Source organism: Arvicanthis niloticus, chromosome 6 (assembly GCF_011762505.2).
Source record: "Arvicanthis niloticus isolate mArvNil1 chromosome 6, mArvNil1.pat.X, whole genome shotgun sequence".
Lineage (NCBI taxonomy): Eukaryota > Metazoa > Chordata > Mammalia > Rodentia > Muridae > Arvicanthis > Arvicanthis niloticus.
In genome coordinates this window covers 69,297,596-69,425,032 of record NC_047663.1, presented here as the reverse complement: position 1 = coordinate 69,425,032, position 127,437 = coordinate 69,297,596, and the positions used below count along the sequence as shown (strand labels likewise).

At 42.1% G+C, this 127,437-nt stretch overlaps 3 protein-coding genes and 1 long non-coding RNA gene across 8 annotated transcripts; 1 reads left to right on the top strand and 3 right to left on the bottom strand.

Moving 5' to 3' along the window:
* Positions 1-8,975: 8,975 nt before the first annotated feature.
* LOC117710906 (trafficking protein particle complex subunit 2-like) lies at positions 8,976-12,486 on the bottom strand. 2 transcript variants are annotated; one of them, XM_034506200.2, is made up of 2 exons: positions 12,336-12,486; positions 8,976-9,656 (listed from the first exon to the last, which is right to left on the bottom strand). In XM_034506200.2, the coding sequence occupies exon 2, from the start codon at positions 9,631-9,633 to the stop codon at positions 9,211-9,213; it is 423 nt and encodes a 140-aa protein (XP_034362091.1). In that variant the 5' UTR covers positions 9,634-9,656; positions 12,336-12,486; the 3' UTR covers positions 8,976-9,210. The 2 variants fall into 2 exon arrangements, with proteins under 2 accessions (XP_034362091.1, XP_034362090.1); XM_034506199.2 differs by having other exon boundaries at positions 12,239-12,399.
* A 4,426-nt stretch (positions 12,487-16,912) lies between these two features.
* On the bottom strand, positions 16,913-78,033 carry Sec24a (SEC24 homolog A, COPII component). Of its 3 annotated transcripts, none has more exons than XM_034505764.2 (23): positions 77,504-78,033; positions 66,151-66,615; positions 59,421-59,591; positions 56,731-56,808; positions 56,073-56,230; positions 55,703-55,875; positions 54,207-54,309; positions 52,080-52,206; positions 49,328-49,437; positions 46,361-46,473; positions 43,748-43,866; positions 40,677-40,732; positions 39,434-39,640; positions 38,080-38,200; positions 36,382-36,540; positions 35,083-35,256; positions 31,955-32,065; positions 30,129-30,304; positions 27,867-28,004; positions 25,409-25,513; positions 25,064-25,156; positions 21,319-21,422; positions 16,913-19,879 (listed from the first exon to the last, which is right to left on the bottom strand). In XM_034505764.2, exons 1-23 carry the CDS (start codon positions 77,598-77,600, stop codon positions 19,765-19,767), a joined length of 3,273 nt encoding a protein of 1,090 aa, XP_034361655.1. In that variant the 5' UTR covers positions 77,601-78,033; the 3' UTR covers positions 16,913-19,764. The 3 variants fall into 3 exon arrangements, with proteins under 3 accessions (XP_034361655.1, XP_034361656.1, XP_076792994.1); XM_034505765.2 differs by having other exon boundaries at positions 52,080-52,203; XM_076936879.1 differs by lacking the exon at positions 59,421-59,591.
* A 214-nt stretch (positions 78,034-78,247) lies between these two features.
* Positions 78,248-111,714, top strand: Sar1b (secretion associated Ras related GTPase 1B). Of its 2 annotated transcripts, none has more exons than XM_076936880.1 (7): positions 78,248-78,272; positions 97,887-97,962; positions 100,273-100,392; positions 103,410-103,475; positions 108,198-108,301; positions 109,259-109,390; positions 111,112-111,714. In XM_076936880.1, exons 2-7 carry the CDS (start codon positions 97,905-97,907, stop codon positions 111,226-111,228), a joined length of 597 nt encoding a protein of 198 aa, XP_076792995.1. In that variant the 5' UTR covers positions 78,248-78,272; positions 97,887-97,904; the 3' UTR covers positions 111,229-111,714. The 2 variants fall into 2 exon arrangements, with proteins under 2 accessions (XP_076792995.1, XP_034360083.1); XM_034504192.2 differs by lacking the exon at positions 78,248-78,272 and adding an exon at positions 83,832-83,994.
* On the bottom strand, positions 86,044-88,117 carry LOC143442809 (uncharacterized). The gene is made up of 3 exons (XR_013111306.1): positions 87,983-88,117; positions 87,173-87,306; positions 86,044-87,070 (listed from the first exon to the last, which is right to left on the bottom strand). It is a non-coding gene; the product is annotated as an uncharacterized LOC143442809 (long non-coding RNA).
* Positions 111,715-127,437: the final 15,723 nt, after the last annotated feature.

The following is a 127,437-nucleotide window of genomic DNA, read 5'->3' as shown; positions in this document are numbered from 1 at the left end:
ACTGTTTTGCATTATGCATTTCTACAGAACAAGAACCATGTAGATAACATCGTGTTCTGCTGTCAGCTCAATGTGTAGCCTGGTCCCTTGGACCTCAGAGTACCTGCCTTGCTGGACTTGGGAAACACTTCTCAGAGTGGCCCTGCTTGGGCAGGATGGCCTGGAGGCTCTCATTGTTAAAGCTCTCTTTTCAAATGACTCTTCACTGTTATATTCTGGAGCTGTCTATGGGTGGGGTCTTGCCCTCAAGGCACCTTCTCAACTATTGGCCCAACGCAAATTGGAGGCTTCTCCTTACTTGTGCTACTTTCTTTAATAACTACAGAACCCGTCTTGTCTACCCTGTCTACAGCTTTAACACCCACCTTTCCTCATCAAATTACATTCTCATATCTTTCTGCTCTTCTCTGATTCCTCACTATAAACTTTACTAAACACAGAGATCAATAACCATATCACAGCCTGAATGTTATCTTAAAATTTCCTCTGCCAAATCAATACTCTGTGTGTGTGCTTGCACGCACGTGTGCATGATGTATGTGTATGCTGTGTATGATGTGTGTGTAGATGCCTTCCTGTGCATGTGAGAAGGCCAGAGAAGTGTCAGGTATCCTTCTCTACCTCTTTCAGCCTTATTCTTTTGAGGTAGGGTCTCTCCAGCAATGGGGGAAGCTCATCATTTTTCGCTAGGCTGGCAGTCAATGAGGCCCAAGGATCCTCCTCTCTCCCTGCTAAGTGCTGGGGTTTTAGGCATGTACGAGATTGTCTCCCCACCCCCTCCTAGCTTGACAGGTAAGTACTGGGATCCGAACCCCAGGCCTCACACTTGAGCCGCAAGCACTCTTAGAACCTCTCCATCCCCATAGTCTATTACATTTTTCTTTTTCATTTATTTATTTATAGACAAGATTTCTCTGGGTAGAGCTGGCTGACCAAGAACTGGTTCTGTAGACCAGGCTGGCCTCAAATTCACAGAGATCTGCCTGCTTCTGACTTCCAAGTGCTGGGATTAAAGGTATGCGCCACCACTGCCCAAGCAGTCCACTACTTTTGAAATTAGCCTCATTCAAGTTTTTAGGAGACAGAACACAACCAGTCTTTGCCAGAATGTAACATAAATGGCCTCTAGCCTAGTTCTTGGTAGAATCCTTGTTACTCTCTGAAACCTCTTCAGTGTTACCAATTCTGTATTGGTTACTTTTCTTTTCTTTATTTTCCTTTCCTCTTCCTCCTCTGCCTCCTCCTCCTCTTTTGTTTTGTTTTTTTTTTTTTTCGAGACAAGGTTTCTCTGTAGAGCCCTGACTGTCCTAGAACTTGCTCTATAGACCAGGCTGGACATCTGCCTGCCTCTACCTCCCTCTTCTGGGATTAATTAACCCTCTGCTGTGATTGAAGGTGTACACCATCACCACTCACTGTTGTTACTTTTCTCATCTCATTGTCGTGACAAGATATCTAATAAGAACAACTTAGAGAAAGAATGTATTGGGGCTCATGGTTTGAGAGATTACAGTCCATTGTAGAGAAAGCCTGGTGTTTGGGATGGTGAAACATATGTCTGGGACTCGTCACATAGCAGGTATCTGGGCTAGGAAGTAGCAGGATTAGGGATCAGGTAGAGTTGGTCTATAAAGCCTTAAAGCCTTTTCTCTTGCACTTCCTCCAACCTGGCCCTACTTCCTAAGGGCTCCCAAAACTGAGCCCGCAAAACAGTGCCTCAAGCTGGGCATCAAATGTTCAGGCATCAGTCTGTGGGGGAATAGTTCCTATGTGTCATGGTTTGAATATGCTTGGCCCAGTGAGTGGTGCTATTAAAAGGTGTGGCCTTATTGGAGTAGGTGTGTCAGTGTGGGCGTGGGCTTAAGACCCTCATCCTAGCTTCCTGGAAATCAGTCTTCCACTAGCAGCCTTCAGATGAAGATGTAGAACTCTGAGTTCCTCTTGTACCATGCCTGCCTGGATGCTGCTATGTTCCTACCTTGATGATAATGGACTGAACCTCTGAGCCTGTAAGCCAGCCCTGATTAAATGTTGCCTTTTATAAGACTTGCCTTGGTCATGGTGTCTGTTCACAACAGTAAAACCCTAACCAAGACACTATGCAAACCACAAATAAAGAAAGAAAGAAAACAAAACTGGTAGCTCCCCTCCCCCACCATAGGTTCATATGTTTAACTACTCTTTCCTCAATTGGTGGAACTGTTTGGGAAGGATTAGAAGGTGTGGCCCTGTTGGAGGCAGTTGGGAACAAAGCTTAGACATTTCAAAAGATTGATGCCATTCCCATTGTGCCTCCCTCTCTCTGCCTCCTGCTTGTGGATGGAGATGTGAACTCTCCGTTTTTGCTTCAACCACCTGTCACCATGCCTTTGCTCTGCCACTGTAGATAGACTCTAACCTGCTGGAACTGAAAGCCCAATTAACACTTTGTTTCATAAGATGCCTTGGTCATGCCCGGCGGTGGTGGCGCAGGCCTTTAATCCCAGCACTTGGGAGGCAGAGGCAGGTGGATTTCTGATTTTGAGGCCAGCCTGGTCTACAGAGTGAGTTCCAGGACAGCCAGGGCTACACAGAGAAACCCTGTCTCGAAAAACCAAAAAAAAAAAAAAAAAAAAAAAAAGCCTTGGTCATGTTGTCTTACCACAGCAATAGAAAAGTAACTAAGATACCTGACAACTTTACCCATGCCCCATGTCTCCTCCTTTTGCCTCACTCTTGTCTCTGGTCCATTTGAACTACTGCAACACATTCATTCCCAAGTGTCTGGCCACTCCCAGGTTGGCCCATCCCGGGCAGCTTTCCTCACTGGCCACCAGCCATCATTTGCTCAGTGCACAGCTCTGAGCTGACCACTTAAAAACCTACTTATGGGTCAGACTGGGTTTTCATTTGTTTGTTTGTTTGTTTCTTGAGACAGAGTCTCTCTCTGTAGCCTTGGCTGTCCTGGAACTCACTATGAAGACGAAGCTGACTTTGAACTCACAGACATCCTCCTGTCTTTGCCTGGGAAGGTATGTGTTTTGAACTGGTTGGACCCAGAGTCCCCAGATAGAGACATTCCAGACCTTTCTCACTCAGGTGATGGCTCCTCTCCATCACTTTCTCTCACTATGTACTTTTCTCATCCTCTCCTAGTTCAGGGAGTATTGTATGACTCCTCCTCCGCACGTCCCCTGGGTCTGGCCTCCCTGTCTCAGCACTGGCTGGCCTTTCTGTTCTCTCCATGAATCAGTCAGTTTTCTGTTTCTCTGACAGAATACCTGAGAGAATCAAGTTATAAGAAAGAAAAGTTGGCCGGGCAGTGGTGGAGCATGCCTTTAATCCCAGCATTTGGGAGGCAGAGGCAGGTGGATTTCTGAGTTCGAGGCCAGCCTGGTCTACAGAGTGAGTCCAGGACAGTCAGGACTACACAGAGAAACACTGTCTCGAAACAAAACAAAACAGAAAGAAAGAAAGGAAGGAAGGAAGAAAGAAAGAAAGAAAAAAGAAAAGTTTATTTGGGCTCATGGTTGCACAGACTTTGGTCTGAGATTGTGTGGCTCTGTGGCTTTGGGTCTGTTGTGACATGGAACATAAAGGTGGGGAGTTATAAGAAAACAAAAATGTTCATCTCCTGGAAACAGGGTAGGAGCAGGTCTGAGGAAGCAATGAGACAAAAATGGTGCACCCATCTCCCCCGTGGTACTGGGTCCTGTTAAAATTGGGCTGCTGAGATGTCTCCCTGGGTTAAGGTGCTTGTTGCCAAGTCTGACAAACAAGTTCAATCCCCTGGAACCCACAGGATAGGATTGGCTCTTGCAAGTTCTCCTCTGACCTCTCACACTCACCATGACATGAAGACCCGGATTTAAATCCCTGCACCCACGTAGCAGCTCACAGCCATCTGTAACTCCAGTGTCCTGGAATCCTCGATTTCTCCAAGGGCACTGCACACAGGTGGTCCACAGACATACATTCAGTCAAAAGCCCTCATACAAATAAGTCAAAACCTCCATAAAATTCTTTTAAACTACTACTGCAAATAATAACGGTGAAGTAAATCAAAGGGAAGAAAGCAAACAAGGAAAGAAAGAAGGACAACACCACATCAGGCAGGTGTGGGGCACACATCTGTCATCCCAGGACAGGATGCGGTGGGAGAATGTCAAGTTCCAAGATCACCCAGAAAACAAACAAAACTTGCTGGGTGGCTAAGTGCTTGCCTGACATGTAAGAGGCCCAATTCAATAGAGAAATCAACACAGAAATATGGAAAAATGTGAAGCCCCCTGAGGTGAGTTCAGGGCCTCTTCCTTCCTTTCCCATCTTGACAGTTCTTTGGCAGCAGCTGCCTCCAGGGGCCACCTGGCTCCAGGCTCTGTGCCTGTCCCTCTCTCCCTTGCACAGAAGGCTTAGCTCCAAGAATCACAGAAGCATGGGTTCCTAGAGGTCATTTGATCCATTTCTTTTTCCTCTACAGGAAAGGGCTGTTACACTTCTGGTCCCAGGACCAGGGTCGAGTCTGGCCTTGAATCCCCACTCCAGCCAGGAAGCCGAGACCTTTCCATTAGAACTCATAACAACCCTGTTTTGGAGATTCTTCTTCAAGGCAGCGCAGAGGCCATATTGTTATCTTAGCCTATTCTTTTATCAGTTACCATTGGTACCCCACACTCCACTCCCATTCTCCCCTCTAATACTCCCCATTTTGAGATATGGTCTCGTGTATACCAGGCTGTCTTTATATTCTCTGTGTAGCTGAGGATGGCCCTTTGGACCCTCCAGTCTTTGTTTCTCAAGTGCTAGGATTACACACAGGCTAGTGTCACCACACCTAGTCTGTTGGATTGACCTGGATGAAGGTTAGGCAAGCTCTCTACCAACTGAGCTGCATTCCCCAGCCCCGTAGTTAACTTCTTACTAGTCTAACTTATAACTTAAAGTATCCTAGCTATACATGAACAGGAGAAAAACAAGTCTATGTGGCACTTACTACTATTAAATACTATCTGTGGTTTCAGGAACCTGCTGGGGAAGCCAAATATGGTTATGACTGAAATCCCCAAATCTGAGAGGTTGAAACGGTTATAAAAGAACTCTTTAGAAGGCAAAAGCATGATGGTTTGTTGAGTAACAGTGGCTGCTGCTAATCTGACTACCTGAGCTTAATCCCAGGAACTCCCATAGTGGAAAAGAGAACCAACTCCTGTGAGTGTTTACTCATAGGCAGTATACACAACATAAATAAATGTAAATTTTTAAAAAAGGTGGGTGGTGCCCAAGAGACACTCTGGCTTCTATACATACATGAACATGCGTGCCAAACACATACATACACAAAATCAGTGAGAAAACAATAAAGGAATCTCCTAGGGGTGGGAGTTAGAACATAGTCCCCATGGATAAGGGGAGGTGGTTAATAGAAATTTGAATCCATTACTTCTTTTTCTTTCATTATGGTGCTGGGAAATCTAACCCAGGCCTTATGCCTTTGAGGCAAGCTCTCTACCACAGGTGAAAGCTCCATGTCCTAGCTGGACCTTTTCTGAAGCTGGAGGGAACAACCTGGAAAGCCTGAGCAGGTTTGCTTTGCAGCCCTGTGGTGGATATGCCGGGGTGGTAAATTTCTCGCATGATTATAGGTGTGTAGCAGGAGACGTGCAACTTTCATAATTTTAAAGAACAGAGTTGTTTGCTTAATCCGTCTGAGACTGCTTATGGCCAAGCCAACAATTTAATAAGTAGACACACAGCAAAGAGCATGTCAGCATTTGGCTGTGAAGACTCCCCAGTTCCCAGCAAGTCAGTTGTAGGTCACTGAGTTGACAGTGCCCCCTGCAGGAAAACACTTAGCAGCAAGTTTATCGTAAAATACAATTTCTGTAGCAGCAAACACTGGATATTCACATTCTCTGCCTCTCTGGTTTTGCTTTTGACTGTATTGTGTATTCTGTCCTTGTGTCCCATAACCCACAGTTGTCTAGAAGGATATCTGTGTTCACAGAGCCCATGATTCCCCAGGCCAGAGTTGTGCTTTCCATAGCTGGGCAGACACCAGAACCCTGCCTTTTCATGTTCCACAGGAGTCTCAGCCAGTGAGAGTCTTGACTGGATTACATGCAAGTAACAACAGGATAGGTCTCAGATGTGATGACAATGCAGTCAGAGATGGGAAGAAGCTGCCTCAACCTGACCATGAGAGGCTGTGTGGGGACCTGGCAGCCAGGGTGTTAGGTTAACTGGATACCTCATGTAACTGCTATGGCTATCTAGCAAGGCAGCTATGATCCTCACAATGTGCCTGAAGAGCAAAGACCAGTTAAGTGGCTAGTCTGGTGACTCAGAGGGTCAGGAAGGGCCACAGTGGTTGCGTAGGTCTGCCTGGTTTTTGTTTTGTTCCCTGTTGGATTTTTGTGGTATGCCCATACAGGCCAAGCAGTCCAGGCCTTTCAACTAGGAGAAGCAGAGTGGATATGGAATCTGCTCAGTCTTTTTCTTGCTTGGAGGGTGTCCATCACCAAATCCTAGCTTTGTTTCTGGGAAAGGAGTAAACATGTGTTACATTTGATTGTCATAGCTCTGTCTGTTTCTCTGTGTAGTTTTGGCTGTCCTGGAACTCTCTACAGACCAAGCTGCCCTCCAACTCAGAGATCCACCTGCCTCTGCCTCCCGAGTGCTGGGATTATAGGTGTGCACCACCACTAGGTATGAAGATACTTTTATGCAGTTTATGTTATACTCTGTTATCCAAGAATGAATCCATGGCTAGAGAGATGGCTCAGAATTAAGAGTACTGGCTTCTCTTCCAGAGGACCCAAATTTTTCCTAGCATCTACCAGGAGGCTCACATTGTCTGTAACTCCAGTCCCATGGGACCTGATGCTCTTTTGGCCTCTGTGAGCACCATGCATGTACACGGTACATAGACATACATGCAGACAAAAGCACCACGTGCAAAAAAAAGAGTAACAACCATAATGGAAAACAAAATGAAGTTAAAAACTTTTTAATGATGCTGAGGTCTCTCACTGTGGTCCAGGCTAAATTCAAACATTTCTACTAACCTGTCTTAGCCTCTCAAGAAGCTGGAACTACAGGCACTGCCCTAACAGCTCCAGACCTAAGTTTGTCAAATGGTACTGTCAAGTACTTATCCTTTCTCTGATTTCCTCTTAAAAATGTCCAATAGTTCCTACTTGTCACAAGAAAGAATACACTAGACACTAGCCGGGCAGTGGTGGCGCACGCCTTTAATCCTAGCACTTGGGAGGCAGAGGCAGGCAGATTTCTGAGTTCAAGGCCAGCCTGGTCTACAAAGTGAGTTCCAGGACAGCCAGGGCTATACAGAGAAACCCTGTCTCAGAAAAACAAACAAAAACAAAAACAAATACACGACATCACCAACAGTATATATTACAATAAATGCTTTTCATTAGAAAAATAATTTTTTGAAGTATTAGGGGACAAAACCCAGGGTCTCATGCATGACTAGTTGGCAGGTATTTGACCACTGAGCCAATTCTTGTACTTTGTTTTTTTTTTTTTTTTTTTTTTTTTTGCAGAGTTTTTCTGTGTAGCCCTGGCTGTTGTGGAACTCACTTTGTAACCAGGCTGGCCTTGAACTCACAGATCCTCCTGCCTCTGCCTCAGGAGTGCTGGGATTAAAGGTGTGTAACAACATGCTGGCTCCAGCCCTTTTTAAAAAATTCTCTTTTTCTTTAAACATTTTTTATTATTGGGGCTGGAGAGATGCCTCAGAGGTTAAGAGCACTGACTGTTCTTCCAGAAGTCATGAGTTCAGTTCCCAGGAACTACAAGGTGGCTCACAACCACCTGTAATGGGATCTGATGCCCTCTTCTGGTGTGTCTGAAGACAGCAACAGTGTATTCACATATATAAAATAAATCCTTAAAATTTTTTTTATTATTATTTTGTTTTTCAAGACAGGGTCTCTCTGTGTAGCCCTGGCTGTCCCAGTGCTCACTCTGTAGACCAGGCTGGCCTCAACTTGTTGAGATCCGACTACTTCTGCCTTCCAGGTATGTGCCAAAGCCCAGTAAATTATGCTAAATATTTCTATGTATAGCATCTGGTCTGTTGGCATATATGTATGTGTGTCTGGTGACCTTAGAGTACAGATATGGAAGTGAAGTTATAGATGGTTATGAACCATCATGCAGGTCCTGGGACTTAAAACAACCAAGTCCTCTTATAAAGCAACAAGTGCTCTTGACCAACCACTGAGCCATCCTTCCCTCCCTCCAACCATTTATCTACCTACCTACCTACCTACCTACCTACCTACCTACCTACCTATTTATTTATTTTCATTCTGGTGTTTTTTTGAGACAGGATCTCACTATGTAGCCCTGACTAGTCTGGAACTATGTAGCCAGGCTGGCCTTGAATTAACAGATATCCACCTGCCTCTGCATCTGAAGTGCTGGGATTAAAGCTTACTTTTTTGGGGGTGGGAGTGGGTGGGTGGGGTGAGGACATACCTCAATGTCCTGGAACTCATTATACATACCAGTCAAAATTCAAAGATCCCCCTGTGTCCAACGCCTGAGTACTGAGCTTACTTTTAACTATGTATATTGGTGTGTGTCTGCACGTGGATATGTGCATTACAGTGCACTGACTGTGGTGGCAGAGGGTGCTGGAGTTACAGATGCTTGTAACCTGCCTGATGTGAGTGCAGAACCTTGACCTGGGTGCTCAGGAAGAACAGAACACGTTCTTAACCGCAGAGCCATCCCCAGCATTAGTTTCTGAATTTTTACATTATAACGTTATCTCATAGCGGGCAGGAGAGGCACTTTAGTGGTTTGACACAGTTGTTCTCGCAGGTTTGTTTGGCAACACCCACATGGGTGCTTCATAACTATCAGTAGGCCCAATTCCTGGGGATCCCATGCCTTCTTCTGATCTTTTCAAGCACCAGTCATGAAGATGGTATATATATGCATGCAGCAAAAGCATTCATACACATAAAAGGAATCTAAGGTTGTTTTAATTATCTCAACCAGTAAAGTTATAGGCTTATTAATTTTTGAAATACAGTATTAGTGATAACTGTTTACAGGTAAATACTAATTGTGATAACATGAAAAGATGAGATTTTTAAATATAAGAGAAATTTCATGATATACAGATAAGCTGAGACACGTAGAGTTTGCAATACACACACCCCTGAGCGAACCCCACTGTGATTCTGAAGTTTTCTGCATTTAGCTTAAAAGATGTTTCTTCCCAAGAAACTGAACTTTTCTTTCAAATGCACTTGATCGAATAGGAGAACTGGGCTCATAGAAGGGATTCATGGCAAACTTGATATATAAGTCGTAGACATCAGTGAAGAAGCTCTTGATGCCATCTTCGTGCCTCACGTCGTGAAGCATGATGAACCTCATGTGCCCAGCAGTGACAAACGCCGAGACAAACCACTCATTGAATTTGTCCACAGTTTTTAAGTACATGTTGTTGGAGAGCCACATGTTCTCATCAACGAGGTCCAGAGCAGCGTGAGCTATGAACTGGTTCAGATGGCGGTGCTCGTCTTTGGATTCGGCTTTCCCAGCTGGCAAAAATTCCATTTCAAAAACTGGATTATCATGGTGGCCAACGATTACGAAGTAGAAGCTTCCAGACATTGTCTTCTGTCTATGTATGGCTCCTGGAGTCAGACACCAACAAATGAAACAGCAAGTCAGTTCATGAAATTTTTATTTTTGAGACAGGGTCTCACTCTAAAGCCCAGGTTAGCCTTGAGATCCCAATCCTTTCTACCTTGGCCTCATAACTGCTGGCATTACAGGCATTAGCCACCACACCTAGCTATATTTATTACAATTTTACCCTTCCCCTACTGATTTAAAATAATATATCTATCATACATTAAACTTGAATACATATTTCCCATATCTTTGGGTTTCTTTTTGTCCTATTTATGAAACAAAGGGAGCTGTTTATCATCTAGATAATTTCAATAGGTTCAGAAAATGAATTTGACAAAAACCCAACATCTTTTCATTGATTAAAAACAAAAATACAAAGAGAGGGAATTTTCTTAATCTGAAAAAGTACATCACCATCAACAAAGCCAAAATACTTTTACAGTTAACGTCAAAGACTACTAGGGCAGTCAGTGGTAGCTCACACCTGATCCCAGCACTGGGAGACCTGGGCAGAAACTCTCAGGGATTTGTGGTCACCACCTGGGCTATACAGTGAGTTCCAGCCAGCCTGGGCTATAGTCTGATATGCTGTCTCTAAAAACAAAATCCCCAAAAGCTAAACAACAACAACAACAACAACATCCTACAAGCTAAAAGGCTTTTCTTCTTAAAACCAGAAACAAGGAAAGATCATATCTCCATCTTTTGGATAAAATACAGTTTCAGAATGCAGGAGAGTACCCCCCTTCTGCCACTTCTATTCAGTACTGTACTGGCAATGTCAGGCAGGGAAATACAGTTAATGGAAAGAAAAAACAAAAACCACTAGGTGAGGATGGCGGTGGCAGAGCACATCTTTAGCCTCAGCCCTGGGGAGGCAGAGGCAGGCAAATTTCTGTGAGTTCAAGGCCAGTCTGATTTACGGAGCTAGTTCCAGGACAGCCAAGGCTACACAGAAAAACTCTGCATCAAAAACAAAAAAGAAAAAGTATTCGGACTATAAAGTCCAAACTACTTGAAGATGATGTAATCTTATAACATAAAATGTCCTATGGAATCACTTATAGACAGAGTCAGCAAGGTAATAGGAAACAAGGTCAATATAGAAACAGATGGGGTTCTATAGACTAGCAACTAGTCCCAGAGTGGTTAAAAAAAAAAGGATAAGGGACTATCATTTAAGAGACACTTGTCATAAAATAAAAATTATAGTCTTAGGAATTTAATAAAGGCTTTCAGTGGAGGTCTCGGTGGTTAAGAGCACTGGTTGCTTTTGCAGAGGACCTAGGTTTCTACTGAAAATCACTGAAGAGTTAAAGAATCTCACCTATTCTTGCAAACATAGGCAAATAAATAATGGCTGCTGGTTCGGGGGACTCGTTTTTCCTCAGTGGTGTAGCCACCATCAAATTGTGTATGCTCCATGAATAAACCCCTACCCATAGATACCCACATAAATACCCTAGTTAAACTTAGTAGGTACACACAGGCAGGCCCGAATGTGCAACCCATATGCACACACAGTCAGTGGGTAAAGGAACTTGCCATGTATGGATAATGACCTAAGATCAATTCCAAGACTCACATAACGGTGGAAGGAGAAGCCAGGCTTGGCTTGGTGGCACATGTCTTTAATCCCAGAACTCAGTAGGCAGAGGCAAGAGGATCTGTGAATTCAAAGCAAACTTGGTCTACAAAGCAAACTCCAGGACAGTCAGGGCTACGGAAAGAGACCTTCTCTCAACCACACGAAGGAAGAAGAAAGGAGGAGGAGGGGGAGGGAACCGACTTCACGACGTTGCCCTTAGCTCTTACACATGTATCATACAGCATGCAGGCACTCCCACTGATGTATCATATACATCCACAACAGTAATAATTTTTTAAAATGCATACATATAAAAATAGAAGGGGAAGGGGTTCAGTGGGTGTGGGATGAGTGGATAATGAGGGCTGAAAAGCACATCAGAACATATGGATGAAACTGCTAAAGCATAACTAAAACTATGATGGAATGTCATCCATGCTTCAGGACTATTAAAGATGGCAATACTTCTATTTACCCACAGATTCATTTAAAATATAGTGACAGAGTCCATTAAATAAACCCATACATTTTGCCATTTGATTTTGTTATTTACTTAAAAAAAAAAAAAAAAAAGTCTTATGAAGCCCATACTGGCCTGCAACTATCAGAAAATGGCTTGAATTCCTTACCCTATCTCCTTCCCCTTTCCAGTGCTGGGATTATTTACTCTGCCCCTCTTTATTTTAACTGTTTATTTCCGGTACTGGGGATCAAATCCAAAACCTCCGGGTGCTAGGCAAGGGCTCTACCACTGAGCCACAAATCCGAAGTAAAACTGAAAGTACACACCCATTAAAGTAGTGATTAAACTGTATGTTCCCGGTCTCCCCATGGACGGCCCCCACTCTTCCCGTCTCTAGCTCTGGACTTTTTGGTTTGGGACAGGGTTTTGCTGTCGCAGAGAACTTGGGGTGATCCCCCCGGGCTCCTGAGTGCTGGGATCACTGGCGAGCGCCACCCTGTCCAATGCGGGATTCTGACAACTATAAATACCTCACATAAGTCGACTTCCCTCTAGTTCAGGAGAAGACGTGCTCAAGGTAGAAAAACGGGTCAACCGACCATTACCCAAACTCAGTGTCCACCTCACCGGGTAGCTCCGCCCAACGAAGAGCCGAGAGTGCGACTGAGCATGCGTATACGTTCCCGCCTCTCAGGGAAAGACTGGGCGGGTGACCCGCCCCGGCTGCCGCCTTGACTCGCAGTGACGGAAGCCTGAGCGTGCTCAGTAACGCGCTAAGCCCGTCCTCCCGCCCGGCTCTGGCCGCCATCTTGGATCAGGGCATCTCGGGCCACCGAGCACGCGCACACACGTCGCTGGCCAGGGCTGCGCGAAGGGCTTTGGCCACCATCTTGGGCGAAGGCATCCTGGGACGTCGGGTCCCCGCGGGCTTCGTCTGGCTCTTAGGGCAGTCCTTGCCTTCACCGCATGCATACTTGCTTATGTTGTCACTGATGTTCGCCTAAAGGTGTAGAGAACCGGAGCCTGGCGTGAGATGTGGACGAGACACGCCAAGCGAGGCGGAGCTTTTAACTACAAGAATGCCAGAAAGCAAAATGGAGGTTGAAGCGCCAGACGCTTGTGTCCAGACAGTGTACGGGGTTTATTCGTGGGCGGAAATGCGTAATAGGAGGGTGGTTTAGGGAGCAAATCAGTGGGGTCTGTGTTTAGTGCTATTATCATCAAGGACTCTGCTTTTACAAGTTTATGTCGTGATTCTTCACAAGTTTTTCTTATGTGTTTATTACAAATGAGACTTATCTGGTGGTGGCGTTCTGTATCCCTTCTTCCCTTAAACAGACATTTACAAGCTGCTTTGGCTAAAAATCGTTGACTTCTTTCTTGGGCCACAGGATGACTAAAGATGAAGTTTGGCATTTTTGCTTTCATTTTGTGTCTGTTAGAAACGTAAACAAAGCGAAGTAGCTCTACGAGGCATGTTCTGTTTGTAAAAAAGGCATTTCAGGATCCAAACCATGGTGTCTTTTTCCCCAGTGGCTGGGGTTCAACCCTTATGATTGGCTAGTTTTGAAAGAATAAGCTCAAAGAGATGGGGTTAAAGGTCTGTATTCCAGGCAGCAGGGAATTCAGGAGGGAGAAAGGATGTGTGTGGTTTATAAACAAAACAAAACTTTACTAGGTGGAGATTTTGTGTGTGTGTCTTTTTTGTTGTTTTTGTTTATTTTTTTTTCTTTTTTCCTTTTTCTTGTTTTTAGTGAAACAGCGTACTTTTCTTGGGGTTGGTGGAGAAAATTTATGGAATATTGGCCCATGGCAGACTACCCACCTTTGATAGAAAAACAACACAACGAATTTCTCACATTTCCTTTGCTTTGGTCAGATAACTGCCCATTCCTACATGGGCAGCATGCTTATCTACCCATTTCATATCCCTTCAAAGTTGAGGCACAAAACAGTCATTGTCCTAAACCTGTGGTCACCTTGATAAAAATGGTAGTTAGGGAGAAAGGGAATAAAAGTGTCTGCTACAAGAAGGCTTCAGGTATCCTTTGAGCCATGGAAGTATGAACATGTTTGTGTACCAGCTCACAAATTTCCATTGCTGAGCCTGGCTGCTTTCCTGACTTCCAATTCGGAAAACTAAAACTGTATGTCTGTGTGTGCGCACTTTTGTGTCGTGTTTGTGTGTTAGAACACTTTTCAGGTTTGTATAAATGTGTGGAGGCCAGAAGGGGAAGTCACATGTCATCCTGTATCACTCTTCATCTTTGCTTTTTGAGACAGTCTCCCCTGTGTAGCTCTGACTGGCTTTAAACTCATGCCTAGCTTGAGAATCTTACAGGAAGTTCTAAAAATAGTATGTTTGAGCTGCTCAGAAATAAGTGGGTTGTATGCACTAAAAACACATTGAGCTGGATGGTGGTGGCACATACCTTTAATTTCAGCACTTGAGAAGCAGAGGCAGTTGGATTTTGAGTTGAATGCCATCTGGCTTACAGAGTTTCAGAATAGCCAGGGCTACAGAGAGAAACCCTGTCTTGAAAAAACAAAACAACATCTACAAAAACATTGAGCAAAATAAAAAGTGAATTAAAAACACAGGCTATTAAAATCAATCTTGGAGATAAAAAATATATATAGCCATACAAGTATAAAATCAATAAAGTCCAGTTTAGGCAAAGACAAGAATGAAAAAAAAAATTATCACTAAGCATGGTGGCTCATACCTTTAATCCAGCATTCAGAAGGGAGAGGCAGGTGAATTTCTGTGAGTTCAAAGCCAGCCTGATCTACAAAGTGAGTTCTAGGCTAGCCAGGGCTACATAGTAAGACCCTGTCTTTTTTTTTTTTTTTTTTTAAATATTACTTATTTTATGTATGTGAGTACACTTTTGCTGTTCTCAGACACCAGAAGAGGGCATCAAATCCTGTTACAGATAGTTGTGAGCCATCATGTGGTTTCTGGGAATTAAACTCAGGACCTCTGAAAGAACAGTCAGTTTTCTAAACTGCTGAGCCATCTCTCCAGCCCAAGACCCTGTCTTAAAACAACAAAAGAAAAGAAAAAAAAATCAGGGTTGTAATAGAAATTCTGAGGGTAAAAGAGGAGAGTTGGATAGAGAAGCAAATACATGTTGGGTTTAGTGGCAGAGGCTTGGAATCCCAGCACTTGGGTGGCAGTGGCTGGATGGCTGATGAGTTTGAGGTCTGCCTGGACTACATAGGTGAATTGTAAACCAGTCATTGTTGCATTGAGAGACCTTGTTAACTAATGGTTGGGATTGGGTACTTCCAGGTTCTTGGCATCTTGTCCAAATAATTGAAAAATAAGGCCTCACACAATTTTTAAAAGTAGTAAGGTAGCTTCATTCACAGCAAAGCAGTAGTGCCGTTTAGAAAAGAATAAGCTGTCAAGATGGGTGATGGGCTAGAGTTGAAGTACGTAAGGACCAGATTACTGTTCCTTTAATGGAGTTCAAGAGAAGGAGTTAGTTACCGACTGGCACAGTTTTGGTGGCTCTGTTTTGGTTGACTTGCTCATAGAATCATATCCCTCTCCAAGATGCATCTGACTTTATCATGTACATACTCAGTTATGCATAGGTTGCCTCGTGGTCAGTAGGTATAATCCCTGAAAGTTCACCTAAGGAGTTTACCTTATTGCACATGCTCCTGAAAACAGTTCAGGCCAGATCAGCCAGTATATCCTAACTTCTGCCCCATATGCCCTATGTGGATGTATGTTATGCCACATATTAGTGTGTGGAAGTCAGAGACAGCCACCCAGAGTCATGTCTCAGGAATCAAACTCAGGTCTTCAGCTTGGCAATAATCATATTTGTCAGCTCCTTAAAGCTGGCAGGTCCAGGTGAGAGGAGAGAGTGGTCCCGATCCGGCCGGGTCGCACTAGAGCTGTGCAGGATGGTGAGTGTTGGCCAGAAGTCTTGTCGAGGCAGGAACTCAACTTTAATGTAACAACCTCTTGTTTATATAAACTCGGAGCATAGGAAGGAGAGGTTTTGGAGGGGCTGAGATGACGTAGTGGGTGGGGAAGGGTGACGGAGGGTATGAGGTGACTGACAAAGCCAATGGCAAAGCTCTACATCAGTAACAGCTGAGCAAAGGTAGGGCTAAACAGGTCCTGTTGAGTCACTCTGGGACAGAAGTGACTAAGACAGGTCTCAAAACTCGAGCCAGCCTTAGACTTTCCCATAAGGCCGCAGAAACTCGAGCCAGGCTTGGGTTTGGCCACAAGGCCCAAACCAGGACCCAAATGGGGCCCAACACATATTTACTCCATGAGCTGTGTCCCTCCAGCCCTTGTCTGTTCTTTATATCCATCATGACAATATATTGGGAATATATTTGAAAAGAAAAGAAGTTTAATTGTTGTTAGGTTAGGAGAAACTCATTTAGAGAAAGGTATACAAGTTATCTGATGCAGCTGAAGTCTGAGGTTGTTAGGTCCATTTTTCAGAGATATATTCAGATAAAGGAGATAGGCTGCTCAAGTGCGTTGTTGCAAGGGGTGTGCACTACCCAATCCAAGTGAGGTCCAGGTTGCTTATCTATTCCTGTGTTTGCTTGCCTCAACCATAACTCTATCTCAAAACAAACAAAAATTCCCCAAAACAGAAACACTACATGGAAAGAAGATGGCTAGGTACTCCCAGAGTTGGAGAACAAGGATCTTCTGATTAAAGTGTCACCTGAAGAACAAGCAAGAGAAACAGTAAGCCCAGAGAAATAAAACTGTAGAGTGTTAGGGATAAAAACCATCAAAGGCTAGGAGGCTATCTTCAAAGGAACAATAGTTGGGCCTATATACATTAGTCATCTTTTCACGCACAAAACATTCAGTAAGACCGTCCCCTCCAATGTGGAATTTCAAACCTAGCTGCCCTCGTAGAGCATCCATTTAGTAAGGCTGAGGATATGGCTCCGGTGGTAGAATGTTGGCCTAGCTCAAATGAAGGCCCCTTGTGTCCCTCCTCAGTACCACATAAATCGAGGCCCAGTGGGATGCTCTTGCAATTCTAGTACTTAGGAGGTAAAGGCAGGAGGATCAGAAGTTCAGGGTTCTGTCCTTGGCTATGTAGTCAGTCTTTGGCTAGTTGAGGCTATAGGAGAGCCTATACCCAAAACATAACCTTGTAGAGGCAGACCACCAATCTTGACTATCTTCAATAACCAGCCACCGTTCATAAGTTCTTTTGATTAACTTTATTGAATGGCCAAATTTATAAGTTAGCACAGATCAAACGATTGTTTGCATGGGTTACAAATGACTTTTTTTAAAAACAGGAATAAAACAGTGAAAATTACAATCTGTAAAAAGGAACACCAATCTTGTCTCAACATTTCAGAGGAGCAAGACTGAGCACAACACACTGGAGGTCAACACATACTTTTGATTTGAGAACAAGGACTTAATGTTACAATATCATACATACTACAAAATTAAAATTTTCTATGTAAGGATTGTGTTTATAATAGTTAAAACTGTGAAATCACATTTGGTGGTCCCCTAGATAATAGCTGTTATGCATCTCTGATTAGAAGAAGTAAATCTTTTATTCTAATTATTGCAAAACAGTCTATTAGACTCAATACATTACATTAAATTAAAATATATGCAAGCTAAAATAACTGTTACTGCTTGAGTGAATATTAGTATGTCAGACTTACAGAAACATTATTTAAAAATTCTAGAAATTAGAAAAATAGAGTACTTTTTATGGTAGAACTGCCATGCTCAGATTTATATATCAAGATTGCCCTTGGCTGTTACTTTAGTAGTTGTAGATCTGTAGAAAATTCAAGGATCTTTCATAATTTACAACTACAATAAAAAAAAATATGGCATAGTGTAAATATTAGTTGCTTTACATCAGAAAGTAATACAGGATGGTAGGACAAGTAGTGTCTTACTGAAAAAAAAATCAAAACTGAAAAACATTCAATATAGCAAAAAAATAATTCTATCAATATTCCACAAAGGTTCACTCTCTTGTCTGGAGAACAAAGTTGTGAACCCTAATATTTTTATGACTTATAAAATTACTCTGGATTGCACATTACATAATATCTAAAATAAAATTTAAAAGTAAATTTGTGAAATATACTAACCAAGGAAGTGCTAATAAGGGTCAGACTTACTCAGGGAAGGCACAAAGAAGGTCTCCCTAGGAGTACAACATTTCCCTCTGGAAGATTCCTTACTATGAAGAAAGAACCTAAAAATACATTTAAAAATCACATTAAAAAGAAAACTTTAGTTCATTTAAAGGAACATTGTATAATGGCTGTTTCTTAAAAAGAGGGGAAATAATATAAATTTAATTGGCTATAGTTTGAATTGCTTCTCAATAAATGAAGTAGCTTTCAAAAAAAAACCTCAATTGAATGTACTATATGTATAGTGAAACAAACATTTCCAATTGTCTATCTGAGACAAAGTCTGGCTGGTCTGGCACTTTCTATGTAGCCCAGGCTAGCAATCTCCTGTCTTAGCCTCTCAAATACCAGAGGAGTTAGGGTCATGTGCCATCATTATGTGTGGCTTGGAATTAAAAAAGAAAACAAACTCTAACACTGTTACTCTCAGGAAGCACAGTTATTCGGAAGCAGCTGGCAAGCAGTAGCTGTATCTTCCAGGGACCTGCTGTTTCTCTTCGCAGGAGTTAAAGTCAGCCTGTATGGGTGTAAACCTGGAAGGTACTATTTCATTGGTGATCACGTGAGACAGAGTTTGTAAACACATTTCTAATCTATGAAAACAAAAACCAAGAAAATCTCTTTGAGTATTACACACAAATATTACTGAAGAAGTTCATACAAGATGAACCTGTGAAAACTGAGGCAAACTCTTAAAAGACACATCACAGCATTTTAAATACACATGGATAATTTACCTATTTGTAAACAAAAGCCATCCAATAGTTTGACTGTAATAGTTCTCTAACTGAATCAAGACAAACAGTCTTTAGAGCATGTTAAGAAATCAAGCTTCTTTTATGACTTTAACGTGATGGATTTGTACAATCTTAGTATCCACCAACTCAAACAGCAGCATTCATATCTTAACAGGTGTTAATATCCCAGAATACAGGAGTGGCTTCCAGTGGACTTGTTAAGCTCCTCAGAGAAACGCTGGCGCACTCTAAGACTGCACTGAGATTAACCGCCTTCAGTCTCGTTTGCCACAGTAACACTTTAACTCCTTATCAATCATAGCAGAAATGGACCAAACAAAAACCCACTCAGCGAATCAACAGAACCAGCTCCTATTATCATTGCCAGTCCTGACATATTTATGAAGACAGCTCAAATTGTATTCATGGCAGAATAAAACAGCAGAAACCCACCTAATCAGTTTTCACCTCAAATTAAAGTGACTTTGTTCAAGTAGAGAAAATACTGACAGACTTTAAAGCTTGACAATTTACTTTACATATTCCTCCCAAGCAAAACCAGAGCTAGTTTACTCTAATTTTAGTTAACATGATCCTTTTCCTTCCTTAAAAAAAGAAGTGGTGGGGGGTGGGGCAAAAACCAAATATGTAAAGGGAAGGGATTCCAGCTTCCCTACAGTCTACTGACTTTTGGATTTTCCAATTTAAAAAAGATTATTACTGATAGATTTGAAGCTTCCCTGCAACACTTAATCTTATGAGGTTTTTAAATGTAGCAGCCAAAAACTCATAAAAATAAAAAAATGAGAAATAGAAACGCAGAACACAGAAGTCTTTATTTTATAAAACGTACTTTGCCTCTGCAATATTGTCTCATCTCAGTCCATAACAACTCAAACATAGATGGTGGCAAAGGAAAAAAAAAAGGTTTCCAATCCTGTAGACATCTATTTTGATTTGAAAAATACAGTATTTTGGAGTTGCACATCTGACTCTCGGCTGTGGTCCTTTATTTGCTATAGTTGGTTGAAATCACAGTGAAACATCTTAATCATCATCACATTTGTTCACGATCTTAAGGAGGAAGTAAGGTACTGCATCCTCAGGAACTCTGCAGGTGGCTCCTCAGCAGCCCGGGCTCGTCACTTGCTCACTTGCTGCTGTATGTGCAGGAGGAATTCGTAATATGACAAGGCAGACTCCGTTCTGTCTTCTACCAAGCTCTGAAGGAAGGCTGCTTTCATCAGACTCTCCTCCCTTACAGATAAATCAAAGGCAAGAATGACCATGTACGTTATATGAAATAGAATAAACCTCAGATTCTTTTCATAGGCTACTAATTTACTGTGATAATTAAGATAATTTTGACCATATAAATTGCTATGTCTGGGGCTGGAAAGATGGCTCAGTGGTTTAAAGGACTTGCTGCTCTTATAGAGGATTCATTAGACCCATTTGGTTTCCAACACCTAAATGGTAGCTCACAACTGTCTCTAAGTCCAGTTCTAGGGGATTCAGTGCCCTCTTCTGACGTATGCATATGGTGTACATACATACAGGTAGGCAAAATACACACACACACACACACACACACACACACACACACACAGTGTAAAAACCAAAAAAAAAAATTATGCCTGGAGGTTTCTCTGATGTAAATATTTATTTTTTTATTTTTATTTTTATTTTTTTGGTTTTTTGAGACAGGGTTTCTCTGTGTAGCCCTGGCTGTCTGGAACTCACTCTGTAGACCAGGCTGGCCTTGAACTCAGAAATCTGCCTGCCTCTGCCTCCCAAGTGCTGGGATTAAAGGCGTGCGCCACCACTGCCTGTAAATGTTTATTATTTAGGGGAGAAATTACTGACATTTTTACTAGCAAGTTTACCAAAAGTTTATGAATTCCAATAATTGGTTATTGTATATAGTTTATGACAATTTATTGAAAAAGAGTATATTTTATTTTTCTATAGTCTTTTTATTTTTTTGAGACAGTGTCTCATGTAGCTCAGGGTGGCTTTGAACTCAGAATTCTGAGGATGAACTTGAACTGATCTCATGCCTCCACCTTTGGAGTGCTGGGATCACAAGCACGTGTCACCATGCACTGTTTTATACCATGCTGAGGATTTAACCTAGGCTATGCTACACAAGAAGCTACCAACTGTTGGGTGGTGGTGGTACACAGCTTTAATCCCAGCTCTTGGAGGCAGAAGCAGGCAGATTTCTGTGAGTACAAGGCCAGCCTGGTCTATAGAGCCAGTTCCAAGACAGAGAAACCCTGTCTTAAAACAAAACAAAACAAAAAAACCAAAAACCAAACCAAAAACAATAACAAAAAAACTACTAACTAAGCTACTATGCTAGACCCGTCTATGTTCTTTTAAAAGGCTTACTTACAAATTTGGTCATATACATACTGTGATTCAAAATTAGTTCTTGTAAGACCAGACATTGACACATTAAAAGTCTGACTTACCCTTTAACCCTAGCACTTGGAAGGCAGAGACAGGCAGATCTCAGTAAATTCGTGGTTAGCATGTTCTATAAAGTGAGTTCCAGGACAGCCAGGGCTATTACACAGAAAAATCCTGTCTTGAAAAACAACAACAACAGCAACAGCAACAACAAAAACCCCCACAAAAAGAAAAAAAAAAAAAAAAAAAAAAAAAAAAAACACCAAAAAATCCTGACTTACCTGATTACATAGAGTATTGGGAAAAATGGCCTCTGTTCTCTAAGCCATGTGATGAAAGCTATTACTCTGGCAGATTCTGGTGTGTCAAGTTCCGGAAGGTCTGTCTGTTAAACAAAACTCCAGTTAGCTTTATCACTGACCATGCAGTCTGCACACTTTAGACTTAGGACTCAAATCAGTTGATAATTCAGTTGGACCAGAGTAAGTATTTTCGGTTTGAAAGTAATTTTGTCTCTGTTGCGAATACTCAGCTTTGCCATTGCTACACTTAAGTTCCAACAAGATCATAAATACAAAACAGGTGGCAGGCTCTTGGGCCCAGTTAGCACAGTCTTGACCTAGATAGCACAGTCTTGATCTAGTTAGTACTTTATTGACCTAGGAAAACCTTCCAGTGCACTTCATAATGAAATTTAGAGTCGACCAACTCATTAAGGTGGTTATTACAAATATGACACTTTCTTATTTCACTACTTCAAATGCCTATTCATCCAGTCTAATTGTTTTGCTCAAGGTCTGAAAGCTTATATCCTCTATAACTTTGACATCAAAGTCTTTCTACATATATGAATCCTGAAGACTGGAGATAACTCAGTGGGTAAAGGCACTTGCTACAAAGCCTGGTGCTTGAGTTTGATCTCTGGGACCCACTTAGTAGAAAGAATCAATCCCCAAAAGTTGTCCTCTGACCTCTACACCTGACCCTCGATACATACACCCCATACTCCTATGAAGAAATAGATATAATAAAAATTTAAGATAAAAACTTAGTCCTTTAATTATTGCCAGGAGTTTGGGACAGAACCCTATTGGTATATAAAGTGATAAAATAAATATGTATTTCAAAGCTGGACACACACTAGATAGCAGTAGGTACTAAAAAAATAAGGCAATTTTAACTTTACAATTTAAAATTATCCAAATGTAGGTTGGAAAGATGGCTCATCAGTTAAGAGCACTGGCTGCTCTCCAGAGGTCCTGATTCATTTTTTGTTTGTTTATTTATTTATTTTATGTAGATGAGTACACTATAGCTGTCTTCAGACACACCAGAAGAGGGCATCAGATCCCCTTACAGGTGGTTGTGAGCCACCATGTGGTTGCTGACCATGAGCAGTCAGTGCTCCTAACCTCTGAGGCATCTCTCCAGCCCGACAATACTTTAACTCTTAAAAAATTTATCATTGGGCTGAAGAAGTGGCTTGTGGCTCAGTAGTTAAGAACACAGGCAGTTCTTCCAGAAAAGAGTTTGATTTCTAGCACTTACAGGGGGGTAAAAACCTGTCTGTAACTCCAGTTTCAAAGGACTGATAACCTTTTCTTGCCCCTTTGGGCATCAGGCACACACAGGCACACATGCAGGCAAAACAGCTATATACATATAAACACATTCCAATTTTTATTATTGCATATATATGTGCATGAAATGTCCATGTGGGACAAGTGCCAGGGTGGACATGCGGAGGACAGAGAAACTCTGTGGAGCTGCTTCTCCTGCTCACCTCACATGGGTTTTGGGGATCAGGATCAGACAGGGTCACAGCAACTCATTGTGGCTGGACTGGAACACACAGCCTCCTGAGTGCCACCATGTATAGCTGAGAGTTACCATTTTAAACACACTTTAGAAATGGCAAGCAGCTGGGGAAGGTGGTTGTGGTGGTTTGAATAGGTTTGGGCCCCATACACTCATGTTTTTGAGTGTCTGGCCCATGGGGGTGGTACTATGAGGCGGTATAGCCTTGTGGAAGAAAGGGTGTCACTGTGTGGTGCGGTGTGCTCAAGCTCCGCCCATCATGAAAAGACAGCTTCCTCCTTCCTATCTTAGGAAGATACAGTCTCCTTGCTGCCTGCAGATCAAGATGTAGAACTCTCAGCTCCTTCTCCAGCATCATGTTTGCCTGTGAGCCACCATTCTCCCTGTCATGATAAAGGACTAAACCTCTGAAAGTGTAAGCCAAACCCAACTCATGTTTTCCTTCATAAGAGTTGCCATGGTCACAGTATCTCTTCACAGCAATAAAACTCTAAGACAGTGGTTCATGTCTGTGATCTCAGCACTCTGAAGGCTGAAGTAAAAGAGATGCTGTAAGATGGAGACTAGCCTGGTCTTCATTGTAAGTTCCAGGTAAGCCAGGGCTACTTAGTAAAACCTGGCTGAAAAGAATTCCAGCTCCCTCTCCCCCTAAAAAAACCAGTGTCATTCTCAGCTGGTACTTATAATGCACATCTACATATAATCTTAGCAACCTGAATGCTGAGGCAAAGAAACTGCCATAACTTTGGGGTCAACATGAATTACAGAGTAAGACCTATCTTGGGGAATGTTTTTTGTGCACCGTGTAAAGGTTGTTTTCCTTTCTTTTTTCTTCTTCTTCTTTTTTTGTTTTTTGTTTTTTTGAGACAGGGTTTCTCTGTGTAGCCCTGGCTGTCCTGGAACTCACTCTGTAGACCAGGCTGGCCTTGAACTCAGAAATCCGCCTGCCTCTGCCTCCCAAGTGCTGGGATCAAAGGTGTGTGCCACCACTGCCTGGCAAAAGTTGTTTTTCAAATGCTGATTTCTGTATCAGCAGAAAGTGGTGCACTGGCTGGACTTGGCATCCGTATTTTTATGGATTAACCACCTGCCTTAGTATTTTGTACACACACACCTCTATCACCTTCTAATGGGTTTAATAAAGAGCTCACAGACAATAGCTGAGGCAGGACTTCCAGGTAGAGGTATGAACTGTGGGAAGAATTCAGAGGTGAGAGATTCACCATCGTGTCACAGAGGGGGAAGGAGCAAGTACCAGGACTGACTGACTGACTGAATGACTGACTGACTTGAGAGGTAAGGGGCCACGTGGCCAACATGGAATAGACAGTCAGGATAATTTAAGTTAGATGAGCTAGTTTGGGAGGTAGCCAGCTAAGGCCTAAGCTTAATAAATAATAATTCTCTGTGTTATTATTCAGGAGCTGGCAGGTCAGAGACAGTCTGGTGATACTATCTTCAAACCAAACCAGATGAAAATGCACATAAAACTGTGAAGAGGCTGCTGACGGCTCAGTTAGGAGCACGTACACCTCTTGCAGAGGACCTGGGTTCATTTCCTATCACCCACATGGTACTCACGACCATGTGTAAGTCCAGTTCCGTGGATCCACACCCTGTTCTAAACTCCACAGGAACCAAGCATGAATGTGATACATATATCTACATGCAAGCAAAACATTCATACACATAAAATAAAACAAAAATAACCCCGAGGCTAACCAAAAATACCATTAGAAGATAAAATGAGCCAGGTATAGTGGCTCAAGAGGCAGAGACGAGTAGATCTGTCAGTTTGAGGCCAACCTGGTCTACATAGTAAGTTCTAGGTCAGCCAGAGCTACATGGTGAGACCCTTTCTTTAAAAAACAAAAACAAAACCCAAAACCAAAACAAACAAGACAAGATGAGCCTGGCATAGTGGTGTGTGGCTGTAGTCCTATCTAATAGAGACTCTGAGGCATAAGAAAACCTCTGTGTTCTTGAGACATAGACAAACCTGAGTGACATACCAAGAGCCTACCTGGAAACACACCCAAAGTAAACCATTAAATGAGTACTTGCAGTTGGAAGAGAGATACTATCTATAAGGATACTTACTTTGGGAGAAATCTGAAGTATTAATTCCTAATTTGAAAATGGGGTTCATGTTTGTATCATATTTGAAATGTCCTTTAACTCACTTATGATCATAACATAAACGCTTACCATTGTCTGTGGAATTGATGCATAGTTTTGAACTCCTAGAACTTGGCTGAGAAAATTCTGTGAACAATTTCTTCCAACCCAAAGCATCAGTACCTACAAACAGGAATACACTGTTTTGAGAGGCAGCCTAATAGTGAGTGAGTGACACTTTTATCACTGGTTATATTTTTAAAAGTCAAAGGATGGGCATGCTTAGTGAGACTGTACAGAGAACTACTGAACACTGTGAAATGGGAGACAGCAGGGAGAATGGCCAGTGCTAACATATAAAGAAAGGTGGCTGAAGCCAACTGTAAGGAGGCTCAGCAGCACAATGAACTCATAAGGCTGAGTCAATCCACTCACTGAGCCTGCATCCATGAGGAACGCTCCATCTCTGCTCAACTTCTCCACCGAGAGCTGAAGAATGGGGGGCTGAGGTATGGTTCTGTCATTGATGTTGAGAGCTCCCTGAAGCAAAGAATGAGGTTTTTAGAGACACACACACACACACACACACACACACACACACACACTTGCATGTATACTTACAGTATACATGGGCATGTATGTGTGCACCTGTGCACAGCCTCAAAATTAACGTTGGGCAATTTTTACTTTGTCAAGGCAGTTTTCTGCTTAACCTAGAGCTCAGCAATTCTACACAGTCTAGTTAGTTGGTCCCAGGGATCTGCTGCCTCTGAATTTCGAGTGATAGAATTGCAGGTGGCTGCCAGGCCTGCCTTGTTTTTTATGTGGGTTCTGAACTCTGGTCCTCATGCTTCCACAAGAAACATTTTATCCTTTGAGCCAAACCCCTAGCTCAGTACTTTTTTGGAGAAAGGATTTGATATAGCCCAGGCTGGCCTCAAACTTTTTATGTAGCTGAAGATGATCCTGAATCCTGATTGTCCTGCCTCCTCCTCTAAGTGCTGAAAGTCCTGGCATGGAGTACTGTGCTCAGCTCTCTATAGCCACAGTTAAACAACCAATATGATTAAATGAATTGACTTATAAGAGTTTGGATCTTAAATAGGCAAGTCAGTTATGTATAATAAACATGGAATAATATGTATATTAAACAAAGCCATTGTGACTCTAATAATTGAAATTAAATTCTGATCATATTTATTTCTTATTTGTATAGCCAGAAGTTAATGGCAAGTGTTTTTTCCGTCACTTGCCACCTTATTCTTTGAGACAAGCTCTCAATGAACCTGGAGCTTGTTGACTCAGTTAGCTGGCCAGCCAGCGGGTCTCTGGGATCCTCCTGTCTCTGCTCCCAGTGCCCGGGTTACAGATCCATGTTCGCATATCCTGGGAACTAACTCATGCTCGTGCAGCAAAACACTTCCCCAACAAATCATCCCTTCAGCCCATCCCCATCTTTAGGTTTTTGAGAACAGATCTTTAGGTACAGGCTGGCTGCCAGTTCCCTATCGGTAGCAAAAGATAACTCTGAATTTCTTTTCTAATCTTCCTGCCTCCAGATCCCAAGTGTTGAGAATGTAGGTATGAACCACCATGCTAGGTTAATGTCAGGGGGCAGAGTGAACCCAGGTGTCCTAAGCATTCTATCAACTAGGCTACATCCTTAGCTCCTATTTTTTGATTTAAAGAGAGGGTCTCCTATTAGCTAGGCAGGCCTGGAACTCTGTATATAGTTGGGGCTGGCCTTGAACTTCTGACCCACTTTGTAAGTGCTAGAATTACAGATCTGTGTCACCAAGCTTGGCTTTGGTTTGAAAAAATAAAATATATAGTGAACAGATAAGTGACATTAATGAAATACAACTAATAATGGATTAATCAAATTTTTCTTTTTTTCCTCTTTTTTTTTCTCTCTCTTTTTTTTTTTTTTTTTTTTTTTTTTTTTTTGAGATATCTATGTAGCCCTGGCTGTTCTAGATCTTGCCATGTAGACCAGCTTGGCATGAATTTATAGAGATATGCCTGCTTGGCAATTTTATTTTCTTGGATTTTAAATTTTTGTGTGGTTTTGTATTTATTCTTAGCGTTTTTAAATTTTGTTTTCTGAGGCAGGGACTGATTTCAAACTCATGAGCTCAAGTGATTCTCTTGTTTTAGCCAAAGCTGTTTGAACTAACGGCCAATTAAGCCATTTAGGTATAGTCCAGTAAACTATGAAGTCAAACATCAGGAAAGACGGGCTAGGGTACGTAAGGGCTTCTGTGCTGGCTATCTATCTTCTGTGCTGGCTATCTATCTTCTGTGCTGGCTATCTTCTGTGCTAGCTACCTTCTGTGCTGGCTATCTTCTGTCAACTTGGCACAAGCTAGAGTCATCTGAGAAGAGAAAACCTTAATTGGGAAAATGCCTCCACCAGATTGGCCAGTGGTCATTTTCCTCAATTAGTGAGTGATGTGAGAATAGCCTATTGTGGGCAGTGCTCCCTATGGACTGGCGGTCTTGGTGTGTATAAGAAGCCTGTACACAGCACCCTCCCTGGCCTTTCATCAGCTGCTGCCTTGCGTTCCTGCCCTAACTTCTTTGATGATGAACTACAGGCTACGGTAACCCTTTCTTCCAAGTCGCCTGTGGTCATGGTGTTTTATCACAGCAAAGGACACTCTGAGACGCTCTGTGTAGTATCTCTGTATCTTTAAATCTCAAATTAGAAAAAGAGAGCTTGTCTTAGAAAATTTAAAGTTAGTATTTTCAGGAACGTTCCTAAATATCAAAGTTTCTGTACATTTACCTAGAAAAATACAAACAATTAGGTAACAAACTCTCATTTCTGTACTGAATATAATTAAGCTTAACATTTTTCAGAAGAAGCCACAGAGCAGAAAGTTGGGCTTACCTCATCTGAGAGGTTGTCAACTCTATACAAACTGGGGTGAGTTGTGAGCATGAGGTGAACCAATGGCTGGTTTTTCACTTGACACATGGCAAAAATTCGTTCATCTAGACGTACACTTGTCCCAGTCTGGAAAGCTTTCTAGAATAAAACAACACCCCGCCCTCCAACATTAGAAAAAAGAATTTTGTAAATGTCAATTGCTAAAAGATTATCTTTAGACAGAATCAGCAAATTTATCATAAATTATTCCTTGAAAATATCTTTGAAGAAGTCATTACCCTGAAGCCTCATCTGGAAGTCTAAACTAATCAATACCTGACTACCACAAAGCCACCTGATCTCCCTGGTGTCTGTTTCCGCACTGCTAGTCTAGGCCTAACTGCAGTGTCTGTGATGGAGCTGAGAAGCATGGGGAGGATGGGACACTGGCAACAAGATAAAGGTACACACATGGCATACCAAGAAGACCCCAGCAAGTGTGCCACATCTGCTGGGTGGTAATTGTTTCTTCCACATCTAGAAAAATGAAGACTCAGCCAGCACAGCAGATCTTACAAGCCAATGAAACAAGGTGGTACCACACACGAGGACAGCCACACAGATGAGGCTGGGGCAGATTTTACTGCTGTAGGAGCTGCACGCAGGCTGGCGAAGTTCTGAGGTGAGGCTTAGAGAATTTCAGTTGGTGGAGAGGAGTAAGAGAGGCAGAGAATAATGAATATTCATGGAATGAATGTGATTAGAACGCCTTCTCCAGGCAGGTTCAGGTGAACTGAGGCATTTGCAGGAAGCAAGAGTGTTTGTTTAATAGCAATAGAGTAGCAGATAAAACACTGATAGAGCCTCAGCCTGTTACATGTCACTCACTGATGGGTCTATGTCTGGTGTCCCAAAGAACCCAGACTAGTTTTTATGCCCAGGACACTGCATAAAACTGCACAGAACTGATGCTCTAGGACCCACTCATCAGGGTCCTAGAGCATCAGTTCTGTGGGAAGAGTCTGGGCAGTTGTGTTCAATGCCGTCTCTCCCATACTCCCTCAGCATACAGCACACTGTAACACTCAGCATGTGTTAAAAGCTTGGGGCCTAGTTAATTGCAGAGGCTTTTTTGGCACATCATGAGAATTATTTTAGTGAATTATTTCATCTGTAAGTATTATGTAAATAGGGCCTGGAGAGATGACTTAGTAGTCAAGAGCACTGGTTGGTCTTGCAGAGGACCCAGACTCAGTCCCAGCACCCACACAGCGGCTCACAACATCTGTAACTCTAGTCCCAGAAGATCTGATTCCAAGACTCAGTCCCCATCCCACACAGTGGCTCACAACATCTGTAACTCTAGTCCCAGAAGATCTGATTTCTTCCTGTGGTCTCCACAAGCACCAGGCACACTTGCAAGCAAAACACCCAGACACATAAAAGAAATCTAAAACAAAGTACAAAACAAATAACCATTGTATCTTATAGGTGAAATAATGCACTTATATCTTTTTCATTTACTATTACTACATACTAGGTGCTGTGATTAAATAATGAATAAAAAGGACAAAGATCTCTGTGTTCATGGTTTACTCCTAAAAAAGGAGAAATAAAGGTGGCTGTAAAAGTACACTCAAGCCAGGCAGTGGTGGCGCACGCCTTTAATCCCAGCACTTGGGAGGCAGAGGCAGGCGGATTTCTGAGTTCGAGGCCATCCTGGTCTACAGAGTGAGTTCCAGGATAGCCAGGGCTACACAAAGAAACCCTGTCTCGAAAAACAAACAAACAAACAAAAAACCAAAAAACAAACAAAACAAAACAAAACAAAACAAAAAATAAGTACACTCAAGATGCAGAGGCAGGTGAATCTCTGTGAGTTCAAAGACATTAAGGGTTACACATAAGACCTTGATTCAACAACAAAAAAAGGAAAAATAGTAAATCAGAAAACTGTGGTCAGTGTATGTGAGTGAGTGTGTATGAGCGCAAGTCAGTGTGTGTGTATGTGAGTGAGTGTGTATGAGTGCAAGTGTGTGTGTGCGGGTGCATGTGTGTGTGTGTGTGTGAGAGAGAAAGAGAGAGAGAGCAAAAAAGGCAGGCCATTAAAAAAGGCTTTCAAGAAAAGATCTTGGATTGTTAGATGTTAAAACTTAAATACTTGCCAAGCGGTGGTGGCAGCCAGGGCTACACAGAGAAACCCTGTCTTATACTTATACAATATTTAAGAGTTCAATAAGAAGCTTTTCGTCATTCTTACTGTGCTAGTCTGTGCTTTCTTACCTGTTTGAGGAGGGCCAACACAAAAAGTGGGAAAAGCCTCAAGGAGAAAGGAACCATGAGGCCTGGCTGCTGGCTACTCAGGACTGAAGAGCGGTAAGCTGAGAGAGAGTCTATGACAGCGTTCACCAGAGCATCCCGGGCGTCACTCAGGCTGGCCGTCACTGACCTATCAACAGCTAATGAGGTGAGAGTAGGACAAAAAGAGAAATAGAAAACGAGCTTGGTGATTTGTCTAGAAAGAACAGAAGAGATCATTCACGCACGCATACATGCACGAGGATAGCTTGCAGGAACTGGTTCTCTTTCCATTATGTGAATTCTGGGATTGAACTCAGATAGTCAGCTTGTTGGCAAATAACACCTTTACCTGTCAAGCTGTCTTGCTGGCCCAATTAACTATTATTATTATTATTATTATTATTATTATTATTATTATTATTATTATTATTATTATTATTTTGAGGCAAGGCTTCTCTGAGTAACGCTCTGGTTGTCCTGGACCAGGCTGGCATCAAACTCACAGAGATCTACCTGCCTCTGCCTCCCAGGTGCCTAGACATCCAACGGCCCAGTCAATGAGAGCAGACTTAAGCAAAGTTATGAATGAACACAGTTGTTCATAAGACATTGTTAAATGAGCTGATGCTGACATCAGGACAGCATCAGCTCATTTAACAATGGCCCTAAACCTATTCTGGCTATTTTGTGTTATGTATTTATATGAGGCAGTTTTTTCAGTACTGATAATAATAAAGATATAATAGATCAACTCTAAGAAATGATGAAAATACATCACAACTTAGATATCAAGCAGTTCAGCCACGAGTTTTTATGTAAAAATAAAAAAGCACAATGATCTCATTAATATGCAGTTTGTTTTTTTTGTATTTACTAAATGGAGAAACTACCAAGTCATAAAGTTTCTTTGTGATTCACTATCAGTAACTGTTTGATTTGTACGCCATGCACCTGGGCTGCATAAACTACTTCCGGGTGCAAAGGGTCAGTTGTTAGGTGCAGATGTTTAGGAAGCCTTCTTTCACATGTTGTTGTCCATGTCAGAGCTCATAAGCATCTTAGCAAGAGTTCCAGCAGTGCTGGCACTAAACACTATATGAGAACTGGTTATTTGAGGGGCTGGAGAAGGGGCATCGCAGTTAGGAGCACTTGTTGCTTTTGCAAAGGACTTGGGTTGAGTTCCCAAAATGGACATGGAAGCTTACAACCATCCTGAACTGTAGTTCTAGGGGTTCCATGTCCTCTTCTGGCCTCCTCAGGTACCAGGCACACAAATATGCACAGATATACATATAGGCAAAACACCAATAAACATAAAATAGAAATAATTTTAAAATATATTTTTATTTTTTTTATATTTACAATCTTTAAAAAGAACTTTCAGAAGAAAATATTGGATATTTTTAAAAAGGTGGTTATTTAAGTCTAAAGTAGACAAATAAACACAGAAAGTCATTTAGTGGCAGCTTAAGGTCAGGGAAGGTTGGAAAGAGCACTCATTGGACATTAAGTTCTTTTGGGTGATAAAGATATTCTAAAATTAGACTGTGATGGCTGTACAACCCTGTAAACATATTAGAAATGACAGAATTCTAAAATTAAAAGGTCGAAATGCCTATAATGTATGATTATGCCTCCATAAAGCTCAAGCAAAACAGGCACATGAGCTCAACGGACCTTTTTGTTGAAACAAACAAAAGCACTCTAACGGCAAAACCTCTAAGGTAACAACTTCAGGTAAAACAAAAATATATATATGTGCTACGTAGTATGGTGTGTAAAATATCTAAAGCAATAACAATTCTTACCCATATTGGCCAATAACCCTGAAATTGCTTGCACATCAGCTCCAAGAAAGACTTCATTCAGGGTAGAAACTACTGGCAAACACAAAGTATGGACACGAATTCTTCTTTCACCTTTAGGGGAAAACATAATAGCTATTTTTAAAAGAGGTTATGTTAAAGTCACTTTTTTTTCTTTAAAAACATATTTATTAGACAATCATTTTGCTTATTTATTTACTATTTGTACACATCAATCAGAGGATAATGTCTACAAAGTTGGTTCTCTTACCATAGGTATTCCAGGGATCAAATGTGAGCCATCAGGCTTGATGTCAGGCACCTTTACCTATTGAACACATTGCCAGTCCTGAAAACCGTTTCTTTTTTAACTTAGAACCAAGAAAGTATCAGAAAAAAAATACAGGTTTTATATTTTAACTATCAAACTCTTCTTGTTCAAGTTATTATTAAACAGACAGAAGAAACTGTAGTTGACAGCTAATAAAATGCTAGCTTTCCTCTCTCCCTCCTCAACAGGATCAAGATATAGCCCAGGTAGGCCTTAACTCATAATCCTACTTCCTCAGCTGCCCGAGTGCTAACATTAGACAGCCACACAACTGTGTGACACTTAGGGAATGATTGGATCTTTGACAGCCACAGCCATGGGCATCTTGTTTTTCTTTATCTCCTGTAGCTGTTTCTCACCACAAATGGATTGTGAGCATTTGCTTCTATGTCCATTCATAAAGAGGTGTAGATCTTGCTCTTTTTTTTTCTTTTTTCTTTTCTTTTTTTTTTTTCAAGACAGGGTTTTTCTGTGTAGCCCTGGTTGTCCTGGAACTCACTCTGTAGACCAGGCTGACCTTGAACTCAGAAATCCACCTGCCTCTGCCTCCCAAGTGCTGGGATTAAAGGCGTGCGCCACCACTGCCGGCTAGATCTTGCTCTTAATGGTCTAGTAGCCTTTTTGCATTCATCATTAGCATTTCCAAAGCTAAAGATTCAATTGAGACTACTGGAGACTGTCCAGGCAGACAGCTCAGTGGTCTGTCATTTCTACAGTTTTGGAAGCATGGCAAGTTATAACTCGGGGTTATTGACAGGGAAGTAGACACAATAGCTTAAAGGGCAGGTATCTCCCAGCCCCAGTGCAGTACAGCTTCTTATAATTGTAAGAGGTTGTGTGTCTTTGATCTGGGAACTGAATGATCTAAGGTGGGGTAAAAAACACCCGATTGAGGTTAAGTACTTTCTACAACACTGCTGTTATTTTCCATGCTGAGCACATGTATGAGCATGGCCTCAGACATGCTAAGCACATGTTCTGCTGCATGTTAGAACTTTAGCGTCACTAATCAAGTCTGTATTTTAGACAAAGTTTCATTTTTCCCAGGGAAGCCTCAAACTTGATATGTAGTCAAGAATGCCTTCTGATCCTCCTGCCTCCATCTCCTGAGTGCTGGGATTACAAGTGTGTACCACGAAGCCTGATTTTTGCCACATTGGGGGACAGATCTGGACCTTGTGTATGCTGGGCAAATATCATATCAATAGATCCTACATCCCAGCATAATAAAGGGATTTTTCTTTTTCCGTTTTAGATGGGGTCTCTCTGTATAACCCTGACTGGCCTTGAAAGCAAAGGGATCTACCTATTTCTGCCTCCCAAGTGCTAGGATTAAAAGCATGTGCCACCATACTCTAAAATTTTTGTGTGTTTTGCATGTGTGTAGTGTATGTGCATGTGTAGGCCAGGGACTGCTATCAGATGTCCTTCCTCCATCACTCATCACCTTGTTTATTAAGACTGTCTCTTGGGGCTAGAGAGATGGCTCAGTGGTTAAGAGCACTGATTGCCCTTCCCAAGGTGCTGAGTTCAATTCCCAGCAACCACATGGTGGCTCACAACCATCTGTAATGGAATCAGATGTCCTCTTCTGGTGTGTCTGAAGACAGCCACAGCATACTCATCATATAAATAAATAAATAAATAAATAAATAAATAAATAAATATCTTTAAAAAAAAAAAAAAAAAAAAAAGACTGTCTCTCATTTTAGTATCATGGCACCTTTCCTTTAGTAATTGTCCATAATAGTAATGTCAGAAATGTCAGATTGGTATTGTTATTTTTGGTAGTAAATATTTAATCCAGGACCTCACACTTAAAAGAAAGGAAGGAGGGAAGGAAGGAAGAAAATGAGCTTATCATTTCTACTAGACTAGCTAGCCAGCAAGTCCCTGTGTTCACTGAGCTGTCTCTCCAGCCCTAATGGGATTTTTGAAGATTTAGTTATTTTTATTTATGCATGTACATATGTATGCATGCCACATGTGTTTAGGTGACCACAGAAGCCAGAAGGTTTAAGATCCCCTGGAGCTATAGGCAGCTCTGGGTCCTCTGGAAGAGCAGAAAGCACTGTTAACCACTGAGCCATCTCTCCAGCCTAAAGAGAATTTTTTTTTAACCAGAATGTCTGATCATAGATAAATATCTGTTGTTAACTAGGAGTAGTGGGTGATGCATGCCAGATTCAGTTAGGAATCTGAGGTAGGAGGAGCTCAAGTTCAAGGGCAGCACAGTGTGCTTATATACAGTGGTTTTGTCTCAAAAAAAAAAAAAAAAAAAAAGTTGAGCGATAGTGACCTTTCATCCTAAGAAGAGAATACCATGAGCCACAGAGACAGAAGCACACTATAAAGCTTACCCTCTCCTTAAACTTGGTGCTTAGTTAGTCATGGACTATACACTTACACATCTGTTGGGAGGCTAGGTCTCAGCTGGGTGTAGTGGCCTTTAATCTCAGGACATGGGAAGCATAGGCAGGTGAATCTCTATGGATCTGAGGCTAGCCTGGTCTATACAGCTAGTTCCAGGCCAGCCAGAGCAGAGCACAGAAATTCTGTATCAAAAAATGCAAGAGGTTTAATCCCAGCACTTGGGAGGCAGAGGCAGGCGGATTTCTGAATTCGAGCCCAGCCTGGTCTACAGAGTGAGTTCCAGGATAGCCAGGGCTATACAGAGAAACCCTGTCTCAAAAAACAAAACAAAACAAAACAAAACAAAACAAACAAACAAAAAAAAGCAAGAGGGTAGGTTATCATGTTTTTTTTTTTTTTTTTTTGTGATAATACAAACAAAACTTACCTTTACTTGATGTATATAAGAGTGCTGACTGAAAAGAGACCAGCTGGGTGTCAGTCAGACTTTCTTCTACTGACATCTGTACTGCATACCCAGCATCTGGGTTTACATTGGGAAGAGACAGTAAGTCTGTAGAACGGACGAAGAAGTTCCCATGGAAAGTATGAATGGAAAGACCTAGAATAAAATGTTGTTACCATGATTGTTATGTGCTTACTTATGAATATTTCATCCCACTCCCTTATCAGATAGTAAAATAGCTTAGAGAAGACAGCACACTCAGTGATGTTGAGGGGCAGTGGGCATTTCCTTAAATGATAGTGAGAAAGTACATTTTCAGAAATCTTTTTGGAGGACACTGGCAGTATATACCAGCATTTTATTTTATCTTTAAAAGTTTATCTTTGTTATATATATATTCACTTAATTTGGGGAGAGGACACCTGTGCACCACAATGCACACACATGTGGAGGTCAAAGGACAATGTACAAGAGTTAGTTCTCTCCTTCTATCATGTAGGTCCCAGGGATTGAACTCGGGTTATCAGGTGTGGCAGCAAGTCCTTTACCTGCTGAGCTGTCTCTCTGGGACCAGCATTTTGATTCCATATTTAGTACACACACATGCACGCATGTGAGCGTTGTATGGTACACCCATGTGTTTTCTTTGGAGATTTGGCCCCCTTTTTAAAAAGCTGAAATAACCGACATAGCATAAAATGTACCATTTTAATGTACACAGTTCAGTAGTTTTAAATACATTCATAATATTCCCTATTTTTAAAGATTGTTATTGCTGGGTGGTGGTGGTGCACACCTTTAATCCCAGCACTTGGGAGGCAGAGGCAGGTGGATTTCTGAGTTTGAGGCCAGCCTGGTCTACAGAGTGAGTTCCAGGACAGCCAGGGCTACACAGAGAAACCCTGTCTCGAAAAACCAAAAAAAAAAAAAAAAAAGATTGTTATTATTTTAAGTTATGTACAAGTGCGTGCCTGTATGTGGGTTTGTACACATGAGTGCAGGAGCCACAGAGGGCAGAGGCATCTGATGCCCTGGAGCTGGACTACAGGTAGTTGTGAGCCACTGTGGATGCTTAGATCATCTGCAAGAACAGTAAATGCTTTGGACGGCTGAGCCACTTTTCCAGCCCTAATATTTCCCAATTTTAAATAGCTTTTTTCCCCCCTTTAATTACATATTGTATAATTTCACAGTCTAAAACTCAATGTATCTCTGTAGGGTAAATCTTGTAAGATATGTATTTTTATCATGTACAATCTATGAGGGAAAAAGTGTTCCTACCTTTGGTGCACCGGATCCTCATGACTGCCTCAAATCCAATCTTCCTCGTGAGGTACCTGTGTAGTTCCTTCTGTAGTTTCTGTACTTGCACTGGATTGTGTTGATGATGGTATGAGGGGTAGTAATACACACTGCCTGCTGAGTACCGAGAGATACAGCCTGGAAGAGAACACATTCCTTTTAGCCATCCTTCTATTCACACGTGTGTGTGTGTGTGTGTGTGTGTGTGTGTGTGTGTGTGTGTGTGACTATATTACACATTTACTTCCACTTTTATCATTTTAAATTAGGTGCACATGTTGGGTCTGTACACAAGAGAACAAGTGCCTACAGAGGCCAGAGGAACCAAATGCTCTAAAGCTGAAGTTATAGGTGGTTGTGAGCCATAATGTGGGCAACATAATTTCGGTTATATTGTACCCACACACACCCCTCAGGCTTCAGCCTCTCAATACACTCTTCTAAAATAGTAACTACTAATACTTCACATGAAAGCAACTGTACACATTCTTCTCTGATGTCTCCAAGTACCACCAAAAAGAATATTCTACTCCTTTATAAATTAGTGCTATAGCAAGCAATTTTTCTACCTCCCTTATACTAAATTGAGAGTACAATGTCATGTGTAATGGTATATGATTTTACTCCCAGCACTTGGGAGCAAGAGGTAAGTAGATTTCTGTGATTTCTGGGCTGGGCTAGTCTACATAGTGAGTTCTGAGATAGCCAGGGCTATGAAAAGAGACACTGTCTCTTTAAATAAAAAAAAAAAAAAGAAAAGAAAAGAAAAAAAAGGTGGGCATGGAGGTACACACCTTTAATCTCTACACTTGGGAGGCAGAGGCAGGTGGATCTCTGAGTTTGAGGCTAGCCTGATCTACAGAGTGAGTTCTAGGACAGCCAGGGCTACATAGACAAACAGTCTTGAAAAAACATTTTAAAAAAATTACAAGAAAATCAAGTTTAATACATTAAAATGTTTGATAAAGCAACCTGTCAGCACGTGGCCAGGCACGGTGCACATGCATATGGTTTCAGCTACTTGAGAGGTTGGGGTGGGTTATGGTGGGGGGCGGAAATGATTACTGAGGCCAAGATTTGGGTAATACTAAGACCCATTTCATAAAAAGAGAACTGGGCCAGCATGATGGCTCGGTGGGTGAAAGTGCCTTCCATCAAACCAGACAGCCTGAGTCTGACCCTGGACCCACATAGGAGAGTCAACTCCTGACCTCCACATGTACCCACATATATACAAATAGAAATAAATTAATGGAAAAAATAATTTAAAACAGGAAAACTGAAACAACAGTGAGAACAATGACTAAGACTAACCTTCCCAAAGAATAAAGCTTATTTTCACCTATTTAGAACACTATTATAATATCATTCTGATATTCATTTAATAAAAATCCAAACAAACAAACAAAACATTAAATAGAAGTCACGCTGCTGGGTGTGACAGCACAAATCTGTGTTTGCAGCACGTGAGAGGAGGGAGCAGGAGAATTGAGAGATCAGGGCTATTTTGGGACCCAGAGGAAGTTCAAGGTCAGCCTGGGCTACCTGAGACTTTGTCTCAAAAAAACAAACAAACAAACAAAAAACCCCCCAAAATAAAAACTCCCAAAACAACCCCCCCAAAACAAAACCAACCAACAACAGAAGGGAGGAAGGAAGGAAGGAGCAAGAACGTACCTAGAGAAGCCAAATCGGAATACTGTCCACTGAGAAGGAATAAGTCAACAGCTGCCTGCTGCCCAGAACAGTCCAAGGCTAATTTCTTATAGAAGTCAGTGGATGGTGTCAGGTGTATTTCCTATTAATTGCAGAACATAAAGAGAAAAATTTAAATTCATCAAAAAAATAAATGCATAGTTAGGTTAATACCTGTGTTAAAGCACTCACTGAAGGCTCATGTCTATTCTGTTCACTATTAAGAAGAAATACTTTTTAAAAAAAAAGAAAGAGAAAAGAAAAACCTCTATTATCATAGTCATTATTATTAACTTTGTAATTAAAAGACAAAGGTAACTATTATTTTCACTTCAGCCCTCCATCAATGAGGACACGTTAATGACTCCTCCATGGCATGTGTCCAGTCTGTTCAGCTACCCTAAGAGGTGGGCAGTAGCACCATCGCTCCTCATCTACAGAGAAACAGGACGCAAGGAGCCAGTTCCTAAGTGCAGACTCTCTATCTAATGGGCATTAGAACTTACGTTGTCTGGCCAGGACTGACCTGGGAACTATGTTATATAGTGGACCTGCTTTTCTCTTATCTTTTGGGAAATGCAAATTCCTAACCTTCTTAAACAAAAGCAGCTCAGAAGCAATCCTTGGCTGTTAGACTACCAAATTATGACCATTTTCTTTTCTTTTTTTTTTTTTTTTTTGGTTTTTTCGAGACAGGGTTTCTCTGTATAGCCTTGGCTGTCCTGGAACTCACTCGGTAGACCAAGCTGGCCTCGAACTCAGAAATCCGCCTGCCTCTGCCTCGACCATTTTCTTTCATTTTATATATATATATATATATATATATATATATATATATATATATATATATATATATTTTTTTTTTTTTTTTTTTTTGAAACAGGGTTTCTCTGTGTATACCTGGCTGTCCTAGAATAATCACTCTGTATGTCAGGCTAACCTCAACATCATAGAGATCCGATTGCCTCTGCCTCTCAAGTTCTGGGATTAAAGGTGTGTGGCACCACTGGCCAGCTCCAAATTATGGTCATTTCTAATGGTCATTTTGGTCCCACTTTGCCCCTAGCAAATTAATTCTCTTAGTCTTCCAGACTTTCTCATCAAAGCCAGGTTGGATTTCTAACAGCCTAAAATAATTAAAGATAGTAAAGCACAGATGTATCAGGCAGGTATAGAAAAATAATAGGACAATTATGTGGAAACAGAAGTGACACTTATTAATTATTAACAGTCCATCCTCCTCACAGATGACAAACAAAACAAATGGAAAACAAGCTCTCTGGTGAAAGGAATAGCTCCAGCACAGACCAGGCTAGGTTAGACCTGGTGGTCTAACCTTAGCAGATGACCTTTGGTTGGGCTCCTCACGAGGTTTCAGGGCTCCTACACCAAGCGTTGGGAGTTGTGTTTGGAAGACAGACATTCGACCACCAGTTGGTGATATCAGCTTAAATGCAGCCTGAAGTGCAGGACCCAAGGCACTCTGGGTCTCCAGCGTCTTAGTAAACATTTGTGGCAACGTTTTCAGTAAATCTTGGACGAGCTTGTGAAATAAGCAAGAAGACTCAAGAATGTTACAATGAAATGTTTTTACAATATATCATTATTTAATACAATAGACAGGACACTGATTCATGATGATGATCTGAGAATCTATGGACAGTACAATAAACAATGAAGTCGGTCAATGACAAGAAAGCCACTTTAAGTAAACATTATAAATTGGCAAGCAAGACATCAAAACTGGGTCCTTGCAGTTCTTGCACATGCAATAGTCCAGCAAGACTGTAAGTCCAGAATGTATGCAAAAGAACCATCACAATTTAGAAAATTATCTATTTTAATGCCATGAAACATGGCTTTCTCTATCACCTTTACATACTTTATTCTTTTAAGTTCCAAAGTGAGTTTAACTCTTTCCTGTTGCATAATCTAAGATATCCAGTAACGATGCCAACTAGTAGTATTACTACAAAAGAAAAACAAAGTCAAAACCAGCTGCCTATTTAAGTTAGGTTGTACAGATAAGAGAATTAATGGGGAAAAATATTTTGTGCTACAGCACAGTCTCCACTGACAAAAGTGGTGAGCACAGACTTGCTAGTTAAATGTTACCCTACGGCATATATGCAGGTACAGGGTAGACAACATCCCCCCTTCAGACACATTCTGTTCACCTCTCACTGTATTATGTCATGGCAATTTCCAGGCAGGTAATAAGAGTTTCTTCTGAACTGACCCAATGACACTCTGTGAATCAGAAAAGCAAAAGCACTGAGAGCAGCCTGGCTATGTGCTTCCGCAGTGATCAGCAGCCTTCTTTCAGCAGCCCTCCCTCTTCCCACGTGGCCCGACCTGCAGGACAAGCCTCCTCCAGATGCCCTTCCCTTGGGAAGAGACTCAACTTCAGCTCCACCACAGAGAACCTGCCGCCTTAGAGTAAAAACCAGTACAAGGCTGACCTCAAGAACTGTCCATCTAATGAACGTAAACTAAAAGTAGATATAAAGTGCACATAGCCTAAAAACATCAACGGAAAGCTCAGTGTTGAACATGGCAGGTAGGAAAGCGTGCCTTACCTCTTTACTTTCATTTAAGTTTACTAGTAGGTTCTCTGGCATAGGTATAAAAACATCTGAAAGAGTAAAGAAGCATTCATTTTATTATTTATCTTTTCTCTTGATTTTTTTTTTTTTAATACAGGCTTTTACTGTGTGGCTTTGAAACTCTTAAAGTAGACCAGTTTGCCCTAAAACTCACAGAGATTCACTTGCCTCTGTCTCCCAAGTGCTAGGATTAAGGCTGTGTGGTTACTACACCTTGCAAAGACACATTTTTAGTATGAGAAAGACAGCTGTGGGGTTGGAGAGATGGGTTAACAGTTAAGACCTCTAGCTGTTCTTCTAGAGGACCCAGGTTCAGTCGCCAGCATACATGTGGCTCACAACTATCTGTAATTCCAGTTCCAGGGGATCCAACATTACTTTCTGGCATAACTCTGAAGGCACTTAACAGAACGTATAACAATGCTTTGTTTCTATCTGAAGTACTAATTCACTGTTATTTTTGTCATACAGGCAATGCTGCTTCTCCCTAAAGGACACTACACTGCACTACTTCTGTCTCCCTCGTGCGGAGACCACAAGTGTACACTACAATGTCCAGCTTATAAAGCACCATCAAAAGGAAAAGACAAACCCCTGCTCAAGGCCAGCCTAGTGTGCATGAGATCTTGTCTGAAGACAAAAATGTTTTACTAATTTTTTAGACCTTCATAAAAATTCTTACTTTAAACCCTGTCTCGAAAGACCAAAAAAAAAATCTTACTTTTTGATAAGTGAGAAAATGAACATGTAAATTCCTTATAATTCTTCATGCACACATGTTCTTTGCCTAGTTTGATTTCATCAAAGAAAAGAAATGTAATTTCTAAGAAAAATATATTTTAAATTTATTTTCCATCTTAAATTCATTATTAGGGTTGGAGTTATAGCCCAGTAGGTTAAGAACATTTGTTCTTCCAGAAGATGCTAATTCAAATCCTAGCACCCATGTCAGGAGCTTACAACTGTCTGTAACTCTAGTTTCAGGGGATCCAGTGACCTCTGAAACTTCTGATCAGACATTAGCAGACTCAGAGACACATATTCATAGATAAAATAAATAAATTAAAAAAAATTATTATGGGGGTTGGAAAGATGGCTCAGAGGTTAAGTCAGTTTTCACTGACTGTTCTTCCAGAGGTCCTGAGTTCAATTCCCAGCACCACAAGCATCTGTAATGAGATCCAATGTCCTCTTCCGGTTTGTCTGAAGACAGCTACAGTGTAGTCATATAAATAAAATGAATGCACCTTTAAAAAAATTCATTATCAGATACATAATTACAAGTATTTCCCGCCCCCCCCCCCCCCCCACCATGGGCTGTTTTCCTCTCTATATAGAGTATTTCCTAGTAAACTGGCATTTTGTTTTCTTTTGCAGTTCTAGGGACTAAACCCAGGGCCTCACATAAGTGAAGGGAACATTCCATTACTCAGTGAGATCCCAGCCACAAGTCTTTTAAGACAGGGCTTTACTATGTACTTCAGGTTGGCTTCAAATTTCTGTAATACCTCCCCCAAAGGTTTGTATTACAGGTATATGCTACCATACCCATCAAAATTTATTTTTGTTTTTGAGACAGGGTCTCACATATTCCAGGCTCTCGCTGAACTTTCTATGTAGCTGAGGGTGAACTTGAACTTGGATCTTTCTGCCGTTTTAAAACAAAATAAAACCAAAACCAAACAAACAAAAATAAAAAACAGGGCTTTACTATGTAGGCCCAGTTGGCCTGGAACTTGCTGTGTAGTGCAAGCTGGGCTGGCCTTGAGCTCAATGGTCCAGCTGTCTCATCCTTCCAAGTGCTGGGTGGCCTCTGAGAGTTAAGTGCTGGGATTACAGGTACCACCACTGACTGGCATATTTACCGTGCATGGTTTTATGTGGTGTTGGGGATTCACGAATGTTCGACAAGTACTCACTGCTGAGCCTCTCCAACCTGTCAGCAAAGGTTATTTATATGTCTGTCTGTATGCAGTGGGGGAGGCACAGCATGCATTTGGAGTTTAGAAGACAGCTTTCAGGAGTATGTTTTCTCCATCTGCTTATTTGGGTTCCAGGTGTCAGGCTCAGGTCATGAGGCTTGCTTTACCTAGTGGGTCAACTTGCCAGCCCAGTAAAAGCTTTTAATATTGCTAAAAACCAATTCTGTGTTTTTGCTTTCCCCTCTAACTGCCTGTGTTTTAAGTGTTACTTGTAGGAAGTCATCAGAGATCCTCCCACCTCTGTCTCTTCGGTGGTGGAATTAAAGGTGCTCGTCACCATTGCCTGGCATATTTTTGACTCTTAAGTTTACTTCTTTCTGGGTTTTTTTTGAGACAGGGTCTCACTATTCATTCTTGGCTGGCCTGGCACTCACAATGGAGGTGAGGCTGGCCTAGGCTGCAGTGAGTTTCCTGTCTCCTTCCCAGTGCTGGGGTCACAAGCCTGTGCTACACATTTAGTTTACTGAATTCTCTTCAAACAGTACGAACTCACTCTTTTCCATGTCAGTTTTCCCTCACTAATAGCCTTGATAATGAATCACTTGACTGTCTCCCAGGGTCTGTTTTTGAGCTTCAAGGTCTGTCTTTCATCCCATGTCAGTGATGAACTTCCTTTGCTGTCTATGTGGCATAGGCAGTTCTCCCACACAGCGACACCCACAGCCCTCAGGTACTTCGAAAGGAAAGACACAGCCACATCTCCCACAAGCTCTAACACCAGCTGACTTTGTTTCCTTGCTCAGCAATCATTTCTCCTCCATAACCCTTCTGGTCCCTGATAAAATGAGACTGGACTTAAAGACTCCCATAACACCATCAGTTTAGCAACTATCTACTCAGGACTTTTCTCCGTCCTGGCCCTGTGGTACACACAAGTTTAAGGCCAGCCTGGCCTATTTAGTGGGTTTAGCTCTGAAAAAAAAAAAAAAAAAAAAAAAAAAAAAGATTTCTCTTTATTATACTAGAGTCATGACACATTCCTGACACACCAAACACTTCAGGAAACATTTCTGAAAGGGACAATTCTCCAGGCAGTTGAGTGAGTTTGAGTATAACACATACCGTCAATATCTGAAACTATTAGCATCTGAGGCTGGGAGAGACCTTCCTGAAGACTGTAGAAATGGATAGTGCTATCAAATGTTATGAAACCGATTTTTGTCCTAGTGTTGCCAGGAAGCCTAGAAACAAATTCATAAAAAAAGTTTTAATCATTGTTCACACACACTAACACACACACACACACACACACACATACACACACACACACTATCCGTCTATCTATCTATCTATCTATCTATCTATCTATCTATCTATCTATCATCTATCTATCATCTATCTATCTACTTAGTGTCACATGTAAGCATGCACTGTAATAGTACAGAGTGGCCCAGCATACATAGGTGCTTACAGCAGTTAAGATTTACCTGCTGTGAAAACACCCTCTTCAAGTGAAAGAGCAAATAACCAATAAAAAGCAGCAAAACTGCAGCACTTTAAAATCAGCTACTTCTATAATAAAGGTGTAAAGATTTTTTTGGTATATGTGAGTTTTTAAAAACCTGGAAAATATGTACAAAACTGGGCCCAAATTCAAGTTATTTTATAAAGAACACTTGGGGCCAGAAATTTAGCTCCATGGTAGAGAACTTGGCAGACAGGTATAAGGCTCTGGGCTCAGTTTCCAACATCACAGGAAAAAGAATGCATCAAAAAGTTGTGATATAGGGCTGGAGAGATGGCTCAGTGGTTAAGAGCACTGACTGCTCTTCTGAAGGTCCTGAGTTCAATTCCCAGCAACCACATAGTAGCTCACAACCATCTATGACGGGATCTGATGCCCTCTTCTGGTATGTCTGAAGACAGCTACAATGTACTCATAAATAAAATAAAATCTTAGAAAAAAAAAAAAGTTGTGATATAGCATTGTAAACTGCATTGTAGGGGCTGGAGAGATAGCCAAGTGGTTAAAAACACTGGCTACTCTTGCAGAGGACTCAGTTTAATTCCCAGCACCCACATGACAGCTTACAACTGTCTGTAACTCCAATTTTAGAGGACTCAATGTTCAATTCTGACTTCCTCTGGCAACAGGTACACATGTGGTGCACATACATACATGCAGGCAAAACACTCATACATGCATAAAAAACACATCTTAAAAAAAGAAAATTAAATGCAATGTAAATTTTGCTACTGCATCTATTTAAAAAAATTACACAAACTTTTTCTATTATTTAATGCCTTTAAGAATAAGAAGATCAGCTAGGCGGTGGTGGTGCATGCCTTTAATCCCAGCACTTGGGAGGCAGAGGCAGGCGAATTTCTGAGTTCGAGGCCAGCCTGGTCTACAGAGTGAGTTCCAGGATAGTCAGGGCTACACGGAGAAACCCTATCTCGGAAAAAAAAACAAAAACAAAAACAAAAACAAACAAACAACAAAAAAGAATAAGAAGATCAAAAATATCTTTTAAAGGACCCAACATACAGAACAAAATTTCTTAGTGGCAAAAGAACTAGCTTCGAGCCTTTTTCATGCTTGGTTCCCATATATAGCTTAGACTGTGAGATACAAATACACAGAGGAGCAAGAACGCCCTTGGCCAATATGAGAGAATTACTCAGTTTGTGGGGAAATCAGCCTATCATTTCTTGTACTGAAAGGTCACACTAATTTTTATGTTGTATTCTGTGTGTATAACATTTAAAACATAGCTCTAGAACTGTAACATAGAACTGTAACATAGCTCTAGAACTGTAACATAGAACTGTAACGTAGCTCTAGAACTGTAACAACCAAATGGAGCACATGTACACTATTTGAGCTTTTACTCTAGTGAGCCTATGATACAATATTGGTTGAGACAAGTAATAAAAAAAAAATGAACTAGGTGATAAAAATCATACCACCGCTAGCACTGAGCTCATGTCTGTAATCCCAGCACTCAGGAATCTGAGGCAGGAAGACTGCTGAAAGTGTAAAGCCAGACTGACTGAGACCTGCCTTGACTACAGAGTAGTACCTTATACTTTAAAGGCAAATGATATGATGGCTGGGATCTACTTGAAAATAGTCAAGTGCTCCTGGGCATGAGGGTGCACACTTTTAGTCCCAGCTGTAGGGAGGTAGAGGCAGGAGGATCTCAGTGAGTTCGAGGCCAGCCTGGTATATTAGTCTACAAAGCAAGTTCCAGAACAGCCAGGGCTGTTACACAGAGAAACCCTGTTTCTAAAAAATAAAAAAACAAAACCAAAAAAGACAGAAAGCAAAGAGTCAAGTGGAAAGGGGTGAGAAACAGGATTACAGGAAGCAGCCCAGCAGCGTGTTCCCAGCGGCGGCACCAAAGCTCCCCATAGTCCTCCTCACATTTACACAGGGTCAGGGAAGGCCAAAGCTAGCCACTTATGTGGTCCTTCAGAACATAATCACGTAAGTACCTTTAAAAAAAAAAAACCACTGGGTGTCACACATCCTTTAACCCCAGCACTGGGGAGACAGAGGCAGGTGGATATCATCTACAGAGCAAGTTCTCAGACACCCAGGGCTATACATGGTTTTTGTTCTCAAAAAAAAAAAAAAAAAACAAAAACCAAAAACAAATAAAACCCCAAAAACCTAACGGTTCATTTTGAAGACACTATCTGTTTCAAATTAAGCTGAGTTAAGACACTTACAGATCCAGATTGTCTAACAAACTCTGGCAAACTGAATTCAAGTATCCAGTCTCTATTGCGTTGTGAGATACATCAAACACAAAGAGGTACACTGGAGGTTGTGGTGGTCGTAACTAGAGGGAAAAAAAGAGTTCAATTAAATATATCCGACAGTATTAAATTAATATTGACATAATCAGGTTACATACAACAAACTACTACATAAACACTATTACAGGACTAAGTGGAGGCAGCAGGAAACCACTTCCCTGTGTACAGACACACTTCACATTTACCACAGTGGCTAAGACCTCAGCTAACCCATTTAAGCAGTCCTTCAGAACATACTTATATACCTTTGAAAAAACTAACTGCTCATTTGAAAATACTATTTGTTTCAAATTTAAAGAAAGTGTGTCTGTCATTGCTCAGAAGACTTTTCTAGGCAGGAAAAAACACATGCTATAGCAGTATTGGCAACTTAATGTACAGGGTATTTTGTTGTACACCCCGTGCAAACAGCCTGGAAGACAGAAGGGATGCTGGAGTCCCTAGAATTGGAGTTACAAGATGGTTGTCAACTCTCAAGTGGGTGCTGAGAATCAAATCTAGATCCTCTGGAAGTCTACCAGTGCTTTAACCTGAGCCATTTCTGTAGCAACTGATGTTATAGCCTTGATCCAGATAGTACTAACACAACTGCTTTACTTCATAATTATTTCATAACATATGCATTTATGTTTGCTTGTTTGTCTATTGAGCATATTTTTTCTTTTCCTCCTTCCCCTCCTCTTAATTTTCTTCTTTAATGTTTTTCAAGGCAGGGTCTCTATGTAGCCCTGGCTATCCTAGAACTTACTATGTAGAACAGGCTGGCTTTGATCTCAGAGATCTACCTGCCCTTGCCTCTTAATTGCTGGGATTAAAGTAACACCAGCAGATGCTTGGGTTCTTTTTATTTATTTTATATACATGAGTACACTGTAGCTGTCTTTAGACACACCAGAAGAGGGCATCAGATCCCATTACAGATGGTTGTGAGCCACCAGGTGGTTGCTGGGAATTGAACTCAGGACCTCTGGAAGAGCAGTTAGTGCTCTCAAGCATCTCTCCAGCCCAATGCTTGGGTTCTTTAACTTTAATTTGGCAGAGAACTGTTACCAATAACTTCAGTGACTCAATTAAAAAAGACTGACTCCTCATAAATTACAAAGTAAAATAGACTAAATCTCACATATAGGTTAAAAAAAATTTACTATATACATCCCTAAATAGGGAAACAGCTCACATGGTGCTGCCACAGAAGCATGAGGGTCCAAGTTTAATCCCCAGAACCCAAGTGAAAAAGATAGGTTGGTGGCATAAGTTTGTAACCAGGGCTAAGGAAGCAGAGATAGAAGGATCCCTTGGGTTTTCTAAGCAGTGAGCCTAGCCTACTCAATGAGTCCTAGGTCAAGGAGAGATCCTGTTTCAAAAAACCAAGGTGGGTTGGCTTAGTGATACATGCCTTAAATCCCAGCTTCCCTCAGGAGGCAAAGACAAGTGGATCTCTATGAGTTCAAGGCCAGTCTGGTCTCAAGTATTCCAGGACAGGTCAGAGCTACATAGAGACCCTATTCAAACAAAAAGCAAAAAACCTTGATGGAAGCACCTGAGGCATGATACAGGAGGTTCATCTTTGGCTTACATACACACACATGAATACACATCACACACACAGAGAAGAAAGAAAGAAGCTCATTAGACAAGTCAAGCCAGTGTTACATGTTAGCATCATTTTCATATTCCTTTATGCTTAGATACAATTAAGGCTCAGTAAGAGTATCTAAATCAAGAGACCTAGGCTTTTTTTTTTTTTTTTTTTTTTTTTTTTTTTTTTTTTTACTTTATGTATATATGTGAGTGTCTGCATGTACATACATGCACTACTTGTATACAGTGCACACAGAAGCCAGAATAGGGCCTCAGATCCCCTGAAAACACAGTTACAGAACATTGTGAGTTGCCACTTGAGTGCTGGGAACTGAACTTAGGTCCTCTGCAAGAGTAGTTAGAGCTCTTAACCTGAACCCCCCTTTTTAATGACTTCTTTATTTCTATTTTATGGGCATTAGTGTTTTGCCTGCGTGTATGAATGTGTATGGGTGTCAGATCCCCAGAAACTGGAGTCATAGGGAGTTGTGAGCTGCCATGTGGTTGCTTGGAATTGAACCTGGGTCCTCTGGAAGGACAGCAGTGTTCTATAACTGCTGAGTCATCCTTCCAGCCCCTTCCATCCTCCTTAACCCCTAGACAGATCTCCAGCCCATTTTTTATTTGTTTTTGAAGACGAATTTATATAGCCCACAATGGCCTAAGTCCAGTGTAATTCAGGCTTGAACTAACCTTCCTGCTTCTATCTCCTAAATGCTGAGATTACGTAGCATTATTTATAAAACACAGAAGTCTGATTTAATTGAGATATAAATATGATTCCATTATTATATTGAAAATTTCTTGATATAGACAACATACTGAAGTAGAACTTCAGATACACATACATGTGTGCATGTACATGACATGTGTATGATGTGTATATGTGTAAGTACATGCACATCATAGCCCATGTATGGAAGTCAAAATATAACTCCCAGCCAGGATTTCCTCTTGCAGCTTTGTGTGGGTTCTGGGCAGGAGACTCAGGTCATTGGGCTTGTATAGCAAGCACTCCTACTTGTTGAACAAATACTTTCTTAGCTAAAAAAGAGAACTTTGTTAAAAGATACTCTACATTTTACTAAAATTCAGTATAATGGCTAGGGTCACGGCTTACAACTGTAATCACATTACTCACAAGTTTAAAGCAGAATTATAGGAACTTTGAAGCTAGCCTCAGTTAACCAGCAAATACCAGACCAACCACAGCTACATAGTACATCAAAAACAAACAAACCAACCAACCAACAAACAATCCAATACACCCTGCTCCAGAAACAAAGAAAAGCTTACCATGTACTCTGAAGGAGCCATAAACTCAATAGTAGCATTCTGGACTTCAGGTCTTTTGTGAGGTTCTCCATAAACTCTGGTTAAAGGGTTGTACATGAATTCTTCAGGAACTGTGCAACACAAACAATTTATTAATAAAAGGATTAATTCAATACCTTACATTTTGATTTTTATTAATTTAGGTATTATAATTAATTTAATGCAAACTAAAAATAAAGGAAGCAATTGAGTTTTTAAAGGGTTCTATTTAAACTCCTAAAGCAGGCGGCTCTGCAGACAGCTTTGGTCACTGTGACTCCCCAGCCCCCAATGTCCTGTCTAAATCCTTACTGACTTCCAAATAAGCTTGAAAGGATGATTACAAGCTCATTAAATACCAGTCATCTTCCTAAATCTCCCAATTGTACAGACATTAACCTTTGACATAGAAGGCTGCTCCCAGACAGTGAAGGTGCAATTGTTTCAGGGTAAAGCCATAAGGGGTCAGCAAGTTTTATTAGCACCAATTGCTTTTATACAATACCAATTGCCTTTACTTGTAATTCACTAAGCTCAGAGTATGTTAAGAATTAGCTGTCACTGAACCTAGTTTCCCAGTACTTGATTAAAGATTAAAATCCTTAGGCTGGTGGAGCAAAACAAACAAACAAACAAACAAACAAACAAAAAAATTCATGAGGTGGTGCATGCCTGGAATCTCAGCATATGAGAGACACAGGTCAGGGAATCACCACCAAGTTAGAAGCTAGACTAGGCTACATAGCAACAAATACTAGGCCAAACTAGAGTATCGTGGGAGTCCTTGTCTCAAAAATCAAACAAAGGGCCAGCAAGATGGCTGAACAGATAAGGGTACTTGCTACCAAGCTTAACCTGAGTTTGATCCCTGGAACCCACATTGTGGATGGAGAGAACTGAGTCTTACCAACTTGTCCTCATACCTCCATGTGCATATTGTGGCATACATACCCCACCCCACAACACACACACACACACACACACACACAAATGAACAAAACAGCAAACAAATCACAACAACCACAATCAACGTAAAGTTGCTATGTACTCAAAGGGTAAACTATAGTTCATTAAGTAGCTCAACAGCATAGACAGGAGGCTACAACCTTTATCACAACTTCATGTGTGCATCACAGCACATACACTTAAGATTTTAAAGGTGAATTTAACACTATATATTTTTCCTAAATTTTTATAAAGTAGGAAATTACTTGGTTTTGTTTTGTAGCCCAGGCCAGCCTTGACCTCCTCAAGGGCTCAGATTACAGGCTTGTGACACCACATTAAGCTAAGTTTCACCTCTTAATGAAAATTTCTTCCAGAAAGACGTTTGAAAATTCCCCTGCTCTCTGTTTTTTTGAGTCAAGGTCTTATGGAGGCAGTCCAGGTTGACCCTGAACTCTCTGTATAATACCCAGAATGACCTCCTGTTCTGTCTCCCAAGTGCTAAGAATTCAAACAGAATGCTGTTGGTTATCTGGTATCTTCAAATATAAATTATAAAGTAGTTACTGAGGGAGTGCACCTCTTCAGTTACGGATCACTCTGACTATGTTCAAAAGCAGTGGTGAAGGAAGCAGCCTTACTCTATGGGCTTATTGTCTTTATCCTAGGGGAAAGCACACAAAATAACTTCCAAATAAAAGTCCTTCTGGCTGGAGATAGTGTAGCTGGCAGAGTGCTGGCCTAACACGGAGAAGTCCTGGGCTCAGCCTCCAGCATCTCATAAACTAGGGTCAGCAGCATACATCTAAACCCAGCACTCGGTAGGTGGGGGAAAGAGGGTTCGGAAGGTCAAGGCATCCTTAGCTGCACAGTGATTTGAGACTAGTCAAAACAAAACAAAACAAAACAAAAACCTTAAACCATACTGTAAACTATTCCATTTATATGCTCAGTGTAATAAATGTAAAATATGGTCTAAAGATGGTAATTATCTCATTTCTGCCCCAAAGTATACATTTATTTCTAAGTATAAAGGTGTAAAAAACCTTAGTGATAGCTATCTGAACTAAAGGACTAATTATCTGTATACCAAGTAAATAAATGGGCTGGATTTCTTTGAGATAGGCTTTCACCATTACTATCAGACTTCTTAGTCACTAAAATTACAGGCTCACGTGTTATCTCTATGTCTTTTTCTCAAGACAGGGTCTCTCTATGTAGACCAGGCTGGTCTCTCACTCAGAGATCTACATGCCTCTACCTGACAAATACAGAGATTAAAATGGTGAATCACCATGCATGACTCTCTTGTCATTTCATATTTTTATTATCTGGTTTCTCTATGTTTCAAATAAAAAATAGAAAATGTTTTAAGGGGCTGGAGAGATAGCTTATCTGTTAAGTGTGTATACTGCTCTTGCAGAGGACCCCAATTCACTTCCCTTCACCCACATCAGGCAGCTCACAACCACCTGTAATTCCAGCTGCAGAGGGATCAGATGCCTCTAGCCTTCAAGGGCACCTGGATTCATCAGAGACACACACCTACACATATTCACATAGTACAAACATGGGTTTATTTTTTTTTCCCCCCTTTGGTTTTTTCAAGACAGAGTTTCTTTGTGTAGCTCTAGCTGTCCTGGAACTTACTCTGTAGGCCAGCTACAGAGTAAGCTAGCCTTTGCCTTCTGAGTGCTGGGATTAAAGGTGTGTGCCACCCGAACAAAAATATGTTTTTTTTTTTTTTTTTTTTTTTGTCAAATGTTAAGGAATGTTTCAAAAATCGTACCATCATTGACGCGATAACATAAGTTACATTTCCACCTTCTCTGATCCAGAAAGCTGACGAAAGGGTTGATGTAAGTCCTACATGAACGGCATCTCACAATCGTACTGGAGGTGACCACAGGCAACTGCTGAAAAAAACAGAGCTAAGGTGTTAATCCACCCCTTCCAAACAACTAGTGAGACTTTAACTTTGGAGTGAAGCCTCGTACAAACATGTGGGCACTGAGGCTCACACTTAGGGCCTCCATGCTAGAGGAAGACGCAGGAGGCAGCAGCAAGTCTGAGGCCAGCCTGGGCTACGGAGCAAGAACTAATCTCATAACATCACATGTGGGTAGTGTCCATAAGAAAATGTATCTATTAGAAAACTACTCTTTTCACTAAACATTCTCACTGCAGAACCAAGGCAGTACACACAATACAATGTTTTCAGGGACAGATGGAGAAGGAAATAGGTACACCATTCTCTTTTGATTAGACAGGGCTCACCATGTTGCCCAGGCTAGTTTCAAACTCCTGAACTCATATAATCCTCCTATCTCAGATTCCAGGAAAGAAAGTACATTCTAAAACAATGAAAAATGAAACTGTTAGGGAATTTTAATTTTATATTAAGAGGCTTATTAAATTAGCTGGGTGGTGGTGGCTCATCCCTTTAATCCCAGTAATTGGGAGGAGGCAGAACTTTCTTTGAGTTCCAGGACAGCCTGGTATGCAACATGAATTCCATGACAGCCAGGGCTACACAGAGAAACCTTGTCTCAAAAAACCATTTTTAAAAAGTCTTTAAGGGTTATCATCTATATTAAGAATTCTGCCAGGGATCTGGCTCAGCGGGTAAAAGCACTTTGCAGTAAAAACCTGACAGCCTGTGTTTGATTCTCAGAGCCTATGTCAAAAAATTGGGTGGTGTGACAAGCATCTGTAACCCTACCAGTCCTATGGTAGCATAGGAAGAGACACAGGAGAATCACCCAGAAATTCTTAGGCCAGCTAGCCCAGAATTCACAGCATAGCAGAAACAAGAGCAACCCTGTCTCAATAAGGTTGGAAGGAGAGAACTGACTCTCAAAAGCTGTTCTTACTTCCATCCACATGCATTTGAACTCATATATCTCCACCGTACACAGACAATATTAAAATAAATCAAAATTTTCAGTCTTAATATTAAAATACTTCAATAAGGGAAGCTGAGCATTGTCACCCATACCTGTAATTCTAGCACTTTGAAGGCTGAGGCAGGAGGATTCCTAACAGTTCAAGGCCACTCTGAGCTATATAATAAGCAGCAGGCCAGTCAGGGCTATTGCACGGCAAAACAGCATCTTCAAGCAAACAATGAAAGTCAATAAAGGGCGAGGGTAGTCTAATTCAGGTGTGCAGCATCTATCTACCATGCATGAGACCCTCATTATAATCCTCAATATCACAACTGAAATCAACCAACCAACCAAAATCCTACCATCTACACACTAATACGCAAGAGCACGTGGTCACATGTTTAGGTCCTGGAGAATTAGGACATAAGTGATCTTCATTTTTTTAGATTATGGAACAACTTTTATTTTATTTAATTTATAAATGTATTGGCAGCAACTTCTTAGAGCAGTTGACTTCACTCCAGGAGCAGCAGAGTCGATAAGCTAGGGGAAACTATTTTAATGGTAATTTACAATGTAGATAAATACTCAAAACCCTCCCATCTCCAGTGTTGGAACTGCAAGTGTGTACCAACAAGCCTGCATCCATCTTTTTAGTTCTGCCCAGCTACATAGCATCCCTTGGATTTCTCGACAATACTTCACTTACCTTGTTTTTAACTTGTAATAAAAATGTTGGTTGAATTAGAAATTTAAAAAGAAAATAATTCTGCCACATAACAGACTTTATTCATTCTTACACTGTTGTAAAACTACTTCACCACTTATATAATTCCCACATCTACTCTCTCTAAAGAAGCATACCACTGGGCTGGCTTTGGTGGCGCACACCTGTAGTCCCACTAATCCCAGGACTCAGGGAGTTCCAGGCCAGCCTCGTCTACAAAGATGGCTTCAACACAGCCAGGATTGTTACACAGAAAAATCCTATCTCAAAAAACAAAAACACACACAAAAAAGAAGCATACCACTAGGTCCTTGAAGGGGTGGAGTAGCAGCCCCAAAGGTAGTTTGGCTTTGTTCAGTAAGGCCTGAGTCTGAGGGACGCTAGTCAGTGTGCATCGAAATAACCTGTTGGAGGAGAAAAAAGTACATGTCAGTTGCTGCTGCGTTCATAATTTCAGGACAAAAGAAAAGATAAAGGTGCCTATCTTAATACTCTTATTAGATTAGATTACAGATGAATTATAGGCCTTTTTACATTTTTTATTAAAATACTTAAATTGCCATTTGTGACCACACATAACTATGAATCCAGCATCTACCACAGTGAGACTATATCTCAAGAAACTAACCATAGGCTGGGCAGTAGTAACTCATGCCTTTAATTCCAGCACTCAGGAGGCAGAGGCAGTCGGATCTCTGAGTTTCAGGAACGTTACACAGAGAAACCTTCTCACAAAACAAACGGGCTGGAGAGGTGGCTCAATGGTTAAGAGCACTGAATGCTTGCTCTTCAAGGGGTCCTGAGTATAATTCCCAGGAACCTCATGGTAGCTCACAACCATCTGTAATGGAGATCCAATGCCCTCTTCTGTCTGGTGTGTCTGAAGACAGCAACCATATACTCACATAAAATAAATAAGTAAATCTTAAAAACAAATGTAAAAAAAAAAAAAGTCAAAAAAAAAAACCAAACAAACAAACAAACAAAAAAAACCAAAAAAACCCAAACAAACCCCAAACAAACAAAAATAGGCTCATCTGCCTTCCAGGTAAACCAGTCTGGACTAGTAATTAATCTTACCTTGAAATTAGTAGGTGATAACTCAAATCCTCAAACAAAAACTTTTTAAAATTAATTAGTTACTGAACATATTTATTATTTCATAGATAGGTTTTGATATGCTACCTAGGCTGGTCTTGAACTGGTAGGCTCAAGTGATCCTCCTACAACTCTACCAGTCAGCTGGCACTACAGGAGTACACTGCTGTACCAGGCCAAAGTTTACTGAAGAACAGTCTTACTAACGCTTTTAAAAATATTATTTCAAAATTACAAATTATACAATTTTTGAGTCTTTACAGCATACATTTAAATTATTTATGGAATAAAGAGTTGAGTAATATCTTCGAATTTGGGAGACTAAGTCAAAGTGAATAAAGTTTGAAGCCAGGCTGGGTATTGGTGGTACACGTCTTTAATCCCAGCACTTGAAAGGCAGAGTCTGGGAGAAAGCTTCAGAGAACAGTGAGGAGATACCAAGAATTAGGGAAAGTGTGCTAAGAACACAGGGCAATTTGGAAAATGGGCAGACTGAGGAGGCAGCATAGCTGCACTCTGTAAGAGACAGCCAGCTCCATTTCTTAATTTAGAGCATGCAAATTTCAGGTAAGCAATAACAGACTCCTATGTTACACAGTCTACCTGGACCACTTATCCACAACACCTAAAAAAGCATACCAGACAACTTAAAAACACAGATACTGCCATGTTTATAGAAAACAGTACTTGAAGGCTTACTCTGGGTTACAGTTGAGTTTCTGGATGTCTTCAAGCAAATTTGGGACTGGAGGCTTCAATGGTGTCGAAGGAAGCATGTTCCTTTCTTGAAGAAGATTGACAACTCTTAGACCCTCTGGATGAAGATTCAATCCACTCATGCTTGCAGTTAAATGATTAGCACCTAAGGGAGTCTACAGACAGTGTCACAGTGAGTAACCTTTGTATGTGTGTAGGCTTGGCTAGGGTCTAGAGAAATATGAACGTACAGAAGAACTACAAAATATTATCATCCTAAATGGTTATAAAATATTCAAAATACCTTTTAAAACTTTTTTCATGTTTATATCTTGAGCAAAAAGGTAAAAAATATATTAAAAAAAAAGTTTACCTGAGTAAAGGCCTGGGGGCCACTTGGGTAATTCAGGGAGGAGGGTGGCATTCCGGCCACAGGTGGTGTGCTGTTCTGGTAGCCCGGTGGCAGGGACGGGTATGCATATCCCACACTTCGGCTTGTTTTGGGGTTCTGATTAACGTGCTGTGATGTTGCTAGAAACAAGGGAACCTTTAAGTTCTAGTTTATATTCCAGATACTTAAAATCATGGTAAAGATCGGCTAAATTATGAGGATCTTAAGTTCAGCTTTTGATTTATAGTTTCATTTATCAACTTAAAGAGAAGCAATCATTAGTAACAAGTAAGAGCATGATCTCAATCTAGTTAATGTAGACTACAGCCATAAACATACAGACAACTTTAGCATGGCTAATTTACTTCTATATAATAAATTTTATATTCAGACTAAATCTTCATTTAAAAAAACTTTTGAATACACCCTAAATGTAATTTAGGGACTTGAGTACATGAATTTAACTATGTGTAACTGATTAAAGTGCAGCATATAAAGCCTAAAGCTCCAGTTTCAGGATGAAGAAATCCACTATATCGACAGAGTTTACACGTACACAGCATAAACTTACTTCTCTTAGTTCCCTACAATGAACACACATTACTTCTATAATGAAAGACAAACACTCATAGCATCTCACCCAAGAAGCCACCTCCTTCAATTTCATCGTAAGTACTGTGAGCCACCATAGATCCATTATTGGCATTAGATGTAATACCTAAAAAGGAAATTCATCAACAAGATTGAAATAAGAATGAACACTATAATTTCTTCAAGAAATGAACTACTATCTAAAAATTTAGATAATCTTTGAAAAAAATTTAAATTGCAGCCTATCAAAAATGTGAACATGTTACAAGGTACTGTGGCACATGCCTTTAGTACATGCCTTTAACCTAGCACTGGGAAGGCAGAAGCAGGCAGACCTCTGTGAGTTTGAGGCCAGCCTGGTTTACATAGTGGGCTCCAGGACTACCAAGGGTATACTGTAAAACCCTATTTTAAAAACAAAACCAATACAAACACAACAACAAATTTAGTTAGAGAGACTGCTCAGTGAGTGGTTAAGAGCAATTCTAGAGGACCTGAAGTGGGTTCCCAGAACCTTGTCACAAACGCCTGTGACTCCAACTCCAGGGGGATCTGGTACTCTTTTCTTGTGTCCGAGGGCACTGCACACATGTGCACATACCCACACATAGACACATAAAGAGAAGTAAAAGTGAATCTTTACAGGTGTCTGATGGTTCAGTTCAAGCCTGACAGATGAACTGAGTTGACCACTAGGATACATGCTGAAAGAAAGGAACCAGCTCCTACAAGGTGTACTCAACACACACACACACACACACACACACACACACACACACACACTCGAATGTAATGAAAGTCTTTTTTAAAATTAAAAACAAAAGTTGAACACATCTATAGTCCTAGCACTTGGGAGGTGGAGACGGGAGGATCAAAAGTTTAAGGTTATCCTTGGCTACACAGTGAAGCTAGCTAGGGCTACATGAGAACTCATCTCAAAAGAGACAGAAAGATACAAATAGCCAAACTCTCAAATAAGCCAATTCTGACAAAGATATGGGAAAGCAGAACTCTTCCACACTGCTATTGGGAATGTAAAACAGTATGCTATTACAGAAAAGTATCCAAAGTGCCTCAAAAAACAAAAATTAGGAATATTGTAATTAGTACATCAAAGAGATACCTGAATTCTCATTTGCTGAACACTGTATATAATAGCCAAGATATGGGATGAACATAAAGTGTGCAGCAATGAATAAACAGATAAAGAAACTGAGATGTAGCTCCACAATGAAATATTAGCCATAACAGGAAGGAGAATACTATGTTAAATGAAATAAACCAAACATATAAAGAAGACTAGTATACATTTATAAACTCTCATTCACACCAAGAGAGACTAAAAGAGTTATCTCAAAGAATGAAAAAGGAGAACTGTAACCAGATGATGCTAACAGAGCTAAAAGAGAAATTGATTAACAAGTACAAAATTAGTGTTAGGACAATTTCTAGAGCTCTACAAAATACAAGGGTGACTAAATTAAAAACAATTACAATGTTTCAGAATATCTTGAAGGCTTTATTTATTTTGAGATAAGCTCTCACTATACAGCCCAAGGTGGCTTTGAATGTAAGATCCTCCTGCCTCAGCTACCAAGTGCTGACATGCTTTTTAGAAGAGATGCTTATAAATGTTCACCAAGCAAAGGAAAGTGCTTGAGATGGCAGGTATCTTAATTATCTAATTATTCTTACTAGATGGGTTAACACATATTACACATCTATCAAACCATCACACTCCACTCTAAATATGTACCTTAAGTAGTAATTTTAAAAAAGCTCAAATGTGAAAATAAAAATGTAAACACTGGCAGAAGAGCCAAAAATATAGCTTAGCGGTTGAATGATTGCTTAGCACACACAAGCCCCTGGGTTCAATTCCCAGCACCCATTTAGTGGCTGAAATCTGCCTATAGCTCCATCTGTAAGGAACTTGAAGGGCTTCTGACCTACCTGGGCACCAGACATGCATGTGGTGCAGACATACATGCAGGTACACTTATACAAGCACACAGAATGATAGAAGGTAGGTGAGTGCGTGCGTGTGTTTAAAGGAAGTTGCCGCTGGCTGGCTGGCTGCAGTACAATAGCAGGGTGTTTGCCTAACACACAAAAGATCCTGGGTTTGCTGCTCAGCACTGCAAAACAACAAACAAAAATAAATAAAAAGTAAAATGCAAGCCTTTTAAATTTTGCTTTTTGAGATGAGATATCATCATGTACCTCATGCTAGCCTCTAAGTCAGATTTATAATTGTTGGAATTACAGGTAGATATATGCCACCAAATACACAGATCTTTCAAATAACTTAGATGCAGCTGTAGCTTTATGGGAAAAAAACAAAACAAAACAAAACAAAACAAAACAAAACATGAGCCTTGGAAGGAATCTTTTTTCCCCCAACAGATTGAAGAAGGATCCTAAAATATTCTAACACTAATATATTATAGAAACGTAATTCTTTTTTTTTTTTAAAAAAGATTTATTTATTTTATTTATATGAGTACTGTAATTGTCAGATACACCAGAAGAGGGCATCGGATCCCATTACAGATGGTTGTGAGCCACCATGTGGTTGCTGGGAATTGAACTCAGGACCTCTGGAAGAGCAGTCGGTGCTCTTATCTTCTGAGCCATCTCTCCAGTTTCTAGAAACATACAGGACATAGACCACATTCTCACTCTCTTTCTGCCTTAAGCTGAGATTCTGAGCAGCGGCTTTGCCTTTCACTCACTTACCTTCTTGACTGACAGCTGAGTTAAGTGAAGGTGGGAGTGCAGCCCTAGGAGGTGCTTTCTGGGGCATGGGGGCCCGGCTCGGAGGTGGGCCTCCAGCTGGAGGGGGCCCAGGAGGAGCTCCTGGCTGAAAAGTGGGAGGCAGAGGTGGACTCTGTAAGGGAAGTGCAGAACCTATGGAAACATGGGTTTTTCACGTCATGTAAGAACTTAAGGCAAGGTTCCAAACAATCTTTACTAAAACCAAGTAGACTTCTAAATTGACATTTTAATAGGCTATTAATAGAAATACACTAACTTCTTGAATTTGTACCTCTATGTGCAGAGTCTACATTTTCTAACTCTTTCTTACAATACTTCATATCTGTCAGTTCTTAAAGCAATAAAAATAAACCAGCCACTCTCTAATCTAAACATTCAGGGGGCTGAGACAAGAGGATCAGCAAGCTAGAAGCCAGTCTGGGCTACACAGTAAGACCTCTTTCCTATAGAACGTACATACACACACATTAGCACCAAATCATTTCTAGAGTAATAGAATATTCTAATGATCTTTTTCATTAACTGACCATAAAAACTTTAGGAGGCCATAAGAAATTATAAGAATAAGTTAAAATGAATAAAATTTGTCAATTTTATCATATCAAGTTTGCATTTAAAAAAATACAGGGTCTCACTATATATAGTACAGGGTAGCCTCAAACATGATGTAATCCTTTTGGCTCAGTCTCCACACACTGAGATTACCAATGTGTGCGGCCATGTCTGGCACATTTTATTCACTTTATTTACTTTCTAAAAATAGAGTATTATGCTAATTCTCCAGTTTTTATTTCATTTGCTCGGTTTTGCCTGGTATGATCCGTTAAAATGAGATTATAGGGCATTCCTCTCTTGGTGCTCTCATGTCATTAAGGGAGTTCCTTTTCACTTTTATCTAATAAATCCACACTAACTCTGCTTAAAAATGAGATTATACAGTGGTGGCGCACGCCTTTAATCCCAGCACTCAGGAGGCAGAGACAGGCAGATTTCTGAGTTCAAGAACAGCCAGGGCTACCCAAAGAAACCCTGTCTCAAACTCCCTCAAAAAGAAAGAAAGTCTAAAGCACAGTGGTTCACAAGTTTAATCCCAGCACTTGGGAGGCAGACACAGGTAGAGCTCTGAGTTCGAGGCCAGCATGGTCTACAGAGTGAGTTCCAGGACAGCCAGGGCTACACAGAGAAACCCTGTCTCAAAACAAATGAACGAACAAACAAACAAACAAACAAATATGAGAGTCAATTTCTACAAGTTATCCTCTGACCTTCACATGGCACTCACACACTCACACTGAACAAACAGAGTCCTGTAGATGGTGCTTAATTTCTAGAACACATACTAAGTTTTACAACCATCTATAACTTCTGTTCCAGGAATGCAATGCTCTCTTCTGACTTCTGGCATGGCATAAGGCATATATATATATATATACACACACACACACACACACACACACACACACACACACACACATACAGGCAGGCAAAATACTCATGCAAAAAAATCTAAATTTTAGGATTTATTTACTTATGTGAATGTGTATGTGGCAATAGTAGAGACCAGAGGACACTGGATCCCCTGAAGCTAGAGTTTTAGCAGTTTTGAGTACTATGTGGGTGCTGGGACTTGAACTCAAGTCCTTTGTAAGAGCAGTACATACTCTTAGCCATGGAGTCACCTCTCCAGTTCTTTGGTCTCTTGGTCTCTCTGTCTGTCTGTCATGTGGCCTTATATAGCACAGATGAACTCAAGTAACTATGAATGCTGATCCTCCTGCCTCCACCTCCTGAGTGCAAGCTGTCATGTTTGGTTTATGTGGTTCTGGGGAACTGGAGGTACAGACCCGGAGTTTTAGATGGGCAAACACTCTACCAGCTGAACGCTAATCTTAGCCCCCACTTCTCCAGTCTCTTGAGACAAATCCTAGCTATATAGTTTTGAACTCATGATCTTCCTACATCAGCCTCCTGAAGACTGTTTTTTTTTTTAAGTTTTATTTATTTTATTTTATGTGTATGGGTGTTTTATCTGTATATATGTTTGTGAAGCACATACATGCAGTGCCCAGAGACTAGAAAACGGCATCCAATCTCCTGGTGCTGGAATGATGGTTGTGTGCCAGGACCTAGGGCCTCTCTGTAAGAGCAACCAATGCTCTGGTCACTGAATATCTGCAGGGCCGCATGTGCTGGGATTATTAGGCATGTACCCCCCCAGTCTGGTTCCAAGACTTAAAAAACTAGCAACATCAAACTCAAAGCCTCATTGTTTTATACTTACTACTGACACAGTTAATACATTTTATTTATAGTACGCCTGTATTTTATAAAACCAAAGGAACGATGTAGCCAAATATGAAAACATTGAAAAAGTCATCTTAATACTGTTAAATTCTCCAGAACCAATGGAAAAACCTTTGTTATTAATAAAAATTATTGGTCTTAGCAAGGATTAATCAGCATTGCACTGGGAAAGTAAAGATAAGATTGCTGCCCTGCAACTCCCTTATCAAGGAAGCACCCACACATCTATGACAATTCACACAATTCAAAAGAACACAGGGCAAGGTACACTCCCAACTCAGCATTAAAAAGAATGTCTGACACCAAAAAACGTCTAACCACAAAGTTCTGATGGCTTAATGTTTAACAAAACACAAGTTAGAACTAAAAAAGATTTTTATTTAAAGCCAGGTGGTGGGGTGGTTTACACCTTTAATCCCAGCACCTGAGAGACAGAGGTGAAACTCCATCAGTTCAAAGCCAGCCTAGTCTACAGAGTGAGTTCCAGAACAGTCTAGGTTACACAGGAAATCCTGTCTCCAAAACAAAACAAAAGAAATAAAAAACCCACAAGTTAGCTTACAGTTGTTTTTCATCTTTTAGAACATTTCTGAATTCAAAATATGTTGTATTTCATAAAGGATTTTTTAAAAAGTTTTCAAAATAGGTTTCTTTATGTAGCCCTGACTGTGCTAGAGAGATGCACCTGCCTCTGCCTCCCAAGCACTGGGATTAAAGGTGTGTACCACCAACCCAGGTCACAACAGACCGAGTAAGCCCTGTTTCTTCACTGCTGAGGACTGATTCCAGAGCCTGGCACATGCCAGGCAAGGTCATCAATACCTATTTATAATACCAGGCGTCAGCGCTCTGCACTTGACCTTTTCAGATCCCTAAAGCTAACTAAAGTGAGGGTGAACAAGGCAGAAGAAAACAACACAGAATGTGAGGACTAGAAACAGGTGTAACTTAAATACAGGCTTTCTTGTGTATGTTTTCTATTATTTATTTTTTACTTATGGTTGTGTGTGTGTGTGTGTGTGTGTGTGTGTGTGTGTGTGTGTGTGTGACACAAGTGTGTGTATATGCCCAGAGTTCAAAAGAAGGCACTAGATCTTCTGGAGTAAGAGTTCCCAGTGGTGTGAAGCTTCTAATAAGGGTGCTGGAAACCGAACTCAGTTCTCTGGGTGGAAGCAGTAAGCACCCTAACCACCGAGCAATCACTCTAGTTCAGTGTGTTTTGTTCTCTGAAAACACAGGCCAGTGAGATGGCTTAGTAGGTAAAGGTGCTTGGCAACAGGCCTGACAACCTAAGTCCCTTTTCTTCCTTTGTTGGTTTGTTTGTTTCTTTCTTTTTAAAATTTGTGTGTTTGTATTTAGAGATAAGGTCTCACTGGGTAACTCTGGGCTGAAGCTCACTGTGTAGGCAAAGCTAGCTTCAAACTCAAGAGATTTGCCTGCCTCTGGTATTAAAGGAGTTTGCCACCACTTCTAGCCATTTAAAAAAAAAAGTAATGACAGTTATTCACTGTGTATGTTACCTGAAATAGAACTTAAGTTAGCATTGGTAGACAGTTCTTCTTAACCCACCGAGCCATCTCTTCAGTGCACACGTGCACATGTGTGTGCATGTGTTTGAGACAGGACCTCATTCTCCCTAGGCTGGCTTTAAACTCCTGGCAATCTCCTGGCTTATCTCCAAGTTACCAGCATTACAAATATAAACTGCTATACCCACCTGGATAGTAGAGCTTTTAGTTTCAGGCTCTCAAGTACAAGTTGAGAACATAAAAATGAAAACTGAGATTGTCTGGGAACCATAATTAATTTTAGTTTCATATTCATAGTTTCATAGCCTGCCCCTATTCTCAATCTCTCTTTCTCTTTTTCTTTCTCTCTCTCTTTCTCTCTCTCTCTCTCTCTCTCTCTCTCTCTCTCTCTCTCTCTCTCTCTCTCTCTCTCCAGCCTTAGCTGGCCTTGAACTACGACTCTCCTGCTTCGTGCTTCGGCCTACCAAGTGCTGGGGTCACAGGCTTGTGCTACCGCACCACATCCCAACCCCTTCTTTTACATGGGAATGTTCAAAGTTTAAGTCTTTATGTTTCTCTAACCACATCTATGCTGGAGTCAAAGTTCTACCCTAGAGCTTCTGTTAGGCCAAGGAAATTTTAGGTTATTGATCATGTAACCTTATCACCAAGGCTGTACTTACATTTATATATTTATTTCTGAGACAGGATCTCACTTTGTAGTCCTAGCTGGCCTGGAACTCAATATATAAAAGCTAATCTTCAACTTACAGAGATCCACCTGCCTCTGCCTCCTGAGTGCTGTGGTTGACTGTTTTCTTGAGATGTTTCCTAAGATGACCCTTGCCCCCCAAATCCTATACTTGTAATCTTACTGCCTAAGCCTTTTGAGCAACTGAGAAAGTAGATGAAATCGTTCATTTTCTTTTAGATTTATTTTTATTATTATTTGTGTTTATATATGTGCACGTTTGTGCAAGTGCCCAATGCGTGAGGAGGGCACTGGGTCTAGCAGAGCTGCAGTTACAGGCGTCACAGATGGCTTAGCTTGTTGCATGAGTGCTAAATCTACATGCCTGTCCTCAGGACTGCAGGGCAAGTGCCCGCAGCAGCCAGCCATCTCCCCAGTCCCTCAAGTAGTTTCTACATAGTATGCTTTCCCAAACGATGTTTGTGCGCACTGAGCAAATTATTCAAGCTCCGCATTTCCCAGCTGTGAAGAAACTGCTCTGAAACTTTGCTTAAGACAAGACCTCTCATTTACAGAGCCCAGTCTAGCCTCAAATTTATGATCTTCCTGCCTCAGCTCTCCAAAGAGGACTTATAGACAAGTCCCATCATATCCAACTCTGTTCTACAGCGATGATTAAATTACAAAATGTATGTAATAGTTTGGTAGAAAACTGGTGTCACACGGGCCCTGACTAATGTGTCCTTTTTGGTTTTTGTGGAGCTTTGTTTAAAGGTTTTTCTTTTTTCTTTTTTTTTAATGTATGTTTGACACTTGAGTGTTATGATTGTGGAGTCCAAAAGAGGGCATCTGATCCTGCAGAGCAGCTCTACCTGAGTGCTAGGAACTGACCCCAGGTCTTCTGCAAGAGCAATATGCACTCCTAATCACTGTGTAGCTCTGGCAAGCCTTAGTCTTCCTGCCTTGTTTCCCATGTGCTGGGGTTATAGTCATGTGCCACCATGCCCAGAACACTTATTGTGCGTGCGTGCGTGCATTTAAATAAAATGTGAGGGGGCACAGGGCCGCATGCCACACCTGCATGGAGGTCAGAGACAACTTTCTGGAGTTAACTTTTCTGCTGCTGGCTCTTCTAGCAATTAAACTCAGATCATCAAGCTTGGATCAGTACTTCTGCCCAATGAGCCACCTAGTCAACCTGAGGTTTTCAGGTTTATTCTTAGCACATACTCTGAGAAAATGAACCAGTAACAACTTGCAAGTGAAGAGCTAGTATCAATACTATTGTCTTCTAGTCATAATCTCTTAAGTATAGACAGATGTTTTCCATCAAGCATGTAGCTTGTTAGCTGCTAAAGGTGATCTTTATGGGCCCAGGGTGGGCAGTTCTAGAGACTGACTGAAGGCCCTGGTGCTTACAGAGCACGTATCTGCGACTTAGCACGTTCCCATCTCCCTGGGTTTGGTAGTACGTGCCTGTAATCACTACATTGTGGAAGGAAAGGAAGGTGCTCAGTTCAAGGTCAACTTTAGCTGTTTAGTAAACTCAAGGGCACAAATGACCCAAACTACAGAACAACCTGTCTCCCTGAAGAAAACACAGAAAGAAACAAAAGAGACAAACTAATCTGAGAACAACTGTTAGACCCCAAGTCCTATTGTTTTCACTGTGACTATGGCATGGCATGTCAATCATTTGAAATTAATTGCCATTAATAACTAGGAGTAACTTTCATTAAATAGGTATTTTCTAGGACACCACCAAACCCGTTTTGCATGTGTGCATACCCCAAGTACTGGGATTTAAGAAGGCCTGTGAAAGTGACTGCACAAAAATGTAAGTTCCTAGGAATCTCAGGGACTGAGAGAAAAGTAGCTTGAAGAACTGGATGTTTGGGAGGCTGAGGCAGGAGGATTGTTTGAGTCCAGGAGTTGCAATTCATCGTAGGCAACTAACAAGATCTTATCTTCTTACAAAGAAAGAAAAACAAAATACCTACAAAACAAAAGCAGCAGCAGAGTTCAGGAATGTAAGCAATCTATTAAGTTAAAGGTGTGAGAAAAAACTTATTAAAAGACTAATTGATTTAAAAAAAAAAATTGTTTTCTTTAAGGCTGTAAGTATTGAGTCCAAACCTAAAGAAGCAAGTTTTCCATTTCCACATTTCCAACATCCCTCCATGAGTACCTGGTGTTTTGAAGCTGGCTTGAAGTGCAGGGTCTCCAGAAGAAGCATGCTGATGATCTGCTGTTACATTTGTATTCCCAGGTATGGTTGGTTGAGCTACATGAGGAAAATGATTAGTCTGTGGTCCTGTGGATGGATAGTTATATTGCCAATTCAAAGGTGGGGGTGGGTTGGGTCCAGAAAGAAAGCTCCCAGAAGGCATTGGTGCAGCAGCTGGGTTCTGAGGAGTAGACAGTGGCATTCTGGGAACAGGACCACTATGAAGTGAAGGTGGTAGTGGACTGGAAGTCACAAGTGGACTACTAAGAGTCTGCCCAGATCCCTGAGAACCACCATAGTTCGACTGTGCAGAGAATGGATTCAAAGTCTTTGCTGGCATTGGACGAGGGTAGGATCCTGGAAGTTGGGAATCATATCCTTGGCTCGATGACACTTGTGAAGACATCAGTGTATTTTGGACAGGACCTTCAGAAGAGACAGGAGAAAAATTAGCCTTGCAAGCAAACAACACACACACACACACACACACACACACACACACACACGGCTAAGAGTGTGGTTCATACAAAAGATACAAAAGTTCAATACCCAGGAGCAGGGAACAAGTATAGCACTCAGGAGACTAATACAGCAGGAGTGTAAATTCCAAGGCAGTCCAGGGTACAGTGAGACTGTATATCAAAAAAATCAAAACAAGAAGGCCAGGCATAGACACACGTTTTTAATCCCAGCACTTAGGAGGCAGAGGCAGGCAAATAAATCCCTGTGAGTTTGAGGCCAGCCTGGTCTACAAAGCGGGTTCTAGGACAGCTAGGACTAAACTGGGAATGATAGTATATGCTTTTAATCCCAGCACTTGAGAGGCAGAGGCAGGTGGATCCCTGGAAGTTCAAGGCCAGCTTGATTCATATAGGGAGTTCCAGGTCAGCCAAGAGCTACAACAGTGAGAACCTGTCTCAAAACAACAGACACACACATAAACACATACACCAAAAATATTAAATATTATTATATTCAGGGACTAGAGAGATGACTCAATGGTTAAGAGCAATGACTACTTTTCAGGAGGACTGGGGTTCAATTCCTAGCACCCACATAATGGCTCAAAACTATTTATACGTCAGTCTCAGAGGATATAATGGCTTCTTCTGACTCTGAGGGCACCACACATATGGCATAATGCAGGCAAAATGCCCATACACATCATACACATAAATAAACAAATATTAAAGATATCTTATTAAATTTCTCCTTCAAATATTGTTATATACAACAATAGAGACAACTCAATTAAAAAATAAGCACAAAGGCTGGGCAGCAGTGGTGCATGCCTTTAATCCTAGCACTCGAGGCAGGGGCAGGGGCAGAGAGGCAGAGAGGCAGAGAGGCAGAGAGGCAGAGAGGCAGAGAGGCACAGAGGCAGAGAGGCAGAGAGGCAGAGAGGCAGAGAGGCAGAGAGGCAGAGAGGCAGAGAGGCAGAGAGGCAGAGAGGCAGGAAGGAGGATCTCTGTGGGTCTGAGGCCAGCGTGGTCTACAGAGCCAGTTCCAGGACAACCAGGGCTACACAAAGAAACCATGTCTTGAAACAAGCAAGCAAGCAAACAAACAAAGCAGAAGGATCTTAAAAAGTCATATTAAGATAATGTGACAGAGAACCCCTGTCTCAAAAAAACCAAAAAAAAAAAAAAAAAAAGATAATGTGATCTGATACCCTCTTCAGACATGCAAGTATACATGCAGATAGAGCACTCATATACATTAAATAAATAAATCTGTAAAATAAAACATACATGAGCCTGGCATGGTGGCATAGACCTTTAATCTAGCAGTTCTCAACTAGTGGGTTATGACCCCTTTGAAGGTCAAAGGATCCTTTCACATGGATCAAAGAAGTCCATAAGAAGACATATTTACATTATTACTCATAACAGTAGCAGAATTAGTTATGAAGTAGCAGTGAGAATCATTTTGTTGAGGGCGGCTACAACATGAGGAAGGTATTAGGAAGGTTGAGAACCACCGCTTTAATCCCACACTTGGGAAGCAGAGGCAGGTGGATCTCTGTGAAATTGAGGTCAGCCTGGTCTACAAAGCGAGTTCCGGGTCAGCCGGGGCTATTAAATAGAAGAACCCTGTCTTGAAAAAAAAAAAACAAAAAACCATACATGTGAAAAATCACTTGTAAAGATATTAATTTGGGGCTGCACAGATGGCTCAGTAGGTAAGAAAACTTGACATGCAATCATGAAGACTCTGGTTCAGCACTCATAGGACAAGCCAGGTGTCCCACACCACCAGTACTCTAGCGTTGAGGAATCTCAGGCCTTCTTCTGGCCCCACACGGGCAAAGGCACTTGCACCTGCACCACACACACACATACACAGACTCACACAGACACTACATACATATAAATAAAATAAATCTAAAATCAGACATTTATTCAACATAATAGTCACTGGAGAATGGGAAATGAAAACTAAAACAGTAAAACAGTTAGGCCACCCAGGATGGTTAGAACAAAAAAGTGGTACAGTAACAAGTCAGCATACCTGTGGCAATACAAACTTATGTAGCTACCATCCCTACTGTCTACATTTCCAAGTTATCATACGGTCTTGCACTCCCCTTACACTGCAGTCACTTTACACAGATGTTCAGAGCAGCATTACTTATATCTGTGGTACTGCCATGCTCTCTCACATTATTTTGTTGTTGTTGTTGTTTTTTGTTTGTTTGTTGTTTGTTTGTTGTTTTTTTTTTTTGGTTTTTCGAGACAGGGTTTCTCTGTATAGCCCTGGCTGTCCTGGAACTCACTCTGTAGACCAGGCTGGCCTCGAACTCAGAAATCCACCTGCCTCTGCCTTCCAAGTGCTGGGATTAGCTCTCTCACATTATAACCGACTAAGCATCTAAAACTGTAGCCAAGTCCCAATTAAATGCCTCCTTGGTCATGGTTGTCTATTCAGAACAATAGAACAATGACTAAGGCAGAGGTTGGTAGCAGAGACTGGGGTATGCTGTGGCAGCAATACTACCATGCTGTTTGTTGGAGGAATCTGGAAGACTTTGGGATTTAAACTAGAAACCAGTTGGATACTTTAAGTAGTGCTTAATGGGTCATCTGACTAGGAGCATAAAGGACTGTGGGGGCCCAGTTCAAGAAATTTCAGAGAGGAAGATTAGTAGCAGATAGTACTCAGAAGACTGATGCATTTAATCCCAGAGACCATTCCTGTGATATTCTGACAGAGAACGTGGCTGCCTTTTGTCCTTTTCCTATACATCTGCTGAATCTATACAGTAAAGAGGAGCAAGTGAGGCAAGAAGAAACACAATGTCCAGTGAGAGGAGAAAAGGCACACGGGGTGGAATGGAACTAACTTCAAGTTTAAGGAGAGAAAAAGGTGAAAGAAAAGCCTGAGGCTGGATGAAATAAGGGGAGTGGTGACCTCAGGGAAGCGCCCCCCCACCCCCACCCCCAGCAAGGCTTCCAACTTGTGACTTTATAGATTTAAAGAGAAGCTTAAGCAGTGAAGGAAACCATCTACAACTGACAACTGGTACAGATTGAAGAGGGGGCCAAGTTTCAGCACCATCAAGCAACTGAACTGGGCAGCTTTGGCCACATGGTTCTGGCTTTAGAGTCAAGGTCACAAGAAAAGGGGTGTGGAATCTCCCTCCATGGCTAAGGAGAGTCACTGAGGCCTGGTATGTACCAGGAGTGTCCCTGTGCACGGAGGCCTAGAGAGACCACTGTATGAAACTGTGAAGATGAAACCTGGATTTCATTGCAGACTCCAAGAAGATAGAGATACCAGATTCATTTAATACTTGCCAAGGAGAACTGATGAACAGGTGTGGAAGCAGCCCAAGAGAGAGAGGTGTGTTGAGCAAAGCTGAAAGGAGCTGGAGACCTGAAGACTGTTTGATATCAGATGTAGAGATGCAGATTTTCAGATGCCCTGCTGGGTTTAGTCTTGCTTTGCCCATTTCCTCACTATGTCATTGTGCGCTGCAGAAAGACTATCCTTGAACACACAAATGCTGATTTCTCTGCCCCTGTGTCTGCTTGCAATCCAAATATGACATTTTAATGCTTATTCTAAGTATCTCCTGATTCAATCTTGTTGTGTCTGACATCGAAATAAAAGCTGATTAGCCAATGGCTGAGCAGAGAAGAGAACAAGATTGAACTTCTGATCCCAGCCAGGGAAGTTTGGGGGTGGGGGTGGAAGGGAGGAAGAAAGGATTCTCCATGAGAAAAGGGTTGAGACCCCCATGGGAATACAGCTGAAGCAGAGAGTACCAGCCCAATACTAAAATGCAAGAATCTCAGGGATTTTGGCTGGGAAGTGGCCAGATTAGTTTAAAGGATTAAAATACATTAATACTGTTCAGTTACTGTGCTGTAAAGCTTGAATAAAGAAATCTTATAGTCTCTGTCTCATTTATTTGGGAGCTAGTTGGAATAAAGAAAAAAACTTGTCACCTTTAAAATTACACTAACACTTCCTTTCCTCCTTTTTGGAACAGTAATGTGTCACTATATGTTGGAAGTATGTAATCTGCTTTTTTCTTTTGATTTTATAGGGGCTTATAGTTAAGAGAATCCCATGAGTCTCAGAAGAGACTTTGCACTTTGGCTTTTTTTCTTTTTTTTTCTTTCTTTCTTTTTTTTTTTTTTTGCGCGGGGGTGGGAGGAGAGGGGGGATGTTTCAAGACAGGGTTTCTCTGTGAAGCCCTGGTTGTCCTAGAACTCAAGAGATTCACCTGCCTCTGTCTCCCAAGTGCTAGGACTAAACGTGTGTGCTACTGGCTGAACTCTGGACTTTTCAAACTCTTGAAACAGCATATAAGAACTTTTAAAATTGTGACTAAATGTGTTTTACATTATAATATGGCTATAAACTTATGGGTGCCAGGGAGTGGAATGTGGTAGTTTGAATAAGAATGTTCCCATATGGCCAGGCAGTGGTGGCACACACCTTAATCCCAGCACTTGGGAGGCAGAGGCAGGCGGATTTCTGAGTTCGAGGCCAGCCTGGTCTACAGAGTGAGTTCCAGGATAGCCAGGGCTACACAGAGAAACCCTGTCTCAAAAAAAAAAAAAAAAAAAAAAAAAAAAAAAAAAAAAAAAGAAAGAAAGAAAGAAAGAAAATGAAAAGCAAGCAAGCAAGCAAACAAACAAAAAATGTCCCCATATGCTCATATATTTGAATGTTTAGTAATTAGAGAGTGTCAATATTTTAGAAGGATTAAGAGGTGTGGCCTTGTTAGAGTAGGTGTGGCCTTGATGGAGGAAGTATGTCACTGGGGATAGGCTTTGAGGTTTCTAAAGCCCATGCCAGCCCAGTTTTCTCACTTCTTGTGGCCTGAAGATCCGGATGTAGCTCTCAGACACTGTTCTAGTGCCATGTGTGCCACCATGCTTCTTACCATGATGACAGTGACACACCTCCTCCAATAAGGTCACACCTCCTAATAGTCACTTCCCATGGGTCAAGTATATTCAAACCACCACACTCTTATAACCTGGCTTACAGGTTCAGAGGTTTAGTCTATTACCATGGTGGGAAGCACAGAGACAGCACAGGCAGATGTGGCAATAGAGAAGGAGGCAAGAATTCTACATCTGGATCCACAGGTAGCAAGAAGAGAGGCCTGCTGGGCCTAGCTTGAATATCTGAAACCTCAAAGTCCACCCCTGTTAACACACTTCCTCCAACAAGGCTACCCTCCTAATAGTGCCACTCTCTATGAGCCTATGGGGAACATTTTCACTTAAACCACCACAGAGGGCAAATTAGACAAAGAAGTAAAGTGAAAGAGGGTCAATTCAGTACAGAAAGGTGCTTCACACTCACACCAACAGCAGCTTCCTAATCAAAGAAGAACCTGCAACAAGGGTACAGATTTAGACTCCAGGTCTAACCTTCGTAAATGTCTAGTCTTCTGATAGTATTACAAAATCAATATAAAAATTATGACATGGCTCCTTTATAAGCCTACTAAACAGTTAGCACACTGAATTAACTGCCTCTTTCACATTAAAGTCCATGTAGAAGAAAAGGCTAATCCTGGAAGCTCGGGCCAGTAACTTGGAAGGCTGAGGTAGAAGAATCACATGTTCAAAGCCTACCCAGGTTACAAAACGAGCTCCAGGCCAGCCTGACAACTCACTGAAATTCTGTATCAAAGTTTAAAACTACAGAAAGCAGTGAGGATGTTGCTCACTGGTAGAGTGAATGATTGCCCAATGTACATGAGGCCCTGAGTTCAATCCTCAGTATCACATAATAAACAAACAAAATGTAAAGGAAGCAGATATATCCCAAATAGTTTTCCTTAAAATTCTAAGTAGGATAAAAACTGAGGACTTTCTTATCAAGCTGTTCGTTCACTAATACATTATCTATTGGAACCACTATTTAGCAGGCAGTTTATATTAGCCAACTATCACATATGAACTTAAAGAATGACTAATTTAAAATTAATTTGGGAGGCGGGAGAGGTGGCCAAGTGGTTAAAAGCACTGGCAATTCTTAACAGAGAATTTGGGTTCAGTTCCCTGCACCCACTCTGCAGTTCACAGCGGTCTGCAGATTCAGCCCCAGGGGATCTAACTTAGAACCTCATCTCACAGCGTTAATCAAAATACATGCTTCACTTGAAGAATCTGTCCAAGAAAACAAAGGAAAGAAAGTCATGCCAGCTATACCTACAGTCTCTGCATTGTAAGATGGAGGCCTGAAGACCAGAAATTTATGGAAATCTTTGTTACATAATTGGTTTGAGGTCAGCCTGGGCTACATGAGATCCAGTCTCAAAAAGCAAACAAAAAAGGGCTGAAGATGTAAGAGCACTTACTGCTCTTTCAGATGACTGGAGTTCAGCCCCAGCACCCACATCATGTGGCTCACAACTCCATGTAACTCCAGCTCCAGGGGATTAGATACCCTCTTCTGGCCTCTGACAGCACACACACAGACTCAGACCACACACACACACACACACAAACACACACACACACACACACACACACAGGGGTGGACTGAGGCTGTAGCTCAACAATGAAGTGCTTTGCCTAGCATGTCGAGCTTGGGTTTGCTCCTCAGCACCATAAAACAAAACAGTAACAAAGGAGGAAAGCAAAGTTGGAATCAAAGTTAGGGTAGGAGCAACTTCGGGATCTGTAACACATTTATGAACAGGTCAAGATTTAGCTCAGTGGTGGAGTGTTTGCCTCCCAAGCATAAGCACCTGTTAGATGCATGCACACACAGGAGGAAAGAGGACTAGGAGACTGACAGACAATAATGACAAAAGAGAACAGGAAAGTCCATGCTGGAATAGGAATGGAAAGGAAGAAAGGAAGAAAATAAATTAGTAAGTTACCCCTTACTTAAAACTCAGATGGGGAGGAAAACAGGGAAATAAAGCAAGAAGCAGTCAAAAAATTGTCAGCAACTATTTGTTGTAATTATATTTATAAAAGAGCCAAAAATAAGGCCCTGGTCCTCGATTCTCACACTAGTTCAAGGATCTGGGTCCTGGGATCAAGAAGAGTAGGTAAGTAATTACATGATATTCACAATGCCCCTGGCTAGTGCCTGAGATCACTGTAACACAACAGTGAGCCTAGTTCCTGTTACTATGTCTCTCCAGAGCCTGCCCTCTATCAGCAGAGACAGAAGCAATGGTTACTACATGCAACAGTGTTACACTCTTGTGGCTTCTGCAGCCAGGGCACTGAACCTAAACTCTTGTACATGCTAAAGAGGCGCTTTACACTGAGTGTTATACCTGGCCTACCATGTGATAAGTGCTTACAGAGGGACACAGAGATGATTCTGGGAGCCCAGTTACTGCCCATTCTGAAAGCAATAAATGGAGCTCAGCCACAATAAGCACACAATAAGCAGGGGGAGAGACTATACATCTTTATTCACAGCCTGTTACATGACTAAAGACTTCCTATATAAGTGGCTGGGCCAATGGCTCAGTCATTAAGAGAACTTGCTGCTCTTCCAGATGACCCAAATTCAGTGGCAAGCACCCATATCAAGTGGCTCTCAACTGCCTATAACTCCAGCCTCAGGCTGAGGGACATCAGACATTATTTCATAAACTTGGAGTCTCTCAGGAAAGGGAAATGAGACTGTCTCTCTCAGCTTTAGTTCTGTATGTAAAAGGTAACTATTACATAAATATTACAAAGCTTGTTAACAAAGCTTCAGGCTCTAACTGCCATGGCAAGTTGGTTCAAAAGACCAGCAAAGGATGTACACAGTGCCGGAGCCCTCATCTCCTCTACCCTGACCATGGCAGTCAGGATGGGAGAGCGGTCTTGCAGCCTCACTATCGATTTTTTGCAATGAAAATATGCACACATAAATCATTATTTAAAACCTTTCTAGATAATCCAGGTTGTAATACAACATAATAACCTATCAAAGAGCAATATGGTCTAGTGTCAGGAATACAGCAAAAAAAGGAACTTACAGAAAATGAAAATAGCCATTCTTGCTGAGTTTTGGTTAAGTTTAAATAAATGATATCTTAAGCTGTAACTGCACTGTAACATGTTAACTTATACATTAAACCAACATCTTAAGAATTTTCAAATGTAACTACCAGGCTTGCTCTCAGTTCAAGGCTAGCCTGGTCTACAAAGCCAGTTCCAAGGGACAGCTAGGACTACAGAGAAAGCCTGTCTCAAACAGAACAAAACCCAAATAGAATGTATAAGCAGCAATTACCAACTTGCATGAGTTTAGCAAGTATAGATTGCAGCATGGGACTGTTCTGATTCACCTCCCAAACCTACATTCAGTACCACAACCCTATTCTCAGAATTAAAGAATGAACAAACAACACTTACAAAGGAGATCAGCCATTGACCAACAACACTTCCACTAAAACAAACTTCAAAAAATGGACACTACAGGCTGGGCACGCCTTTAATTCCAATACTCAGCAGACAGAGGCAGGCAAATCTCTGAGCGTTTGAGGCCAGCTTGGCCTACATAGTGAGTTCCAGGCCAGCCACGAACGCTACATAGTGAGAGCCTGTCACACACACACCCCCACAAGAAAAGGTATTTTAAGAAATTGAGATGAAGTTCTGATGGCACAAGTCTCTAATGTCAGCACTTGGAAAGCAGAGGCAGGTGAATCTCTGAGTTGAGGCTAGCCTGGTCTACATAGGAAGTTCCAGACCGGACAGGACTATAAAGACCTTGACTCAAACAACAATAACAACAAAACTTTTAAAAATGGTTATTATATGGGCTGGAGAAATGGCTCAGCAGTTAAGAGCACTGACTTCTTCCTGTGGTCCTGAGTTCAATTCCCAGCAACCACATGGTGGCTCACAACCATCTGTAATGGGATCTGACGCCCTCTTCTGGTGTGTCTGAAGACAGCTACAGTGTACTCACATACATAAAACAAATAAAATCTTAAAAAAAATGGTTATTATAGTCAAGCAGTGGTGGCACACACTTTTAATCCCAGCATTTGGAAGACAGAGGCAGGTGAATCTCTGAGTTCCAGGCCAACCTAGTCTACAGAATGAGTTCAGGGATAGCCAGGGCTGTTACAAAGAGAAACCCTGCTTCGATAAAACACAAATAAATAAAGAAGGTTATTATAAAAGACAGAGGAGGAAGGCATAAATTATGTAATTATATGATAAACTCAAAAGTAAAAAAAAAAAAAAAAAAAAAAAAGAAAAAAGGCAAAAGTGATATAGCTGTTTATTCTTACAGTTGTATATCTACTTACTTCTATTGGACAGATTTTTTTTTGTAGCTGCTAGCACCCTGAACCACAATTACCAGTTCCATATCCGAATTCCCAAATGGCTCTAAACAACCCACACACACAAGTGCTCTCTATGCCTAGGTCAGAACACAGATGTGCAACAGGTGCATGTTTGCCTTTGACCAAATTAACGAAGTAAGTGGAATATGGAAATTCCAGCTCTGTAATCCAAGCACTAGAGCAGCTAAGACAGGAGGATTGCCACAAGTTTCAGGCCAACTGGAGATAAGATCGAGACAGTGTCTTTGAACAAATAAATAAATATCAATGGAATAGCTCCAACACAGCCTAACACACTGATTCAATTCCTGCAACATTTCCAAATCCTGACAGCTCTAGTTGCATGTATGCTTACTGGCACATTTACAGAATTTGTCATTTAAGTGCAATTCATAAGAAAAACCCATACAGGAGACATATTTAGTTGTTTTCACATTAATGTGAATGATTGCATCTTCTGTGCAAATGTCAGTGTCACAGAAGAAAATGTAGTTTACATAATCTGTTACTATAAACTTAAGAAACAATTCAAATTAACAACCTGTCAGTGATTCTTAGCTTCTCTTGCCCTGCCCACATAGCCGCCTACCCACAGACATTTTTAAGTCTTACAAAGAACCCTCTTTGTAAAGAAAACAGTAGTCTTCTCTAAATGTATTGTAACCAGCAATTTTAGTCACTGGCTGTTTTCTCTAACTTCAAATGGGCACAGTAAGTACTTTAGTATTATTATCCCTGTCTTCTTCCCATAAAGCAAAGATTTGTAGGCTAATTTGTAAGTAGGCAGAAAAGAATCTTTATTATATCAATTAAAATAAGCTTAGCGAATCACGCGGTAGGAAAGCTTCAGGAATCCTAGAAGTATCCAATTATAAGATATTCTCCCGCCAAATGATAAATTATAGTGCCAGATGTACACTCTCCTGAGGTTCAGAGAGTTGTGACTAACTTACGTTCTAAAGGAAGAGGGGGCCCCTAGAAATGAAGCCCTAGCCACCCATCTATTTGGTTCTTCCACAACTGAAAAACTAAACAGGAGGCCCAGGGACGGTCATAGGAAAATCCTTGAAGATCCCTGAGAGATGAACAAGTCCTAAAGGGGTCTTCCAGAGGCGGAGTCATTCATTCATCTCTGCAAACTCATATTAATAAGCACGACCCGCCACTCTCTTGAACTTCGAGCCTGCAGACCCGAGATGAACCCTGCCCTCCAGGACACAGGACTGAAGTGGCGCAGAGTGTGATGACACCCAGACACTATGACCTCCATAAGGCAGTTCTGGGAACTGATTTCGATTCTTTTTCGCCTCTTGTCTATCTCAGACGTGGCATACTGCAGGTGCTTACTGTTTGCAGGCTGAACCTATAAATACTTATGAAACAGTCCCACCAGCGCTGGTCTGCAGGTGCATGTCCAGCAGGGCTCCCGGGGTCAGGCCGTCATCCGCCACTCCCCGCGGCAGACCTGGCTCGGACCTGTCCCCGGCCCGAGCCGTGGCGCCCTCCCCGCCCCCGTGCGGCACTCACCGTTGGTGTAGGGAGACCCCGAGGCTGAGGCGGCTCCGTTCTGGGCCTGGAGGCCGGCTGCGGCGCTTTGGACAGCCGGGATCCTGGGCTGGGCCATGGCGCCCGGGGATCTCAGGGTAGGACGGAGCCGTCGGGGTCGACCACAGCGCCCAGCCTAAGGGCTCCAACAGGAAAGCCGAGGGAAGGGAGCTGAAGGCCGGAGAAGCGGAACACGCGGGGGTGGCGCGTCAAAGTCGAGGCATGGCGTCTCGGTCTCTTCAGCCCGCCGGCGGCCACGACCCGGCCTGGGCGCGGAGAGGCTCCGGAGTCAGGTCGGCGCGGCTGCGAACGCCGGGCTCGGAGGCAGCAGCCGAACCCGGAGAGGAGGGAGGCCCTGGGCGGAGCCGCCGGCCGCGCAGGCACAGTGGGGACACGTGGCACTTCCGGTTCCGGCTGGAGGCTGCGGCCGTGCTCTCTGTCCCGGGGGACCTGCCCCGAAGCCACCTGACAGTCCCGTGTCCAGGCCCGGAGGACCGTGCACGGACTGTCCTGCCACGTCACTGACTCCCGCCGCCCGCCGGAAGTAGCCTGTGTCACCACTACGAAAATCCCCGGCGTGGAGAACGTCACCTTCCTGGCAGACCGGGGATCTGAGGGTGGTGCGGACTTTCAGAGTCGATTGGGTGGGATAGGAGAGACCCGGCTCCTCTTCCGGGATTCTTTGAGGATTACCTGAAACGACTGATGTCATCGTCTACCGCTGGTGGCTCAGCCGATGCTGCTATGCCAGGTGTAGAGTGCCAGGGAGTTTTACAAAGAGATGCTAAAATACGTGTGTATGTTAAAAGTGTCATGGGCGGGACATGGTAGCGATCGGGGAGGTCGAGGCAGAAGTGTTGTAAGTTTGAAAACGGCCTAGGCAGGTCAGCCAGGGCTGGAGTAAAGATCCTGGGTCAAGGTTAAAATGTGTGATGACGTTAAGGAGGAAGCCTTTTCTTTTCAGTGGGAGGATTAAGATAAATTTTGACATTAGCTTGTTCATAGTATAGTCATCCCGAAGTGCATTCACCACTCATGGGTCAGCATTCCTCCTTCTCCCAGTGTTGACAATGGAGTCCAGTGTCCTAGGGAAGCCCTCATTTTACCACCGAGCTACGCAACTACTAACAATATTTAATTAATACTGAGGCTCTGAACTAAATAACATATTTAAAATGGCAATTTTAAACCAGACATAGTATTGTACTCCTGTAGTTCTGGATACTGGAACATGAGGCAGGAAGATCTTAAATTCAGGATCAGCCTGGGCAATTTACCACGACTCAGTTTCTCAAAAGGGGGTCAGAGATGTAGGCTACTGGTGAAGAGTTTGCCTAACCTTGTAGTAAGAAGTCCTGAGTTCAAAAAATTAAAGGCAGTTTTTAATTCCTCCTCTGGGCGTTTACATTAAGGTGGATAATTCAAACTTTCTTCCTGGGCAAGTAGTTTGTGGGTTGCTTTTATTTTTACTCCCAGACTTTCTGACTTTTAAGGTCAAAGAGAAGTAGAAACTGGTTGGTTATGCAACATACTTGGTGATATCAGTAGTGATCTTCATTCTACTTTGGTTTTTCCTGCTCCAAGCAGATGACAAAGTCCTTCACAGATGTGTGCTACTGATTGAAATGTATTATATCATGAGTTTCACAACCTCAGGGGAAAGTACATCTTACCTAATTCATTTACTATCTAATGCCTGCGTGAAGTATTACAGAAAAAGAGCACAGTCTAAAACCCAGTCAGACCCAAGAAGCAAGCAGTAACTACGTATACAAATTTATCCTACCCTTGATTTTTATTAATATTTACCTCAAAACCATGCTAAAATATATTTGCTCTGAGTGAAATTCAACAATTAAAAAAACCAAAAGATTGTTTTAAAGTTTGTTTCTGTATGTACAGGTACCTACACAGGTATTTACACCGTAAGTATGCAATGCCCATAGAGACCAGAAGGGGCCACTGCATCCCCTGGCATTGGAGTTGACAGTTGTGACGACCCTGATGTGGGTGGTGGAAAAGGAACCCTGGTCCTCTGTAGGAGCACAACCAGTGCTCTTCACTGCTGAGCCATCTCTCCACTCCCCCACCCCTTATTACAAGATCCAGATAGGCTTCTTTAGGATGAAGATGATACTCTTTTGTTTGTCTTGTTTTGGGTTTTTTTTGAGACAGGTTCTCAGTCTAGCTCTTGGTACTGCCTTGTAGACCAGGTTGACCTCGAACTCACAGCGATCCACCTGCCTCTCTGCCTCCTGAGTGCTGGGATTGAAGGCATCTGCCACTACTCCCAGTTGAAGATGATACTTTTAATCAAACTCTACCTAAGAACATCTATGATGAAAATCTCAAAACACATACCTAAAAGCAGTAATACAAAGCAATAACAACATAGCACAGAACAAGAATGTAAGTCTTACTTTGAAGAGAGAATAGAACTCAGAAACTGCTGAAGCTTTATGAAGTCAGAAAAAAAAATGGTCTCTCTTCAAAGAGGTAAATGCTTAAAGCATGGTTTCCACCTTCCCTTGGTTTAATCTTCTCTGTATTCAACCCTTTTGGAATTATCTTGGTTTGTTGACCTTGGCACAGTGGCTTGATGTGGTTAAATCAAACTCTCTTTGAACTTTGTTCCATTTAAGCAATATCTCTGTGCTCAGATTTTAAAAAGTAAATAACCTGATTGGTTAAATCAGTTAAATAGCTATAGATAGTTTACTAATAAGTAAACAATTTTGCTCCACTCCTAAATTTCTCTATTACCATCCAAACTATGGTTAAGTTTCTGAATGTTTTTTTATCTTTCCAATTAGTCAACTTTAAGATGCTAAGGAGAGGCCAGGTATGGTACTCCTGCACTTGGGAGTGAGAAGTAGGTAGATCTCTATGAGTTTGAGGTCGGCTTGGTCTACATAGGAACAGCTAGGGCATGTAGAGAGACCCTGTCTTCAACAACAACAAAAATTCATTCTGCTTGTGGTTCAAACAACAATTTCAGTTATAGACATTTATTTGAACAACAGTTTCATTCTCTGAAACTTACTTGCTGCTCCAATTTAGGAACAGATCCTTCACCCTCATTTGCCTGGACCAGGACAGCTGCTTGTATGTGACGTCAGCTGTCGTGAAGCACATCCCAGGTGCCGTCTTGACACGGCAAGCCAGGGCGCTTGCTTGCTCATAGGGGCTCTCTTGTGATATCCCTGTTCTCATTACCCAGCGTGTTGAGCTTGCAGCACCCTGCACAAGAACTACTGGAATGTTTCTTCTGGTTTCTCTCTCCCTAGTCCACTGTAAGTTCCCAGGTGCAGACACTTCTGGCTCTCCAAAACATATTACCGTTACTCCTCCCTGCTCAGTCAATTTAAAATTTAAAATTTAAATTTAAAATTCCTCTCAGAAGTTTTTCTTATCTCCTGCTGCATAAAATCAGAAGCTCTGCCCACACCCTCAAAGCCCCTCATAACCCAGCTTTGCTGCCTCTGCCTTCACAGCCAGCTAAGGCAGTGGTTCTCAGCCTACTTCCTAATGCTGACACCCTTCAATACAGTTTCTTATGTTGTGATGACCCCAACCATAAACTCATGTTCACTGCTACTTCATAACTATAATTTTGCTACCGTGATGAGTCATAATGTAAATGTCTATGTTTTCCTGTAAAGGGGGTTGCTAGGTGACCCCTCAGGTTGAGAACCTAACCTAAGATGACTCATTGAAAAAAATTCTAGCTGCTATGAGAAAAACTGATAGGCGGGGTATAACAAGAGTTTCTGGAATTTTGGTTTCTTTAAAAACACAGAAACATGCTTTAGTTTTAATCTCAAGCGTGGGGTCTGGGGCTGCTTTGCTGAAGCTGATTGATTTGCCTCGTGCTTGAGCACAGGCATGATTCTGACTCCTGCAGATAGTTTCTGGGATTGTGTGCCATTTGGAATTCTGGAAACTTTTTAGAGGTTATATAAATGCTAGAACCCTGATGGGTGTACTTAGTGGTTGTTCATGGGGGGTTGTTTGCAGTTTGTTAGTAGTGCTCAAAGAAGAAACAAAAAGAAATTAGATTCATGGATCTCTCCCCCCTCTATCCTTCTTTCTCTCCTGTCTAGTGGTAGGGGGTAAAATGGGGTGGGGGGGCAGATAATGGGTGGGGAAAAGAAAAACCCAGAAAGTAGCAAAGACCAGCCACAGAGGGGAGTGACTAGGGCTGTGTTTGCTGGGGAGCAAAGATGACAGGACCTACAGCACATTGTGGCGAACAGAGGTGTGTATTTGTTAATCCCTGTTAAAACTTCAGACTTTGCTATCCCTGCTAACGACATGAAACCTTACAACACACACACACACACACACACACACACACACACACACTCTCATTCTTGACTCCCTGTTAATCTCTTCCATCGACCCAGCCTAGGCCCTGGTTACCCCTTACCTGGCTCACTACAGGTGCCTCTTGTCAAACTAATCTCAACTTCAGTCTGACTTAATATAACCTGTGTGCAATCGCCATGTGAAACTGCCCCACACAGTTTTAACAAGGTTTTTCTTGTTTTAGTCAAAACCTCTAAAATGGTTCTGGTTTTTTGAGACTCTAGTACTGGCTGTTCTGGAACTTGCTATGTAGACCAGGCTGGCCTTGAACTCACAGAGATCCATATGCCTCTGATTTCCAAGTGCTGGAACTAAAGATTTATGCCTGGCTAAAAACCTCTAAGACTTTGAGAGTTAAAGTCCTCCATTGTTTCAGGCTAGGGGTTTGTTTGGTTGTTTGGGGGGAGGGGAGCTTTGGTTTTGTTTGTTTGTTTGGCTTGGTTTGGTTTGGTTTTTCAAGACAGGGTTTCTCTGTGTTGCCATGGCTGTCCTGGAACTTACTCTGTAGACCAGGCTGGTCTTAAATTTAGAAAGCCTTCTGTCTCTGCCTTCCGAGTGCTGGAATTGAAGGTGTGTACCACCACTGCCCGGTACCTCAGACTAGTTTAAGTAGTTAAGCAGTAATGCTTCCCAATGCTGTTCCTATATTTACTGCTTTCTGTGTGTTCTTCTATCTGATTTTAGACAGGGTCTCATGTGGTCTTTGTGGGCTTCAGACTTGCTATGTATTCAAGTGAGGCCATCTCTGACCTTCCCATGTCTGCCTCCCAGCTGGGATTACAGGGATGCATCACCAGGCTTGTGATGGTTATTGTTTCTTCATAATACTGATTGGTTCTGAATATTAGTCCCAATTCTGCAGAAGCAGAAACTGAAAGCTGAAATGACTAGTAACGTTGGAACACATGGGTGGACAGACCAGGTGCTGTGTTTTACAGCACTGCCCATGAAGTAAAAACTAGTAATATGATAATATTGAGATTCTTCAAAACTGAACTTAATTTTTTATTTTTTTCTGTTTTTCTAAACTTTAAATAATATAAATGTCTTCCTTTGTTCAGTGTGGTGCACTTGTGAAAGTCAGATGACAACTTTACCAGGAGTTGATTCTCTTTATTCAATCTGTGAGTTCCAGGGATTAAACTCCTAGTTGTCACTTGATGGCAGATGCCAAGGCTATGTAGAGAGACCCTTTCTCAAACAAGACAAACAGGACCCACATTTTTTTTGTATAGTACAGGGGGCTGAACCCAAGGAATTTTATAAGCTAAGGCAGGCACTCTACCATTGAGTGCTATTTTCAGCCAGCCCCCTATAAAAGATGTATTTAGGTAGAAATTAATAAAGACTTTAATATAAGCTTAACCGTGAGGAGTAAGAGAAAGGGATGTTCAGAGGAAAAATGAGACACATGCAAGAGCAGGGGTGTGGGCTTCCCAAAGAATTGCAAGAAGTAAAACATATCCTAGCAAAAACTCAAGGGTCACTCAAAAGATGCAGTTTTGGGTAATTAGATGCCAAGTTGGACCTGTTGCTGCAAGGTTGCAATCCCAGTTTCTCAGAAGCAAGAGCAGGAAGATGATATATTCATGACTCCCCTGAGCAACTTTGTGAGATCCTGTTTTAAAATAAAAATAATTAAAGGGTGGCAGATGCACCTCGGTGCAACCCCCCAGTACTGAGAGGGGGAAAAAAGAAACAGCCTGGTGGTGGTGGCCCACACCTTAAATCTGCATTTAAGAGGCAGAGACAGGGGATCTCTGAGTTTGAGGCAGCCGGGTCTACGGAGTGGGTTCAAGGACAGCCAGGACTACACAAAGAAACCAAAACCCAACCAACCAAACAAACAAACAAAAAAACCAAAACTCAGGCGCCTCTTGGGGTTGGCGAGAAGTGGTCCGGAGCACAGGGATTGGTGGCGAGACCGAAAGGAGGCGGAACTGCGGGCGAGCCGGGCCAAGGAACTGCGGACTGTCACTAGTGAGGCACCCTCCGACCCGGAAGAATCTGGAGAGCTGGGGCCCTGGCAGCCATAGCGCTTTGCACAGCCGGCTCGGAGCGTGTAGGACGGGCACTGAGCAGGGTTGCGTTCTCTGGAGTCGCAGGTGAGTGCAGTGCCCTTGTCGGGGAAGAGAGCGGGCTACAGCTGTGGCCCTCCGGAAGGCCACTGTTTAGGCCGTACACTCGCCCGGAGCTCTTGTCTCTGGTCTTTCGTGAATGGGGAGCCTGTTGGGGTTTTGTTTTGGTGTTTTTGCGGTGTGAGGGGACGACAACTTCGGTCCATCCCTGCGGGAACCGCTCTAGTGGCTTTCGGGGTAAAACAGTGGTTGTCACCCGGCAAGTATTTCAGGAAAGAGTGACAGTACCGCACGCGAGCCGCTTTCCTTCCCCTGGGTCTCAGTTTCCCACTAGGTAAAATGAGAGAATTAGGGGTCATTGACAGCTGGAGAGGCTGGGACGTCTCTGTGTTGTCTCAGTGTGGGGATCAACTGAGTCTTCTCATTCTCCATACTTATCGTTTACCCTTAGCTCAAGCCCATTTGAGTGAAGGAAAAAGATACTAATGGGGGAAAAGTTAAGATTTTTCCGACAAGATAAAATTTATTTTGAAACGTCCAAGTCTGGCCTTGTTAGCTGAAGGAATAAAATTCATCAGAAGTTTAACGTATTGGGATGAGGAGAACTGAACTTACTGTCACGTATTTGAACATTCTTACATTAAGCTCTGTGTGGGTGGCATCTTACCCTGAAGATGTGTGTCCTTTGTTTAAATATTGGTCAGACTAGTTGCAGTGAAAAAGAAGGTACCACCTGTACAACACTGCAGTCTGCTAAGGAAGACAGACCTGTCAATTATTTTACAGGTGACCAATAAGGGGGATTTTACAATTTGCCAATGATGAGTGTCAGTAAAGCAGGGAGATGCATGCCTACCATTGCACCTTTCAGTACATTTGTGTTTGTGACCAAAGTAATTTGACCTTTAAAAAAATTCTTTTTGAACATAGGCACCCTGACCCTATAATTTCAGGGGCATGATTTGAGCCAAGACTGCCTGAGAAGATCCTATCTCGAGAGAGAGAGAAAAAAATGTTCCCAGTGTTAAGATACTCCCCAGGCATTTCAGAGTTTACAGAAAAGGAAAATGTCCTTTTTGTCAAAATGTTAGAGAAGCAATTGGTTCTGTGGTTTTGAAGCTTTGCAGTTTGAATACGGAGCATCCTAACTTTCTTTCGCCTTGTACTAATGGAGTAGAAATGCAAGCAGACATGGAGATCACTGCCACCTCAGTCACGGCTTACAAACTAGAGTGCTGTAATAGTGACTCACCACATCTCTGCCCCCACTCAGGTACAAAGGTAGCTGAAACTCATTGAAATTACTTTTTTGGCAAAACATGATGAAGCTAAACTTTCTCCATTGTGTGTAGTTTTTAGAAAAACTTTGGTTATTGTTTTATTAATATTGGTAATATTTTATTACACATATTATGAGTATGTGTTAAAGATTATATCAGGGAGTACTTGTCAAGGTGTGAGTTTCTGAAATTAAACTCAAGTCATCATACTTGGTGACAGCACCTTTACATAATGAGCCATCTATTGGTATTTTGAGGATGGAATTTGTTATCAAATATACCAGTTTGAATTGTCTTAGTCCACTAGAGGCAAGTCCAAGTTCAGTACTCAGTTTCACAACATTCTTTTTGTTCTTAAGACTAGGTCTTGCTTTGTAGCCCAGACTGGCCTCTTGAGATCCTCCCCCATCAGCCTCTCAAGTGTTCTCTCTCCCTCTTTTCCTCTCTCTCCCCTTCTCCCCTTTTGTACTATCCTTTTGACAGAAGGTTGTTTTTTTCTTCTCCTTTTTTTCAGTCTTAAAGCTGTATTTCTTGTGGTTTTAACCTTCTTTCAGTTGGGTGTCTCTTTTCTCCAGAGGAAACAAGTACCCACTTTTTAAAAATTATATGAATTAAAAGGTTTAATTTAGGGCTGGAGAGATGGCTCAGCCCTTAAGAGCTCAGGATGCTCTTCCTGAGGTCCTGAGTTCAATTCCCAGCAACCACATGATAGCTCACAACCATCTGTAATAAGATCCGGTGCCCTCTTCTGGTGCGTCTAAAGACAGTTATAGTGTACTCAAATATATAAAATAAATAAACTTAAAAAAACAAAAGTTTAATTCATACAATTGCTTTGCATTAGGGGGTTGAGGTGGGGTAAGTTATTGTCCAATAAGCTGTTTTAGGATGGAAATGGGTGAAGCAGAACACTTTTGAAATTTAGTGTACAGAACATAGTCAAGGCAGGTGTGGTAGTGCATCCCTTTAATCCCAGCCCTCAGGCAGGGGCTGACCTGGGGTTCATAGAGTTTCAGGCCAGCTACATAGTGAGACTCTATCTCAAAACAACAAACAAACAAATAAGTAATAACAAGAACAACAAAAACTTGGTCAAGCATAGACAGCTCAGGCTGGCCTTGAACTTTGGATCTCCTGTCTACCTCCCAACTGCTGAGTTACAGGCCTGTGTGCTATCCCATGTATGGTTTATGTGCTGTCCAACTAAGTACTCTACTACCTGAGCTATGTCTCCAGCCTAGCCTTTGTATTTCTAGTGGTAAGTTAGATTACACATCGCATTCTATCTCTCTGTCTTATATGTGGGGAGAGATTGTATGTGCCATGTTGAGCATGTAGAGATCAGAGTACAACCTGGGAAAGTCAGTGTTGTCTTTTGACTATGTGGGTCCTAGGGATTAAAGTCTGGTCTGCTAGTCTGTCAACGGTTGCCATACCCACTGAGCCATCTTGCTGGTCCTTCTTTTATTTTTATTTTTTTTTAAGTTAGCATACAAAATAATGAGTTTTATTGTGACTTTTTAAAAGCTCTATTTTATTTTATGGGTATTTTGCCTGCATGTATTTATGTGTATGGGTATTTTGCCTACATGTATGCATTTGTACTGCATGTGTGCCTGATACCTGTGAACCAGAAAAGGCCATCAGATCTTCTGGAATTGGAGTTACAGATGTTGTGAGCTACCATATGGGTGCTGGGAACTGAGACTGGATCAGCAAGAACAAGAGGTCTTAACCGCTGAACTGCCTCCCAGACAGTATTTTGACATTTCATCCTCATGTATCTTGCTGTTTGCTGTGCTGTTTTTGGTCATCATTGGTATCTGTTGGAGACAGAATTTCATTAGTCCAAGCTGGCCTTAATTCACTAGGATCTGTCATGTCACAAATGCTGGACTTACAGATTACAGGCAAGTACACAATACCTAACTCTTCTCTCCAAGAGTGGTGATGTACATCTTTAATTCCAGCACTGGGAAGACAGAAGCAGGCAGATCTCTCAAAGCCAGCCTGATCCACACTGTGAATTCCAGGCCAACCAGGGTTACTCAGTAAGATCCTGACTCAATTTAAAAAAAAAAAAAAAAAAAAGAATCATGATGTAGTCTGTGCTGTTCTCAAACCAGGAATCCTCTGCCTTAGCCTAGAGCTGTGATCAGGTGAGTGCCACACTAGTTGGTTTGTAGTGAAATATCTGTCTGTGGTTGCAGGACACTATCCTAATACTTGTTATGGTGGCCCTCAGTGACAATGTATTCATATGTAACATGGAAATGGGGCCGGACATGGTTCCTCTGATTAAAGTACAAAACACACACACACACACACACACACACACACACACACACACACACACACACACAAGTCAGTAGATTTGAAAATGAGAATCTATTAATCTTTTTCACATTAAAAGTTATTAAGTTGGGTATGGTGGCATATGCTTATAACTCTAGCACTTGGGAAATGAAGGAGGAGCCAGTCTGAGCTACATTGTAACTTGTCCTAAGGAAAAAAATAAAAACCTCAAAAATAAGGATTCTGTTTTCTCATAAATGATTTGTAAACATAAAGTGTTCGTTTACAGTTTTTAAATTTGCTTTTATGTCAAATGATAGCTTTGTTGAACTAGACTTGACATAGCATAATATTCAGCATTTTATAGTCTACAGAGTGTTCCCAGTATAGCTACAATGTTACACAACCTTCGCCACTAATTCTAGAACATTTTTCCTCACCTCTGAAAGCAACCCAGTTCCCATGAGCAGTTGCCTGGACTCCTCTCCCACTTCTGACAGCACTAATCTGCTTGCTGTCAAGATTTGCCTGCATGGACATTCCACATAGAGAGGTATCCATACACGTTCAACGAGACAGAGTTTTAAGCAGTGATTTGTAACCTGAGTCCTGTTCACTGTGCTGATTTTCATGTTACCTGAGTAGATTGCACAGCCTTTTCCTGTTTGGTGTTCATGCAATAAATAAATCTGCTGACGTGGTATGTTTCCTTGTCAGTGACCTTTGCTCTTCACATGTCTCTGATGTGTTCCTGGGTTGTGTAACCTGTTCCCAGAGCTCAGGTGTCTGTTTGTAGCTCAGTGACTTTATTCTTAGTTGGGTGTTTTTATTTTTACTTTAATTTGAACAAAACAGAAACAAAGACCTATTTCTATTTTAGAAACTCCTGGTTTATTTTGAGGGTTTAGTACATTGTAATTTTATAGAACTATGAATATCTTTTTTCAAGTGGGGTTTCTCTGTGTAAGTAGATAATTCTCTGAGGTTAGATTTTATAACAATAGACTGGCAGCACCCTCATGCTGGTAAATCCTTTTCCTTGAGACTTACCTGTTCTACCCTCACCATTTTTTGTATCTCTCCCTGACAAACCATCATCCCAGTGAAGACTCTGCCTCTTGACTCAGTGCTGCTTTGTATAGCAACGCCCTCTGCTCTTTTAGATGAGTCTAAGACCTGTCACTGTGGACGCAGCGATTTCTAGCATGGCTTCCGGCACCTTTCACCCCAATGTCTCTTTATCTTTTAATGCCTGACCTTAGCGCTGCCACCACCCAGAACAGAACTTCTTTGAACTCCACTCTTTCCTATTCTGATGCACCCTGGTCTGCTTCACCCTCTCTCCGTTTACTACAGCCACACTTCTGGTTTCAAGACTCTCCTCTACTCTGTTGGTCTGTTCTGTGGAAGCCTGCGCGTGGTCACCTCTGTTCTTACACCCGTCCTTTGTCTACTCAGCCTGGTCTGGGTCAGCTCACCAGGGCCTCTCACCGCGCCCTCCCAGGGCTATTCTCATGCTCTCTTTGCTCCTCTCAGCTTCAGAGTCACACTCAGAGCCCTCTCCCTTTGGCCCTTTTTTCTCTGTCCTGGAAATCTGAATTTTCTAAAGCCCAACATCATGGAAGGTGGGGATGAAACATGGGCATGTTGAGGGGAAGCACATTAGTGCTGACTGGCACTGCTGGGAATGTTTGTTAGATCTCCAACTTTTTTTCCCTTAAACTCAGTGCTGGCTTGCTGGTAGTGTCAAGTACCTTTAATCCCAGCATGAGAGAGTGAGAGGCTGGTGGATCTCTGAATTCGAGGTCAGCCTGGTCTACAGAATAAGTTCCAGGACAGCCAGGGCTACACAGAGAAACCCTATCTTGAAAAACTAAAATAAATGAATAAATAAACTCAGTGCTAGGGCTTAAATCCTGTTCCATTCATGTTCTTGCTAAGTATGCTACCCCTGAGGTACATTCCCAGCCTTTTGAACAATCATTTAACTTGATCCACCATTACAGTACCTGTCCTGTATATTTCAAAATTTCCTCACTCCCATTATTTTTGAGACGGGTTTCAATATAAGTGTAGCCCAAGCTGGCCTTAAAGTCAGTCTTTTAATTTAGCTTTCTAAACTCTGGGATTACAGGCATGTGTCATCAGGGTCTACTCTTCTCCATCTTTGGGAGTCAGATTCCTGCCAACTCCACAGATTTCCTGCGCCTCCCTCCTTTGACTTGTATAGCACAGGCTGCTCTCAGTGCAAGCTCCTAGTCAGAATTCATTAGTTTTCTCCTCTTTCTCTCTATTATGTAGCTGTCTATCCTGGACCTTACTCTGTAGACCAGGCTGGCCTTCATCTTCCAGAGATCCACCTGCCTCTGCCTCCCTAGGCTGTGATTAAAGGTGTGCGCCCCATTCCTGGCTCTTCCAGAAGTTTTTCCTTTCAGTTTATCATTATACCCAATTCTCACTCTTCCTGCTTATTTTCCTCATTCTATTTCAAATGTATTTATATATTTAGACTTCTGCTATCTAGCTCAGGCTGGCCTGGGACCTTCCACCTCAGACTCCTCAGTGCTGGGATTTATAGAAGTAGTCTACCACTTCCATTTCAACTTTTTTTTTTTTTTTTTAATCTATTTGGGAGCTGGAGAGATGGCTCAGCAGTTAAGAGAACTGACTGCTCTTCCTGTGGTCCTGAGTTCAATTCCCAGCAACCACACAGTGGCTCACAACCATCTATAATGGGATCCAATGCCCTCTTTTGGCGTGTCTGAAGAGAGCAACAGTGTACTCATATACATAAAATAAATCTTGAAAAAAATCTATTTTACTTTTAAACCTTTAAATTTATTTTATGTATACCAGTGTTTTGCCTATATTTATGTTATATGTACCATATGCCTGTAGATTTAAAAAGAGGGGATCAGATCTCCTGGGACTGGATGATTGTGAGCCACCATGTGGGTACAGGGAATCAAACCTGAGTCCTCTGCAAGAATCTCACTGTCCCTCTATCTTTTTAGCCTCTGTTTTTCATTCATAGCTCAATAATAATAACAGCCAGGTTAACTTAGTGCATTTTGTGTTGTGTATGCAGACAGGCAGGCATGGTTTGCATAAAGGTCAGAGAATACATTTGGCAAGTCAGGACTCACCTTCTACCTTATTGAAGCTGGATATCTCTTGTTTCTGCTACTGTGTTGTGTATTCCACTCCAGGTACCTGCCTTCTCCCCGCAAACTTCTAGGAAATTTCCTGTCTCTGTCTCCCATCTCCCTATAGGAATACTGTGATTACAGATGTACTCCACCGTCTAGCTTTAGGTGGGTATTGGGGAGCACACTTGGATGTGAGGCTTTCATGGCCAGCTCTTTTACCTGTTGGCCTTCTCCCTGGTGGGTTTTGTTGTTTTGTGGTTGTGTGTGTGTGTTCATGCACACACACATTTTAGCTCTCCTGGTCTTTAGCACATGCCAGCAGGTATTTCAGAAGAAACTTGTAACTCATTCAAAGTCACATTTTAAATCGGAGATAGTTTCGACTCTGCTTTACCTCCTACAGCACAGCTCCATTGAAGGCTTCTCAGGCAGTCAAAAATTGCTTCTGTGGAACTGAGCTGGCTATGGCTTCTCTGCAGCTGCATTTGATGTCACCAATATCTTTCCTTTTTGCTACTCACTCTTCAGGTTCTTCTGGCCTCCCTGCATTCCATGGTCCACCCCTGTTTTCCCTAAATATCATGCCAAGTATGTCTTATTCATAGCATGTTGGTGGGTATCAGAGGCAGAAGGACTTTAAGCAGAGACAGTAGAAGGACATTCTGATGACAAAGTGTGGGTCACCAGCATTTTGACCCAGGGACAACTACAAGAAGGGAAGTAATATGCTTTAATCTTGGAAAGGTAGCTAAGACATAAGTAGAGAAAGTTCTGGAATACTAGGCCAGGAATTTGGTTGAATTATTTCTCAGCTTAAAACTTGTGGAAGTTCTTCATCCATCATCCAGGATGTATCGAGTCCATGGACAGTTTGCCACCTAAATTGTTGTACTGAAGTAACAGGTAAAAGCTGAGACTATCTCCAGCAAGTAGCTGTTGTCAGGCTGTGCAGCAAGTCACTTCCAAGATAGCATTTTGGCAGAGCTGCTCTGGAGGCAGCATATGGGAGTGGGGACAGATTTTAAAATGATACTTTGTAGTTTAGGATGTGGCTTTTTATTTGGGGACTACAGGCATCTATCATTCTGCTGAGCAACACAAATTTCTTACCAGGAGGCTTCTATGGGGAACAGACAGACTATACTGCAAGTCCTGGATAGAACTGAATGTGAGATGTGATTTATAAACAAACAAACAAACAATAAAAATCACTGATGGAGCTCAATGAAGAAGTACTTGTTCAGCATATCTAAGGCTGTGATTTGCTCCTAAGCACTGCAGGGGTAAAGGGTAATGATTTAAACATGCTATTTATTTATTTTAATATAGGGAATTATACGTAGGACTCTCCTAAATGCCTTTTAAGCTCTTTACCACTAGGCTATATCCAGAACTCCCCTTTTGCTGGTTTTGGGACTGGTCCCACTAAGTTTCCTAAGCTGGCCTTAAACTGTGTACTCAGCGGCTCAGACAAACCTTGAATTTAAGATTCTCTTGCCTTGCCAGGCAGTGGTAGCGCACGCCTTTAATCCCAGCACTTGGGAGGTAGAGGCAGGCAGAGTTTGAGGCTAGCCTGGTCTACAGAGTGAGTTCCAGGACAGCCAGAGTTATACAGAGAAACCCTGTCTTGAAAAAACAAACAAAGAAAGAAAGAAACAAAAAAGATTCTCTTGCCTCAGCCTCCCAAGTAACTAGGAATACAGGCTTCTGCCCATGGAGCTGAAGCAGAAACTTAAGACTTCTTTGGAGAGTCAGCTGTGTTGGATGGTGTTTTGCTGGGGCAAACATATGAAGGAATGTTTTCCTGAAGTGGACACAGGCGAAAGACTAAGGCAGACTCATGAAAGAATGTTTTGTTGAAGCAGACACAGGAGAGAGAATGTTCTGTTAAGGCAAACACATGAAAGGACACATGATGAAGGACTTTTTGCTAACAACACGCATGCATTGATCTGCCTTACATTGCATAGCTGAGCTGCATTTGTCAGGTCTCTGCAAGACCTGTGTTGAGGCAAGGCACATGCTTTCTCTATCACTGTCTGTTGTTTTAAGACAGAAACTTGTGTAACCCAGGCTGGCCTCAAATTAGCTATATAGCCAAGAATGATCTTGAACTTCTGGTCCTCCTGCCTCCATTTCCCAAACTCTGAGGGTATAGGCATGAGCCATAAAACCCTTGGAGTCCAGGGTGACCTGGTACTTACTATGTAGCCAAGACTGGCCTTGAGCTCACAACAATCCTCCTCCTCCTCCTTTTAGATGTGTTTAGTTTATTTTTATGTATATGAGTATTTTGCACATGTGTACCACCTGTGTGCCTGGTACCCTCAAAGATCAGAGTCAGATACCTTGGAACTGGAGTTCTGGGTGGTTGTGAGCTGTCTGGTGGGTGCTGGGAACTGAACCCAGGACCTCTGCAAGAGCAACCAATGCTCTTAACTGATGAGCCATCTCCTCAAGCCTGTTGTTTAGTTTAAGTGCTGGGATTATAGGTAAGAGCCTGTGTTTTTTGTTGTTGGTTTTTTGTTTTTTGGGTTTTTTTTGTTGTTTTGTTTTGTTTTGTTTTGTTTTGTTTTTCAAGACCGGGTTTCTCTGTGTAGTCCTGGCTGTCCTGGAACTCACTCTGTAGACCAGGCTGGCCTTGAACTCAGAAATCTGCCTGCCTCTGCCTCCCAAGTGCTGGGATTAAAGGCATGCGCCACCACCGCCCAGCTAGAGCCTGTGTTTTAAGAGGTGGTGGTTTGAATATGCTTGGCTCAGGGAGTGGCACTCTTAGGAGGTATGACCTTGTTGGAGTAGGTGAGGCCTTGTTGGAGGAAGTGTGTCATGTAGGCATGGCCTTTAAGATCCTCTGTCTAGCTTCCTGGAAGTGAGTCTTCTCTTAGCGACCTACAGCTAAAGAGGTAGAATTCTCAGCTCTTCTGTACCATGCCTGCCTAGATGCTGCCATGCTCTCACCTTGATGAACCTATAGGTTCATAGCCAGCTTCAATTAAATATTGTCCTTATAAGAGTTGCCTTGGTCATATTGTCTGTTCATAGCAGTAGATCCCTAACACATAGGGTTTTAGCAGTTTTTGTCCAAGTTGCATTTGTGTAGCCAGTTTGCACTCTATAGCCCTTTTGAGAGGAAGAACCACATGAGTTATCCCTCTTTGTATTCTTAGTAATGTATCTCAGGTCCTCAGACTTAAAAGCTCAGAAAACACAAATAAAGTAACATTTTATTGCCTTATGATTCTCTTTGATAAAATATGGCATCTGCAAGTCTCTTGGAAAGATAAAGTTTTCATGTGTATTCTCTAAGTACCAATGTCTTTCCATATTTTGTTTTGGTTTTGGGTGCTGGATCTTGAACCCAGAGCTTTGTTCATACCATGCCTATACCCTAGGCCCCTACACATTTCAGTGTCTCTGTCATCTGGACAATAATGGTAAGAGGATGTGTAACTTTGAGGGGAAGGGATATTTTTGAACAGAGTCTCACTATGTAACTGGCTGGCCTGGAACAGTCTGTGCAGACCTAATTGTCATCGAACTCAAAATTCTACTTCATCTCCACCAAGTGCTAGAATTCATGGATAAGCATCCTGCCCATGGCTCTCATTTTTGCCTTACTGACATATTCATACATTTTCCATGTGTTTGATTCCAACATGGAATTCTTGGACTATAAAAACAAAATTTAGCCAGGTAGTAGCAGTGGTGGCGGCAAATTTAATCCCACTCAGCACTTGGGAGACAGGTCTCTGAGTTTGAGTAGGGCAGGTCTACAAAGTGGGCAGGTCTACAAAGTGAGTTCCAGGACAGTCAGGACAACGTACAGAAACCTTGTCTCAGAAAACAACACTTGCTCACATGCACACACCACCACCAACAACAACAACAAAAAATTTTTTTGAGTTAGATAAAAAAGTTCCACATATTCAGGAGGCTGAAGAAGGATTGTGAGTTGGAAGCCAACTTAAAGAATTTAGTGAGATCCAGCCCCCTGCCCCAAATTAAGCTAAACGCTTTTACCAATGAAGACTTGGGAGCCAGATGCTGGGGTGAAAGCCTTCTACCTCAGAGAGGCATAAAAAGCATCCAGATGACCTTTTAGCTGATGTCCCATTAGGAATGCCCCTCTCTCATGACATCTCAAAAAACCTCCCAACAAAGTCAATGTCCCTCACTTCTACTTCCTAGGCAGCTCTCTGTCCATCCTCCTGACTTCCTCTTATTCTCAGTTTTTTCTTAATAATCCCGTGTTCACTTCCTGTCAACTGGTTGCTAGCTCTGCCTTTTGACCCATGGTTGACTGTTTACAATATTCAAGCAAAAAGCTCTTGGATTAAAGGTGTGAGCTCAGGCTGAGCCACACCTCAACTAAAAACGGGGGGGGGGGGGGGTTCACATACAATAAATACAGAAAATAACACAGTAAGAACAGTAAATAACACAATTTGGGGGTCACAGTGTGATCAAATATCCTGCAACAGCTTGGAATGAAGTTCAGTGGTTGAGAGCTTGTCTAGCTGCTGGACCCTGGTTGGACCCCACCCCTCAAGCCCTCTCAGACCAGTTCAAGAGAGGGAAGAAGAAAGGGAGTCCCTTGCAGGACTTAGAGTATCTCAGAAAGCTGAGCTGGGCTCATACACGATGCAGGTGGGTTTGCTCCCTCTTCAGGGTTTAAGGTGGTGTGGGCACAGGGCTGCTTCGCTGCTGAGCCTCGTTAGCCGCCCTGGTCAGACCTGACAGCCTACTGCAGAGATGATTAAAGCAGACAGGACGTCTAAAGAAGGACAAAGCACACAGCCTTCCCAAAGTTGGGACAGGTCCCAAGGTTCAGAGTTATTTGTTCACATCTAGAAAGTTAACTTTGTTGACCAGTGAAAGTGCATTTCTGTGTCTATGAGATCTTATCTCAATAAACTTTCTGTTCTGTTTTTCTTTTACCCCTTTAGTATGCCAAGCTATGTTGCGTAAATACTGAATTGTATTCTGTTTTCTGCTGTGACTTAAAAGGCATGTTTAACATGTGGTAATGATTAAATGTTGAAAAATTCAGAAAGATAACATACCCCAAATTTATCACCTAGAACTGATTGCCATGTGAAGAGGATTATGTATGAGGGCACATGCCAGTAATCTTAGCACTGGGGAGAAGGAAGCTGGGAGACTGGAAATTCAAGGCCCTCAGCTACACAGAAGCCAGCTTAAATTAGAGGCCCTGTTTAAAAAAAATATATGACATATGTTAGGCAGGCTCTTTACACTAAGGTTTTTTTTTTTTTTAACTTGCATTTTATTTATTGGGGAGAGGTACACATATGGCATAGTGTCCTTGTAGAAGCCAGAAGATAGTTGGCAGGGTGGTTTCCAGGGATTGAACTCAGACCATCAGGCTTGACAGCAGGTGTCTTTATCCATTATCAGGTTATCTCACCAGCCCATGCACATAGCTTTTTAAATTTATATTTATTTTTTTGCAGGGGTGGGATGGGAGATAAGAGAATGGGGTGGGCTTGTTTGTTTGTTATTTTTTTATTTTGAGATGGTCTAAATCTGACCTCAAACTCTTCTTCTTGCCTCTACAATCTAACTGCCATCATATCTGACCCCAGGCTTTCTGTTTCTTTTTGAGACATTGTCTCGCTAAGTATGCCAAGCTCTTGGTTTTGAGCATACAGTGTAGTCCAGCCAAGACTTGGATTTGGAGATTATACTGCCTTGACCTCCTGAGTAACTGGACTTACAGACTTGTACCACCAAGTCTAGCTTGGAAACTCTAATGATTATATAGTTTCAGCTAGTCTGGAACTCAGTAAACAAACCAGGTTGGCCTCTAACTCAAGAGGTCTGCATGCATGGGATTAAAGACTTGCACCACCACATTTGGCCTTACTAATTATTGTTATTTTTTGTTGTTATTGAAACAGGGTCACATGTAGCCCAGGCTGTCCTTGAACTAACTATGCAGTCAAAGATGACCTTAAATTCTTGATCCTCCTGCTTTTTACCTAACCTTAGATATCAGGAATGGAAACTCACCATCTTTTTTTTCTTTCTTTTCTCCCTATTCGTTCTCCCCAACCTCAGCTCTTACAACAGAGATTTGATAAATAGCTTATATCTACATATATTTAGCACAGATTGTTTCCAAAATTTGTCTTTTTAAATCTTTAAGGATTTTATTGGGGGTAGGGGGAGAGAGAGAGAGAAAGAGAGAGAGAGAGAGAGAGAGAGAGAGAGAGAGAGAGAGAGAGAGAGAGAGCGAGCCGAGACCAATACCCTCAGAGGCAGAAGAGATCATTGGAAACCCTGGAGCTGCAGTAGTTGTTAGCCAACCAACATGGGCACTAGCAACTGAACTCAGGTCTCTGGAAGAACAGAAGTGCCCTTAACCACTGAGATACCTCTCCAGCCCCCCAATTTTTCTTTTTTTAAGACACAATCTTACAGTTTACCCTATAGTCTAAGTTGGCCTTGAATTCATAATCTTCCTGCCTGAGCTTCCCAATGGCTAGAGTTATAAGTATGGGCCACCATGCTTGGCTCTAACATAGTTTTGAAGTTTTTATGTCAGTTTATACTGCAGCCTAATTTATTTATTTCCTTTACTCCTTTTTTTTTTTTTTTTTTTTGAGATAGATCTCAACATATAGCTGTGGCTGGTCTACAACTGCTGTGTTCACCAGTCCAGCCTCAAGTGCAGTGGTCTTTTTCCGTCCTGATATCTGGGAATACAGTTGTTGGCCATCATACATGGCTCTTAACTTTTTTTTCTATTCCTAGTGGTTGTCATTCGTTTTGTTCCTTCCATGGACAAGGAATGATCTCTGCCTGAAGTTTAATGGCATTTTGAGATTTATGCATAAGCATAGATGAGGTTCTGTCGGCCTGGGTAACAGGGATTTGTTGTTGTTTGTGTATGTACACATGCATATGTTTATGTGCACCACAGTGTATGTGTAGAGGTCAGAGGGCAACTCGTGAGTTGGTTCTCTCCTACCATGTGGGTCCCATGGACTGAACTCGGCATATCATGCTTGGCCACAGGTGTCCTTATGAACTGAACCTTCTCACCAGCCCTGCATTATAGTTCCTAACACTTATGTAATGTTCAAACATTATGCAGACTTGTTTAACTGCCAGTATTTTGTGTATGTTGGCCATGCTGACTGTTAAGTCTAACTAAACCTTGTTTTTTCAGACCCTGTAAGATCTGGATATGTCCTTCATATTTGACTGGATTTACAGTGGTTTCAGCAGTGTGCTGCAGTTTCTAGGTAACCTCAGCTTTGCTCTTTGTAGCTATTGCGTCTGACCCTGTTTATGCACTTGTTTGTAGAGCATGCCTTTATATAAGCCTGTGGTTAAGAAAGTGAGCTTTAAGATTATGAAATACATCCAAGTGACTCACCCCTGGAAAGCACGTAATCTTAGGCCAGGTGTGGGAGAGCTCACGAGGCTGAGGTTGAGGCTGAGGCTGAGGCTGAGGCTGTGATCTGGGACCTCAAACAATTAGGAACTAAGTTTGGTCCTGGTCAGCATGTCTACTGTGTGGAGAGATGAAGCCCTTCTCAACTGAAGGGCTTCTCACCGCACAATGCCTATACATCATACAATAACCAACATTGTCTCTTCAAGAAACTAGACCATATGAAAAGTGAAAGGCAATGTTTTTCATGGATAAAACTAAACTAATCATATAAAAAAAAGAAGTTTAAGTGCCAGGAGGTAGTGATGCACACCTTTAGCTCCAGCACTGGGGAGGCAGAGGCAGGTGGATCTCTGTGAGTTTGAGACCCAGATCACAGATACATTGATTGACTTATCTGTCTGTCTGGATTGCACTGGGGATACGACCTAGGCCATGCATATATATGCCAGGCAAGTCATATGGAAGGCAGGTGCCCCTGAGTTGTATCTACAGCCCTATTTTAAAACTTGTTTTGTGATGGGGTCTCTAGTAACTGCTCAGGCTGGCTTGGAACTTATGTTTTTTCTGCCTCTGCCATCTAAGTACATAAGATGACAGGAATGGCTATGTAGCCCAGCTGGCCTGGAACTGGCATGACTCTGTCTCACCAGTGAATGCTGGAGTTATAGATACATGTTGCCATACTTAAATAATGTGTAGATTTTAAGTTGTTCTCTTAAAACTGAAAATGAGGGGCTGAGAAGATAGCTCAGGTGTTAAATGTATCGGCTACTTGCCCTTTCAGAGGACCTGGGCTCAACTCCCAGCACCAACATGGCAGCTCATGAATCTGTTTGTTACTCCACTCTTAGGGGACACAATACCCTCTTGTGCCTCCTTGGACACTGCACTGCACCAGGATAGCCATACACATGAAATAAAAGGAAATGAAACCTGAAGATAAGAGCTGGCTCTTACTTGGTGGTAGACTACTCAGTCCAACTATGCAGGAGACTGAGACAGGGGGATCAAAAATTAAGTTAGACTGAACAACAGAATGAATTGATTCAAAGCCAAATTGGGCAATTTGGTGAGATCCTATCTTACATTACAAAGCAAAAAGAGGACTGGGGTGCAGCTCAGTATAGAAAGCACTTGCCCGGCCTAACCTGGGGGTAGCACTGCCAAAACCAAAGGAAGCAAGATCAGAAAACTTAAAGAAAAGCTTAGAACACCAAGCTTGTTTATGCTAAACTTGCTTATTGAGGCAGAGTTATAATTGTTTATTGTTGGGTTTTGTCTGTTTTTTACATTGAATATATTTATTTATTTATTTATTTATTTATTTATTAGTTTTTGTTTTTTTCGAGACAGGGTTTCTCTGTGTAGCCCTGGCTGTCCTGGAACTCACTCTGTAGACCAGGCTGGCCTTGAACTCAGAAATCTACCTGCCTCTGCCTCTCAAGTGCTGGGATTAAAGTTGTGCGCCACCACTGCCCGGAATAATTTATTTTTTATTTTATGTGCATTGGTGTTTTGCCTGAATGCATGCATGTCTGTATGAGAATATCAGATCCCCTGGAACTGGAGTTGCAGACAGTAGTGAGCTGCCATATAGGTGCTGGGAATTGAACCTGGGTCCATCTGGAAGAGCAGCCAGTGTTCTTAACTGCTGAGCTATCTCTCCAACCCCTATTTTGTTTTGTTTTTAAACAGTCTCTTTACATAGCCCTGGCTACCCTGGAACTATGTAGACCAGGTGAGATCTGCCTCTCAAGAGCTGGGATTACACAAGCTGTACCATACTTAACCTGGCTTTTGGTTTTTGAGACAGGGTCTCTTGTAGGCCATGCTGACCTTAAACCTGCTATAGAGCTAGGAATTGCCTTGACTTTCTGATTCTGCTGCCTTTGTCTCTCAGTTGTTGAGATTACAAGCGTGGTAAACTTGGGTTCTATTAGGGTTTTAATACAGATTTAAGCACTGACATTGATGAGTGTCACTTAGGGGAAGGACAGTGTATTGCACATGCACTCAGGAGTTCTAGAATTCTCAAGTTGCATTTCAAGTGTCTTAACAATAACTATGTATAACTTTTAAGTCATGTCAAATATAAAGTCATTTTCATGCTCCGTGTTTGATGTCACGCTGGCTGATCATAGCTCTTATTCTGCAGGATTATATAAAAAAACTGGTAAACTGGTATTCCTTGGATTGGATAATGCGGGGAAAACAACGTTATTGCACATGCTGAAAGACGACAGGCTTGGCCAGCACGTCCCAACGCTACATCCCAGTAAGTGGTTCTCCCTGTGAGTAGTGCTGAGTCATAGTTCCTGCCTCAAAGATTTTTTGATTTGGGATTTCTGATGGCTATGGTATGAGATTATTTATCCTGTTCCTAAAATGGCTGGGTAAATAGTAACTGACCTGATTCCCAGAGCACAAATTAAGATCTGGAAGCCATGCTCAGACCTTTCTACCTCTGCACTTAGCTATACTAGGAGCCCAGCCTGTGCCACAGAGTAAGAAACTACAGAGCCAGCAGCAGAAAGAAACAGAAGGTTAATTTTTATATGTAATTGTTACAGTGAAAAGATTATAAACCAGGCAGATTAACAGTTTAAAAACAAGTTAATTGAAGGATGTTCGTGATTTCGCACACCTTTAACCCCAGCAGCTGGAAGAAGAGGCAGGTGGATATATAAGTTCAAGGCCACCTTGGTCTTCTTAGTAAATTCTGTGTCAGCCAGGGCTCCATAGTGACATCCTATCTCAAAACATAGAAATGAAAAACTAGTTGCCTTCTGGCCTACACATGTGCCTATGGCATGCACATATCTGCACTAATACATACATAAAATAAAAATAAATAATATTTAAGAGAACTCGATTCCCTTTTAAAAAGGGAGGGGGAGCATGGCAGAATTAGAAGAGATTATCGGGTAATTTTACTTTTCTTTGCCAGCTTGTATTGATACCTTCACTTATCCCATAAGGTTGGTTGCTTGGTTTGTTTATTTTTGTTGGTTTTGTTTTTTGTTTTTTTGAGACACAGTTTCTCTGTGTAGCCCTGGCTGGAATTTACTCCATAAACTAGGTTGGCCTCAAACTCAGAAATCCGACTGCCTCTGCCTCCTGTGTGCTGGGTTTAAAGGTGTGCGCCATCACACCCAACTTTTTCTTCCCTTTTTCTTTTCTTTTTTTTTTTTGGGGGGGGGGGTAGTTCCCATGATTATTTCTTCAGCATGTCATGTCTGGATCTAGACACAGGAACTTGCAGGGCACAGAGCAGGTGCTGTCTCAGCAGTCTTGCAGCTCAGACTCATTCTAACTTAGAGTTTTCCACTTAAAGCATATGTAGAAAAAGTAACAACCATCTGTCTTTTGATCTGGCAATTCACCTCCTAGGTGTTTATGTGGAAAAGTGAGAATATGTATTTACCAAAGCCTTGTACAGAAAAGAGAAGAGCAGGATCTGCAAGAAAGGAGTGAAAGTCGGGCATGCGCACATGTGGGCCAGCACTTGGGAGGCAGAGGCTAACAGTCATATGTCTGAGCCAGGTTACATAAAACTCTGTCACAAAATATAGAAATGAGGTAGACCTCAGTCATGACACATTCCATGAGAGAAGTGACCAACAAGAAGTCCCCTGCCATGTGATACTGTCACATAAACATTTTAGAATAGTCTGTGGTGATAGATTTGAGCTGCTTTTGGGGTGAGGTCTAGGTGGGGGGCTTATGGGGAAGGAAGAGGAGATCGTCTGAGACATTGACAGGTTTCCTTAATTAATTCAATTAGCATTTCTTTTGTAGAGTAGGGTGTACACGGGATGTAACCATGTGAGTAGGTAGGCAGCATAGCCAAGCATTGCCCTTTCCTTATTTTACAGACTTTGAATACAGATCCTGTTAAGTATTTAATTTACATGAAACACTGCATGATTCTTCCTTTAGTTTTTGAGGTGTCTTTGTGTGTAGCCCAGGTTAACTTCAGACTTACCATCCTCCATCTTCCCTAGCTCCCCAGTTTACTGGAAATATATTTGTGCTACCCTGGCCAGCTTAGAGTTCCTTAACAAAATTAATGCTCTGGCACTATTATGGCAAACTTCTCTATAAGCCATGAGGGGAAATAACAGGGTCTGAACGTTTCCCACTACACTCTAGATAGAAATATTTATGCACAGTTGTTTTCAAGCACTGAGCAGTAAGTAGCTGGTGTAGGACTGCAGTTCTTAAGAGAATGATACAGACGCCTGTGTGTTCTGGCTTTGTGCCAGAAGGTGATTTTGAACTCAGGTGTGAAAGAAAAGCCAGACAGCCCAGTCAGCTGAGGAAACAAAGACCAGAGTTGGGAATTGAGAACTTGCAACCACAGTACTGGGGGAAAGCGGTTCGGAGGAAATCAGTTCCGAAGTTAGCATGGAGAATACTTGTTTATGCTTGTATGACCTCCCCAAAGAGCCACATCTGGAGAAAGAACAATTCCACTACATGAAGTTTAAAAAATACAGTAAAATTTAGTATATATTATAACTTTACAATGTAAAATTAGGAAGACATGCAAAAAGTAGGTAAACGAGACCCATAATCAGAAGGAACAGACTCAGAAGTGACAAGGACGGTGGTAGGATTGATTGATTGACAGGAACATGGGAACAGCTGTGGATGTGGCTCAGTTGGTAGAATATCTGCCTAGCCTATGTGAAGCTGTGGATAATCTGCATAAACCGAGCATGGTGGACCATGCCTGTAATCTGCTTCACAGCAAGTTCAAGACCAGCCTGGGGTGCATAAGACCCATCTCAAAAAGTTAAGGTTGAAGGACTCTTCTTTGTTTCTTTCATTACACTGACTTAGTCAGAGGCAGGGCACATGCCATGCTGCAGATGGAGGTCAGCAGACAGTTGTGGGTGTCAGTTCTTTCATCTGCCCTGGGGGTTCTGGGAATCAAATCTAGATCACTAGACTTGGTGTCAAGCGCCTTTATCTGGTGAGCTATCTTGCTGACCGTTTTTCTTTCTTTCTTTCTTTCTTTCTTTCTTTCTTTCTTTCTTTCTTTCTTTCTTTTAAATTTAAGGAGATCAGTAACCAAGGATTTAAAGGAAAACATGTGCTCAATGAGGAGGTAAATGGAAGATAACAAACAGGTCTTTGTCGTCCAGGCTAGCTTGAACTTGCTCTGTAGCCAAAGATGGTTTTAAACTTCTGCTTTTTCTGACTTTAAAGTTTTGGGATTACAGGCATGAGCTCCTGTGCCTGGCAGATTTCTGATTATGTTGTAAAAATAATCTTGTTTTTATTTAGCTTCAGAAGAGCTCACTATTGCTGGCATGACGTTTACAACTTTTGATCTGGGTGGGCACGTGCAAGGTAAGAGTCTATTTCTTCATCTCTGTTTTATTGTAACTTAGTAAGTGTGGCCACTGTGGTTCAGAACTTGGAACTGCGTGTTCTTCAAGTAAGGCAGAGTAAAATTAAGGTTGTTACTGGACACATGGAACTTCTGACTTGCTGACATCACTGAACTGCTTATGGGTGAGGTACAAGGAAAATTAAGCTTCGAATTTCTCTTTGCTTCAGGGTACCTTACCTGTTGTGCAAAATCATAATATGAACATATGATACTGTGCCCCCCTAAAAGCTCCAGTAATTAATATGTTTTATTTATGTATTTTATGTGTATGTACTTTGTCTGCATGTACATCTGCACAATAGTACACAACATTAGACAGTTGTGAGCTGCTTTGGGGTGCTGGGAATTGAACTCAGAACCTTCAGAAGAGCAGCAAGTACTCTTAACCACTGAACCATCTCTTGAACCCCACAGACCTGTTTCTTATAACATGCAGAGCTGTCATTATCCAGAATTCTCTGGTCCTTCCTTTCTTCCCATTCTCTTTCTCCCATCAGAGCTGACCTCTTGTTCTTCTCCCCTCTGCTTTTGCTCATGAATCCCATCTGTGAGGTGTGACTCCTCCCTGGAGAAGCCTCCCTAGCTAGGAGTGCTCCAGCTGTCCTTATGGGACTTAGGACTTCTGTGTATATTTCTGCAGCAAGTGTGGGAGGACTGTCCTGAACCCTGAGCTGAACTTCTGTGGGCTTCCTGTCCATTTTTTTTTATTACCCCCCCCCCTCTTTTTTAACTCTTAGCATGTGAGTCAATGCACAGGTAGCGAATGCTCCAGACCAAAAGGCTCCCTAAAGCCTGGTGTTAAGGAATGGTGTAGAACCTGGTGTTAGCATGGGGTGCCAGCCCACATGCTGTGTGGAAGGGCATACCACATCACATGGGCTTCATTCCCAGCTCCATAAAATAATAATAGTAAGATATTTTTAAAACCTGCTGAGACATATATTTGGAAAAGATTTTCAGTGGCTGTGACTAGTGAAAGCACATTAGAGATACACATCTGCTAATCTTTGGGGTATAAAGATTAGAGAATTAGAATGGAGAGCTAGGAAGATGGCTTGGTGGGTCAGAGTGCTTCCCTTGCAAACCTGAAAACCTACGTTCAATCCCAGCATTCACGGAGAAAGGAGAGAACAGACTCCACAGGCTGTCCTCTAAACTCTACAAGCTTGCTCTGCGTGCGCACACTTTGTACCCACAGACACATCGTTAGTAATAATACTAATAATAATATAGATAGGTAAAATAAAACTTAGAATCTAATGGAGTTTGCTTGAAATTTCATTTCTACAATATTTTCCAGCTAGGCCATAAAGCTCAAGTCATGAGTTATTTCTCATTGAAGTAGTCTAAAAATTGTTTTCTCAAGGCTGGAGAGTTAAGAGCACTCTCTGTTCTTACAGAGAGCCCAGGTTTGGTTCCCAGCACCCACATGGCTGCTGACAACTGCCCTTGGCTTTAGTTCCAGGGGATCTGGTGTCTTCTGGCTTCCACAGAAACCACGCACACACAGTATACATACATACATGCAGGCAATGCACGCATACACATAAAATAAAAATAATAAAATCTTTTTTAAGAATAAAAATTGAGCCTGTGGTGATGGTGCCCACCTTTAATCCCAGCACTTGGGAAGCAGAAGCCAGCCTAGTCTATAGAGTGAGTTTCAGGACAGCCAAGGATGTCTGTGTTTCAAAACCCTGTATCAAAAAAAAAAAAAAAAAAAAAATCCAGTAAATAAATAGTTTTCTCCTTTAAGAAGTCTATAATGAAAAAAAATTACCTCCATGATTTGTAGACTTTAGTTAATTAATTTTAACAATAAATCATAAAGAAAATTATTTGTAAAAAATCTAGATAAGGGCAAATTTGCATACTAATGAAATGGCTATTCTTGCTTATTTCTACATAAAGAGTTAAATCCTAGCTGAATATTTTTACTATGAGACAGAATCTTTAACATTTTTCAAACTCCCTTTTTTTTTTTTTTTTTTTTTTTCTGAGACAGGATTTCTCTGTGTAGCCTTGGCTATCATGGAACTCACTCTGTAGATGAGACCTGCTGTCCTCTGCCTCCTGAGTGTTGGGATTAAAAGTGTACACCAGCATGCCTGGCTTTCTCTCTCTTTTAAGATTTACTTTTATATGTACGAGTGTTTAATGATTTAATAATTTTTACCCTTTTTTTATGCAATCGAAATCAGCAACTTAAGCAGCAGTTTGTAAAATAAGTCAGTCAAAAGCAATACAATCCAAAGCTATATTAATTTGATACTTTCATACTGAGGAATGGTAGCGGGAAAATATTGAAAGTCTTTGCTTTCTGAAATTAAACCATTATCTTTCTTTCTTTGTTTTTTAATAAAATTTTTTTCATGTGCATTGGTGTTTTGGCTGCATGTATGTCTGTGTGAGGGTGTCAGATCCCCTGGAACTGGAATTACAAACAGTTTTGAGCTGCCATGTGGGTGCTAGGAATTGAACCCAGGTCCTCTGGAAGGGCAACCAGTGCTCTTAATCACTGAACCACCTCTCCAGCCCCAATTATGTTTCTAGAAGATCACAAAACTGTCTGAACAGCTAAGACCCCTGCACAGCAGTTCCTCACACAGTCTGGAATCCGAGCCAAGGCACTTGAAGCAGTGCTGTTTGGAGCTGTGCAGTGTGGTGTCTGCCCAGTGAGTGCTCATGGGTAAGCACCAAGGCTATAGGGAAGCCAAGTGCTATAATGATGCACATGAGCCAGCAGTGCCAAAAACATGCCAGAATCAAGATGCTCCGGTTTTTTAGTTCATGTTTGTTCTTGAACATTCAGAAACCTTTTACTGTTATCAGATTTTTCTTGACCTACAGTTTAAGAACCTGATGAATGGGCTGGAGAGGTGCAGAGTGGTTAAGAGCACTGACTGCACTGACCAGCTTTAATTCCCAGCACCTACATGATGCCTCACAACGATCTGTAACTCCAGTCCCAGGGGAATCTGATGCCCTCTGCTGGCCACTGTGGGCACTGCATGCATGTGGTCAAACACATACATACCAGTAAAACTCATACACATAAAATAAAAAACACTTTAAAAGCTGGAGTATAATGCATGTGTACCAGGAATTCCTCAGGAAAGGGATAGAAAACAATAAGTGAAATATCAGGTCCCAATTTTTCCAGTCTGATGAAAATAGAAACTTAGGGCTGGAGAGATGGCTCAGTGGTTGAGAACACTTGTCGCTCTTGCCGAGGACTTAGGTTCTAGTCCTAGCAACCACATGGTGATTCATAGCCACACATAGCTTCAGTTCCAGGGAATCCAATTCCTTTTGTTCTCCTTGGCTACCAGGCACATCTGTGGTGCATAGACATATTAGCAGGCAAACACTTACACATATAACGTACAATAAATCTAAGAAAACTGTCACCTCTCAGGTGCAAATAGCTTGGTAAACACCAAACACAGTACGATGCAAACAGCACTAAGGCCCCAGAAATGAAATGCTTGGGCCATTAACTGAAAGGAGCAGCACAATTGTCATCAGAAACAAGGTAAGCTTGAATATAGGGAGAAATGTGTCTCAAACACTGAAAGGAAAGCGCTTTTTGTTTAGACTTACTTATTTGAGTATTTTGTACACATGCTTGTCTGTGTACCATATGTGTGCCTGCTGCCCTCAGGGTCAGAAGAGGGTGTCAGATTCCCTGGGACTAGAGTTAGAGATGATTGTGAAAACTTTGTAGGTGCTAGGAACAGAACCTTGGTTCTGTTTCTCTGGAGGAGCATCCAACTTAACCACTGAGCCACGGCTCCAGCCCCCATCTAAATGTTCTTAGAGTTGAATAGGAAATATCCTTACAAGGGTATATGTTGAACATTTGGTCCCTAGCTGGTGGCACTATTTTGGAATATTTTCATTAATTAAATTTGTTTAATTAATGTTTAGTTAGCAGTTTTGAATACAACAGTTTGTAACTTGCCAAGCTTGTATTTGGCACTAACATAAATCTGTTGTTAATTTTATATTTATCACTAAAACCTCAGAAATGAGAAATGTCAAAAAAGTTAATACTGCACTCGCACTCATGCGTGTGTGGCACGCACACACACACACACACATGGTTTTTACTGCTTAAATTGGTTAATGAGAGTTCATAGTGGTTTTCTAGTGAACTTAATAATGAAAGTCACTGTGTCGGAGTGTACACCATGTGTGTGCATCATGTGTGTGCATCATGTGTGTGCATCATGTGTGTGCAGGCGCCTGTAGAAGCAGAAGAGGGTGTTGGATCCCCTCCCTTGCAACTGGAGTTGCAAGTGGTTGTGAGTCACCTGATGGGGGTTTTGGGAACCAAGCTAGGGTCCTCTGAGAGAACAGGAAGCACTCTTAAGCACTGAGCCATTTCTCCTGCTCCTAACTCTATTTCTTTTTCTCTTTTTTTTTCTAACTCTGTTTATTAATGGAGAAGAGTAAAGGATTTCATTGCCCCACATCAAAGAAAGTCTGAAATTTGTTTTGGTATTCTGGGGAAGATTTGATACCAAAGTCTTTGGCAAAAGAGGCAATTGACTGTACAGTAAAATAGCAGCCAAAGGGACACCCCAGTACTCTTGAAGCCTTGTTGGATTCTTCCATCAAACCATCCATTAGGTTTGACCAACACATAAATCCTAACTCCTGATTGTTTTTGTTAGCCCGAAGAGTATGGAAAAACTACCTTCCTGCTATCAATGGCATTGTATTTCTTGTGGATTGTGCAGACCATGAAAGGCTGTTAGAATCAAAAGAAGAACTTGATGTAAGTTGAATAATTAAAACTAAACACAGTGAACTCCCTCTGGGCAGCCTGAAGGAATAGTTGGAGATGGAGCTGTCAGAGAGCAGCTCTCAGCAGTATCTGAGGAAACGCCTGGCTGTCTGGGTCAGGGACTGGTTTGAACTGGTGCTGTTTAGAGTGCAGAGGGAGTAGAGTGCAGTGGCTGTGGCTACTGAGGAAGTGCTAACAGGAGCACCTCTGAAGACCGAGCTCACCCTCTCCAGAGTGGGCCCTGCATGTGTGTGCATGCCTGTTCAGTCCTGACGCTGTCACAGGATTCCATCCCTTCAGCAGTTGTCCAGCCATCTTTGTGACCACTTCCAGAAGGAAGCTGGTGCGTGTTTACTCCCTCTGCACCCATCTAGGTCAGATGTTTTGTAAAGAGGCTCAGCAGTTTCCAGCAAGGTAGAGCAAAATATGGGACCACAGAGTAAGGAAGGAGATCCCTGATCTGACTGAAGGTCAGTCTGACAGTTTCTTTATTCAGAGATGCTCTGCGATCCTGGGACAGGGTCGGTTAGCTGCTGCCTCCTTCTTGTGTGCAGTCCTCTCTACACACAGTGTTTCTTCTCTCAGCAGTAAGGCCAGTGTCTAAATAGTTGCTGCTGCTCCTTCTCCAGCTTCTGAGAAGCTAATTGCCCAAGATTGGAATCTGGTCACAGAGCCAGAAGTGAAACTGGGTTGTCCCACCTTCAAGGTGTCCACACCCCCTTGGTGATTTGCATAGTGAGCATCTCCAAAGAGCTTTAGAGAGATAGGAGAACCTAGCATATGGTTTTTAATGCTCACTTAAGATTCGAGGAGAGTGTGGTTAAGCAGGTCAGGTGTCATGATACATACAGTGAAGACGGAGTCCTTGGCTGTTTGGTTTCTTTTCAAAATAAGCATTTTAGATAGCTTTAAATCTACTTGTCTTTCCTGTTATTTGCTTTGTTTCAGTCACTAATGACAGATGAAACCATTGCCAACGTGCCTATCCTAATTCTTGGAAACAAGATCGACAGACCAGAAGCCATCAGTGAAGAGAGGTTACGAGAGATGTTTGGTTTATATGGTCAGACAACAGGAAAGGTAAAACTTTTATTTTTATTTGTTTTGTGGTTTTTGTTGTTTGTTTGTTTGTTTGTTTGTTTGAAACAAGGTTTCACCATGTAGCTCTGCCTGTCCTGGAACTCTTTCTGTAGACCAGCTCCTCTGCAAGAACAAGTGCTCTTAACCAGTGTGCTTGTCTCCAGTGCCCCTCCCTTTTAAATTTTAACTTTATGTTTATGGGTGTTTTGCCTGCATGTATGTTCATGTACTGTTTATATGCCTGGTGCACAAGAAGGCCAGAAGAGGGCATCTCCTGGAACTGGAGTTACAGACTGTTGTGAGCTGCCACATGGGTGCTGGGAATTGAACCTAAATCCTCTAGAAGAGCAACAGCAATTGCTCTTAGCACTGGGCCATCTCTCTACCCCCAGCCAGGGGTGGGGGTGCCAGTACTGAAAAGGTCCGGAAAGCCACAGAACATGGTGGTACCTATCTGTAATTCTAATACTTGGGACCCTGAGGAGGAAGTTCACAAGTTTTAGGCTACCCTGGGTGCTATATAGTGGGTCTCAACAAAACAAAGTGAAAGAAAGATTTCTAATAAACCATGGAGCAAACGTCATAGTTCATAAACAGAACCTCCTTAGTGCACACATGCTCTTTCAGGGCAAAGGGAACTGCAGCAGAGAAGGGACTTAACTCCAGGTAGGACTTCTGTCCATGCTGGGGAAGCACTCTACTGTTGTGGGTATCTTAGCTCTCCTTGCCTTCCTCGTAATAAACCTGCTGCACACCAGTTTTAGGCAGTGGTCTCCTTATAGTTAAGGCTGGCCTTGAGCTTTGATCCCTAGAGTGCTGGGATTACATGGGTATGCCACCACCTTGCAGAATGTTCTCTTTTAACACCAGGAAGAAAATTTTGGATTTTTTTTGTTTTGGATTTTTGAGACAGGGTCTGACTTTCTAGCCTAAGCTGGCCTGGAGTTTGAGATCCTCCCACCTCAGGCTCCCGAGTGCAGGAAATACAGGCGTGCCCCAGCACCTGGGTGTGGAGAGTCAAGTCAGATTATTTTGATTTCTTTGCACCTCTATGTTGTAGTAATTATTTAAAAAAAGTAGCCGCCAGTCAATCCGACTGTCTAGGCTGTGGTGTCTCTGCCTAGTTTAGCACCACAGCTAGAAACGACCAGCCAGAGACACCAGCCCTGCCACCCACAAGACACCATCGTGGGAGATGGCTCTGCCAATCTTTCACACTGTCTCTGCAAGGCTGGGTAGTGCCCAGACCATCCTGCCAACCACACGGACTCAGTACAGATGAGACTCTAAAGCTTAGATTAGCCAAAGGCTTATATATTTAATAATGATCAATAACAAGATACCCTTATAATCAGAGGTGTAACCCAATACCCAACCTAGATTTACCAACTACATTTGACTGCTACAGACAAGCGAACATCAGCCTCCATGTCCGCTTCTCTCCTTCTCCGTCTCCCCTAACTCCCCCTTTTCCTTCTTCTCTTTCTCTCCTTTACTTCTCCCACCTTAGCTCCTCCTATACCTCCAAAGCTCACATCTTTCCCACTCATTTGCTACATTGTCATAGTAGAGTAAGAGAAGACTTCATGTTAAGGGAGGCCAAGCAACCATACCATGGCTTTATCATTGACACCCTTTGTTCTGAAGGAGAATCTGCAGTCTGCTGGGAGTAGAACTTTTAATCCATGAGACCGCAACATAACAGCTCTCTTCTCTTCCAGGGCAGTGTGTCACTGAAGGAGCTGAACGCCCGGCCTCTGGAAGTGTTCATGTGCAGTGTGCTGAAGAGGCAGGGCTATGGGGAAGGCTTCCGCTGGATGGCGCAGTACATCGATTAACAGCCCGGCCCACACACTTCCAGCACTTCCAGCCCTCAGAGATCCATCCCCCAACATGCATAACTTGAATTCAATAGACTTTTGTTGGTTTCAGAATAGGTGTTTTTAGATTATTAATATATCTACCTGAGTGGGAATTGCAAACTGATTCAAGTTTGACTATCACAATGTTAGCTTTCTAATTCCACACAGACAGTTTTTATAGTTTCTAACCCCACATCAACCCATCACCGTTTATAAAGATCAGCTTCCCATCGGTACATTTGAAGCACTTTTTAACGATGTGAACTACAAATATAAACCATATTTAAAAGCTCATCATGTGAAACTTTTATGTACCTTTTGGAAATAGTTTTTCAATTTTAGATTGTCTGCCTATCTTGTGTACAGTTAAAATCCACTTATCAATGATTGCATGATGCCTTACGGTTTTCAAGACTACTTTTTCTTATGCAAACGTCATGCAATAAAACAAACTCCAACGTTTGGCTCTGTGTTGGGCAGCCGTTTCATTTGAATGTGTCTTGTAGCTAGTATATTCTGAAAACATGAGGATTTAATGTTGTACACATGAGAGGGTGATTCATGGGCAAGAGGACTTCTTCAGAGTATCTGGGATGTTGTGTAAGCCCCCAGAGGCCTTCTGCTTATCACACAGCAGCAGGTGGGTGGGCGTGCTGACTCCAAGTTCTGAATCCACCATTTTCTTTCTTTTTTTTTTTTTATGTGTTTTCTTTGTTCTTTTCTTTGATTTAATTATTTTTATTGGATATTTTATTTATTTACAGTACAGATGTCATCCCTTTTCCCCATTTCCCCTCCCTAGAACCCCCTATCCTATACCCCCTCTTTCTTTATGCTTTTATACCATTTTGATTACATGTATGTCATAAGGTCAGTTTTAGGTTGAGGGTCTAGCAATACAATAGATGCAAATAGTCAAGGAACAAGCAATACAATAAACACAAATAGTCTAAGAAAAAGCAAGGCAGTAAACCCAGTTATGTGCCAACACTCCCGTGATCACTGTTTCTAAAGGCTTACCAGGATGACCAAAGTATCTGAGCCTAATTCTCTATCCTAGCCCAAGGCCATTTTCATGTCTGAAGCCTACTTACTTGTTCTAGTCTAAAATTTAGAATCCTGTCTGACCTGATTATTACTTCTTTGTTCTGGCCTAATATTTAGATTCCTGCCTGAGATTACTTCTTTGTTGCAGCTTACGATTTAGACTCCTACCTGAAATTACTTCTTTGTTCTAGTCTAATGTCAGATTCCTGCTTGAAGCCTATTTCCTTGTTTTTGGCCAATGTCATATTCCTGTCCAACAGACCCTTTCCTTGTCCTTGGCCCATGTCAGCTTCTTGCCAAGCAGCCCCAAAGGCTCTCCACCTCTCCCCCTTTTTTATTTTGTTAACAAGACTGAGCGTGTCTTAGGTCATTCTGATAAGAATGCTTTCCTTACCCATCATGGAATATGCATTATCAAAGGCAATGTACTTCTGTCTTAGGTTAGTAAGGCTCTGTGCAGAATCTTACCCTTCCTTGGCTTGCCAGCCTGTTAATTTAATAACTTTGTCTGGGGGTCCATTTTCAGGTTTAAGCCATGTACTTTGGCTGCCAACATGTTGATGTTGTTAAAGATAAGCTTTAACACAATGGGCAGGAATAAAAGTATTCCCAGGACAAGAAGGGCTAGCCTGATCAAGCTATATATGCCATTCCTGAGGTTTGTCCAAAATGGGAATACTGAGCTCAGGCCATGGATAATTTTATTGGGATTATCTGCAGCATCAAAGGTCAACAGAGCAGCACTTTTAAAATTCATAATCTTATTATGCAAAGTTAACACACCCAGAGAGGTGTGAGGATTATGCCAGATATCCTACAGGTGTCTTTAAACTTTTCTAATTATAATGACAAGCATTGTGAATTTCAAAGTAACACTACTCCAATAATATTTGTCATGACACTTGGGATGGCTCCTAACTCTTGAACCCTGAACCTTCTTCATATAATTTGAATGGGTAATAGAGCATAATTCATTGTTCCAGATAACTATATAAATCCTTTTGTATACTCAGTACATTAGTAACATTTTTTGCTAGATGGTTAACAAAAATAGTTAACTCCTTGTGTCAATGCTATTGCAGAAGCAGTGGTGCTAGCAATTAATGGAATTAAAGCTGTTATACCAGCAATAATCAAGCCTGCTGCCCTCTTGCTTCTGCTTAAAGCCTAACTCACTTCTTCCAGCTCTTTCAAGCTTTTTTCAGAGAATCAAGATTTTCTAATACTCAGGGCAGTGAGACAAAAGCTGGTTGATAGACCTTCATAACAGACATGCCAGGTTTCAACACACTAACATAATTGGAAATTATACAGTCAATGTAACTTACAATAAATGATGTAGAAGAGACAAAACCAATTTTAGCTTGACAATTAAAAGAGCCTTAAAACATGCACTAATCCTTGTTTGAAATCCAGATCCTGTCCCAACATTATCTCTTGCTATCCTAACATCATAGTGAGCTACAGCTAGCTTCCAAATATGTTCCTGACAAAGTCCAGATCCAGTCTTACAAAAGTAGATTGTTAATTCCCATATTGGATTGATTTCTAGACCAGGACATGATTGAGTCCTAATAGCTGGGCACCTTTAAGAAGAATACAAGAGACATAGTTCTCTTTTTGATTCTCTATCCCACAAGGTCTAAAAACTTGAGGCAAGGCAGCTTGTCCCATCTGGGATATAGTCAAACAAAGGTGGGTCAGGAACATATGTCCAATATAGCTCCCCGGTCACCCTTGTCAGGGCACTCAGCAAGCTCACAGGTCGGCATCATTCTTTGTCTCAGCAACAGTATGTCTCACCAATCTTTTTAAAGTTCCATGTGTCTCTTCCACAATACCTTGTCCTAGAGGATTATTATGAAATCCCCGTAATAAATTGTTGACAAAAAGTCTTGACTGCTCAACTACAATTGCCAGACCCATTATCTGTTTTTTTAATTTGATATTTTATTTATTTACCTTTAAATGTTATCTCCTCTCCCATTCCCCCCCAAAACCCCTTATTCCATCCCCCCTCCTCCTATTACTATGAGAGTGTGCTCCCAACATCCTTCCATTCCCGCCTCCCTGCTCTCGAATTCCCCAACAGTAGGGAATCCAAACTTTCAGGCACCAAGGCCGTCCACTTCCACTGATGCCAGGCAAGGCCACCCTCAATTACCTATACAGGTGGAGCCATGAGTCCCTCCCTTTGTGTTCTCGGGCTGGAGATTTTAGAGTAGCTACTCCAGCTTGTTTCTTAGGACCATTTGCTTGAAACTTTTTTCCAGCCTTTTACTCTAAGGTAGAGTCTGTCTTTGTCACTGAGGTGGGTTTCCTGTATGTAGCAAAATGCTGGGTCCTGTTTATGTATCCAGCCCATTAGCCTATGTCTTTTAATTGGGGAATTGAGTCCATTGATGTTAAGAGATATTAAGGAACAGTGATTGTTGCTTCCTGTTATTTTTGTTATTAGAGGTGGAATTATCTTTGTGTGGCTATCTTCTTTTGGATTTGTTGGAAGAGGATTACTTTCTTGCTCTTTCTAGGCTACAATTTCCCTCCTTGTATTGGAGCTTTCCCGCTATTATCCTTTGTAGTGTCTGTAGAAAGATATTGTGTAAATTTGGTTTTGTCATGGAATATCTTTGTTTCTCCATCTATGGTAATTGAGAGTTTTGCTGGGTATAGTAGCCTGGGCTGGCATTTGTGTTCTCTTAGGGTCTGTATGACATCTGTCCAGCATCTTCTCGCTTTTATAGTATCTGGTGAGAAGTCTGGTGTAATTCTGATAGGTCTGCCTTTATATGTTACTTGGCTTTTTTCCCTTACTGCATTTAATGTTCTTTCTTTGTTTTGTGCATTTGGTGTTTTGATTATTATGTGACGGGAGGTATTTCTTTTCTGGTCTAGTCTATTTGGCATTCTGTAGGCTTCTTGTATGTTTATGGGCATCTCATTCTTTAGGGAAATTTTCTTTTATAATTTTGTTGAAGATATTTATTGGCCCTTTAAGTTGGGAATCTTCACTCTTATCTATACCTATTATCCTTAGGTTTGGTCTTCTCATTTTGTCCTAGATTTCCTGGATGTTTTGTATTAAGAACTTTTTGCATTTTGTATTTTCTTTGACAGTTGTGTCAATATTTTCTATGGTATCTTCTGCACCTGAGATTCTCTCTTCTATCTCTTGTATTCTGTTGGTGATGCTTGCGTCTATGACTCCTGATTTCTTTCCTAGGTTTTCTATCTCCAGCGTAGTCTCCCTTTGTGATTTCTTGATTGTTTCTACTTCCATTTTTATGTCTTGGATGGTTTTGTTCAATTCCTTCACCTGTTTGGTTGTGTTCTCTTGTAATTCTTTAAGGGATTTTTGTGTTTCCTCTTTAAGGACTTCTACCTGTTTACCTGTGTTCTCCTCAAATTCTTTGAGAGTGTTATTTATGTTCTTCTTAAAGTCTTCTATCATCATCATTAGAAGTGATTTTAAATCTGAATCTTGCTTTCCTAGTGATATGGGGAATTCAGGACTTTCTAGTGTAGGAGAACTAGGTTCTAATGATGCCAAGTACCTTGGGTTGCTGATGCTTATGTTCTTGTGCTTGCCTTTGTTGGACCCAAAGATCCAAAACTGGGGGACACACTCCGCAGAAACACTCACAGATGGGGATTCACTGCTAAAACATGAGGTTTAATAATAATGATAACCAGTGCACTGGGGTTCCCTTGTACACAGACAAGAGGAACCCTGAGCCAAAGCTGGAAGCAGTTTTTATACAGAGTTCACGAGGGCAACCACAAACACTGACCTTCTCAGGTCTGGTGTCTAGGTGACTCAGATTTGCACATTATTTTTATGACAATGAGTGTCTTTCATTTGTTCAGGTTTATTACATTAAAGGCTTCCTGACCACCTCCCATCCTGGGCCCCTCTCCTGGAATATGTCTATATGCTCTGGGCCTTCCTCACCTGCAGGTGGGTTCCCTCCCCTGTGGTCTGAGGAGTGTCAATCAGCCTCTCCCTTCTTCCTCTGAATATTAATCCAGCAAGTGTCTTCTGACTAAGGAATGTGCTCCTCCCTGGATATGTCCTGGGACAGTGGGATTCTTTCAATTTTAAGTTCTGACTGACACCTAAAATCCTACATTCCCCTCTTTTTCTTGTGGATGATTCCAATCCTAGAATCACAAGCTGTCACCCTGGTGTACAGCATGATATTGTTGTCTAAGCACCATATATCCTTGTCATTGAATCTTTAACTATCTTTTTCCCACCCTCTGGATGGTCTCTAGTATGTACGTCTTGATTTTCTACACCCTTAGGTAACACAGAAAAAGTAGCTGTCTCACAGGACATTTTTCAACTTTGGGTATACGCACCCTAAGCCCCACTCTCTAAGGCTGTTTCTGGGACACGGTTTAGATTCAAAAGTCTCTTGTCCCCGAAATTTGGGTAATCTCCACCCCTGTGTCTCTAGGGTGGGGATATCCCAGGAGTCAAGGCCTGCTGTTAACTTACAGAGATCAAAGACAAGGTCTGACAGCCAGGCACAAGGCAGGTATCCTACTGCAGTGGACCAAGCCACATTTCTAGTGGCTAAGAGCACCCGCCAAGTCACTTTGGCACTGTTGTGTGGGGTGTTGAGGTTCAGCATGGGAGGAAAGATCCTTGCAGAGCAGCAGGTGATCTTGAGCTTGAGGGGGTTGCTCAAGTGTCTGGCTGTTCTCTAGTCGGCAACAGGTGCAGGTGCTGGTCTGAATTATGTGACATCAGGCAGTTGTTCCATCTACTTTAATAGAGGTCGGGATGGTCAACAGCACCAGGAACAGCCTCTTATTAGCCTGAAAAGTCATTTTGGGGGGTGGTGGTGAGTCAAGAGCTGGAGTCAAGGGAGTGGGGGTCCCACACAAGAGGGCCGTTCTGGGCTCAGAACAGGGACAGGACAAGGGACACCACCCAGCCAGTGCCAGTTTCCAAGGGCAATTTAGTTAAGCTCTCTTTTTAGGGTTCTGTTTATTCTATCTACCTGCTCTGAGCTCTGGGGACAGTATGAATAATGGTGCTTTTAATTAGTCCCCAATATCTCTGACAATTTCTGACTTAACTTAGAAACAAAAGCAAGACCATTATCTGATTCAATTACCTTGGACACTTGAAACCTCGGGAAGATTTCTTCTAATATCTTCATGGTTATTACAGTAGCTGTTTCCTGTTTGGTGGGGAAAGCCCCAACCCATCTAGAGATAGTATCTACAAATATTAGAGGGTACCTATATTTTTCTGGCCTAACTTCTGCAAAATTTGCCTCTCAATATATTCTAGGCTGTTCTTCCCTAGGGTTTTTTTTTTTTTTTTTTTTTTTTTTTTTTTTTTTTTTTTTTTTTTTCTGTTTACTCTAAGCCTCATAAGCCTTTGCATGCTGGCATACCTTACACTGTTCTACTATCTCTCTGGTCCCAAACCTGAGGTCTATTAACGTTTTAGATCTCTTGACTGTTTGGATGTGCTTATTTCTCAAGAGTCCATCTGTGCATTTAGCCTAGTAAGTCTTTTGTTTGCTTTCTGGAGAGTATAGTTCTCCCTTTTTTTAGGTGATAGTTGGTAGGGTGGCTATCAATCTGAGTCGTTTCTTCTTCTGTGTGTTCTAAGTGAGGCCATTTCTTAATATAGTCCCAACCCCGGTGGGTGTCTTTTGTAGGCCCATAACTGGGATAGGCTCCTGCATAGCCATTTCTTGAGCCACTTGATCTGTCTGGTTATTGCCTCGGGCCACTGAGTCTCCTCCCTTCTGGTGTCTTGGACAACCAATAGTACTCACAGTTGCTGGCTTCATCAGGGCATCCAAGAGTTCTAAGATTTTTTTCCGATGTGAGCAGTCCTCTCTCTTGGTATATAGCCCTGTGGACATGGACTGTGGCAAAGGCATACCTGCTATCTATGTAGATGTTGATTTTCTTGCCAGCACCAAGATTCAAGGCTGCTTCCTGTACCGACAAGCCCAGGGGTGGGGAGTAGAAGTTCAGCCCAGATGACATTTGTGCCGTCTACCACAGCAGCTCCAGCTTGTCTCTGACCAGCATGGAGAAAACTGCTCCCGTCTATAAAGCAGATTGCCTCGGCTCCCAGCAGGGGTCAGTAGGAGAAGTCTTTGCTTTACACGTGGGTTCTCCTTTTGGGCCAGTTAGTTGCAGCCCATCGGGTAGGAAGTTTATCTGAGCCCCCATCCTGGGGAGTAAGTCTCGACCCAACAGAGGGTAGGAACAGTCTAGGATGTCCATAAATGAATGGGATACCCAGCCCATCTCCTGGTCCACCATTTTTCAGGTAGTCCATGAATACATTTTGGTATCAGTGGCTCTTTGGACCCAAGATCTTTTGTTGGAAACAGGGCCATCGGCTTGGAGGAGGACCAAGTGTTGAATCCCTGTGTCCACCAAGAGTTGGGTGAGTCCAAGCCCCGTCTACCCTAATCACTGTCTTCACTCAGAGCTAATACCTTCGCCATCAAGGCCTGGGATTTCCTGACCCTGGCTTCTATTAGTTAGGGCACTCTCAGGCTCAACAGCTGGCTCCTTTACTTGCAATGTGCACACTGATCATTTTAAGGAGTTTTCTATCTCCCTTTGATTGAAGTCTCCTTTCTCTGCTTTCCCTTAACTACTATAGCCAAGCTTCTCTGTAAATTCCTTTCCTGTCACCTTTTTCCCCTATGTCTACCTGTTATGGTAGCCTTCCTCAGCAACCTATACTGAATCTTTTAATGACGTATCCTGCAGTCCCTCTAGCCTCTGAAGCTTTTGTTTTTGGTATCTAATAGCCTTGTCTATACTGACAGAGTGTCTCTGAGAGCTATTCTAGAAAGGCTGTGGGCAACTCATCTGATCCCTGCTTTACCTCATGTGCCTTGGTCAAAATTAGTGGGGCCTCATGTAGCCCCCTTGAGACCTGCCAATGGAATCTGGTGTAGGCTTTTAGGTGCCCTTTACTTTCTGCCACATGAGGGTCCCAGTCAGATCTGGTCAGAAGCAACCCGCTGTTAACCACAGCCTGGTCAATTGATGGTGCCCCCATGTCTGAGGGAACATTCTTTCTTTCCGGTATCCTCTCTTGCTCTTCGGTCATGAAGAGCATTCCTGACAGCCAGAACCTACAAGGGTCTTGGGGAAGAAAGGCTTTTATCTGGGGAAGGGTGTTCCTCTATTAGATTCATCTAGGTAACTATATTGGGCACTTGGTCTGGGTGCCTGAGGGATCCTGGCCTAAAGACTCTTTCTTCTACTGCTTTGATCACCTGTACGAAGGTAACTTTTCACAGCAAGTGACCTGACTGCAAGCAGTTTTGTTGTTTCAGAGTTCCCAATCTGGAGTCACGTGACTTGTCTCAGTGCTACTCACTTTTTTCAAAAAAATAAAAAATATATATAACTCTCAGGTGAATAATCTTAAACCTCTAGTGACTTTTACCTCCATGTTCTTGCACCAGAAGCGGCCAGCGGCCAAAGTCCCTGCAAGCATCTGGTTGGAAGCTGCTGGGCTGCTACAGCAGTGACCTCGGGGTCCCCAGCCCAGACTCATCATCTGGGCAGCCACAGCTTCTTTAGTAGCACAGCGTGCTACTTTATGCCAGGCTAAGCAGTTGTCATCATGCGCTGCACCTTCACCTCTGCTTGGGCACCGAGGAAGGGACAGAGCTTGGCGGCTAACCTGCGCAGCCGGGCACTGTACACTGCCACCTGGAGAACACCCTACGTACAGTGGATGGGCTGCCCAAACCATGGAGGCCGCTCTCCAAAGGACCTGTCTCTCTGCTCTGCGGCAGCTCTCTTGCACCGCCTCTATCTCTTCCTCTGCCGATGGCCATGCTTCCTCTTTTTAACTTTCTTAATAGTTAATTAGGATGTTTAACACAGTAGATTCAGTTCAAAATAACATCAGTCAAAGTCCAAGAACACAAAGAATGACAACCAACACACAGACAGTTCTCCAAGAAAACAAAGAAAGACAGCACAGTAAGTTCATCGCTGTCACGGGTGCATAAACCAGGTTTTACAGAAAGTTTTTGCCCCTGCCACAGGCACAGACACCAGGTCACACAGACCACAGAAAAACCGCTGGTGGAAGAATCCAGTAACCAGACGACTTGCCCAGCCTACGCTGGACCTAATTTAACAGATTCAGACAACTTGGCCAGCCTACACTGGACCAAATCTAACAGATTTCTAACACCACCAGCAATGAACAACACAAACAGAATTAGACACAGATGCACTGCTACGAGAGCGCAACAAACGCCACCCTAGGTGGCGGTGGCCGAAGACCACCTTCAAACTGAAGAGGGTCGTTCCTGACCCTATCTCCCAAACAACCAAACTCCAGAGCTGTGGGGAATGGAACTCAAGATGGCGTCTGGCTGGGTGCCAGACGCCCCTGGCATGTTGGCTCACCATTTCAGGAAGCCTGGGTGGCATGTAGGCTAGGCTTTACTGCGCATGCATTCTGCTTGTTCATCATTAAGTAAGATTGGGCCATGTGACATATATGCTCAGTACCAATTGAGAATGACTTCGTGGCAGGTTCTGATTGGAGAGGACACAGAGATTTAAGGGCTGGGAGCTAGAGCTTAGGGGCTTTTGCGGTAATTCAAGGTTCCTGAATAAACCATGTTGGGAAGGAGATCCCGTGTCGTGTCCGTGTCCGTTGTCTTCTGTCTGCTGGTCGGTTCAGGAGGCGACACAGAGCGTTCTCCAGAGAACTGTGACCTGCAGCATGCCAACACATCTGTCCTGCCACTTCCACTACCTACAAATTCCCTCCCAGACACTTCACAGACACAGTACACAAACAGTTGCCCCTGCCATGGGCACAGACACTTCACAGACACAAAAACAAAAAACAGACAGACAGCACACAGACCTGCTTGAGTGAGTGGACCTCTGGTCCCTGAGTTGTGGGGTTTGAGAGAACAAATCTTGGTGGGACCTCCAAATGTTGGACCCAAAGATTCAAAACTGGGGGACACACTCCCGCAGAAATACTCACAGATGGGGATTCACTGCAAAAACATGGGGTTTAATGATGATGATAACCAGTGCACTGGGGTTCCCTTGTACACAGACAAGAGGAACCCTGAGCCAAAGCTGGAAGCAGTTTTTATACAGAGTTCACGAGGGCAACCACAAAGGCTGACCTTCTCAGGTCTGGTGTCTAGGTGACTCAGATTTGCACATTATTTTTATGACAATGAGTGTCTTTCATTTGCCCAGGTTTATTACATTAAGGGTTCGACTTTCTGACCACTTCCCATCCTGGGCCCCTCTCCTGGAATGTGTCTATATGCTCTGGGCCTTCCTCACCTGCAGGTGGGTTCCCTCCCCTGTGGTCTGAGGAATGTCAATCAGCCTCTCCCTTCTTCCTCTGAATATTAATCCAGCAAGTGTCTTCTGACTAAGGAATGTGCTCCTCCCTGGATGTGTCCTGGGACAGTGGGATTCTTTCAATTTTTTAAAAAACTATTTATTTATTTATTTATTTATTTATTTATTATATGTAAGTATACTGTCGCTGTCTTCAGACACCCCATAAGAGGGCATCAGATCTCATTACAGATGGTTGTGAGCCACCATGTGTTTGCTGGGATTTGAACTCATGACCTCTGGAAGAGCAGTCAGTGCTCTTAACCACTGAGCCATCTCACCAGCCCAAGGGATTCTTTCAATTTTAAGTTTGGACTGAGACCTAAAATCCTACACCTTTCACGATCTGGATCTCCTTGGTGCTACCTGCCCTGTCTCTGACTGGAGCCTGTCTTTCCTATTATCTTGGTTGTATCAGAACTGTGTGGGGTGGGTGTTACTACTGGGGTTAGAGCTGGGGCCCAAGATCTGCTCAGTGCTCAGGTGTAGACGGGAAGGAACCAGTGCTCCGGGCCAGGAATGAATTCCTGGGTCCTAGTGGGTCCCAGTTACTCCCTGTTTGGGGTAGGTATTGCTGTCTCCTTGCCTAAGATACTGCCCAGGTTAGAGCTCCTGGGAGGCCCGCTTCCTCTGGGTTTTGTGAGATTGGGGACAGAGCTACCACCCAGGATCTGCTCTGTGCCTGGGCCCAGACCGGAAGCACCATTTTCTTTACCAATCATGCAACCTGCCATTACTACCATAGCTCGCCACAGTCTGTGGCCTGTAAGTCCAGCCTTTCATACAAAATCACAGCAGTAGCCTGTTGTGATTAGTCTGATGCAGACTTTAGCAACTCTTTTAATTTAGTGATACTTTGTTGAAAGTAGTGACAAGTGACCAGACTGGCCACATTAAGTCACTCCCGGGGCACCTTATATGGAGTGAGACTTCCATGGGGGAGCAGCCTAGCTTAGAGGCCTGTGTGCCTGGAGGAGAGCCACGGCTCTTGGGTGGGGCTTTGCTCCTCTCCTGTGGCTCTTCTGCTCTGCAGTATGCTTCAGTTCCTGAGAGGGAGGAAAAGGCAAGCTTGTTCCAAACGATCTTTGATCTCACGTGTTCAGCTTGCTCAGCACAAGCCTTGGACTCTGCACATGATGCCACTGTGTGAATGGTGATGTACCACTGCTGTGCTCACAAATACAGGTAGGGTTAGGTGCTTAAACCATTGCAATCCCCTATCTGCCCGAGACTGTTCCTGTCATTAACAAAAATGGAAGGTCAGTGTCAAACTTGTTTGTTTTTTGAGAAGGTCTGAATCTGTAGCCCACGTTCATGCAGAGAGGAGGACTCCTGGCCATCTCAAATAGCAGCCTGAGCAATACAATTGGGGATCAGCTGCTCTGTCTTAAGCTCTCTTTGATCTTGTTTACTTTTTTTTCTGACTGTAAATCCATATTATTTTCTTCAGATTAAGGAGCAAACATGATAAGGTCATATAGTGATTTTCTTTAAAGTGTACCATCTAGATTAGGAGAGCTTCCTCACAATTTATCACATGTAAACCAAGTTGAAGTTCATGTAATCTAGAGGATAGTAAATACAGGGAACAAAAAAGACATTGAACAGAACATAGATGTGATCACTTTTGGTTATTCATAATGGTAACTTAAAGGCTCCAGTTAAAACAATTTAAAAAAAAAACAAAAGGTTGAGAAAAATGAAATAAAACAAACTGTCTTGGAAGCCTGGTGTTGACTCCTTAGTCTAAAAAAATGAGAGAGAGAGAGAGAAAGAGAGAGAGAGAGAGAGAGAGAGAGAGAGAGAGAGAGAGAAGAGAGAGAGAGAGAGAGAGAGAGAGAGAGAGAGAGAGAGAGAGAAAGAGAGAGGAATGAGGAATGATAACTAGATGGCTTGGTGTAAATATGGAGTGTTATGGTGCCACCATTTTTGATAATGCCACGTGGTTACATTAACTGAGATGGATGCCAAGTGACATGGTTGCTTCCATCCTGATGAAGTTACCAGCTAAGATGGCTGCCAACCACTGAAAAATGTTACTGAAAAATGTTGAACTGTGACCCAGAAAGTGTCAGGGTCATAGATAGCTCCATAGTCAACTCCAACCCACACCTACCGCACACACAATTTAGCTATTAAACTAGATGTACAATAAGGTAGCATAGCAAGAATTAAAACAAACAAAAAACCCATGTAACCTTCTTTACTATGGCCTCACAAGGGCTGGGGTAGCTGCCGTTCCAGCAGAGCACCACAGGAGACAACCCCCTGAGCCTCTTTTTTGCCCACCTGTCTTGCCCTAAGTAGCCTGTGTGTGCTGGGAGTGGGCGGGGGTGGTTCTGGTTTATGTCTGTGTGTCTGCGTGTGGTGGCGCACGCCTTTAATCCCAGCACTTGGGAGGCAGAGGCAGGTGGATTTCTGAGTTCGAGGCCAGCCTGGTCTACAGAGTTCCAGGACAGCCAGGGCTACACAGAGAAACCCTGTCTCGAAAAACAAACAAACAAACAAACAAACAAAAAGAGAGAGAGAGAGAGAGAGAGAGAGAGAGAGAGAGAGAGAGAGAGATACTGAGAAAGCTAGGCTGATTGCATTCGCAGTTAAGGAGACTAGGCCTAAAAACTGGGCAAGTCCAGGCAAGTCAATTACTAATAGAAAAAACCCCAGGCTCCAGCTTTCATGCCCAGGTAATGGAATGTCACCAGCCTCCGAGCCTGAGGCAAGGACAATGGGTCAGCAGCAGCTTCCAGACTTCCTCAGCCACTTCCTCAGTAACAGTTCCCAGACCTCCATAGCAAGTTTCCAGTCCCACGATCTGGTAATGGAGTGTCCTTAGAGATGGACCTAACAGATTATCATAGAGGTCATCTACCCCAGAATTCCCTAATGTGCTTTAAATCAGGCCTGCAAGCTTACTTGGGTGTCTCTGTCTTGGTAATGGGAGAGCCCAGCATGCTGGACTTCTGCAGAATACATACTATTTGAGTCTGAGGTATCAGTGAATCGTGAACCTTACAATACTAAAACAAAACCAAAAAACTTCATAAAAGTTGAGGAATTTGAGGGTATAACCAGGTACCAGTTGTAAAAAACAGTTCAAAAAGTCTACAACAACCAAGACTTGACAGTAGACAAAAGTCTTTTAAAGTCCTAAAGACAGCCCTGGTGTCCACCCCAGCCTAGCTCTCTCAGACATCATCAGACCCTTCTACCTATATGTGGCTGAGGGCCTGAGAATTGCAAAGATTTCAACTGATCCTTGGGGCCTTCGGAGAGACTGGTGGCTTATCTAAGAGACTTAACCCAGTCTCTACGGGGCACCCTGGAAAGATGGATGCCAAACTCGAGGGTGACTCATTACCAGGTCTCCTGGACCAGTCCTGTATCTGGTTCTGAGCAAACCATCAGCACTCAACCTTGCTAGCCTATTACAGATGATGACCCTACAGAACCTCTGCATGACTGACTGCCTAGAGGTAATGAACCTGATTCAATCTGTCAAATGTACTTGACTGATGCCCTGTGGCAGGAAGTGAATGAGGTACTGTAAACTGACGGGAACAGTTTGGTCCAGGATGGAATCCACTACTCTAGGGCTGCAATGGTGACCCAGGAAGGGACTGCTTGGGCACATTCACTTAACCAAGGAACTTCAGCTCAATGAGCCAAGCTTGTTAACACTAACTCGGGTGCTCTGTTGGGGAAAAGACAAGCCAGCCACTATATATACTGATAGCCATTATGCCTGTCCCATTGCCCATGTCCATGGGGACATGTACCAAAAAAGAAGTAGCCTCATATCCACCAAGAAGAGCAAAAACAACAACAACAACAACAACAAAAAAAAAAAAAAAAAAAAAAAAAAAAAAAGGAGATTTTTGACACTGTTAGAAGCCATCTGGCTACCCACAGAAGTATCCATTGTCTATTGCAAGGGATACCAAGAGAGAGAGATTCCCCTAACACACGAGGTAACAAGGTAGCATACTTGGCCCCCTGGGAGGCATCCCTAGAACCAGTGGATCCCCTCTAGACTTTGGTAACATTGCCTGAATATAACCTGCTTCAATGCCTAGACGATGTATCAGAGGAGACTGACTGGGCCAAGAGAGGGGGTACCAAGCAGCCTGAAAGGGTCTGGTAGATATGTCAAGACAGAAGGGCTGTACTTTTAATAGCTCTTAAGGTAAACTGATAATGGAAGATCACCAAGCCACTCGTCTGGGGGGTCCAAAAACTACAGCACTCAGCTCTGCATGCTATACCCCCGAGCCAGACAGTTCTCTAGATGGGGAAATGATTCCTGGTATAAAGTAGCTTGCTCTTAAACCTCCTTTCTCACTCTGATACTGGGACCAAAGAAACAAAGACAACAACAGGGGATGCACCTAGCCTATCCAGAAATTAAGCTGCCTCGTCTGGCAGCCACCTCCAGCCAGAGGCATGCACACAGTACACTTTACATATAGGCAGGTAAGACACTTGAACACATAAACCAAAACTCTTAAAAAGGGGGTGGGGATAGGTTGGGCATGCAGCTTGTCTAACTTGTCTAACTTGTCTAGCAGGCACAAGCTATGGGTTCAATCCCCAGCATCAGAAAAATTTTTTTTGATAAGTATTGTTTGTATTGTATTGTTATTCTAAGTATATGTAAAGATTTGTTGGTGTTTCAAAAATTCAAGCAGGACAAAATAGAGCTTAAGATGTATAATGCTCTTACTACAAAATAAATAGAAAATAAAGGGTTACTTATATAACTATAAAACAGGTTCTAAACTCATGGAGTTGGGTGTGGTAGCTCATACCTGTATTCCTAGCTGCTGGGTAGCTGGGGCACAAACTGCTGAGCATTTGAGGCTAGCCTGACATACACGATGAGACCGTCTCATAAATAATAATTGATAAATTCCCCCACCCCCACCCAAAAGCAAAAATAAACATGGTGGTGTGCCCTTATAACTAGGTAGGAGAATCACAAGTTCAAGGCCAGAGTGGACTACAGAGTCAGACCATCTCTTAAAAAATGTTTTGCATCAAGAGTTAAGAAAAATAGTTATGGGGCTGGAGAGATGGCTTAGTGGTTAATAGCACCAAACTGTTCTTCCAGAGATGCTGAGTTCAATTCCCAGCAACCACATGGTGACTCACAAGCATCTGTAATGGGATCTGATTTCCTCTTCTGGTGTGTCTGAAGACAGCTACAGTGTACTCATATACATAAAATAAATAATTCTTAAAAAAAAAAAAAAGAAAAATAGTTATGTGTTGGGGGTGTTCTTGTGTATCCTCAGGTGCTGATCTCTGTGCCCAGACATCTGGTTACAATATAAAGGACAACAAGGTCAAGCATCTCCAGTCTCAATGCTCCATCATCTCTGATTGGTTAATAAAAGAGTTGGTCAGCCTATGACTGGGCAGGAGAGGACAGTGGAAGCAGGACATCAGATCTCAGTTGAGAGGGTCCCAGGTAGAGAGAGAGGAGCAGAAAGAGAAGAAAGGTGTGGAAAGACCATATGGAGACACCAGGAGGATTTGCCATGAGGTCATAATGAGAGAGCAGCCATGAGGACACACATGGAGCAGAGTGAGCCAAGGTGATTTGAACTGCCAGTAACTCGGGGCTTATGGCTGAGGAAGTAAATAGATAGCATACATTAGGAATAGCTGCTCAGTTATTGTCCTTAAATCTTATTAAATAAATCAAAAAGTCTTGTTTCAAATATTTGGGAGCTGGACAGGTTA

Excerpts from the sequence above, each read along its gene's own strand:
- LOC117710906 (XM_034506200.2), bottom strand. The coding sequence starts at position 9,633 with ATGTCTGGAAGCTTCTACTTCGTAATCGTTGGCCACCATGATAATCCA.
- Sec24a (XM_034505764.2), bottom strand. The coding sequence starts at position 77,600 with ATGGCCCAGCCCAGGATCCCGGCTGTCCAAAGCGCCGCAGCCGGCCTC. Across the intron at positions 38,201-39,433 it reads ACCAAAGGTCATCTGCTAAG|GAAATACACCTGACACCATC; the intron begins GTTAGACCACCA and ends TGCAATTAATAG. Across the intron at positions 25,157-25,408 it reads TCCTCATGGATGCAGGCTCA|GTACTGATGCTTTGGGTTGG; the intron begins GTGAGTGGATTG and ends TCCTGTTTGTAG.
- Sar1b (XM_076936880.1), top strand. The coding sequence starts at position 97,905 with ATGTCCTTCATATTTGACTGGATTTACAGTGGTTTCAGCAGTGTGCTG. Across the intron at positions 97,963-100,272 it reads CAGTGTGCTGCAGTTTCTAG|GATTATATAAAAAAACTGGT; the intron begins GTAACCTCAGCT and ends CTTATTCTGCAG. Across the intron at positions 109,391-111,111 it reads ATGGTCAGACAACAGGAAAG|GGCAGTGTGTCACTGAAGGA; the intron begins GTAAAACTTTTA and ends CTTCTCTTCCAG.